The sequence below is a fragment of the Scyliorhinus torazame genome, chromosome 14 (genome assembly GCF_047496885.1).
Source record: "Scyliorhinus torazame isolate Kashiwa2021f chromosome 14, sScyTor2.1, whole genome shotgun sequence".
Taxonomy (NCBI): domain Eukaryota; kingdom Metazoa; phylum Chordata; class Chondrichthyes; order Carcharhiniformes; family Scyliorhinidae; genus Scyliorhinus; species Scyliorhinus torazame.
In genome coordinates this window covers 193,423,326-193,567,504 of record NC_092720.1, presented here as the reverse complement: position 1 = coordinate 193,567,504, position 144,179 = coordinate 193,423,326, and the positions used below count along the sequence as shown (strand labels likewise).

General features: G+C 43.9%; 1 long non-coding RNA gene across 1 annotated transcript; it reads left to right on the top strand.

Moving 5' to 3' along the window:
• The first annotated feature begins 54,791 nt into the window (after positions 1 to 54,791).
• Positions 54,792 to 95,628, top strand: LOC140389393 (uncharacterized). Its single transcript, XR_011934372.1, has 4 exons — positions 54,792 to 54,865; positions 56,694 to 56,825; positions 87,274 to 87,309; positions 94,392 to 95,628. It is a non-coding gene; the product is annotated as an uncharacterized lncRNA (long non-coding RNA).
• Positions 95,629 to 144,179: the final 48,551 nt, after the last annotated feature.

Genomic DNA, 144,179 nt, shown 5'->3' with positions numbered 1-144,179 from the left:
ACCTCTGAAATCTGTCCTATATCTCTCTGCCCTCAATTTAAAGTTATATCCCCTCGTGCTAGACATCACCATCCGTGTAAAAAGGCTCTCACTGTCCACCCTATCTAATCCTCTGATCATCTTGTATGCCTCAATTAAGTCACCTCTTAACCTTTTTCTCTCTAACAAAAACAGCCTCAAGTCCCTCAGCCTTTCCTCATAAGATCTTCCCTCCATACCAGGCAACATTCTGGTAAATCTCCTCTGCACACTTTCCAATGCTTCCATATCCTTCCTATCACGTGACGACCAGAATTGCACGCAATACTCCAAATGCGGCCGCACCAGAATTTTGTACAGCTGCAACATGACCTCATTGCTCAGAAACTCGATCTCTCTACCAATAAAAGCTAACAATCCTCTCAATCTGCGTGGCAACTTTCAGGGATCTATGTACATGGATACCGAGATGTCTCTGCTCATCCACAATACCAAGAATTTTACCATTAGCCCAGTACTTTTTCTTCCTGTTATTCCTTGCAAAATGAATCACCTCACACTTTTCTGCATTAAACTCCATTTGCCACCTCTCAGCCCAGCGCTGCAGCTTATCTATGTCCCTCTGTAACTTGTAGCATCCTTCCGCACTATACACAGCTCCACCGACTCTAGTGTCATCTGCAGATTTACTCACCCATCCTACTACGCCCTCCTGCAGGTCATGTATAAAAATGACAAACAGCAGTGGCCCCAAACAGGTCCTTGTGGTACACCACTAGTAACTGGACTCCAGTGTGAACATTTCCCATTAACCACCACCCTTTGCCTTCTTCCAGCTAGCCAATGTCTGATCCAAACTGCTAAATCACCCTGAATCCCATGCCTCCGTATTTTCTGCAGGAGCCTACTGTGGGGAACCTTATCAAACGCTTTACTGAAATCCACATACACCACAGCAACTGCTTTACCCTCATCCACCTGTTTGGTCACCTTCTCAAAGAACTCTATAAGGTTTGTGAGGCACGACCTACGCTTCCAAAACCGTGTTGATTATCTCAACTCAAATTATTCCTTTCCAGATGATTATACATCGTATCTCTTATAAACCTTTCCAAGGTTTTGCCCACAACAGAAGTAAGGCTCACTGGTCTATAGTTACCGGGGTTGTCTCTACTCCCCTTCTTGAACAAGGGGACAACATTTGCTATCCTCCAGTCTTCTGGCACTATTCCTGTAGACAAAGATGACTTAAAGATCAAAGCCAAAAGTTCAGCAATCTCCTCCCTAGCTTCCCAGAGAACCCTAGGATAAATCACATCCGGCCCAGGGGACTTATCTATTTTCACACTTTCCAGAATTGCTAGCACGTCCTCCTTAGGAACCTCAAGCGCTTCTAGTCTAGTAGCCTGAATCTCAGTATTCTCCTCGACAACATTGTCTTTTTCCTCTGTGAACACTGACGAAAAATATTCATTTAGCACCTCCCCTATCTCCTCGAACTCCACGCACAACTTCCCACCACTGTCCTTGACTGCCCCTACACTTACCCTAGTCATTCTTTTATTCCTGACATATCGATAGAAAGCTTTAGGGTTATCTTTGATCGAACCTGCCAAAGACTTCTCATGTCCCCTCCTGGATCTTATTAGCTCTCTCTTTAGGTGTCTAGCTAACTTGTAACTCTCAAGCGGCCTAACTGAACCTCCATGTCTCATCTTTACATAAGCCTCCTTCTTCCTCTTGACACGTGTTTCTACTGCATTAGTAAACCACGGTTCCCTTGCTCGACCATTTCCTCCCTGCCTGACAGGTACATACTTATCAAGGACACGCAGAGGCTGTTCGTTGAACAAGCTCCACATTTCCATTGCGCCCATCCCCTGCAGTTGTCCTCTTCATCCGATGCATCCTAAGTCTTGCATCATCGCATCATAATTGCCTTTCCCACAGATATAACTCTTGCCCTACGGTATATACCTACCCCTTTCCATCACTAAAGTAAACGTATTCGAATTGTGGTCACTATCACCAAAGTGCTCGCCAACCTCCAAATCTAACACCTGTCCTGGTTCGTTACCCAGTACCAAATCGAATATGGCCTCGCCTCTCGTTGGCCTATCTACATACTGTGTCAGGAAACCCTCCTGCACACATGCCAAAAACTGACCCAACTAAAGTACTCGAACTATAGCGTTTCCAGTCAATATTTGCAAAGTTAAAGTCCCCCATACCAACTACCCTGTTGCTTTCGCTTCTATCCAGAATCATCTTTGCAATCCTTTCCTCTACATGTCTGGAACTTTTCGAAGGCCTATAGAAATCCCCTAACAGGGTGACCTCTCCTTTCCTGTTTCTAACCTCAGCACATACTACCTCAGTAGACGAGTCCTCATCAAACGCCCTTTCTGCCACCGTAATACTGTCCTTGAATAACAATGCCACCCCTCCCCCTTTTATACCACTTTCCGTGAGCTTACTGAAATATGTAAATCCCGGCACCTGCAACAACCATTCCTGTGCCTGCTCCATTCATGTCTCCAAAATGGCCACAACATCGAAGTCCCTGGTACCAACCCATGCCACAAGTTCACCCACCTTATTCCGGATGCTCCTGGCATTGAAGAAGACACACTTTAAACCACCTTCCTGTGTGCCGGTACACTCCTGGAGCTTTGCAACTATTGTTGTCCTGTTCATGTGCATTTATCTTTTCTTTTAACTGAACAAATAGCCTTTGACAATGTCTTCATGGCGACACGGTGGTACAGTAGGTAGCAGATCTGCAGCATGGCGCCAGGAACCTAGGTTCAATTCCTGCCTTGGGTGACTGTGTAGAGTTTGTACTATCTCTCTGTGTCTGCATGAGTTTCCTTCAGGTGCTCGGTTTTCTCCTACAGTCCCAAAATGTGCAGGTTCGGCCAATTGGCCATGTTAAATTGCCTCTTAATGTCCAAATAGGCCACGTAAGGCTATGCGGGTAGGGCGGCGGAGTGGGCCAAGTTTGGGTGCTCTTTCAGAGGGTCGGTGCAGACCCAATGGGATTATGGTTCTTTCTGCCCTGTATGAATTTCATAGTTCTATGCTATTAATCTTCGATGGACTGGGCTGTTCTTTTATTCTGGGATTTATTTCGACTCCTCTCCAATTCCTAAAACGTAACTCAACGCCCCATGAATCAAAATATCATGTTCAGATACCCTCGCTGATGCCATCAGCGCGATTAGTTACACGGCACATACTTGAACTCCTCCTCACTAACATGTCTGGCATATAAGCATCACACGATGGCAGTATCGGTTGTACGATCACTCTCGGTTCAAATATTGCTTTCCCACCGAGAAAAGCCTCGGTCCAATCCAGTGGTTAAATCACGTTCCTGAATCAGAAAGGAAGTAACAACAAAATGTAATGACGACTGGAGGCATCAACCACAATAGATAACACCTTGTCCTTGTATATTCCCCAATCTACCACTACCAGGAAGACATGGATCAATATTTTCTGAATGAAAAGTGCAGGAGGGCATGTCGTGAACAACTGCAGACATAACTAATAACGTACAGTGCGCACACTGAAGCTACAACACAAGATTCATTGCGTGTAAAACAGCAAATACAGCAAACAAATTCCAGAAGTTAGAGATGCCACAAGTAACGGTTCTGATCCCAGATCTGTGGTCCTGCCGCATACAGTTAGGAATACTGGTGCACTATTGAGCAACGCAGTGCACGAGAAACTCCACAAATATAGAGATGCTCAACGATAGGGTTTCCTTGCACATCTGTACAGACGATAGGCTGAAGTATTTGCAAGAACGTCAAGTTGGAAATTCCAAGCGGATGTACTGTCTCGACCTTCTATCGTCGTGAGTCCCAGCATCAACTATGCAAATGTTGAACTCCTTAGATTCACTCCACGTGATGTTCAGATTCTCCTGAAAGCAGTGAAACTGGAAAGGCGTATTTGTCCAAACAAAATATCGCCAAATATACAGAACCTATTCTCCAGAACGTGCTGCCTAACCGTGTCACCCTACCTCCCAGACAAGCTGTTTTGTCGCAGTCGAGACATTGCCGTTTCCCTTGGAATGTGGAAAATTGTCCACATTGATCCGCAAGTAAGAATTGAACAAAATCTATCCCCTGCAGTTTCCCTTGACAGTAGACGCTCAAATTTCAGTAAAGTGATGCAAGGGACCATCAGTAGTGCGACCAAGAGGCACTTTAGCAATAACGAAATCACTACGGCTCAGCCTGGGTTTCGCCAGTCTCTCCGTTCTTTAGATTCAATTGCATTTTTATTCCAAACATGAGCAAAATGCTGAGGTTCAGTGATGAGTTCAAAGTGACTCCCTTGCCATCAAAACAGCGTTTGTCAAAATGTGACATGAAGGAGACTTAGCAACTCTGGAATCGAAGGGAATGATGGGGAAGGCGCTCCACTAATGGAAGTAATAGCTGGCACTAAGGCAGATGGTCGTTATTTAAAGCACATTATTTCATGAGGGTTAACACAATTATCGTTATTATTGTCACAAGTAGGCTTATATTAACACTACAATGAAGTTACTTTGATAATCGCCTCGGCTCCATACTCCGACGTCAATTCGGGTACAGTATGGACCAATTCAGAATGCCCAATGCACCTAGCAAGCACGTTTTTCGGGACTTGTAAGAGGAAACCGGAGCATCCGGAGGAACCCCACGCAGGCATGGGGAGAACGCGGAGACTCCAAACAGATAGTGACCCAAACCGGGAATCGAGCTTGAGTCCCTGGCGTTGTAAAGCAGCAGTACTAACCATTGTGCTTCCGTGCCGCCCTAATATAAGAACAAAGGTACGCAGTGTCAATACCAATGAGAAACAGGGAACAGATGACCAACGTCGGGTGAGTTAAGTGGAGCGGGACAATTGTTAAGGAAAACGGATGGATGGAAGATGTGAAAATTAATTGATAGAAATGAAAATTGTGTGGAGGTGGAGAGAAGTGTTCACCATCGTAAGTTGTTGAGCTCAATTTAATGCACAGATGCTGCAGCATGCCTAATCAAAAGATTGCGTGCTGTAATTGACGTTTGCGCTCTGCTTCACTGGAACATGGCAGCAGCTTAAGCACAGACATGTGGGCACGAGAGCAGAAAGTTGGGTTAAAATGGCAAGCAACAGGAAGGTCTGGGTCCAGCTCATTGATGGACGCAAGTGATCCCCAAAGCAGTCACTAAGTCTGTGATTAGTCTCTCCAACGTTGAGTAGACCTATCGGGAGCGGGGAATGTAACAGGCAGGTTGATGGAAGTGCTCATGAAGGGCTACCTCATCTGAATGGTGTGTTCAGGCACTTGGAAGGTTAGAAGGGAGTACGTGAAGTGACAGGTGACAACTTCTGAAATTTCAAGTGATGGTGCGCTGTGAAAGGGCATACCCATGAAAGAGACGGGAAAAACTGGGACCCATTCGGTTATCAATCGCCACGTACTTTGTCTTGGGAAGTGGGAAATGTTGCGGGTCATGAAGCAATGGACCACTATATCCCGGAGGTAACTGTCCCTGTGGAATGCCACCAGGATGTGACTGGAAGATGTATTTTGTGGTTGCATCATGCTGATGTTGGGTTAACTGGCGCGCGATGATTATTTGAACGTGAATGGTGATGGATGAAAGGCGAGGCTAAGGGAATCCTATACTCGTTCTGGAGCGAGTAGCAGGGGTGAGAAAAGATGTATAGGAGATGGATGGCCACAGCGAAGAACCCTGTCGACCACAATGGGTCAGGTACCACACTTAAGGAAGAATGAATACATGTCAGCAGCACTGTTATGGAAAGTGGTATAATCGGAACAGATATGATAGAGGTGACGGTATTGGGAAATTGAATAGACACCTTTCATGATTTAGGGCGTGAAGAGGCGAGGTAGCTGTGGAAGTAGGTGAGCTTGCAATTCATGCTATTGGAGAGTCTATCCAGAGAAATGGAAATAAGCAGGTTAAGGAAGAGAAGGGAAGTGTCGGAGATGGACCATTTGATGTAGGTAGGGGAGAGATTGGAAGCGTAATTAATACATTCTCCAAGTTCTTAAAGGGAGCCTAAAGCAGCACCGAAAATATTGTCGACCTACCATTAACGGTCCACTGCTAAAAGAAACCAATACAAGTGTTAGAGACTCGGTTCAGAGTAGAACTGCAACAGGATGTTCTGCATACCCGTGAAAGAGGTGGGAAAAACTGGGACCCATTCGGTTATCAATCGCCACGTATTTTGTCTTGGGAAGTGGGAAATGTCATCGGATAAACGTTTCACTGAGAAGACAATTTCAGCCTGAAGGAGGAGAGTAGCAGTGAACGGGGTTGCTTCAGCTCTCTGTTCGGAGAAGAATCGGAGAAGCCTAAGTGTATCCTTGTTGGTAATGCAAGTATAGATGCATTGCAGATCCAGATAAACATCCAAATTGTTTTCGTGGTTGGCGGTTAGTCATTTCAGTTCCAACACAATACTCCAGGATTACCTCTTGGTATTGTCCGAGGTACGGCGACGTTCAGTTGCTTCATTAATGAGCATCCCTCCTTCAAAGGTTAAAAATGAGGGTGTTGCCTGATGAGTGCGCAATTTGCAGTACCATTCACCTGTCCTCACATACCAAAGCAGTCCATGCCCAAAAGAGCAACATCTCGCCAATATACAGGCTTGGGTAGACAATGAGTAATTAACATTCACACCACACAAGTGAAAAATACATGCTGGTTGCACTCATATAGCGCATATGAAGTTGGTGATGGTCGTGCGATCCCAATCATCTCTGTGTTGCGACATCATGTTAATGTCTGAGGTCCAAATATCTCCAGTCGCTTTATCAATTACTTTATTTTTCCATCGAAAGGTCAGAAATTGGGATATTCGCTGGCGATTGAACAATCATCAGTATCATTCCCAAGACACCACATATTGAATCATCTTCACAAGCATTCAGATCTGGACGACTTTAAGGCTTGGACTGACAAGTGGTAAGAAACATTCATGCAACACACGTAATAATTAATAGACATCTCCAACAAGTGCGATTTTAAGAATATTATCATCAATCAGAAATATTATCATCGCTGAACACCCATCTATCAACATTCTAATTGTTCCCAAGTAGATTCTGACCTAGACTGGAGATTAAAATACTGTGGCTACAAGACCAGGTCAGAGGCTGGGAATCCTGTGGCGATTAATTCGTTTGATGACTATTGGAAGTCTTTCCAACGTTTGCAAAGCTCAACTTAGGAGTGTAATGGAATAGATTCCGAGAATCCCAGAATACCCAAGAAGGACGGTATCATCTATACCAAAGCAATCCGTTTGATTGGCCCCATCGACAAACATCTCCTCTCCAACAAACGACACACAATGGCAGCAGTGTGTAACATGCAAATGATGCACAGCAGGAACGCACCATTTTCTCTTCGACAACATATTCCAGACCCACGGTCCGTAACATTTGATGGACAAGTATAACAGGCACGTGGATGCACCACAACCTTAAAAGTCACACGCCATGGTGTCTTGAAAATATATCAAAGTTCCTTCACTGTGGCGTATTCAAAATCCTGGCACTTCCAGCCGATCGGTAGTGTGGTTGTACGGACATCACACAGATTGAAGTATTTCCAGAAGGAATTTCCCCACCATTTTCTCAGGGGCAATTCGGAATGGGAGTAAATTTGGTTCCCAGCTCGCGCCGTGGAAATCCCATGAATGTGCAAAGAAAATGCATCACCTCTTGAGAAAGCAGTGCCAGTTATTTCACATTAATGAGTGGATATTGGCATCGAAAGACTTGTAAAAGGGCAATTCGATATATTAAGGCCTGTTCATCATTAACACCAGAGCTGATATTCCCCCTTTACTCTACGACCAGAGATAAACCGAATATAGGGCTTTGCATCACTGCAACTGTTCAATGAAAATCGTTTTATTTATGAATTTAAGTCCTAAAAACGTCGTTATTGCGAAGTACATATAGGTAACACGTCTGACTGAAGTTTAAAATATATACTTCAGGCTGTGAACATCGCATGCATCAGAAATCATCGCGTATCACTGAGTCCTGGCTCATAATGCTGCTTGGGGGGGGGGGGGGATAATTAGTGACTTGAACAAGACCATGAAATGTGTTCAGCTGTGGGAAAATTGACATGTGCCTCTAATTTGACGGTGGACAATCAGATATTTTACTTCCACTAATAATTAAGTCATACTTGATTGAGGCGCATATAGAATCATAGAAGTTACAATGCAGAAGGAGGTTATTCAGCGCATCGAGTCAACACCAGCATTTGGTTAGAGCACCCGACTTTCGCCCACTCCTCCACTCTATCCCCCGACATAGTAACCGCACCGAAACCATTTGCTCACTGAGGGGCAATTTAGCCTGGCCAATCCACCTAACTTGCGCATCTTTGCGACTGTGAGAGGAAACCGGAGCACCCGAAGAAAACCCATGCAGACACGGAGAGAAAGTGCAAACTCCCGACACACAGGCACACGAGGTCGGAATTGAACTTGGGACCCTGGTGCTGTGAGGCAGCAGTGTAGCCGTGCCGCCCCCGTAAAGGGAACGTATATTTCTCTATTATAAATCGGGTTGGAAGGTAGTGTCATGCTGCAATCGTGGATCATGGTAGTAGCCCACAATAACCTATCTTGTATGAATGTCAAATTTCAAATATTTGCAATTTAATCAGGATTGAATTGGGCGACCTCAATCACTGTGTGGAGTAATTTTCAAAATACAATGCCATATATTGTTTAATACTAGGTTGGAGTGATCAATTAATCTAACATCAGGGTGCTGACCCTTTCCGTTTATGTTTTCTTTCTGCAATTCTGCCCCTTAGATTGAGGAATCAAAGTTTCCTGATGATTGGTGAACTGCGTTGCATTATTGTGTTATGATGTGGAATATGAAAAAATAAAATGGATTGCCGAGAAACATTAACAACATCAACATCGGTACCTGCAAGACAGGAAATTACTGTTGGGTTCCTCGGTGTCTGTACACTTATAAGAGGTCAACAGTTACATATCAAACAAATACTTTACACTGAACGTATGAGATACCACTATTTTGTTCATTAAAAAATACACTATCTATTCAAATCCTGTGCTATACAAAAGATTAAAATGTGCCTCAAGACTTAGGGCTTCAGACATAAGTAGATATTACCCCCTTGTTCTGAATTCACCGAATTATTCCCGGAGGTTGTTCTGTTCACTGAGACTACACGCATGTGCCTCGTTGTTCCTTTAGGTCATCAGTGAAGCAAAACATCCCTGATGCTTGATTCTAATACCCTTCTGACCTGTGTCACGGACAAATCAAACTCGTCTTCTGTTCCAAGTTGCAGAATGACATATTTCTTCTAACCACAAGTCCAATCCTTCAGATATCGTTCTCCAATATTCAGACATTGTGGTCACCGGTGCCAGCCTTGTTTTTGTATATTGTAAATTTTTGATCTGTCAGCATTAAAATGGTCCTTGAATATGTCTCATTTCGAGTTGAGCAAAAACGTCCCACCATGCCTGTAATCAGTATTTTTTACATAGACAGGGCCTTATCGCTACATTACTTACATTTGGAAGAGTAGAGCATTAGTCATTGAAGACTCCATAGTTAGGGGGATAGATAGGAGATTCTGTGGGAACGAAAGAGACTCGCGGTTGTTCTGTTGCCTCCCAGGTGCCAGGGTCCGTGATGTCTCGGATCGTGTTTTCGGGATCCTTAAGGGGGAGGGGGGAGCAGCCCAAAGTCGTGGTCCACATAGGGACCAACGACATAGGTAAGCATAGGGATGTAAGGCAGGAATTCAGGGAGCTAGGGTGGAAACCGAGATCTAGGACAAACAGAGTTATTATCTCCGGGTTGTTACCCGTGCCACGCGCTAGCGAGACGAGGAAGAGGGAGAGAGAGGAGTTGAACACGTGGCTACAGGGATTGTGCAGGACGGAGGGCTTCAGATTCCTGGATAATTGGGGCTCATTCTAGGGAAGGTGGGTCCTCTACAAATGGGATAGTCTACACCAGGACCAGAGGGGTACCAATATCTTTGGGGGGAAATTTGCTAATGTTCTTCGCCAAGGTTTAAACTAATTCAGCAGGGGAATGGGAACCTGAATTGAAGCTCCAGTATACAGGAGGTTGAGAGTGGCGAGGTCATGAGTAAGGTTTCAAAGTTGCAGGAATGTACCGGCAGGCAGGGAGGTTGTTTAAAGTATGTTTTCTTCAATGCCAGGAGCATCCTGAATAAGGTGGGCGAACTTGCGGCATGGGTTGGTACCTGGGACTTCGATTTTGTGGCCATCGCGGAGACATGGATAGAGCAGGGGCAGGAATGGTCGTTGCAGGTGCCGGGGTTTAGATATTTCAGTAAGCTCTGGGAAGGTGGTAAAAGAGGAGGAGGTGTAGCATTGTTAGTCAAGGACAGTATTACGGTGACAGAAAGGACGTTTGATGAGGACTCGTCTACTGAGATAGTATGGGGTGAGGTTAGAAACACGAAAGGAGAGATCACCCTGTTAGGGGTTTTCTATAGGCCTCCGACAAGTTCCAGAGATGTAGAGGAAAGGATTGCGAAGATGATTCTGGATAGGAGCGAAAGCGACAGGGTAGTTGTTATGGGGGACTTTAACTTTACAAATATTGACTGGAAGCGCTATAGTTGGAGTACTTCAGATGGGTCCGTTTTTGTCCAATGTGTGCAGGAGGAATTCCTGACACAGTATGTAGATAGGCCAACGAGAGGCGAGCCATATTGGAGTTGGTACTGGGTAATGAACCCGGGCAGGTGTTAGCTTTGGAGGTAGGTGAGCACTTTGGTAATAGTGACCACAATTCGATTACGTTTACTTTAGTGATGGAAAGGGATATACCGCAGGGCAAGAGTTATATCTGGGGGAAAGGTAATTATGATGCGACGAGGCAAGACTTAGGATGCACCGGATGGAGAGGAAAACTGCAGGGGATGGTTACAATGGCAATGTGGAGCTTGTTCAAGGAACAACTACTGCATGTCCTTGATAAGTATGTACCTGTCAGGCAGGTAGGAAGTGGTCGAGCGAGGAAACCGTGGTTTACAAAAGCAGTCGAAACACTTGTCAAGAGGAAGAAGGAGGCTTATGTAAAGATGAGACATGAACGTTCAGTTCGGGCGCTCGAGAGTTACAAGTTCGCTAGGAATGACCTAAAGAGAGGGCTAAGAAGAGCCAGAAGTGAACATGAGAAGTCTTTGGCAGGTAGGATCAAGGATAAGCCTCATGTTTTCTATAGATATGTCAGGAATAAAGGAATGACTAGCGTAAGAGTAGGACCAGTCAAGGACAGTAGTGGGAACTTGTGCGTGGAGTCCGAGGAGATAGGAGAGGTGCTAAATGAATATTTTTCGTCAGTATTCACAGAGTAAAAAGACAATGTTGTCGAGGAGAATACTGAGATTCAGGCTACTAGACTAGAAGGGCTTGAGGTACATAAGGAGGAGGGGATAGCAATTCTGGAAAGTGTGAAAATAGATAAATCCCCTGGGCCGGATGGGATTTATCCTAGTATTCTCTGGGAAGCTCGGGAGGAGATAGCTGAGCTTTTGGCTTTGATCTTTAAGTCAACTTTGTCTACAGGAATAGTGCCAGAAGACTGGAGGATCGCAAATATTGTCCGCTTGTTCAGGAAGGGGAGAAGAGACAACCCCGGTAAGTATAGACCAGTGAGCCTTACTTCTGTTGTGGGCAAGGTCTTGGAAAGGTTTATAAGAGATAGCATGTATAATCGTCTGGAAAGGAATAATTTGATTAGAGATAGTCAACACGGTGTTGTGAAGGGTAGATCGTGCCTCACAAGCCTTATTCAGTTCTTTGAGAAGGTGACCAAACAGGTGGATGAGGGTAAGGCAGTTGCAGTGGTGTATATGGATTTCAGTAAAGCGTTTGATAAGGTTCCCCACGGTAGGCTATTGCAGACAATACGGAGGCATGGGATTCAGGGTTATTTAGCAGTTTGGATCAGAAATTGGCTAGCTGGAAGAAGACAAAGGGTGGTGGTTGATGGGAAATGTTCCGACTGGAGTCCAGTTACTAGTGGTGTACCACATGTATCTGTTTTGGGGCCACTTCTGTTTGTCATTTTTATAAATGACCTGGACGAAGGCGTCGAAGAATGGGTGAGTAAATTTGCAGATCACATTAAAGTCGACGGAGCTGTGGACAGTGCGGAGGATGTTACAAGTTACAGAGGGACATAGATAAGCTGCAGCGCTGGGCTGAGAGGTGGCAAATGGAGTTTAATGCAGAAACGTGTGAGGTGATTCATTTTGGAAGGAATAGCATGAAGACAGAGTACTGGGCGAATGGTAAGATTCTTGGTAGTGTGGATGAGCAGAGAGATCTCGGTGTCCATGTACATAGATCCCTGAAAGTTACCAACCAGGTTGAGAGGGTTTTTAAGAAGGCGCACGGTGTGTTAGCTTTTATTGGTAGAGTGATTGAGTTTCGGAGCCATGAGTTCATGTTGAAGCTGTACAAAACACTGGTGCGGCCGCATTTGGAGTATTGCGTGCAATTCTGGTCGCTGCATTATAGGAAGGATGTGGAAGCATTGGAAAGGGTGCAGAGGAGATTTACCAGAATGTTGCCTGGTATGGAGGGAAGATCTTATATGGGAAGGCTGGGGGACTTGAGGCTGTTTTCGTTAGAGATAAGAAGGTTAAGAGGTGACTTAATTAAGGCATACAAGATGAACAGAGGATTAGATAGGGTGGACAGTGAGAGCCTTTTTCCTCGGATGGTGATGTCTAGCACGAGGGGACATAGATTTAAATTGAGGGGAGGTAGATATACGACAGATGTCAGAGGTAGGTTCTTTACTCAGAGAGTAATAAGGGCGTGGAATGTCCTGCCTGCAACAGTAGTGGACTCGCCAACACTAAGGGCATTCAAATGGTCATTGGATAGACATATGGACGATAAGGGAATAGTGTAGATGAGCTTTAGAGTGGATTCACAGGTCGGCGCAACATCGACGGCCGAAGGGCCTGTACTACGCTGTAGTGTTCTATGTTATATGTTCTATATACACGTTGATAAAAACAGTTACAGCGAATTTCGCATTTACAAGTAGGTTCACTGACTGCCGGGTAGATTACAATTTCAGTAAAAGGCATTAAGGTTTCTCCAGGTTTTGCTTAATTCAGTAACTAAATACATGGATAATATTCCATAATTACCATCGGCTAATTTCTCTTACATCCATCCGGTAAGGCAGTGTAGAGTGCTACTTACCTATGTAGATGTTCTCCATCAACATATTCCCCATTTTCCTTGCACTGAATTCCTCCATGTAGCCTGGTTGGAGGGACATTTTTCAAAGAGACACTAACATTCAGTGCTTCTATTGTTTGGACAAGCAGCATGAAATTAACTTTCAAAGATGCCTTTTGGACCGTATTTTTATCCGGCGGCGTAAATAAACTCTGTTTTCCATACAAACATCAGGGGCAATTTTTCGCACCAAATCACGATCAGCAAGTTGATTATATCAGCCTAGTGTTAGAGATGGAGAAAATTATTCAGCTGTGCCAGGGATGTTTCTCCCATGTGAAAAATATTGTTGAACCTCCAGACACATATATCTATCCTCCATCTATGTTTTTCCTTCAGGTAGCAACGATTCGTCTTTCTCTCCCTCATTCATTTTTATCTATGTGCTGTGATCGTTTTAAGGGACCAAATGTCTGCTGATGTATGCAATCGCCCGGAAGATTTTTCTACTCGTTTTGTGGAATACGGAGGTGCAATGCTATATCCTTCCACGAAATTGCCTAATTATCAGCTGGAGAGTTAATTTCAGTTGCTGTACTTCAACAGAAATTGGCAAGGAACATTGAACGGACTTTATAATTAATGAAACCGAGTAGAGTTCTAAAGTAATATTAACTTACACTGAATGTAAATTTCATAAACTATCTGTTTTAATCAGGGGATAAGTTACAGAATTGCTTGACATCGTGAATGGATTTCGGAAAATTTCTGCAAAAACCCTGTTAATCTGTCGTGTTTCAGGCTAAAGGAATAACGATCATAACATTGCCGCAAATGCTAAACATTTTCCTTGGACGGTTTCATATGTTGTATTTTCTTTGCTTGTTCAACCAACATGTGTCGGCATTGCAATAATATATTGTGTAAATTAATGGTGCTCCAGGGTCGCCTGCAGTGTTTTGAAGGTTGAAAGAAATACAGACATCTTGGTGATTAATCCAGACCGATACATAAGTAGATATATTGCACAGCGATCAGGACAGCGCTCAGTGGGGAAATACCTTTCAGCCGATAAACAAATATCGGAAAGCTGGTGGAATCTGTCATCTTATGTAATAATTAGTGCTACCAGCTTTCAAAACTTGTTCAAACGTCTTTCCAGTGAGTGCCATCAGGAAACGGCTATTTTAAAGCAAATTAAAGCCTTGGTGCAAGCTTTGTTAAAAAAGCCTGAAATACAGGAGTGCAGAAATTATGGCAGTCATGGACCGCAAAGCATAATTTTTCTGACTTTAGTATTAATGAGCCCATTTCAAATTCAGGACAACGAAAATCATGGGAAAACATTGCCATTGGTGGAGACATATTACAAGAATAAGCTGAGTGGCCTGTTTCAAGGTAAATGGCCTCAGCCAAGAAAAGCACTGAAAATGTCTCGTGACGGTGTCTAATATCTACTCATCGTCAGTCGTGTCATCAGTTATCCTCCCTTCAGCATATATAAAATGTCTGGGGTGTTAGCCAATGGTTTTAAATTTGTTCGCATTTACTCTTCGCTCGTTAGAAAAGGATGGCATACATCATCACCACTCCTCTTCCGTAACCGCCCCCATCTTAAAAGCAAGTCAGCATTAAGTCTTGGATTCAAACATTGCAAGTAGAATTCGGATAATTTAAATGCGAAGCATGAGCCTTAATCAAAATACACAATATGACCTTTAATGAAAATGATATCATCATCAAATGTCCATACTATCAACACTGTCTGCGATTATTTATGAAACCCACTGGTGCCGGTGAAATCCTGTTAGAACTTAATCCGTTGCTAATTCATCCAACACATATTGGCATTACGACAATGCAACGTGTCAATTGATGATGCACTCGGGTCGCGTGAGCAGCCTCAGAAACTGATTTTTCGACAAAACCTTGCGATTCCCCGATATTTTCAGCGTTGAACAAGCGGGTATGCTGTTTAAGAAAATCTCTATGTTTTGAATGTTAATGGAAATACTGACATATTGGTGAACAGTCCAGACCTGTACACAATTAAATAAATTGCGAAATGTTCCAGATAAAGCATGCTTGGAAGTGGAAGAAGCTTGCTCTGGAAAGGGTCAACTGTAATCACAGCCACTGGATCTCCTGCCAACTAAAAGTGTAATAAATGAAAAGCTTGGATACTCACCCCTCTTGTCACGACAACTAAGCCTCTAACAATATGCAATAATTTACAAACATTTGAATCTTCAACTATGGTTGATCCCAGAACGCGTATAGGAACGCTTCTGCCAACTTGTTGAAGCAGATGCATCTATTTGATCAACATTATCATCTTCTGATTATGTAAACCGCATCACTGATGTCAATGTTTAGCCACGTCGCTTCACTCCGAGTGGCAATAAGTAGCGCATACGCGTAATGGCACAACAGTCGCATAGATTCCAGGTAATGCTGAATAGTTATGCCCCTGCTTTAGATCAAGGCAGCTACTGGCCTCAGGTGACAACCCATACCGACTTACAAATTTGATTCACGGGAAACCAAGGGAAAGGAGTGTCTGGAGTTATATCCATAAGTGATAGGCTGTAGTTTTCGTAAGTGCATTTAGCACAACTCAAATAAATCACTGCTTGAGCACACAAGGCTAAACAATCGTTTCCACAATGATTTCCCGTTATAAAATTAGCAGCCGAGACATGCTCCTGCTGGCATCTGGCTCAGTTACGAGCAGACAGAATCCTGATACTGGCCCGTTATTCACCGACCGATTCTCCAATGTTCTTCCACCCACAAGCAAAAGAAAAATCAGGATTCCGGTCAAATACTGTTAACTTGTCGGGATGAATGCAGAAGCACGGAAAACACACAAAATGTCCGAGTGCATCCGGGGAAAACATTTTCCGTTCGGCAATAGCGTGCACTGATGGCATTGCATGTAATTTATAATTACATATAAAGTCCTCTGGAACGGATTTTTCGACAAAACCTTGTGATTCCCCGATATTTGCCACGTTGAACAAACGGGTATGCTGTGGAAGAAAATCCCAGAACCTGCAATTAACCTTTTGACTTCATTAAGACCAATATGGAGCACGGGGTATCCAGGAGGCCACAACATTTTTCCCTCGTCCAATCATTTGTATTAATTTACCTCTCATCATCTCCAACCCTTGTCATTTGTTCGCTGTGGAGCAGGAAATTGTCCGTCAGTGTTCATGTCTGCAAATTCCCATTACCTCGCAAGCTTCTGCTGTATAGGTAAATAGAAAACTGATAATATTCATGGTGCAATACATTAAACCTCCAAATTGAAAAAAATATTGAGTCCCTCTTGCCACAAAACGTCCTAATGATGTTCCACTGTCTGTCCCTATCAATTTCAATTTGCAAGTGTGGTTTCTCCATCTACGTTATGATTTTGTCAAAACTGTGATTCACGTGGATTTACTGCAGCCCATCTTGTATTATACTGTATTGCATATGAGCACTGTGAAGATGTGAGCACACCTAGTGAATCAATTTACCATAAGGCTATTGTTTTGTTAATATTTACAATAATAATAAACATTTCATTCATCGGAAAGTCGAGTCCATTATTGCAAGCAGAACGCATGGCTGGAAACGAATGTCTATTAAAGGGTGGGCTTCAGATACATAATGGATATAAAATATTTGCTAACTGTTGCACTTTCCTAATCTCTGTACATTCTTTATAATAGTCTAATTATGTGCACGGAATTGTTCTAAGATCGACAATAAAATGTGTTCCGCCAATAAAATGGAAACTCTTGAGTTTCAGGCATGCTACTGCTATGCCAATTGCAGCTGTTTTCATAGGTCAATATTTAAAATTCACTCTGATATCGTTGACTTATCTAAAGTTTGCTATTCTTTGAAAAAAATAAAGTAGTAGATTACTATCATCGTGTGGACAATATCAATCATCTTATAATTTAATAGTAATAATCTATTTTCTCGAAAATGTATTGCATCTAACGAATCTATTGAAAAACTATTGAAAGAAACATGACAGGACACTAGATGAAAACAAGCCAAGAAGAAAACATTCGCTGAGATGAAGAAATTAATTGCGAACCATACATCTGGGAGTACCCTTTTGAATGAAACATACCGACTTATGCAAATACGTGGATAGGGAAATTCCAGAGCTTGGGGCATAAGAAATCAAGGCATAGGACTCCAATTGTGTATCAAGAAACAATCGGCTCTTTAAAGTCCAGGATATAGGAGAATTGAGACCTTTGGTGATTGTCAACGATTGGAAACATATTTCTTGCAAGAAACATGTAACTAAGATAGCAAACGTGTTGGCTGATCTAAATCCTGTTTCCACGCAGAGATTAGAGATAGGATGCTAGGGAATAGAGTTTGGGGCATTACAGACCAATGACGTCTGTCTACCCGAACGTTTTTTGTTCATACAGTACGGAAGCTCGGATGAGTAGGCTAATAATTTTACATGAGTGGAGGATAGAGTGAGTGCTGAAAACGTCGGACTCAGTATCGCCCCAGGATAGGTGACAATTAACCCTGTGAATTTGGGTAATTGTGCCAGGGACAACATGAAGATAGTAAGGAGTTGGGGATCAGTTGTAGATCGTCAGGGAGATCAGATCTGATGCTTCATTCGCAGGAATAATTGCACATTATTCGTAGGCCTCACTGAGAGTTTACCAAACAACTGCATGCCAACAGGCGACATGGCGGCATAGTGGTTAGCTTTGTTGCCTCACAAATCGATTCCGATTTCGGGTGACAGTCTCTGTGGAGTTTGCACCTTCTTCCTGTTTCAGCGTGGGTTTTCTCCGTGTGCTGCGGTTTCCTCCCACAGTCCAAAGATATGCAGGTTAGGTAGGGCACACTAAATGTATAAGTGTAGTTGGTGGGTCGCGTGAGGGATTTGGCACAGGTAGGGTTGGTGTTGAATTTGTTGGATTTTTTGATTGTTATATTATTATGGGCAGGGTTTAGAGAACACCAAAGTATATCATAGAGTTCACCTGACCCACAATTTTGAATAGATTTTGGTTACGGGGAGCACAAGGGCTCACTTTACAGCTGTGATGCAACAGAGATGTGAAGTATTTCTAAAAAAATCTATGAATCCAGTTGACATTTTAGTAACAGATTAAACATCTTATCAACTACCAGCACTGATACTCACCCCAAAGATACAATACTCTGTCAGTAACCATTACTAACTTTCCTGACTACATCCAAAAGTGAACAATTTTTTTTTAACAAAGACAGCAGGTTTCCATTCTGACAGAAACAGGTATTACTTTGAAATCATCAAGTAATCTGGAGACATTCTTCCGAGAGAGAGAGAGAGAGAGAGAGAGATACCCAACATACACCTCCTTAGTTTGAATGCAGCTCTCCAACTGAAAACGAAATGAAAACTCAGCTGCAAAACAGCTTCCAGCACAAAACGAAAGTAAAAAGCAGAGCTAGAGCACAGCTCCACCCACACACTGGCATCACTGCAGCCACTTGAGAAGACAAACATTTCTGAAAGTGACATTCCCATGACATCTCCACCCAAGAAATAACATAAACCATCAATTTTAATATGGTTTCATTTTCCTCCTTTTCACTTTTTTCAAACAACATTGACAGTAAATATACTTTTTGTTCAACAAAACAAAACACGCACACATTTATAATAACATAGTCCATTTTAGTACATTTTCCTGCAACTGTACTCTCTCTTGATGAACAATCTCTTTGGACGAGAAGGTCTCTGCACGATGCATCCATTTCTGTACGCCTCGGCATTTCTCTTTAAGGTCAGATACTTAAGTTCAATCCGATCACAGAGCCCCTTGTAATTCTCCAACACAGGATAATTGGTTAACACAACATTCAGGCCGTTAAATGCCTGTTGACACTCCGCTGTCCACTGAAATTTCTACGTGTGTTTAGCAAGTCCGTCAGCGGAGCGACCACACTGCTAAAGTTCGGCACAAATTTCCAGTAAAATCCACTCATGCCAAGAAATCGCATTATTTCCCTTCGTGTCGAGGGTATTGGTAACTCGTCAATAACTTTTGTTTTCAGACCCCATGGGACCATTCGACTCTGTCCAATTGTATGGCCAAGGAAAGCGACTTGGGCTTTTCCAAAATAATTTTTGCCTAGGATTACCACCAAACCCACCTCCTGAAGTCAATCGAATAATTCCATCAGATGCATCGAATGTTCTTTCCATGTGGGCAGCACGGTAGCATTGTGGATAGCACAATTGCTTCACAGCTCCAGGGTCCCAGGTTCGATTCCGGCTTGGGTCACTGTCTGTGCGGAGTCTGCACGTCCTCCCCGTGTGTGCGTGGGTTTCCTCCGGGTGCTCCGGTTTCCTCCCACAGTCCAAAGATGTGCGGGTTAGGTGGATTGGTCATGAGAAATTGCCCTTAGTGTCCAAAATTGCCCTTAGTGTTGGGTGGGGTTACTGGGTTATGGGGATAGGGTGGAGGTGCTGAACTTGGGTAGGGTGCTCTTTCCAAGAGCCGGTGCAGACTCGATGGGCCGAATGGCCTCCTTCTGCACTGTAAATTCTATGATAATCTATGATGTCTGATTAAAAATGACCAGATCGTCGGTGTGTACCGCACAATTGGGTAATGCTGAAACGACTTTGTTAGTTAAACCGTTGAAATGTGGCTGGAGCGTTTTTCATGCCAAATGGCATAACTTTGAATTGGTATGTACCATCTGGACTCACAACATCTGAAATCTCCTTCGCCCTTTAGAATGAAGGTACCTGCCAGTAACGTTGAAGTAAATCCAGGTTGGAAGTAAAAGCTGATTGTCCCACCTTTACAATGCAATCCCCCAAACTTGGAATAGGATAAGAGTCCGTTGATATAGCTGCATTAACCTTTCTATAGTCCACAGACAACCGTTGGGTACCGTTCGGTTTCGGTACCATCACTATGGGTAAGGTTCAGTGGCTGCAACCCGCTTCAATTATGCTATTTTTAAGCTTACCTTCCATTTCCTTGTAAACCTGTGCCAATTTTAAAGGGTTACGTCTATATGGATGTTGATTAATTGGAACAGCATTTCCTACAGCTGCATCATGTATAGCCATTTTAGTACTTCCCAACTTATCTCAACAAACTTGCCGATGTGATATCAATGACTCTTTCAGGTCAGTTCGTTTTTCCTCTGGAAGGTAACTCAACAATGTATCCCATTTTTAAAGAACATCCTCGTTTTCCAATTTAATTTGAGGCGTGTCAAATTCAAAGTCATCTGGATTTGGTTCCTCACTTTGAGACAGAATCATTAAAACGTCCACTTTTTGCTCTCCTTCCGTTTTAAAGTACCCTTTAAGCATATACACATGACATACTCGGTGGGTTTTCCTTCTATCTGGCATTCTGACCAGAAAATTCACCTCACTTAATTTCCTTTCAATCTGATGATGTCCACAAAACATTGCTTGTAAAGGTTCATCTACCAAGGGTAACAATACAAACCTTTATATCCACTGGTAAAACTGCGAACATTTACTTACTTGGCCGCAACACGTTTCATCACATGTTTTCTGATGACAACCTTTAAATGTTGTCCAGCCAATTACCATGCTCTATTTAATCGTTCCCTAAAATTTGACCTGTAATCCAATTATGTAACTTCCGACTGCTCACTCACCAATTTTTCCTAAATCAATGTAAGTGGTCCTCTTACCTCATTACCATAAATTAGCTCAAAAGGGCTGAATTTGGTTGACGCTTTAGGTGCATCCCTAATTGCAAAAAGTACGAATGGAATTCCTTGATCCCAATCCTCTGGATAATCTTGACAATAGGCCCGCAACATTGTCTGATACCACCTTTCGAACGCTCCCTGCGATTCTGGATGGTCCGCAGTTAATTTAAATTGTTTTATTCCTAAACTATCCATAGCTTCTTTGAATAAACTTGAGGTAAAATGTGATCCTTGATGCGATTGTATTTCTGTGGATAGTCCATATCCAGTAAAGCATTTAAGTAACTGCTCCACAATCTTTCGAGCTGTAATATTACGCACTGGAATGGCCTTGGTTGTGGGAAGCGGCCCTACGCAATCAATTAAGACCCTTGTAAAAGGTTCCTCAAATGCTGGAATGGGTATTAAGGGCGCAGGTTGTATCAGTGCTTGATGTTTCGCTATCACTTGACCTGTGTGACATGATCGACAAAATTTAACTACAACGTTATGTAGTCCCAGCCAATAAAAATGTTTTTGGATTGCAGCTTGAGCTTTCCTTACTCCCAAATGACCTCCCATTGGTACCTCATGTGCTATTCTCAACACCTCCTTTCTACCCCCTACCGCCAATACCACTTGATGAACGTCTGCCCACTTTTCATCCACCTGCATATGTAAAGTTCTCCATTTTCTCATTAGTTCTCCATTTTCTCATCAAGACATTACTTTTACGGTGAAAACATTCCGGTGTACACTCAGATTCCTCTTCCATGTATGCTTTCTGGTACATCCGTTTTATTTCTATATCTTTCTGTTGTAACTCCGCCAATTTTCCTGAACTTAAAATATCCACTCATCCTCCACCTGTTCTTGTCCTTCTCCAAACATCTGATCAAAAATCGTTTCTGATAATTGAACTTCAACTTTTTCTTTCATTTCGCCTCTCGTCTTAACCTGTGGCTTTGCGTCCTTGTTACCACACAATCCGGAAAAACTCCAGGACATTCGTCTTTCAACACTTCGGTTGTCTAATTTTCCACTGGCGTATTAACTACAGTAGGCATCACTCCCACCTGCGATCCAGCTATATCAATTCCCAAGTTAAACTGTATTCCTGAACAAGATAGTTTCTTTATTACTCCTACTACCACCACCACTCTTCATTGGACTTTCCAAACTTACCTTATATAATGGAACACTATTCTTCTCACCCTGAATTCCACACATTACCACCTTTTCTGGCAATATTCCTCCCAAACTAAATAACTCCTCATTTCTTACTATCAAAGATTTACTAGCTGCCATATCTCTTACAATTGTGACTGCTTTACCTACTCCTTCTGGTGCACATGAGTAAACTTTACCCACACAAGTAAATTCTTTAAAGAAATCTGGCACCTACTTATATATCACCTCTTGATCAGGCTGTATAACCTTGTGCATCTCCTCCGCTTCGATTGGGCTTTCCTTTCCCACTTTGACAAACCCCACTGACTTATCCTGTGTTATCATATTCTAGTGCCAACCACCATCGCTGTGACTTTACATGAACGAGTTTATTACAGTGAAAACATTTTAAACTTTTCATTTATCTTCCACCCTCCTGGAATTGTTTTTTTAACGTGACGTACACTCACCTTTCTATCTCCTATCAGATCTCCTTTACTTCTCCCACTTGAGTATTTCTCTTGCCCCCAGTTTCTATCCCTCACAGGCGGAAACCGATGTCGGAAACCATACATAATTATGAATTATTTCATAATCATCTGTCATTTCGGCTGCTAACCTAACAGTTAGAAGCCTCTGCTTTTCCACATAAGTTCTCACTACATCAGAAATTTAATTTTTAAACTCCTCCAAAAGTATAACTTCTCTGCGAGCTTCATACGTTTGCTCTATTTTCAAATCCCTTACCTACCTATCAAAATTACTCTGCTCGATCCTTTCAAGGTCCATGTATGTTTGAACAGGTACTTTCCTTAAATTTCTAAACCTTTGTCTTTAGGTCATGCTAGTTCATATGCACCAAAGATTGATTTTTTTTCACCTCCTCATACATCCCAGATACCTCCTCTGATAGTAATGCAAACACTTCACTCGCCCTGCCTACCAACTTTGTTTGAATCAGTAATTCCCACATGTCCTGTGGCCATTTCATTTGTTTGAAAAAGGCTTCTAGCTCCTTCCCATCAAACCTCAGCAATGTTTGGACATATTTAATTAGAACCCCACCAAGCCTTCGACTATGACGCTCGTTCTCTATCTACTCATCACTATCCTCAGACTGTACATTTCCCTTTGTATCCGCAAATTTTAACTGACTGTCATGTTTCATGGCCATTTTGTTAAGTTTAAACTCTCTCCCTCTTTCCTTCACCTCTCTCTCTTTTTCTTTTTTCCTGATCTGTACCTCCCTTTCTCTTTTTCTGTTGTTCTGTTCGGGCTATTCTTACTTTTTCCCTCATTTCGTGTTCAAGCTGCTTTAATTCTTTTTCATGTTCAAGTTATTTAATCTGATACTGAAGTTTTGCCATCACTAAAGAGTCAGACTCTATCTCAGGCAATTTTAAATGCTCAGCTATCGCCATAAGTACCTCTTCTTTTCGTATGCTGTCAGGGAACGTTAACTGCAATGGTTTTGCCAAATCTAAAAGCCTTTTTTTAAGTCTCTGTTCGTAAGGTACTGCGTGTAACCTTCTCCACCCCGAAAAACCTCCGAGCCTCAAAAAGACCCATTGTCCACAACACTTAAACACTACTTAAACTATAACGCCGCACCTGAAAAGCCATCACAAATATGCTCACCGCTCACCGCCTTTAAGTTCACTAAACCAACCCAATCACGAAAGATAGACTTTTACCCCACGTGCGCCAATTTATTATGGGCCACGGTTTAGAGAATACGAATGTGTATTGTGGAGTTGACCTGACACACAACTTTGAATAGATTTTGGTTGAGTGGAGCACAAGGGCCAATTTACAGGTATGATGCAACAGAGATCTAAAGTATTTTTAAAACAAAAACAATGTTTATTCTATAAATCCAGTTAGCATTTTATAAACACACAGTAAACATCTTAGCGACTACCAGCACGGATACTCCTGCCAAAGATGCAATACTTCATAGGTAATCCTTAGTAACTTTCCTAACGACATCCATGATTCAAAAAATGTTTTAACAAAGACAGTAGGTTTTCATTCCTTACAGAAACAGGCATTACTTTGAAATCATCAAGTGATCTGGAGACAATCTATAGAGAGGGAGAGAGATAGAGACCCAAAATACACCTCCTTGGTTTGAATACAGCTCTCCAACTGAAAACCCATCTAAAACTCAGCTACAAAACAGCTTCCAGTTCAAAACGAAAGTAAAAGGCAGAGCTGGAGCCCAGCTCCACCCACACTCTGACATCACTGCTGCCCCTTGCGAAGACAAATATTTCTTAAAGTGACATTCCCATGACAACATGTACTGAGGTACATTTAGAAGTATTGTTCTGCGTACAGTCGAGACAGATGATTCCATGTCTGCAAAAAAATATAGGGCGAACATAAATACACAATATAAATATACAGTCCCAGGTATCATGTGAAGCATACAGGAGTGTACTACTACTGAGTGACGAAAACAAATGAAGCGATCAGATCAGTCCATATGAGGAACATTTCGGAGTCTGGTAACAGTGGGGAATGTTTTTTAATCTGTTAGTGCGTGTTCTCAGACCTTTGTATCTCCTGTCCGAAGGAAGAAGTTAGAAGAGTGAATGCCCCGAGTGGGAGGGGTATTTGATTATGCTGCCCGCTGTCCCAACGCAGTGGGAGGTGTAGACATAGTCAATGGATGGAGGGAGCGGGTTCGCGTGATGCACTGGGCTGTGTTCATGACGCTGTCGCTTCATCCGGTTTGGGCCGAGAAGTTGCCATACGAGGCTGTGTTGCATCCAGTTAGAATGCTTTCTGTGGCGGATCTGTAACAATTGGTAAGAGTAAATGTGGACATACCGAATTTATTTAGTTTCTTGTGAAAGTATAGGCACTGTTGTACCTTCTTCGGCTTAGCATCGACGTGGGAGGACAAGGACATACGTTTTATGAGATCCACACCTCGGCATTTGAAGCTCTCAACCATCTCCACCTCGGCACCACTGATGCAGACAGGGTGTGGACGATACTTTGCTTCCTGCAAGCAATGACCAGACGTTTAGTTTTGCTTGCACTGAGGGAGAGATTATCGTCGTTACACCACTACTCTACGTCCTCTAAATCCCTCCTGTACTCTGAGTGACCGTTGTTCATGATCCGACCCACTGCGACCGTGGTATCAGTAAAGATGGAGCTGGAGCCAAATTCTGCCACACAGTGTGTGTTTGTATTGTGTACAGTTGGGGGCTAAGAACGCAGCCTTAGGGGGTCCCCATACTAAGGAGTACAGTGAGTGAGGTGCCGTTTATCCATACTGATTGTGGTCTATGCGTCAGGAAGTCGAGGTTCCAGGTACAGAGGGAGGAGCCAAGTCAGAGGTCTTGGAGCTTTGACATGAGTATGGCTGAGATAATAGTGTTGAAGGCGCAGATGTAGCGAATGAATAGGAGTCTGGCACAGGAGGCCTTGTTGTTGAGATCCTCCAGGGCTGAGTGTAGTGAGAGGGAGCTGGCGTCTGCTGTGGACCCGTTGTGGTGGTATGCAAATTGCAGTGGATCAAGGCATTCTGGGTAAATGGAGTTGCTGTGTCTCAAGACCAACCTCCCGAAACACTTCATAATGATTGATTTCAAGGCCACTGGTAGCCTTTGAGGCACATTGCCTTGTTCTTCTTTGGCACCAGTATTTTTTTAGTCTTCTTGAAGCAGCTGGGAACCTCAGAGCGGAGTAGGAGAGATTGAAAATGTCGTTGAACACATCCGCCAGTTGGTCCGCGTAGGATGTGAGTGCACCACCAGTTACACCGTCAGGACGCTTCGCTTTCTGTGGGTTCACTTTCATGAGGGCCAATTTGCCTCAGGAAGCTGTGACGGTAGGTAGGTGTGCCCGAGGCTGCTGGTGCAGTTGACAACGGTTTTATGGTTTTATGGTTTTATTCTCGAACTGAGCATAGAGCACATTGTGTTAATCGGGGAGGGGTGTGCGGCTGCAGCAGATTCTAGTCGATTTGACTTGTAGTCCGTTATGGTGTTTAGGTCTTGCCACACCCGACGAGAGTCCTTGACTTTAGTCTGTGACTCGAGCTTCGTCTGGTTTTGTCTCTTGGCATCCCTGATGACTTTACGGAGGTTGTTCGAATGACCTCATTCTGCTCTGTAGATATTCAGTAAATAGAGGTCGGTATTATACTCCACTTTGTCAGAGGACACAGACGCGCCAAGATGGCGTTGCCCTCACACAGGAAATGAAACCGGTCAGAGTTCTTTCGGTGTTGTGGAAAATGCACACCAAGTGACAACGACTTAATGGAAAATTTAAAAAGTTATTGTAACAATATTGACGTACTATGAAAAACGTATCTCAATTAATAGTAAACATCTCATCATTCCCTGTTCATCATTTAAATGCAGTGTAAATATATTTTCATAACATTTTAATAATTTTCAACCAATGATCCTTAACTTCTCATTCACCAGTATGCACTTGCCAGAGTAATCACTGAGTAGTCTATTCTATTGCAAACACGCTCGTGGCTTGTTAATGCAGTACGTCGTCTGGAATGATACAATGTCACTAGCATTAGTACAGGAAGAGAACCGAGCAGTCACAACTGACTGTTCAAAGACTGGTGTGAATTATTTTGAAACAACTTAGATTACTTCAGTGCACGTTTGCTTGAACGAACAAACGTTTCTTAATAGGGTGGCTGCACGGATGCAGGGAAATAACTCACCTTAGATTTCAAGTAATAGGTTGGCATACGTGTTTAAAAGATTTGCAAACACATTGAAATAGACCATTTAATACTTTATATCTGATAAAACACACGACCATATCATGGCTTTAGACGTTATTGCATTATTGCTCATACTACCTTTTACACGATTATCGATCTAAAGCTATGTAATTCGGCCTTGAATATATCCCATGAAACAACACCCGCTGCTCTACCGAGAATTCGGTCGACAAATATCCAGCTCAGTTAAATCAGCACAATCTGTTTATCACAGTAGGAAGTAGAATGCCCCTGATTTTAATCGACGTCCCTGACGTGAAAACTGTGTTGTAAGCAGACATATCTTTTCAGCATAGAGCTTGTTCGGTTTCCTTGTAGTCGCACATGTTTTAATTAGGAAAAGTTCTATTTAGTCTAAGTTCCAATGGTTAAAGGCAAATGATGTTCACTATTTCCTCAGAATTTCACAACTTCATCCCAGAAAACTTGTGAACGCTTCAGATCGAACAATGTCAGATATTAAGTAAGGAGATCGAAACTAGGTGCAGTACTCCAAATGCGTTCTCACCGAGGTCTGTACAGTTCTCGTTTACCTTTCACCGTTTATTTGCAAGAATCTTTTTTAAAAAAATCAATTATAACACAACAAAAGCCAACTTTGAATTTACCAAAATACTTGCTACGCCCGAATATTAATCAGTGTGATCGTGTAATGTATTCAGAGGAAACAAAATTCTGAGCGATACAACTGAAAATAAAGACAGTGTAATAAAAGTATAACTGCTCTTGGTTCGCCCATTGTTCCAGGAATCTGAATGTGCAATTTAATTCTCACGTTATTAAGGTGTGACAAGGTCAATGGAATGGGTCCAAGGAGAATCATCGTTTCTTTGTTTTCCACGCAAAAAGGGGATGCAACAGCATTCGATAGACGTATAAGATGTTTCAAAAAATGTTAGTTCTCGAGGTGGATGGGAAAAATAAATATCCATTAATATAGACGCTTAGGAATCGAATGGAAAATTGTGAAGATACGTAATTTCTGATGCAGTGGTACGAACTGTAAGTTCAAATATGACAATGATTTTGACGTGAATGCCATGAATACATCAATGATTATATGGGGGTTAGGGTCAGTACGTTTGTGGATGACACAAAGATTAGCCGGGTGGTAAACAGTGATATTGAGTGTCTTGGGCTACAGGAAGATATAGAGGGGATAGTCAAGTAGGTAGATGAGTGGCAGATTTAATTTAACCTTGAAATGCGTGAGGTGATGCACTTTTAAAGGTGCAATCTAACAAGGAGACGGAGTATGAAACGTCTGACATTGGAGAGTATCGTAGAAGTCATGTTTGTTCATAGATATCTGAAGGCAGGTGCATTGGGTGGTGGAAAAGACGTATGGGACACTCGCTTTAATCAATCGGGGTGCAGATTACAAACGAAGGAGGTCATGATGGAGCTGTATAGAACTTTGGTGAGGCCATAGCTGCACTATTCTGTGCAACTCTGGTCGCCATATGAGAGGATGTAGGTAATTTCACTGAAGGGGTTGCAGAGAAGATTCACCAGAATTTTGCCTTGGATGGAACATTTAAGTAATTTAAAGAGGGTGGATAGGCTTGGGTTGTTTACTCTGGATCTGAAAAGACTGAGGGGTGACCGGATTGTGTAGTACAATATTACTAGGGGCATTGACAGAGGGGATTGGGAGGTTTCAGGGATATTTGAGGAAACACTTGTTTATCCCTCGGGTGGTGAGGTCCGGGTATTTATGGCCTGGAAGAATGGGACAGGCGGGATACTTCACATGCTTTAAAAAACACCTGGATGAGTACTTCGCACGCCATAACATTCAAGGCTATGGGCCAAACGCTGTCAGGTCGAATTAGGTGGACAGGTCAGGGATTTTCATGCGTCAGTGCAGACTCGATGGGTCAAAGGGCCTCTTCATTTTTTTTTAAATTTAGAGTGCCTAATTTTTATCTCTCCAATTTTTAGGGCAACTTAGCATGGCCAATCCACTTAACCTGCACATTTTGGGTTGTGCGGGATGAAACCCACGCAGACATTGGGAGAATGTGCAAACCCCACACCGATGTGCCCATTCTGCACTGTAGTATTCTGTGATTCTGTGATAAGAACAGAGCGAGACCTTTAACTGAATAAAGACTAATGTGGCGGTGAACTAGGTGGTTCGAATAACCTACTTTTGTGCTGAATATAACACACATTTCTATGTATTTGCAATTCTTCCCAATCTTCAAAAATTGTTTGCACAGGAATGGGACATTGAGAGAGGATGTGACGGATGTTACACAGACCATCGGAAAATTGGGCAACACGGGGGCACAATGAAATAAAATGAAAATCGTTTATTGTCACAAGTAGGCTTCAAATAAAGTTCCTGTGAAAAGCCCCTCGTCGCCACATTCCGGCGCCTGTTCGGGGAGTCTGGTACGGGAATTGAACCCGCGCTGCTGGTCTGCCTTGGTCTGCTTTAAAAGCCAGCTATTTAGCCCACTGAATAGCTACCGTAGGGTGCTTTGAAGATCTGGATCCAAGGTCCCTTGAAAGATGCCCTCGTACGAACGGGATATGGCACTCGACTCATCGATCGACAGATCCAACGCGCCACAGCGAAAAACAGGACCGACCTCCTCAGAAGACAAACATGGGACACAACCGACAGAATACCCTTCGTCGTCCAGTACTTCCCCGGAGCGGAGAAACTACGTCATCTTCTTCACAGCCTTCAACACGTCATTGATGATGATGAACATCTTGCCAAGGTCATCCCCACACCCCCACTACTTGCCTTCAAACAACCGCGCAACCTCAAACGAACCATTGTTTGCAGCAAACTACCCAGTCTTCAGAACAGTGACCACGAAACCACACAACCCTGTCATGGTAATCTCTGCAAGAAGTACCAGGTCATCGACATGGATACCACTATTACACGTGAGAACACCACCCACCAGGTACGCGGTACATACTCGTGCGACTCGGCCAAAGTTGTCTACCTCATACGCTGCAGGAAAGGATGTCCCGAAGCGTGGTACATTGGCGAGACCATGCAGGCACTGCGACAACGAATGAACGGAAATCGCGCAACAATCACCAGGCCGTAATGTTCCCTTCCAGTCGGGGAACACTTCAGCAGTCAAGGGCATTCAGCCTCTGATCTCCGGGTAAGCGTTCTCCAAGGCGGCCTTCAGGACCCGCGACAACGCAGAATCGCCGAGCAGAAACTTATAGCCAAGTTCCGCACACATGAGTGCGGCCTCAACCGGGACCTGGGATTCATGTCACATTACATTCATCCCCCACCATCTGGCCTGCGAAATCCTACAAACTGTCCTGGCTTGAGACAATTCACACCTCTTTAACCTGGGGTTACCCCATCTCTGGATCTGTAAAGATTTAATCACCTGCTAATGCTCGCATTCCTAGCATTGTTTGGCATCTTTGAATTTGTCTATATATGTGTTTCTGGAACAGACCTCTTCATTCACCTGAGGAAGGAGCAGCGCTCCGAAAGCTAGTGACATCGAAACAAACCTGTTGGACTTTAAGCTGGTGTTGTAAGACTTCGTTACTATGTGGAGTTTGCACGTTCTCCCTTGTCTGTGTGGGTTTTCTCCGGGCACTCTGGTTTTCTCCCACAAATGTGCAGGCTAGTTGGATTGGCCTTGCTAAATTGCCCCGTAGTGTCCAAGGTTAGATGGTCTTCTGCGAATAGAGTGCAATTTCGGAGGGTCAGTGCAGACCTGATGTGCTGGATTGCCTCTTTCTGCACTTCAGGATTTCTCTGATTCTCTAAAATATTACTCCTCAGCTTTCGTTTTCATCAGCAGTTTCCAAATTTCTAACACACTTGCTTTAGACTTCCTCATGTAAAAAGGCCGAATCTTACCTCCCCAGAAGAAATGAGAAATCATATTACAGAGAAAAATGAAACCAATTTCGAGATACGTGGTGTGTCATTATTTAAATGTATCCGAAATCGTTGCCAACCCCCCCCCCCCCCCCCCCGCCCCACAACAGTGCGATGCTGCACTTTTTTAAATCCGTGGGATGTGAGCATATATTGTCCTTGAACTGAATGGCTGAACGACTCCAGAGAGCCGTTAATAATCAACCACGTCGTTGTGGTTCTGGTGTCACGAGTGGTAACGACATGGATATCTGCCATCCTTTACTAAAGGTAAAACAAATATGTTTTTAGAACAATGGTTTCTTGATCATAATTTCAAGATTTTGATTGAATTTAAGTTTCACCATTGTCTTTTGTTTGTTGCTGTTTTGGGTATTTTTTTTCCATTCAATAAAATCCAAGCAGCATCTAGAGATTTCAGCTCCTCGCTTCCGCTGTTACACAGCCAGATCTGGAGGCAGAGAGATTTTCAGTTTTGCAGCCTTTTCTTTATGGTGGTGGTATTCGAACGCATGTGCCGAGGTAATTCAGGTCTCGTGACAATAACGATTATGCCAAAGCCTCCACGCTACCTCAGGCTGTAATAATGGATGGGTTTCTCCCTTGCTCGGCAAAACTATTGCTCGGAAAAATTCACTTTCCATTGGTCAAGCATTTTATTTTCGTTTAGCCTTTAATTGTACCAGCTTTCTTTCTTAAAATGACTGTCCCCTTCCCCCCCCCCTCCTACCCACCCAACTCCACCAAACATTTTGTCTTCCGAAAACCTACAAACCCGCCCTTCCACTTCCCCATCCAAGTCATTTGTGAAAAAACACAAAGAGTAGAGGTCCCAGAACAGTTACCTGTGGGACACCACTGGTCGCCGACCTCCGGGAGGAATACTTCCCACCCAGAACCACCCGCTGTCTTCTTTCGGCCAGCCAATTCTGTATACAAACAACCAGATTTCCCTGTACCCCATGCCTCCTGACTTTCTGAATGAGCCTACCATGGGGAACCTTATCAGATGCCTTACTGAAACCCATATACACCACATCCACTGCCCGACCTGCATCAAAGTGTCTCATCATATTTTCAAATAATTCAATGAGGCTTGTGAGGCATGACGTGCCCATCATAAAGCCATGCTGACTATCTTTAATCAAACCATGTTTTTCTAAATAATAATAAATCCTATCTCGCAGAATCGTTTCCAGTATTTTTCTCAACACAGACGTAAGACTGGCTGGTCTGTAATTCACAGGAATTTACCTATTCCCTTTCTTGAACAGCAGAAAATTCACCTTCGTCCAATCATCCCCTATTGCTCCAGTGGAGTGTGATGACGCAAACATCATCGCCAATGGCGCAGCAATCTCCTCCTTCGCTTCCCGTAGTAATAGTGGGCATATTCCGCCTCTCCCAGCGGACTTATCTATCCTGATGTTTTTCAAGATTTCCAGCACATCCTTCTTCTTAATATCAACTTGTTCGAGCCTATTATCCTGGAGCACTCTGTTCCCACGAGCAACAAGGTATCTCTCTCTCGAATGAATACTGAAGCAAAATATTCATTTAGGGCATCCCCTACGTCCTCAGACTCGAATCACAAGTTCCAGCCGCTATCCCTGACTGGCCCTACTCTCACTCTGATCATCCTCTTATTTCTCACAAAGCTTTAGATCGCCTTGAGTTTTCCCTAACCCTTCCCGCCAGGACTTTTTCATGACTGTCTAGCTCTCCTAAGTTCATTTTTGAGTTCCGCCCTGGCTACCTGGCAACCTTCTCGAGCAGTGCCAGATCCTTGCTTCCTCAACCTTGCGAAAGCTTTCTTCTTCCTCTTGACGACAAACGCCACTGCTCTTGTCATCCACAGCACCGTCACCTTACCATTCCTTCCTTTTGTCAGTGAGACAAAACTGCCCAGCACTCGCAGCAGGTTCCCATTCAAGAATATGCACATTAGTGTTGTGCATTTCCCTGAGAACAACTTACCCCAATTTATGCTCCTCAGCTCCTGTGTAATAGCAGTTCAGTTTCCCCTCCCCTAACTAAATACCTTCCCATATTGTCTGTTCCTATCCCTCTCCATGACTACGGTAAAGGCCAAGGAGTTGTGGTCAGTGTCACCGAAATGCTCTCCCACCGAGATATCTGAAACCTGGCCTGATTCTTTACGAAGCACCAACCCCAATATAGCCTCCTCCTAATCGGTCTATCTACAATTTGAGGAAGGAATCCTTCCTCGACACACCTGATAAAATTTACTGCACCGAAACCATTTGCTCTAAGGAGGTTCCAGTCAATATTAGGGAGGTTGATGCCACCCATGACAACAACTCTGTTACTTTTGCACTTTTCCAAGATCTGCCTCCCAATCCGTTCCTCCATCTCTCTGCTGCTATTGGGGAGTCTCTGGGAAAACACCTAATAAAGTGACTGTTCTTTTCTTGTTTCAGACTTCCACCCATACTGACCTAGTTGACAGATCCTCTTTGACTGTCCCCTTTTGTGCAGCTGTGATGCACTCCCTAATTGACAGCGCTACACCACTTCCTCTTTTATCACCCTCCCTATACTTCTTGAAACATCTAAACCGCGGAACATCTCACAAGCATTCCAGCCCCTGTGAATTCCATGTCTCGGTAATGGCCAAACATCGTTCCAAGTACTGATCCAGGCCCTAAGATAATCTCCCTTATTCGTGATACTACTCGCATTGGAACAGACACACTTTAACGCATCCTACTGAATGCAACCTTGCCTTTCAACTGTCCATGCTTCGTCACAGACTCGCTGCATACTCTTTCTGCCCGTTCAACGGCTACCCGGTCTTCTGATCCATAGCTCTGGCTCCCATCCTCCTGCCAAGCTACGTTAAACCCTCGGGAAGGACTCCAGCAATATCTGCCCACCAGCTTAGGTGCAACCCGTTCCGCATGTTCAGGTCCCAGCTTCCGCAGAAGGCATCTTAATGGTCTTCATATCTGAAGCCCTCCCTCCTGCACCAGCCCTGTAGCCACGTGTTCAGCTGCACTCGCTCTCTGTTCTTTATCTCACTCGCACGTGGCACCGCTTGAAGTCCTGAGATTACTACTCTGCCCGCCCTCCTCTTTAGCATTCAATAGAACTCCTTAAATAACTTTTTTGATCCTCATCCCTATTCTTAGTTATGTCGATGGTACCAATTTGCAGCACGTCTTCTGTTCCCACTTAGCCCCCCCCCCCCCCCGCCCCCCAACCCCTCCCCAATTAAGAATCCTGTAGACTCGATCCGAGACATTCCTGACCCTGGCTCCCGGGAAACAACATACCTACCGGGAGTCTCGTTCGCAATATCCTTTCCTTTCCCCTGAACATTGAGTCTCCTATCACTGTTGGTTTTCTATTCTCCCTCTTCCCTTCAGAGCCACAAAGCCAGGCTCAGCGCCAGAGAGCTGGCCAATATTGCGTCCCCCTGGTAGCCCCCCACCCCTCAACAACATCCAAAACGGTATACTTGGTTTGAAGGAGAACGGCCACAGGGGATCCCTGCACTGTCAATCTGTTCGCTTTCTTTCCAATGACTAACCCAACTAATCTTGTCCTGAACCTTGGGTGTGGCTACCTCTCTCTAATACCTCCTCAGGTATTGTTGGATAAATTAGAGAAATAGGAAATAGTGAGACTGGTAGCATTTTAAATACCAGAATGATTATTTAAACCGTGAGGTGTTCTCAAACAGGGTGTTGTTGAAGTAAGTAATCATATACGAAGCGATGTGTGAAAGAGATTGCAGCAAATTAATATACAGGCAACAGAATGCTGCTGAGCATAAATACGTTTTGGATAGAAGATGCGAGCTTTGCAGGATAAACATCGGGATATATACAGATACCTATTTATATTTACATATGTATTTACATAAATAAATAAATCTTTCAGCACTCAATGGAATGAGGCACAGACAGAGTCAAATCATATTGCGGAATTGGAATTGTACAGACTTGGTAAAGTTTGAAAGGTTCTGACATAAACTCAAAACATTGGCCGTAATGCAATCAGAAATATCTGCGTTTCTGTTTTCCATTTATTTGTTCTGAACCACAGATAAATCCCGCAATTCCCCAATATATATTTTCGGGAAAATCTCTGGTATGCAGTTCAGAAATTGTGTATATCAACGCGATAAAGCATCCTTAGAAAACTCTAAAAGACACATTCGCTGCCTATCATTTCATAACTAAGAAATAACCGAAGGCAACACGCATATGTGATTGGAAAAGAGAAGAGGGGAAGACTGCTGCTTTTACAATGATTAAAATACTTCATGTTATACACTGAAACCGATTTTTCTGCCATTTACATCGACTTTCAATGACAATTAAACCTCGTGAATTAGTCTTGAGAAATCCAGAAAATAAAGGAATAAAACATAGAACATAGAACTCATAAGATAGAACAGTGTAGCACAGTACAGGCCCTTCAGTCCACGATGTTGTGCCGGCCATTTCTCCGAATCTAAGATCAACCTAGCTTACACCCCTTCAATTTACTGCTGTCCACGTGCCTGTCATTGATATTTGTCCTAGTTCCAGCAACAATGCAAACTTTCTCAGACATAACAGGACACATTGTGTCCACTTACATATATGCACAGGAAATCAGGAGCAGGCTGACAAAATGCAGAATTAGAGGCATCTTCTACTAACGGTATTAGCAGACAGAATCAGCTGTGTATCATCTATTCTGAGAAACAAATTATCTAGGTGATTGGGAGATCAGTAAGACACAGAGATATTAATTTCTAGTCAATGAATTTGACGGGGAAGACAGCCACATTTCCAGAAGGCACAATCAACGGGGAACAAAGTGATAATTGGCAAGCCCCTTAGTAGGAACGCAGTTGTCATTTAGCAGCACCAGAAGCAGATAACCAGTTTCGATCTGGCAGCCTGGAGGTCAAGATTTCATCGAACAAACTCTAAGGTTCAGAGCAGAGACAGTGCAGCAACCATCGCCAAGGGAATCCACGTGTCTTCACATGACCAAGAATATACACTTCCCAGACTTCATCATTAGTTTTGCATTGTATGGTAATTATAAGCTTTATTCAGCTTTTATTCCTATTTAATGTGGATGTTGTTTGGGGAACAGGGGGAGTACTAAGTAGTTCAGGCAACGTAGCTTTATTTCTGACAAGGAGGAAGTTCTATTAAAAGTCTGTGTGTTTAGTTGTTCATGTATGTAATTATATTAGAGTAGCCCAATCCTGTTGATGTGTATTTAGCTTTTCATTAATTCAATAAATAGTCTTTAATAATTGATACACGACGACTGGACTTGTTGTTCCCATTGGGGTTTCATTTCCCTTCTCTGAACATTCTAAAGTGTTGAATGTTGGCACCCCCTCCCAAATGCCATCAGCGTTGTTAGTGAAGTAAAGTGGGGGCTTAAGCTCGGGGTGTTCAGGGCGGCATGTGGCGCAGTGGATAGCACTGGGACTACGGCGTTGAAGATCCGGTTTCGAATCCCGGCCCTAGGCGACTGTCCGAGTGGATATTTCACATTCTCCCCGTTTCTGCGTGGGTTTCACCCCCACAACCCAAAGATGTGCAGGTTAGGTGGATTGGCCACGCTAAATTGCCCCTTAATTGGAAATAAATAATATTTGCGTACCCTATAGTTACTTTTGAAATGTTTGGCATGTTAAAAAAAAGCTTCATTCCTAGGGTTCAGGGGTTGCTTCAAATTTAAAGCATAATGAGAGTTTGGAACGGTTGACCCAAGTAATATCGTTTGACTTAAAATAAGTAGATTGCAGAAATGGCTATTGATCTAGCATGATCTCATCTCGAAGTAGACAGAATAACATTGGCAAGTTTGGGAAGTTTATACCTCATATAAAAGTGATGACAGATGAATTGGAAGTAGACTTGTCTACAGGGGTTAAGAAGGCGGAGAAGAGGGCGGCATGTGGCACAGTGGGTAGCACTGGGACTGCAGCGCTGAGGACCCGGATTAGAATTCTGTCCCTGGGTCACTGTCCGTGTGGAGTTTGCACATTCTCTCCATGTCTGCGCGGGTTTCACCTCCGCAACCCTAAGATGCGCAGGTTAGGGAGATTGGCCACACTAAATTGCCCCTTAATTGGAAAAAAATAATTGGGTACTCTAAATTTATTTTTAACAAGAGGGGGAAAAATGAAGGTGATGAAAGAAGGTATAGCAAAACATTTAACTTCATAAGAATGGATCGCCGGATCCGGAATCTTGAGAAATTTGAACATTATCTTCACGAAACTGCATTTGCAAAGGGACATAGAAATTAATATGTTGGAGATGCAAGAAAAAGAGAGGGAAACAACATATGGAAGAGAAAGGAGAGAGTGTGTCAATGGCAACGAGAGGAAATGGAGGTCAGAAGGGAATTGTACCAAGCAGAAATAGAAGAAAGGGAAATGGAGAGACAACTCATATTTATAGGTCGGAAACAGAAGGGAGAAGGTAAGAGCAAACAGCAGAAGATGATGATTGTAGGTATAAAAATAAGTGGGGAAATGGTCAGATATGTAAAATCCCTCCCAATGCCCATGAAATAGACGCCGCGGCTTGCTTGTATTATTAAGAAAATAACTACCCAGATATGATGGCCATAGGTTATTTGGACCCACGCCTTAAGCCACATATTTTAATCAGAGCTTGCAATGTCTATGCATCCTTGTCCGACAAAGATCAAGGGTCTCTGAGGCAGTGAGGAAAGCTATGCCGTAATTAAGGGTTTTGTCTGCACTGGCTGAGTATTTCCACACGGACAAAACAAAATGGAAAAATATCTTCAAATTATCCCAGATACACGCACGAGTCAATCCTTAATCTTATGAAATGAAGACATTTGTTGACCTGAAAGGCTATTAAAAGAAGTATATTCCTTCGATAAAACTATGGAGGAACTAGGAAGTAGTGGTTGGCATTGTGGAAATATTGCCCATTGCAGCTCAAAATTCATAAGGCGGCATTACGGCACCATGGTTAGCATTGCTGAGTCACAGCTCCAGGGACCCCAGTTCCATTCCGGCCTCAGAATGTGGAGTTTGCAGTTTCTCCCCGTGTCTGTTTGGGTTTCCTTCGGGTGCTCCACTTTGCTCCCACAGTCCAAAGGTGTGCACTTTACGTCGATTTCTCACGCTAAATTGCCCCATAGTGTCCAAAGGCTAGGTGGGATTGGTCGCCTTAAGTAGGGTGTTATTTCAAGACTGGTGTCGATTCGATGGGCAGAATGGCATTCTTCAGCACTGTAAATTCGATGGAACGTTGGGGAATGATATCAGGATCCCAGATTGTCGAGATGCTGACCGTACTCAAACAGCGGATATAGATTTCTACCACAGAGAAATTAAAGCAGACCACGCTAGAGTGTTCTGACATGCCTGATGCCGCATTCAGAGGCTGAAAGGTCACAACAAAGAAGTCGGGTTGCGTGTCCATGGTGTGGCCAGTGAAATCAGGTCATCTGATACTATCATTAGCACGCTAAAAGAGAATGAAATAGACACTTTGAATTGGACGGAGGACTGCCAAAGATAGTCAAACAGTTAAAATGTGCTAATAGCACGCCTAGTATTAGCAGTCTGTCGGTGTTTCTCATGGACTTTGAATCGGCACCAGCAGAATAATTTGACAACTGTAAATGAGAAGTGAAGCCTGGTACAGTAGTTGGAAATTTCCAGGTTTATGTTGCCAGCAATCCAGCAGACACAATCGTGCATTCCGACCACAACTTCCTGATCATTTTGGAGAAATTGCAAGATCGAAACCCAGTTACCATTGGCTTTTTCTATTGAAAACATTTCACTTCAGAAACTTTCATGTGGCTGAGAGTCAAAATGTAATTGTGGGCGCCAAATCCCGAGTCTAAAAAAAACTTTTGGGACAGTGGACAATTGTGTGCGCTATCTTCTCTGTTAATGTATGCCCTTGAATTTTGTAATGTTTGATCAGATACAAATAACCATAAAATGGAATAGAACGGTAACGTCTTTCATTTTAAAACATTTAATTTTAAAAAGGGGGTACATATAATAGAGTTGCCATGGATATGCAGTAGGCATCCTATAAAAGACAAAAGAGATGTGTCACCCCAAGGAACGAGATTAACAGATCGAGTGAACTGTGAATGAGGGACCGTGAATATATTTTGGAACAATTGGCACTTTCCATTTTAACTTTATGTGTGGTTCATATTCTTAACTGTCTGAGAGTAGTGCCAGCCTACACGTGTGTATTTATATTTTCTGAATTTAATAAATCGACTTGAACAATTGCTCCGCAACGACTCGACTGCTTATTCTGGCTGTGGTTTCACTTGCTTCCTTACACCGTTCAAAAAATGAAACTATATAACCCAGGAACCGGAATTGCAAATAGTGATACCCCCTCGCAGATAAACTCAGTATAGTTCGGGACAAAAGCTATTCCTCCAGCTTCAAATTGAGAATCGGGAAATACTTTAATCGAAATATCATATGATAAACGTGCATAAGTAGTTTGTAATTGAGATTAATGGTCAGCAATTTCAATAATAGACATCCAATTAACTCCAGCTGCTGTCACGGGAACACAAAATTTCAGGGAAAATTCAATTTTAAACCAATATTGCTCCAAGAGTAAGGCCTTCAGAAATATTTATCAGCGAGGGAGCCTTTTACTGTAGATCACATCTGCCTCATAATCTGTATTGCCTACCCTTCAAAGAAGAAAATAGTGATAGATCCTCGTCGCGTTTTAGAGCTTCAGGGTGCATAAATAATGAGGACAATATGATTTTTTTTCTTTACAGCCACTGCACTCATTGAGGCAACGATATTTACTGAGATCGATAGATTAGGCTTAAAACTGCTTCTTCAAAAATCCGATCTTCTTCCAATCTGTGTGAAAACCTGTTCTCTCTGGAAATAACTTCTGTTCTGTCGAACAGAACCAGAATTCCTTCCTTGTGCTTCATTAGTCGGCGAGCAGTCTTGAAATGTATTGCTCCGCCTGACATATCTTTTCAGACGACCAAGGATTGTGACGATCAATTACCAGAGGAAAGAGGCTGTGCAGTTTAAATCAGACGTTGACGCTCAGGAATGTCAGAGGTGATTTTGAGTAAATGGAATAAATTCGCTATTCTACAGCGAATGTCTAATTTGACATTTGCGGAAAAGTGATCCCATGGTACTGAAAGCGGAATCGCTTAAAGGTGGTAACCATTCTTCATAGACTACATCAGTGGACAACACCAGATAGAGACCGAGACATTTTGAATATTACCACTGCATGTTTCACAGTTCACAGTTGCCTCCTATATGGTTACTGCAGCCTCGGCCCTCCCAGTCTCTCACAAACCTCGTTGCTGTGTGATATATGACTCTCATATTATAGCACTGAAGGGTTGAATAGTGAGTCAGCACAAAGCTCGAAAAGATTCCCATCACATCAGTGTACTGTCCGAGAAAGATCCGCACCTTCGACTCCATAAGTGGCAGTCATTGTATATATGAGATATTGATCTTCGACTACTGTAGTTATTGATGCAGGACAGCGATAGTAAATCACACACTATTTCATCCATATGGCATAACAAAGCAGAAGGAATACGGAAATCATTGATCGTACAGTTCAACAGGGGAGTAAACTGAGCCGACATTAACCCTTCCCTGCTATAGGAGGTACAATAATGCAAATATCGGATAGTGAGCCTCCTGCAGTGCAGTGAGTAGCATCAATGATCTGCATGCACAACATGGAACTGCGAGAGGTGCATCGGGGTAAATTAAAAAACGGCATTACCAGAATGCAGTGAACAGGGTTAAGAGACATACTGTCGTAAGACTGGTCCAGTCGTGCTGTTTGAAATATTGAAAACAGCACCATCGTGGAAAGCTTGCAAATAGGCATTGTTTCGGTGGACGCAAGGGTAATGCAAGGCAATACTCATTAACAGCCGAGCGGGGAATTGCCAAACTTTGTTTCTTGCGATATTGTAGCAGGGGGGGCCTATGTTTCCATTATAGAGGGAGCTTCTGATACTGTCAGGAAAGCGCAATTTTAAAATAAATCAGAAGTAGCACGTTCAGTCCTCAGAAGCTAGTTCCAAGAGACGTGCCTTTCCTGCATGATAATTGTCCTTGCTCTGACACCTTAATTAGATATGCGTGCAAATTTTAGTCACTGGTAGAAATGAAAAACAATATTTAACACCCTCACGTCCATTATTATGTATTGTATCTATTTGTAATCCATACAACGATTGGACGAATGCTTCGAGTATTTTCATAAACATTTCTTCGAGCAACAGATTCAAGACTCCGCAGAGAATGCACTATTGTAGATCCGGAAATATGCAATGATACATAATTAAATAATGTCATCATAGTAAAGGAGCGTCTAGCTAGCAATGATCATGGAGTAACTGAATTTCGCAATCCATGTCAGAGACACGCACACGAAACTCAGATATTTTTTTACAGTCCGCATGAAGGCAATTGCGGAAGTATCAAGACAGAGCTGACTATTGATAACTAAGAAATACGTTCATCTCTTGGCGAGTAGAGCCAAGGTCACAGAGATTAAGGAAATATTCCAGAACATTCGGCTCCCATACATTCCAGTCAGACCATAATTTCTCAAGGAGAAGGATGCATCAGCATTGGGTAAAACAGTTACTAATATCATCAAATTAAAGAAGGGAAACACACTTGCACGAATATTACCGGCACGTTAAAATATCTTTTTTTTAAAAGCAGCAATGCATAACGGCAACATAATGAAGGGGAAACGGTTAGAGAGAAGGTGAGGGAAGAATGTAACAACAGAGAGTAAGAGTTTCTACATATATGTATAAGAAAACAATTAACGACAGAAAGTCCTACTGCTCTAGGTCGTGAGGTATGCAGATTAAAAGCACAAATAATGAAATTGGAGAAACGTGCAACAGAAGGTTATGTCTGTCTTGTGTGCGTAAGACGCAAGTAACATCCCATACCTACTCAACAATGGAAAAGAAAAAGAAAGAATGAACGGGAACAATTCTAATCACCAGGAAAAAGGTACCGAGAGACGTAATAGAAGCAAAGAGCGCAACGTGTCCATGACCAGATCGAGGTCAACTTCGTGTCTGCATAGACGTGTCTTCAGAGATAATGGATGAATTGCGTTTGATTATCCAAAATATCCTCGTTATTGAGATAGCCCATCATATTTGAAAATGAAGAACGTAACTCAACTAATGAAGAAAGGAGCGAGACAAGATCCACTGGGCGGGATCCTCCGTTGTCTGATGCTGAAATCCGATTTGACAGCAAATAGGTTCCGACTCCAAAATCGCGGTGTGCTCTGATTTGACGCCAAGTCACAATGCTCGGTCATCTCGAAAGCGGTGTCAATGCGGTCCGCAATGCACGTATGGTAAACATCATTTGCATTTCAGTCGTGGGCTTACCCATTATTTTCTGGGGGCTCCACGATTCTCCGATGGCCGAGTTCCCGATGGCGTGGTTCACTTATGCTTTTAAAAGTCATGAAACTGGTATCCTGGCTCCTGAGGACGAGAGAGAGGAACAGAAGGTGCCCAACACCGCCATAGTTTGCCGACAGTTGTGCGCTGGCTGGGAGTGGGGGGCTTTCACCAAAGTCTTCGCGTGTAGCTGCATGGTGGCCACGAGCTGGGCTGTGTGTCGGGGTGGGCAGGTCCGTACACCATTGTGCAGTCGGCAAGGGAGCCATGTAGCTGTGCACGCTCCTAACAGTCCACTCTGAATTTAGGTCACGCATTGTCTAGTGCCCCCCCCCCTCCCCCAGGCCCAAGCCGACCCAGCACTTGGACGGGCGTGCGCCAGTGCAACCAGTGCCATCTTGTTGGCTGGAATGAGATTTAATGGGAGGGTAATATGTACATATGGCTGCAGCTTGTCAGCCTTCCGAGTGTCAACCACGGACCCGGCGAATCCTGCACCGTTTTTCATTGGAATCTATTGTGTTCCACGTGGCGCCAGTGCTAGCTCAAGTTGAATACCCTGATCCTACCTTCCCCCATGTCCCTTGAACCCTTTACCCAAGAGCCAAATCTAGTTTTTTCTTCAAATTACACAATGCTTTGGACTCAACTACCTTATGCCGTAGTGAATGCTACAAATTCACCAGTGTTTGGCTGAAGACATTTCTCCTCAGCTCAGCCCTCAAATGTTTACCCTGATTCTCAAACTATTATCCTTAGTTCTGGAATGCCTAACAGCGGGAACATTCTTCTCAATCTCCTCTGTCCAGTTTCTGCCAGTGTTTTACAAGGTTCTACGAGATCCCCTCTTACTCTTCTACACTCCAATGAATATGATCCCATTCGACTTAGTCTTTCCTCATATGACTGACCCAATCCCAGGAATCAGTCTGGTAAACATTCGCTGCAAACAGTCCATAGCCAGAACTTCCTTCCTCAGATAAGGACACCAAAACGTCATCCAATGCTCCAGGTGTAACCACAGCAATAATCTATTCAACTGCAGTAAAGCATTTCTATCTCAATACTCAAACCCTCTCGCTATGAACGCCAAGAAGACATTTTCCTTCTTTACTGCCTGTTGTATCTGCGCATTTACTTTCAGCGACTGACGCACGTGCACACCAAGGTCTCGCTGAGTATTGAACTCTCTGAATTTACAACCAATGAAATAATAATCTTCCTTCATATTTTTGGTAATGAAGCCGATAATTTCACATGTATCCTCATTATGCAGCATCTGCCATGCATATGCCCAGTCACTCAGCCGTCCAAAAGTACAGTTTAAGCATCTATGCACCCTTCTCACAGCTCAACCTCCCAGCGAACTTCCCAGCATCTGCAAATTTGGGGATAATATACGTAGTTCCTGAGTCCAAATCATTCATATTTCACCTGAGCTGTGGGGTCTGAGCACGGATCCCTGAAGTAGCCCAGTGGTCACTTCCTGCTAATAGGAAAAAAGACCCATTTATGTCAACATTTTGCTCCATGCCAGCTAAACAGCTTCCTTTCCATCTCAAGGCACGACTCACAGTTCCATATAATTTAACTTTAAATAGTATTTTGGTTTATGAGACGTTGTCGAAAGTCTTTTGAACTTCTAAATACACCACATCCATCGATTCTCCCAGGCCAGCTCTACTAGTTACACCTTCAAAGAAATACCTTTTTTAAAATCCATGATGACGATGTCTGGTTATACCATTGCTGCCAAATGCAATGCTCTGAAATCCTTGAAAATGGTCCCTCACACCTTCAACAAGCCCGACGCCACTGGTGTATAGTTTACTGTGTTCTCTACCTCCCTTTTTGTATAGCAAGGTGATATTTGCTACACTCCAATCTATTGGAACAATTTAACAATACAAAAAATTTTGGAAAATTACCACGAAGTAATCTATTGTTTCTTGGGCCACTTCCTTCAATAATATGGAATGTAGATTATCAAGCCCAGGACGGTGCAGTGCTTAGCTCTGCTGCCTCACCAGGTCACCGTCCATGTGGCGTTTGCACATCCTCTACGTGTTTGCGTGAGTCTCCGCCCACAACCCAAAGATGTGCAGGGTATGTGGATTGGTCTCGCTAAGTTGCCCTTTAATTTGAAAAGAAAACGATTATCAGGTCTTGGAGATTCATCCAACTTTCCCCAAAACCATTTTTTTACGAAGAGGAATTTCCTTCAATTCTTCACTGAACCTTGTGTTTCTCAGAACTTCAGGTAAATCTTTCATGCATGTGTTTGTGAAGACAGAAGCAAATTACGAATTTATTTCCTCAGCCATTTATTTGTTCCCCGTTATGAATTTCCCCATTCATGACGTATGCCTGCATTCGTTTATATGGAACTTTTTTCTCTTGACCTACCTGTAGAAGCATTTCGTCAGTTTTAATGTTTCCGGTTGGCTAACTTTCATGTTGTATTTTCCCCTTCTTAATTAATCTCTTTGTCCTCCTTTCCTAAATTTTAAACTGTTACCAATCCTCAGTCTATTGATTTTTCTTGCTACTATGTATGCTTCACATTTTAATCTAACACTATATGTAATTTCTCTTGTAAGCCATAGTTTGCCCACAGTTAACTTTCTCCTCATGCGCCAATCAGGAATAAACAGGCTGTAGAGTTCACTTTGAATGTCCGCCACTGCCTGTGCACTGTCCTTCCTTTCAGTCATGTTTCCCAGTCCATCATAGCCAATGCATGCCTCATGCCATAATAGTTGTCATAATAGTTACCTTTTCGTGTTTCTGGACTCGGGTCCCTGAGTCAACTACCTCAATATCTGCCTTGCTAAAGAATTCTATGATATTATGGTCACTGATCCCCAAGGGTTGGGTCGCAATAAATCCTATCCCGTTGCACAATACCCAGTGCAAAATGATCGGTCCCTTTGTTCGTTTCTCTATGTATTGGTCCAGAAAAGCATCCGGAACATACTCCAGAAATTCCTGCTCTATTGTACTGTGACTAATTTGACTCACCTATTCAAATTAAAATTAAAGTCACCCATAATCACAGATGATCCCTTATCACATGCATCTCTGATGTGCTGTTCAATGATATTCACAATATTACCACCTGCAGTTTCGAGGTCTGTATTGCAAGCCGATGAATGTATTTTGCCCCATGTTGCTTCTAATCTCGACACATTCAGATTCCACGTCATCTCGATTAATATTTTTTCTCAGTCAATAATATCACTGTCTTATTTATTCAACAATGCAACTCCACCACTTTCTGGCTGCCCTTCCTAAAAATTAAATAACCGCAAATGTTTTGTGGCCAAAGCACGCGGGGCCAGCAACATGTATTGCCTTTCACAAATACCTTTTACGAAGCATTTATTGTCATTCACAAACGCCATTTACGAAAATGTTAATCAGATGCTAGTTTAAAGTGCTGCAGTCTATATCGTGTCAGTACATCCATAATGGTGTTAGAGCGGAAGTTCTACGATTTTGACACATCATGGTGAAAGACCGGCAACATATTTACATTTCAGGGTAGTGTATGTCTTGGGGGTAAACATCCACTGGTTGTGTTGTCACATTTTTTAAACCATTATCCAATGGATTCCAGTGTTCGCGAGTTTGCAATGTGCTGTATGAAGAGGTGTGGTAAGTTCCTGCAGCGTATATCGGCTTCCTTTAACACGCCTGAATCCAGGGCAATTTAAGGGATCACAATAATATTGAATACCCTGTCTATTCAAGTTTGCTGTGACACCTTCTACTGTTCATCTGTTGTCGTTGAAGTCAGCTGGTGTAACATGCATACTTCAGAATAGTAGAATACAGTCTAAGGTGATCAGTTACTGCTATAATGAAAAATTCCACTCCAGGTGCATCAATGCTCTTCCTGGCACGTTCTGCGTTATCAATGGTTCTCTTGCATTTTCTTTTTTTAAATAAATTTCGAGTACCTAATTATTTTTTTTCCAATTCAGGAGAAATTTTACTTCTTCAGTCCACTTACCTTACACATCTTTGTGTTGTGGGGGCGAAACCCACGCAAATATGGGGAGAATGTGTAAACTCCACACCGACAGTGACGCATAATCGAACCTGGGACCTTTGCGCCGTGAGACTGTAGTGTTCACACTGAGCCACCGTGCTGCCCCACATGCATTTTCGACTTGATGTCAGTGACAGGCTCTGCAATGGCCAATGTGGTCTTTAAGTTTTAATGCTCATATATGTCAGAAGAACGTGTATCTTGTATTTCTTAGAGTCAATTCATTACTCGCTGTCTTGCATGAAGACGGTGCAGCAATTTCCCCAAGAATGACTCAAGTTCGATTCACGTCATCTTGGGCTTTCAATTTATCAACATGTCGCCAATGTATGTAAACAGGCATGTTCTGATGAGCCGAGTCCATCCTTACATCACAATTACTTGTTGCACTTGTTCTGTTAAAGAGACCTGTGTGCGACATTGCATGCCTTGGCTCGTTTTTTGTCTTCCATACCATTTACAACTGATGCTTTACGTTGCCTGTAAGGCTTTGGTTGGATTCTCCTCTCCAGCGGCTCAGTGCCAGCTCGAACGGAAAATCCACGGGAGGTTTAGGTTGGAAAAATCGGCGGCGGCCCCTCACCGATTCCAGACCGGTGAGTGGCTAGCAGTAGCGCTGGTTGAAATTCAAGGCTCCAACGCCGAAAACGGCCGAAGAATGGCCGGGTCTCTGGCCGCGTATGGGCACGGTTCATGACCTGCAGCTGTCGCACCGTATAACATGGTGCCAGCCCTGCGCAGACCCGATCCGCCATCCGCTACCCCCCAGGCTATTCCCTGGACACCCGTGGCCATTCCCCACCTATCCGCGCAGCCTTCGCGGAAGACCTCTTCATCTAGCAGCACGGATCCCGGCCGAGTGTGGAGGCACTGGAGATTGTCCCTAGCCGCCATGCAGGGTTTCCGACAGCTAGGAGGACACATGTCCCAGGCCGTCGAAAATGCGGCTCAAATGAGACGAAGCATCGCGGTTGGGCCGGCGATGATGCACCATTTACGGTGCAACAGCTCACGGCGTCGCAAGGCGATTACGTCATTTCCGAGGGGGGTAGAGTGTGTCTGACCGGCGACAAACGGCGCCGGCCCCTATTTGGGCGTCGGAGTCTATGCCCCGTCCGATCACCGATTACAATATTGGCGTTCGGGAACGGATAATCTCGCCCACTGTTTTATGATCTTCAACTTTCTTCAAGGAGAGTGCAAATCTCGACAGGATGCCTTAATGTTTTTATTCCTTCTATGCCAAGTCAAGATAAAACCACAGTAAACAAAACAACATTATTTGCTTTCGCTTTGGAGCTGATAGTGCAGGTTCGAATAAAATGCTTTCTAAACTCTTGACGGCGGACTCCATCGTTACGTTGTCTCTCCAAAGAAGATGTGGGTGATAATGATCGCAAGTAAAGACCTTATCCATGCTCTCTTTCGCAATCAGTGCGTAGCATCAAGCTATTTGCTTTTGTGCCCTGGATGCATCATAGAATTTACAGTGCAGAAGGAGACCATTCGGCCCATCGAGCCTGCACCGGCTGTTGGAAAGAGCACCACCTCCAACCCATCCCCGTAACCCAGTACCCCATCTAACTTTTTTGGGACACTAAGAGCAATTTAGCATGGCCAATCCGCCTAACCTGCACATCTTTGGACTGTGGGAGGAAACCGGAGAACCCAGAGAAAACCCACGCAGGCACGGGAAGAACGTGCAGACTCCGCACAGATAATAACCCAAGCCGGGAATCGTAACTTGCACACTGGAGCTGTGAAGGAACTGTGCTAGCCACTGTGCTACAATGCGCCCTATTATATACCGGCTGCTCTTTCTGCATCCGGGTTGCCCCAAGATGTTTTCGCTGGGTCCACATTGCAGTCGGCAGTTGTTCAATTGGCCTTACAATCGCATCTTCTTCAAGATGATATTTTGGAAGAAATTTAACGCGTGTAAAGACAAATTATATGCTCTGTTGTCATTTATTTGCATGCTGTAACACGTGGTTAGACTACGTTGGCATTTGTCGGGTTACACGTCCAAACTTTAGATTGGCTTCAGCTGAAACAAGTAGCCGTTTAATCGACACTATTATACGAAACTCAAAATCCTCCTTCATTCCACTACAGTTAGCTCTGAAGCTAATGTAAGCGTTGTAAGTGTCTGACATTATATTTTCCCAAAGGTCGTCTTGACGGTTCCATTTCACATTGTCATGTTGAGCTACTTCTACAAGCATCTGAGGGTCACGATATTGCATGGCACAGCAATCTCTATCTGACACATTGTTTCGCTTGCTACGCTCCTTCTTGGGTCATCATTGTAACAGTTGCAAGCCATATATTTCCTATAGCCTTGTGCGAGACAAACTGTTGGACGTTGCATAGTTCTCCATTAGATATTTCAGTTGGTATATCTCCAGTGGCCATCTGTATAGATTCACATTACTTCCTCCAGTGTACAAATCGAAAAATAGTAGATGGAGGCAGAGGTTGGGCATTCTGCCCTTCAAGCATGTTCGCCATCAAATATGGTCATGGTTGATCATTTATCTCAATTCCATATTCCCGGGGGGTGCGATTCTCCACTCCCACGCCGGTTGGGAGAATTCGCCTGGGCCGCCAAAATTTCGGGGAACGCCGGTCCGACGCCCTCCCGCGATTCTCCCAAGGGGCGGGAACGGCCCAGTCTATTTTCGCGGGCCGCAGGCCGGAGAATCGCCCGAGACACCGAAAATTGCGATTCTCCGGCATCCCCGCTATTCTGAGGCCCGGATGGGCCGAGCAGCAAGGCCAAAACGGCGGGTTCCCCCCGGCGCCGTCCACACCTGGTCGCGGCAGTCGTGGGCGGTGCATGAACGCTGGGCGGGCGGCCTGTGGGGGGGGGGGGGGCGAGGAGGGTTCATGCACCGGGCTTCTCCTGGAATGTGGGGTGGCCAACGATCGATGCCCACCGATCGTCGGGCTATCCTCTCTGAAGGAGGACCTCCTGCCTTCCACGGCTCTGCAAGATCCGTCCCCATCTTCTTGCGGGGCGGACTCAGAGAGGACGGTAACCACGCATGCGCGGGTGTCCGTCGCGTCCGTTATGCGTCGCCGGCCGCGTCATCTACGCAGCGCCGGTTTTACGCGGGGGACAAGGCCTGGCGCGTGTAGATGAGGCGGCCCCGATACTGGCCCATTGTCAGGGCCTGAATCGGTCGGGACTGGGGCCGTTCCACGCCGTCGTGAACCTCAAAGGCGTTCACGACGGCGCGGCCACTTCGGCGTGGGAGTGGAGAATCCCGCCCCCGATTTCTCGCCGGACTCCGTGAGGCCATTAAAGAAACAAAATCTACATCTTTCTGGAATGAATTCAGTGACTTGGCCTCCACAGTCTTCTGTGATACAATATTCAACAGGTTCATGACTCTTCGAGTGAAAAAGATTCTCCTCAACCCATTCCGAGTTCTGCTTTTGCATTCCCCGGTCAGGGAAAACAACCGTTCTAAATCTAGTCTCTCCAGCCTGTTTGGATTTCATTTGTTTAAATGATTTTGCTTGTTGCAGTTAAAACACAGCTTTTACCATGTTGGGAAATCCTTCCTTACGGTCCCCTCCATAGCTTTTGTATCCTGCCCTTCATTCGCGATTGTTCTTTTCGTTCACCTGCTCTGCTCTTTGATGCGTCTGCGCCACATGAATGTTGATAACTTCTGCATTTTCGCACACGCCCATCGTATTCTTCAGCACCAGCTTTTGAAAATTCAGTATACCCCCTTTCGCAGTGTGGTTTCGCATGACGAAAACAAATCTTTATGTAATCTAATGAGACTTTCCTAAATTACTCGATTCTGCAAACTGAGTCAATGTAATTATATATTGAGCTATGCTTTCCTTGTCTACTGGTATTCTGGTGGTGAAAGTAAGTAGCATGGGCTTGAATTTCAACACTTACAATGCTTTCAAAATCCCTGCCGTATGTTTTTCTGATCGGTGAGATTTAAAATAGTTACACATGTTAACAGTCCGTTCCCAGTAGTGCAGGAGTGTGGCTAATCTTATGAGTTATGACGTGTTAAGTAAACCTGTTGCTTTCTCATAGTTTTACCAGTACAAGTGGGAAACTGCATTGCCAGATTTGCCACGTTGCTCCTTCCGTTTCTCTCGCACAAATGAGTGGAAACGTTACTGCAGCCATGTCACTCGCGCAGAATTTTTATTTCAGCCTTTGGGATGTATTTGCTTTAGTGCTATCCATTTCAGCAGCTTTCTGCGGATTTGAACATGTGCATGAATTCCCCATGTCTTCTCTGCAGCATTTGCATCATTCAACTGATTCAAAAATCTGTTTCCTTTCGTTCTGAACGTCATTCTTCAAATTTAAAGACAATGCAACGCTTGGAGGTAAAGGAAAGTGCTCAATCAGACACATTGTCATGATAATTGAAACAACAGACTCTCCGAATGGGCACTCGACGGAGGCGCAGACACCTGGCCTATTTCCGTAATCCCGGGCAATGACCATGGCCAATCCAGCGAACATGCACATATTTGGACGCTGGGGGGAAATTCTGAGTGCCCAATCCAAGTAATTTGCATATCCTTGGACTCTGACGGGGAAACTGGACTGCACGGAGAGAAGGTTCAAACTCCACAACACAGTGACAATCGACAATCGCCGACAATCGAATCCGGGTCGCTGACGCTGGCTGGCAGCAGTGCTAACCGCTGTGCCATTATAATCGGTGAGAAATGTTCTATTGTAGATGTTCAAAGAGGGTTTGGTGTTGCAATGCAAGAAAAGTAATGAGAAAGTTTCAGCAATCAACTAGGAAGGGAAATCGTGTATAATTTGGATATAATCTGGATATAATTTAAAGAGGATTGAAGTACGAAGATATTTCAACCTCGTTTTGTTACACAATGTTCTGTTGAGATCTCATCTGGAGTACTGCGGGAAATACGGATCTCCACATTTAAGAAAGGATATATTTGTATTAGACGATGTATAGGGAGGATTTACAATATTCGTACTAGGGATAATGATATTGGACGAGGTTGAGAAGTTGAGTAAATTGTTTTTAAATTCATTGGAGGTTTAAAGAAGAGTCACCAATCGCGTTGAAACGTGAAACATTAGGAGTGACTTGGTTGGTTTGATGTTGGACGATTATTGACATTGGGCGCGGAGATAGAGTCTGAGGACTGTATCTCGGTACCTATCATTTAGAGTTGACATTAGGCCTGATTTATTTTCTCGAATGGTTGTGGATATTATCTATCCCAGAGGCTTTCAGATGCGACATCGTTGAATATATTTATGGAGGGATTTTTGGTCTGTCAGTGGAACAGGCAGAAAATTGCAGCTGAAGTGCAAGGTGCCCTTTGATCATTTTGACTCGCGAAGTTCGAACAACAGCAAGTTTAGTCTACTCCCCTTATTACTTATGTTCTGAACATCAAATAAATTTGATTGATTAATTGCACTTTTGTTCGCTATGTCCCGGCTACTTTTTCTGATAATAAACCGTAATTGGCATAGCCTTTAACCGGAATTTGGGCCTTTGTTTCACGCTGGTCGCGCACCACAGTCCGCTGGTTTCCAGGCGGTGTGGGCTGGCATCAGTGGGAAATCCCATTGACAAGTGGCGAGAAAATTGAATCCTGCCACCAGCGAATGTCACGCCACCGAGAAACGCGCGGCTGGGGTGCTGGAGAATCAAATTGAATCTTCTGATTGCACTGCTTCTCTGCATTATAGTCTGGGTTGACAACTTCCAAACACAGCAGCAAACCGCATTGCAATACATGTTCTGACTAGAAAATTAGGTTTCCTGCTTCTGTTCCTACTGTACTTTGCACGTGGTTCCCACAAAGCGTGCAGCAAAAAATATTCTCGATATGTCTGAATTATAACAGCAGAAACAAGTAAAGATTTTGATATGTATCGACTGGTTGCTACGTCAACATAATCACTCATCAGCGAATGTACGAGCACAAAGTTTCCATTGTCAGACGAAAAACAATGTAGTCACATGTTATTTTGGTCGCATATGAATCATGGTTTACTTTAGAGGTAGTTAAAAGGAACGAATGAGCCATTGTCGAATTTGAATAGATATTTTCAAGGCAGCTATGAACATTGTACACATACAATGCCTCATTCTGTGTTGAATGCAGATAGAAAAACAATCGTATTCTACTTGATTGTTCTACTTGAAACTGTTTCACCCAAAGCAGATATAGTGTTGACTTGCTTCTGACCTTGACAGCAGTTCTAAATGTGAAATTTGTAAATGAATATCATGTAAGTCAATGTTATTCTTCCGATGCTTATTTGTAGACTGAAAAGATCTAATGCTGTAGGCGAATTTCCTGTCCACTGGCATATCTGTTAGAAATATTAAGTGGCTTGAATGGGCAGGATGGTGGGAAATTCATCTCAGGGATAGAATTCAGATCTAAATCTTTCTTGAATAAAAATAAATAGGTTCCATGGTTTACCAGGCGAAAATATGCATTCGTTACAGGGTATTAGAGTACCCTCATAACATTTGAATGTAATGCAATAGCATATAGAAATACAAAAATGTAAAAAGCGATATGTTGGCAATTCCCTCGCAGTATGCGAATTTAGGGCCCTTAACTTGATTCAATTTGGGCCTGGCTGTTCAAATTGCAATGCATACGTAAACTGCTGAGGAGGCTTTTCATTGTCTTCAAGAGGAGTTAGGCAAGTTGATTTCGTGGGGAACGCAGTGTACGGGAGCAACTGTGAAGCAATCCTTTCGGAGAAGAATTAGAAGATCATTATAGTATGTTACTGGTGATAGATTGAGAAATGTTGAAGTACAAAGGAAGTTGGGTGCCCCAGTACACTAGTCACTGAAATAAACCATTCAAGTGCAGAAAACAGCTACAAAGGTAAGTAGCACGCAGGCCTTTATTGCAAGAGGAGTTCAGGAGCAAAGAAGTATTACTGCAGCTGTACTGTGCCTTGGTGAGACAACATCTGGAATTCTGTTGGCAATGTTAGTCTCCAAAACTAAGAATTATATACTTGTCATAGACGGACTGCAGCGAAAGGTCACCCGAGAGTTTCACGGGAATGTAAGATTGTGGTCTGAAATTGGGGTGTTGAAATAATGGGTAAGACATGCTGTTAAACAGCGGAGCAAGCTCAAAGGACCGAACACATGACATGTGCTCTTACCTCTTTTAAATGTTCCTATATTTCGGAACTTAAATTTTTCGGAGACGTACCGGAGAGTGTCTTTACTTTTGATTCTCGAAGAACAGAAGCGGATATTCCAGCTTCTAACTTCGTAAAATATTTTTATGGTTCGAAACAGACAATTTCTGAAGACGTACGGGAGACTGTTTTAGTTTTGATACATGTCGTGCAGAGATGCAGTCGTAGTAAATATTTCCATTTTTTTTGTTAAGTGTGACATATTTTATCAAACACATCTTAACTAATCGTTTTAAATTCCATATTTGTTGCTCATAATTCACAGAAGCAATTAATATGCGAGCTCCCTGGGAACCTCAAGATTATTCAGCATTTTGTATTGCCCGTGCAACAGTGTTACATGCACTGTGGTTATTGATTAAAAAGACGTGCGTTTGACTGGATTTTCCAAAACAATGCTGACTTTCTTTGTGATCGCCAGTGCCAAAATAATGCAAAAACGTCCAAAATCTGCTCAGATTTCCTTGAGGCCAGAGGCTCGCGGATGGACTTTCTATTTAAAATCTCCAGAATCGCCAATGAACCACGGGAGAGAAAACAAAGCAAGCATTCACCACTTTTGCGACCAGAGCAAGGCAATAATTCAACACATGGATCGGGTGGAACAAATTATTGGTAAAAAACAAAAGTCCTGAATGTCCGGCTAATTAAAAGGGATATTGATATTTTCACCAAGGAACATTGTAAATAAATCTGATAACAATAAGAACATTTTGCTACTCATTTTTATCTCAAGTGCAAGAAAATTATTTTTGTATTATTAACAAATTAGAACTCACCAGTAAATAATTTGGGGTTGTATTGTATGTTCTCACTGCTGCAGATGGGAAGGCACGCAGCATTCAAGCAATTCAGTGCAAGGATTACGATAAAGAAGCTCCGCGGACATAAAATCAAATATGAATTGTGCATTGACATGACATACATTAGCTTCGAAGTTAGTGGGAAAGAAATGTTAGAAACACATTTGCACACTTTTGTTAAGAACAGGCTTGAGTCTCTTAGCAAACTTTCCTGTCATCAAAACAGCGTCGATCACATTAACAAAATGATGGTAGGCAGAGAAACAATGTTTCAAACCTCCTGGAATTATATCAGTTGTAATGCAACTGAAGTAACAAGAATAATATTCTCCAGAACTGCATGCAACCATGCACTTCCTTACGGAATGAGGCAATCTTTCCCCACACTTAAAATGTTACTGCACAGCAAATTCTTATTCTGAGAACTCAATCGAGTATGCAGCTTCCTTTCCATATATTTCGGATTTCCTATCGCAAGGATAGAGAATTTGCGCATTTTCCTGAGTTTATTAGAAAAACCCAGGTATGTAAGTTTTAATGCTTATTTGTGCATGTTGTACATAGCTTACAGTTTTAACTCAAATCTGGTTTATATTTAGTCGAATAAACGGCATCCTACTTTCCGACTTTGACAAATGCAGAAACTGATATGATTTTGTGTTCGTCGGCCTGAAAAATCTTCTTAAGCAATGCATTTTTCTTTAGTCTAGAACTGAAAAGCTGGAACAAAATTTATAGAATCGAAAAAATATTTGATCGGTGGAAACACATGTTGACACAATACAGAACCGATGCTAATTAGCTGCCGTCAGAAGTCATCATATCGTTTTGTCAGAAGATAAAACAGACTAAAATCGATTCACCTTGCAATTATGTCGGGAATGGCATGAACGTTTAATTCAATAGAAATAAAAAGTGGAAGAGAAAGACCACAAATGGCCAATCCGATAAAACCCATATTCAAGTTAGCACAAATGTAAAAATATTTAATTTATTCATATGTGGTGGATATTGCAAAACGTACCGTATAAGATTAGTCGTGCATTGAATTACATAGAATTACATACAATTACCTAGAATTTACAGTGCAGAAGGAGGCCGTTCGGCCCATCGGGACTGCTTGAACCCACACCTCTATTCCATCCCCTTAACACAGCAACTAACCTAACCTTTGGACACTAAGGGGCAATTAGCATATCCAATCCACCTAACCTGCACATATTTGTACTGTGGGAGGAAACCGGAACACCCAGAGGAAACCCACGCACACTTGGGGAGGAAGTGAAAACCCCACACAGACAGCAACTGGAGGCCGCAATTGAACCTGGGACCCTGGAGCTGTGAAGCAGCAGCGTTAACCACTGTGCCATCGTGCTGCCCATGAATACATCAGCTGATCTTGCTTCTGGAATAAAAAGGGGCAAATAAACAATTTTAACAGGCGCAAGAGTTTAGAAACACCACACAATTCTGATTACACAAATCTTAGTGTTTACAGAGCAGAAATTTTAAAGTCACGCCATGCAATTCACAAAATAAACTATGACCCGTTATAAGATTTATTATCTGCAATGAACTAATACATAAACACATGGAGCTGCATATTGCGCAATGTCACTATTAGCGGAAGATAGTGTTAGTATTACAATAAGTTTGACAGATTTTCTGTTTTTCGAAGACTTTCCAGGTATTCGTTTCCTTGCCCATAACACGAATAACTGGGCATCACGGACATGATGAAATATAAGAGACTAGTTTCGGGTCAAGTTAAGTGTTTCAGTGACATTGAGATATGATGGTGCATGCGATATCTATGTTTCAATGTATCAAAGTTCATCCTGATACTTGTTGAAAAAATAGATGTTTTCCTTGCTTTCTTTAGCAGACGTATGCAACTCAAATACAAGATTTTGCTGATTTCGGCTACGTGGACAGTTTGAGAATCTAGGTCCGTTCATGTTACAACAGGAAAGGTTGCAACATTGATATAAGTATTAAGTTCAGGAATAATATTGCTGGAGCCTATATAAGGATACATCGCTTCCAGTGGCTGCAGAGTAGGAAACTCGAGCGCAAATGAATGACAAGAATGGTAGAAGTTATATGAGCATATTAAACAAAAGCTATCCGTTTATCGAAATGTAAAATATAGGGACTATAATGGATTTTTTGTTCAAAAAGTAGCCGGAAAATAATGGAATAAAATACGTCAGGTGAATTAAGGGGAGAAAACTGAACAATTATTTATTTACAGACTCTGCATACGCTTAAAAAGTCTCATTTTGTCCTGTGTTATCATGTTATTACTGAAAAAAGTGATCATGAAGTGAAAAACTATAATTTTATTTCAGCTCCAGATTTAGAAATGGCAGCCCCAGTTGATGAATATATTAATATTGGGACCGAGATCGGTGATGAAAATAATTCGAACGAATTGTACGACCGAGAATTGGAATCAACAACAATACGCATTAGTTCAAAAGGTAATTGCATAAAACTAACAAATATATAAACTACAAATCAGTGATGTGAAATGAAATGAAATGTTGACAAATTTTCAACTTGCATCTATGGTGAACAGTGACATTATGAAGCAATAGCAATATAAACGAGCAAGACGTTGCTCACCTTCCTGCAAAATCAACAGATGAGTCTCATTTTCATAGGGCCATGCAGTACACAAGAGGCCCTTTGGAATGTGCATCGCGAAACAACAGCACACCTACACGAATCCCAGTTCAAGCACTGGGCCCATAGCATTGAATGTTATTGTATTTTACGAGCTCAACCACGTACTTACTTTCGTTTAAATTAGTGATGGTTTCCGCCTGTATTACCAATTCAGGCAGTGCATTCCAGAAATGAAACCACCCTCTGGCTGTTTTGTTTTTATTCCTCAAATCACCTATACAACCTTTGCCCCTCATCTGAAAATTATGACCCTCGTTATTGACCCTTCAGCTCAGATGACATGTTGCTTCGTATCCACCTTGTCCATGCCCCGTGTAATCTTATACACCTCAATCAAATCCTCCCTCAGCCTTCTCTACTCTGAAATAAATACAACCAGAGTCCATCCAGACTTCCTTCATAGCTCAAATTCTCCATTCCAGGCAACATCCTGATGAATTTCCTTGGTATCCTCACCATCACATGTTTCCTAAAACGAAGCGACCAGAACTTCACACAGTTTTTGAGCTCTGGCCTTATTGTGTTTTGTACAGCTCCAACATAACCTCCCTGCTCTTATAATCTATTCCACTACTGGGAAGCTCGAGTGCCCTCTATGTCTTTTGTAACTACTGTATTAAGCATACCTGCAGTCTTCGGTGACCTGTGTACAAACACTCCAGGATGCCTCTATTTCTGTGAGGGCCCGAGTGTCCTGCCATTCATTGAGTAATCGCTTGTCTTGTTGCTCATGCCGAAGTGCATCACTTCCAACTTTCCAGGATCAATTGCATCAACCAGTGATCACCGAGCTCGTTTTGAAACCTACTTGTCAATGTAGGCTCTATCTCATGTATTTTTATCTCATTTGTCAACCACCCATGTGTGACATTTGTCAAGGCTTTTCAGAAATCTATATAAAGTACTTAAACAACACAGGCGTCAGTGACACAATTGGTCGCATCTTCAAAAAATCCAATCAAATTTGTTTTTCATTACCTTCCTCTGATAAAACCATGATGACTGTCCCTGGTCTAATATTGCATATCCAATGGGCGATTGATTCTCGCCTTTAAAATTTACTCTCGTACCTTCCGCAATACTACTGTGAAACGCTGGTCTGAAACAAGGTCTGTAGTTGCCTGGTTTATCTTTACCACACTTCTTGAAAGATGGAACGACATTAGCTATCGTCTTATCTTCTGCCCTGCGGCGAGAGAAAGGAAAGACTTGTGTCAGAGCGCCTGCAATTTCCTAATTTGCGTCCCAGAGCAGCTTGGGATATAAGGCAACCAGACCTGGTAATTTGGTCACTTTAATGTACGCCAAAACCTGCAGTACACCCTAATTTCCTTTCTCAAATTGTTCAAGAACCTCATAGCAGATTTTACCCAAATTATGTACATGCATCCTCCTCTTCCCGAATGAATATACTTTTGAAGCACTCGTTCAACACCCTACCCATGTTCTTTGGCTGTGCGCATGGGTATGATACAGTTGGGATTACGGACACATGGCTGCAGAGTGACCAGGGATGGGAAATGAATGGCCAGCGGTATTTTACAAATACGGACAAAAAGGAAAAATGCGGTGGGGTTGCATTGTTTGTCAAGCAGAAACTTAACACAATAGTGAGTGACGATATCAGCTCCGACAATGTGCAATCTCCATGGGTAGAGCTAAGAAACAGCAAGGGGCAAAACACGTCAGTGGGTGTCATATGTCGACACCCAGATTGCAGTGATATTGTTGAGAATGGCATTAAGCAGGAAATTAGAGACGCATGTGATAAATAAACAGCTGTAATTATGGGTGATTTTAATCTGCAGATAGATTGGGAAAATAAAATTATTTACAACACCATAGAGGAGGAATTAGCACAGTGTGTGCGGGATGTTTCTTTGCATCAATATGTTGAGGAGTCAAATAGAGAACAGGCCATTGCAGACTAGGTACTGAGTAATGAGAACGAAATGATTGGCAAACTAGTTGTGCGAGACCCTTTGTGGATGTGCGGTAATGAAAGAAAAATGTTTTCATCAAGATGGAGAGTGAAATCTGTGACAAGGGTCCTAAGCAAAACAAAGGAAACTACGCAGAAATGAGGCATGAGCTGGCAATGATCGATTGGGGAATGTTAATAAAAGGGATGGCAGTGGATCAGCAATGGCAAACATTCAAAGAGCGCATGGACGAACTGCAACAAATGTTTATTCCTGTCTGGCACAAAGGTAAAACTGGAAAAGTGGCCAATCCATGGCTGACAATGGAAATTGGGGATAGTATTAGTATCATACAAATTGGCCAAGAAAGCCAACAGGCCAGATAATTGGGAGCTGCTTAGAATTCAGCAAATGAGGGCCAAGCGATTCATTAAGATGGGGAAAACAGAGTACGATAAATAAAGTTGCTGAGAACGTAAAAACTGACTGTGACAGTTTCTAACCTTACATGAAGAGAGAAATGATTGTGAATGCAAATGCGAGCCTCTTAAAGTCAGGAACGGGGGAGTTTATAATACGGGGCAAAAAAGAATGGCTGACCAACTAATTACATAATTTTGTTCTCTTTTCACAAATGAGGACACAGATAAGACACCAGAAATTTGGGGAATGCAGGGTTTAGTGAGAGAGAGGAACTGAATGTGATCAGTATCAGTCGAAAATGTTGTTGGGAAAATTGAGAGGATTGAAGGCTGATATATAGCCAAGCCTCCTAATCTACATCCCAGGGTACTTTAGGAGTTGGCTGTAGAAATAGTGGATGCAATGGTGGTAATCTACCTGTATTCCATATACTGTGGAACAGTCTCTGCAGATTGGAGGGTGGATAATGTAACTCCACTATTTAAAAAGGGACGTAGGGAGAAAGCCTGACGTTAGTAAAGGGAAAAATACTAGAATCAATCATCAAAGACATTATACCAGAGTGCTTGGAAAACAATGGCAGTATCGGACAGAGTCAGCGTGGATTCATGATTTATGGGGGGAAATAATGCTGACATTCTTCGAGGATGCAACTAGTAGAATCAATGAATGGGAGCCAGTGAATGTGGTGTATTTGGACTTCCAGAAGACTATTGACCGCATAAAAGATTAGCGTGAAAAATTGAACAAAGTGGGTTTGGGATAGTGTAATGTGATGGATAGAAAACGTATTGGCAGTTTTCCTAGACAGGAAACAAAGGGTAGGAATTAACGGGACTTTTACAAATTGGCGGGCAGCGAATCGTGGGGTGCCGCAGGGATCAGTGCAAGGATCCCAGCTATTCACAATACATATCAAACATAAGGATGAGAGAAAGAAATGTCATATCTCCAAATGTATATGGCACCACGTTTGGTGGAAGGGTGAGCTGTGAGGGTGATGCCCTGACCCTTCAGTGTGAGAAAACAAGTCGAGTGAGTGGGCAAAAGAATGGCAGATGCTGTTTAATTTTGATAAACACGAGGTTATCCACGAGGTGCCAAATGAAAGAAGACAGATTATTATCTGAATGGCCATAAATTAGGAGAAGTGAACGTGAAACGAAAAATGGATGGCCTCGTCAGCAGTCATTGAAGGTAAGTATGCATGTGCAGCAGGCGGTAAATAAAGCAAATGGTATGCTGACCTTCATTGCGAGAGAATTCGAGTACAGAAGCAGAAATGTCTTGCTGCAATTATACAGGGCCTTGGTGCGGCCACAACTGGAATATTGTACAGAGTTCTGGTCACCTTATCTGAGGAAGGATGGTCTAGCTACACAGGGAATGCAGCGAAGGTTTACCTGACTGATTCCTGGGATGGCAGGACTGGCGTACGAGGAGAAATTGAATCGGTTAAGACTGCGTTTACTCGAGTTCGGGAAAATAAGGCGGGGGGGGGGGGGGGGTCTCATCGAAGCCCATAAGATTCTAAAAGGACTGGAGAAGGTAGATGCAGGAAGGATGTTACCCATGGTGTGTGTTCCAGAAACAGTGGTCAACGTCTGAGGACACGGTTTAGACCATTTAGGACAGAGATGAGGAGACATCACTTCACTGACAAAGTTGTGAGCCTGTGGAATTCGTTACCACAGGAAAGTCCAAAACATTGTGCGGTTTCAAGAAGCAGTTAGATATAGCACTCAGGTTGAAGGGGTTCAAAGTATATGGGGGAAAGCTGGATTAGGCTATTGAGTTGGATGATCAGGCATCATTTTAAGAATGGCCGAGCAGGCTTTAAAGGACGGATGGCTCCTCCTATTCCTCTGTTTTCTATGTTTGTAGATTGCTCCCTTGGTCCTCAATGGCCACTATTATTTCCCTGGTTGTCATCTTCTCCTCAACATGCTTATTGACGAGAATGTGATTCTAACTAATTTATGAGGAAGTGTTTACTCATATCCTCTTTGCTCACCTAATTGCTTTGTTAAGCTCGCACCTGCGCTTTCCGAAGTCCACTATGGCCTTGGATGACTATCTTCCTTTATACATGCTAAATGCCTCTATTTTCATTCTTATCCGGTTCTCAAAATCCCTGGACATCCGGGATTATCTGGGCTTGTGGCTCCTTCATTTCCCCAAAAAAAGTCCATGTTAGGTCTGTGCACTCCCCATTTCCTTTTTCAAATAGAATTAGATGATTGTTATTATTACACACATTAGTGCATTTGCTATACATCTTCTACGCGAAAGTCTGCTGGGTGCTTGGGGTGCAATAATTGGCTCTTGGTTATATTATTGTGGCCTGTTATTCCGAAGCTCTACCCACAGAGCCTAATTTGAAGACTTCCAATACAGTGACAATCCTTACTGCAGTAGCTGACTCTTTAATTAATAATGCTGCACCAATTCCGCTTTAGTCCCTCAAATATCTCGCCTGAAGATCCAACAACCTGAATGGTCAGTTGCGAGTCCTGTTCCTCCCTCAATCATTTCTCTATGATCGCCACTATATCTACATTCCACGTGTCAATCCATGTGCTCAACCAAACCGTCTTCTGTATAATACTCCTAGCTTTGAAGTACATGAATAACAATCTCATGTCACTCCCTTAGATCTCAACATCGCTGAACGGTCTTTGTGTTGCTTCCTTTACTATAGATGTATCTGTCCCCATTGTACAAACGTTCTGTCGCCCACTTTCACACTCACGCCCACCACATTATCAGGTACCCCATACCCGCCTCTGCACATTCATGTCCACACCACACAAGAGCAGCAAAAGCCCCATTCCGGTTCATATGCGGACCGTCCAGCTTCGACATGCCCCAGCTTCACCAGAAACGTTGCCAGTGACCAGCAATGTACCACACTCCCTATTGCACCAATTATTGAACCATGCATGTATCTGCACTATTAGTCTACTTTGGTACTAGCTAACTTGTGTGATGGAGAGGGATCTTGAGATTACAACATTTCATCTATTTATTTTCTATCTGCTGCTTAACTCCATCAATTATGATACAATACATCATCCTTCATTCTACCTATAGTATGGGTATAAAGTAGGGCGTCACGATGGTTAATACTGCTGCCTCATAGAGGCGAGGACACGGGTTCGATCCCGGCCCCGGGTCCGATCCCCGCCCCGGGTCACTGTCCGTGTGGAGTTAGCACATTCTCTCCGTGACGGCGTGGGCCTCACCCACACAACCCAAAGGTGTTCGGGTAGTTGGATTGACCAGGCTAAATTGCTCCTTAATTGGGAAGAACATTTATTTGCCACATTACATTTATGAAATAAAACATCTTTGGTTTATAGTGTACCACGAGAACTGACTTATCACCCTCCAGCTTTAAGCTACACTGCAGTCATTCAGTGACATAGAAACATGCATATATAATAGAAGCAAGAGGAGGCGATTCGGAGCTTCGAGTCTGCTGCGCCATTTATTGTGATAATGGCTGACCGTTATGTTCAAAATTCTGATCCGGCCATCCCTCCATCTGCCTTAATTCGGGCAGCACGCGCGCACAATGGTTGGCACTGCTGCATCACAGCTCCAGGGACACAATTATGACCTCGTGTGACTGTCTCTGTGGAGGACATTAAGCATGGGTGGTACACAGAGTGTTAGCAGAACAGGGACACAGCATATCACAGAAAAAAAAACAATGAAATCAGAGGGAATACAGTGGTAATGAGTTTCCGGAGAGTAAGACAAGGCTGAATGTAGTCTAGTTTAATGCCCGCAGTATAACAGGTAAACCAGATGAGTTCAGGGTGAGGGTTGACATGTGGGAATTCGATACTGTAGCCGTTACAGATGCGTGGTTGAAGGAGAGTCAGGATTGGCAGTTTAACATCCCTGGATACAGCATCCTCAGGAGGGTCATTGGTAGGGTGTTACATAGATACATAGAAGATAGGAGTATGAGGAGGCCCTTTGGCCCTTCGAGCCTGCTCCGTCATTTATCACGATCATGGCTAATCATCTAACTCAATAGCCTAACCTTGTTTTCTCCCCAGAGCCTTTGATCCAATTTTCCTCAAGTGCTATATCTCGCCGCTTCTTGAGTATATTCAATGTTCAATGTTTGAGCATCAACTACTTCCTGTGGTAATCAATTCCACAGACTCCCCAGTCTGTGTGAAGGAATGTCTACTTATCTGTCCGAAATGGTTTACCCAGAATCCTCAGACTGTGACCCCCCTGGTTGTGGACACGCCCATCATTGGTAACATATTCCCTGCATCTCCCCTGTCTAGTACCGCTAAAATTTTATAAGTTTCTATAAGAATCCCCCTCATTCTTCTGAACTCCAGCGAGAACAATTCGAACCCAGTCAATCTCACCTCATTTGACAGCCCCGCCATCCCTGGAATGAGTCTGGTAAACATGCTGCACTCTCTTGAGAGCAAGAACATGTTTTCTCAGAGAAGGAGACCACAACTGCACACAATACGCCAGATGTGGCCTCACTAAGGGCCTGCATAATTGCAGCAACACATCCCAGCTTCAAAAGTGGAAACCTCTCGCAATGAAGGCCAACATATCATTAGCCTCCTTTATCGCCTGCTGCACCAGCATGGTTACCCTCAGCGACTGGTGCATAAGAACACGCTGCACACTCACTTCTCCCAATTTACAACCATTCAGGTAGTAATCTGCCATCCTGTCTTTGCCTGAAAAGTGAATAACCTCACACTTATCGAAATTATACTGCATCTGCCATTGACTTGCCCACTCGCCCAGCCTGTCCTGATCATGCTGTAGGATCCTGGCATCTTCGGCACAATTCACCCTCCCACCTAATTTGGTATTATCTGCAAACTTTGAAATGTTACGTTTTGTTCCCTCATCCAAATCATTATATTGTGAATTGCTGGGGTCCCAGCGCCGATCGCTGTGGTACCCCACTAGTTACCGCCTGCCAGTTAGAAAAGGACCCATTAATCCCTACTCTTTGGTTCCTCTCTGCCAACCAGTTTTCTATCCAACTCAATAAATGGCCCCCAATCCCATGCGCTTTAATTTTTCACAATAAGCTCTTCTGCGGGACTTTGTCAAACACATTCTGAAAGTTCCAATATACCACAACGACTGGCTCTCCCATGTCAACTGTCCTGGTTATAACCTCAATGAATTCCAACAGATTTGCCAAGCATGATGTTCCCTTCATAACTCCATGCTGACTCTCACTGGTCCTGCCATTTCTTTCTAAATGTTCGCCTGTAAATGGAATCCGCTCTGGTCTGTAAAGACTTATTTACCTGCAAATGCTCGTGTTCAAATCATTGTCTTGCATCTTTGACTTTGTCTATATAATGTCTACATGGTTCTGGAACATACCTCTTCATTCACTTGAGGAAGGAGCAGTTCTCCGAAAGCTAGTGATTTGAAATAAACCTGTTGGTCTCTAACCTGTTGTTGTACGATTTCTTACCTTATTGCGCTATAAAGCCCTTGATAATGGATTCAAGCATTTTCCCCACTACCGATGTTAGGCTTAGTGGTCTATAATCCACTGCTTTCACTCTGCCTCCCTTTTTTCATATCGGAGTGACGTCAGCTACTCTCAAATCTCCAGGGACAGTTCCAGAATGACCACGAATGCGTCCACGATTTCCAGAGCCACCCCCGAAGCACTCTGGGATGGAGATTCTCAGGCACTGGAGATTTACCGTCTTTTATCCCATCATTTTTCCCAGCACCATTTCTCTACTAATGGTGATCTCCCTCAGTTCTTCCCTCTCACTAAACCTTTCATTCTCCGGCATTTCTGACATCTGATTTGTGTCCTCTTTTTTGAAGACAGAACCAAAGTATGTATTCAATTGCTCAGCCATTTCATTGTCCCTTATTATGCATTCCCCTGTTTCTGTCTGCAGGGGGCCTACATTTCACTTTGCCAATCTTTTTCTCCACATATCTAGAGAAACTCTTAGTGTCAGTCTTTATGTTCCCTGAGCTTCCTTTCGTACTTTCCCCTTCTTAACAAAACCTTCGTCCTTCTTTGATGAATTCTAAATTGCTCCCAATTCTCAGACCTATTATTTTGCTTGGCCAATCTGTATGCTTCTTCCTTGTATCGGATACTGTTTCTAATGTCCTTTGTAAGCCATGGATTGGCCCTCTTACCCCCTTTGATCTTCTACCAGACAGGAATGAACAGTTGCTGTCGGTCCCCCATGCGTTCCTTGAATGTTTGCCATTGTCTATCCGCTGTCATCCATTTAAGTAACTCTCCCCAATCTATAAAGACCAACTCACATCTCATATCTTTACCGTTTCCTTTATTAAGATTCAGCACCCTAGTCCCCGCATGAACTACTTCACTCTCCATCCTGGTAAAACATTATTTCATGTTATGGTCGCTCATCCCCAAGGGGTCTCGTACAGCCATATTGGCAATGGTTCCCTTCTCATTACACAGTACCCAGTCTAAGATGGTCTGCCCTCTCGTTGTTTCCCCACATTTTGGTCAAGAAAACCAGCCCGTATATACTTCAGGAATTCCTCCTCTACGGCATTATGGCTAATTGGATTTGCCCAATCTATGTGAAGATTACAATCACCCATGATCACCGATATTCCCTTACTACATGCATCCCTAATGTTTAATGCTACGTTAAATGGATATTTTATATATGTCTTCACCAAAGAGAATGAGGAGGCAGATATCGAACATGGGGTAGAGAGACTGTGAGGTTATTGAACAAGTGGTCACAGGGACGGACAAGGTATTGGAGGTGTTGGCAGGGTTAAAAGTGGGTCCGGAAACATTGTGCCCCAGGGTGCAGTGGGAGACGAGGGAGAGATCGTAGGGTCCCGATCCAACTTTTTAACTATTCTCTGGCTGCGGGAGAGGTACCAGAGGACTGGCGAAGCGCGAATATGGTCCCACTATTTAGGAAAGGCTTTTGGGAAAAGCCAGGGATCTCCAGACCAGTGAGTTTCGTGGTCTCGTGTCAGTGGTGGGGAAACTAATGGAAAACATTCTGAACGACATAATCTATCTCCATTTGTAGAGGCAAGGTTCCATGAGGAACATTGAGCATGACTTCGTCAGAGGGACGTCATGTCAGAGGGGCAACACGGTAGCATTGTGGATAGCACAATTGCTTCACAGCTCCAGGGGCCCAGTTTCGATTCCGGCTTGGGTCACTGTCTATGCGGAGTCTGCACATCCTCCCCCTGTGTGCGTGGGTTTCCTCCGGGTGCTCGGGTTTCCTCCCACAGTCCAAAGATGTGCAGGTTAGGTGGATTGGCCTTGCTAAAATTGCCCTTAGTGTCCAAAATTGCCCTTAGTGTTGGGTGGGGTTACTGGGTTATGGGGATAGGGTGGAGGTGTTGACCTTGAGTAGGGTGCTCTTTCCAAGAGCCGGTGCAGACTCGATGGGCTGAATGGCCTCCTTCTGCACTGTAAATTCTATGACAATCTATGACTAACACATTTGATTTAATGTTTGGAGCACGTGATAAGCGTGCAGATGATGCAGTTGAACTGGATTTCAGCAAAGAATTTCACAAGGTCCTAGAGGGGAGACACAGAAAGAAGGCAAATGCATATGGGATCAGGGGAACTTGATCAGATGGATTCAAAGCGCGCTGAGCTCGAGGAAACGTAGCGTTTTAACAGACGGCTGCTTTCATGACTGCAAGCCAGTGCCCGGTGGTGTACTACAGCGATCTGTGCTGCGTTCCCTATTATTGGTAATTTATCAAATGATTTGGATGACTATGTGGGATGTGGGTTCCGTACGTTTGCAGATAATACAAAGATAGGCCGGGTAGTTAACAGTGACGCAGAGAGTCTTGGGTTGCAGGAAGTTATAGTCAAAATGGCCAAATTAGCACAAATGTAGCAGATGGAATTTAATCCTGAAAAGTGTGAGGTGTTCCATTTTGGAAGGAAGCCATGATGTGGGGATGGCGGCCTTGGACTGAGGTAGGCATTGTCAGACGGCTTACAACACCAGGTTAAAGTCCAACAGGTTTCTTTCGAATCACGAGCTTCTGGAGCGCAGCTGCATCATCAGGTGAAGAAGGAGCTGCGCTCCAAAAGCTAGTAATCGAAACAAACCTGTTGGACGTTAACCTGGTGTTGTAAGACTTCTTATTTTGGATGGAGCAATTTGACAAGTAAATATTCAATGAATGGCACCAAACTAGGAAGTCCTGAGTCACAAACAGATCTTGGTCTGTCAGTAAATAGATCCCTGTTGGCATAAAGGCAAGTTACTAACCGGGGATGGTGGGGGGAGGGGGGGGCGGGCGAGGATTCATATGGCTTACTCGCCTTTATCAATCGTGGCATAGGCTACAAACGCGAGGCAGTCATTTTGCTGTCCAATAGACCATTGATGAGGCCAATGCTTGAGGACTGAGTGCAGTTCAGGTCGCCACATTATAGGAAGGATGTGGTTGCTCTGGAGCGAGTGCAGAGGCATTTCACCAGAATGTTGCCTGGGATTGAACGTTTTAATTATGAGGAGGGTTCGATCGGCTCGAGTTGTTTTAGCAGGAGCAGAGAAGGCTGAGGGTCGACAAGATCGATGTGTGCAAGATTATGAGTGGTACGGATGGGGTGGAGAGGGAACAGCTCTTCAACTTAGTTGAAGGGTCGGTTACGATGGGGCACAAGTTCAAGGTGAGGGGTGGGAGGTTCTGGACGATTTGAGGAACAACGTTTTTAGCCAGAGGATGGTGATGGCCATGGACGATGGCAGCCCGGTAGCATATTGGTTGGCACCGTGGCTTCACAGAGCCAGGCTCCCGGGTTGGATTATCGGCATGGGTCACTGTCTGTATGGAGTCTGCACGATCTCCCGGGTCTGCGTGATTTTCCTCCGGGTACTCCTGTTTTCCTCCCACAAGTCCCGCACGATGTGCTATTCGGCAACTTGGACATTCTCAATTCTCCCTCTGTGTATCGAACTGGCGCCGGAATGTGGCGAATAGGGGCTTTTGACAGTAACTTCATTGTAGTGTTAATGTAAGCCTACTTGTGACAATCAAGATTATTATTATTATTGAATGCACTGCCTTGGAGTAAAGTGCCAGCGGGTTGCCTCACATCCGTTAAAATGTACCTTAGTGAGTTACTGGCAAGGCTTAACATTCGGGTCACTGGGCCAAGTGCTGGCAAATGGGATTTGGATTGACAGATCAGGTGCCTTTCATGCGGAGTTGCAGACTCGATGGGCCGATGGACCTTTTCTGCACATTTGTTTTTGTGATTCTGTGGAGTATACACTTTCTCCCCGTGTCTGCAGCGGTTTCCTCCGGTACTCCAGTTTCTTCCACAGCCCAAAGAAGTGCAGGTTAGGTCGATTGACCAGGCTAAACTGCCCCTTAATATCCAAAAAAGTTTATTTGGATTACTGGGTTGGAGGGGTAGGGTGGAGGCGTGGACTTAATAGCGTTGTGTGTCCAAAGGCCGGTGCGGACTCCATGGGCCGAATGGCCTCCGTCAGCACAGTAGTGATTCTGTGATTTAATGATCTCTGTCGAAACAGAAATCGAGCACTCACCATGGTCCCAGAAAGCAACATTGCATCTGGAGACACGTCAGCGGCTCTTCTGTTCCCTAACTGAATGAATCAGCTACAATTACCGCTCCTGCTTACTCCAATGTCCCCCCTCCTCTCTCCAGTCAAGCCGATGGTGTTGCCAGAAACTTGGCTCTGGCTGTCCGCCTGTGAGGGACCGTGGCACTTATTCGCATTCAAAATGTAAAAACAATTTGAGAGTAGGACCTTAAGCGATCTTTTCACTGCCTGTCTGTTTCTCTTGCAATGCCTGGTCAGAATCATTCACTTCTCCAGTCCCTTCAGTTTCTGTGTTCCAGAGTAATTTGAAAGTCGCATTAAATTCAGTCAGCCAAACATGAACTGTCTAGTTTGCATATAACTTCAAGCCCATGCAATGCCAAAAAAGGCAATCATGCTGGACAAGGAAAACAAGCGAGCTACTTTGCATTTCGCAAATGTGTCGAAGTTGAATGTCGTTCAGCAAAAGTGGAAGCCTCATCCAATTTTATTTTCCTTACTTCACTTATGCCTCTTTACGTTGACCTATATTTGTAGGAAACACATAATTTGTTTAGAATTCTCTGTTGTCACATAGTTTGATAGTACCTTCATGTATGAAAGCTATATTGTTGAGAGGATAGTTTGCCCTCCCGATACTGTGCAACATTGGTGCCATTGAAATTCTTGCGATATACTGCTGCAATGTCTTCTAATGTAAACTGATCACACGTTTTTCACTGCTACCCTAACGGATAAAGGATATTGTCACTATTCTACATCCTTACATTATTTAAATCAGCGTTACTGTAGTACAGGAGGGCGCCGTCCTTATCTCTTCACCAGAAGCTCTGTGTTTCAGGAATTAATTAGCAATTAATGTTCAAGGCAGTTGGTTTGACTGTCAAACTAGAAATCTTTCCACTATGTGATAATAACAGGCGGGAAGAGCAGGACGTATCCATTGTTAGCCATGCAATAGATATAAGCCGCTTGTATGACGACCAATATCTCCAGAAAGCAACAGTCATGTAAATATACATGTTGACGCAGCAACATGCGTTTCTTAAGTTAACTGTAGTTCACCGGAATTGTCAGTTCCAATTAATTAATGTAAATATGCAAAGCCTTAACACAGAGGTAAGATAAGTCAGATTTTGCTGGTGTCTGACACCAAACAATTTAACTCCCAGGAAAAGAACGAATTATACGATAATACGATTATGACATCATAAAAATTTGGAACATGAATAGCAATTTGAAACAAAGAACTTGTCCCTCAATTCAATAACATCATGGATTATTTGAATGTGGTCACATTCCACTTCCCCACTTTTCATTTACAACCCTTCACTGACTTGTCAATGTAAAATCTGTAGTGCGCAGTACAGAATATATTCAATGATCCTGCCACCATTCATCCGCAGGGAATCAATTTCACAGACGAACAACCTTCCGACAGAACATAAGAACCTAAGAACTAGGAGCAGGAGTAGGCCATCTGGCCCCTCGAGCCTGCTCCACCATTCAATGAGATCATGGCTGATCTTTTGTGGACTCAGCACCACTTTCCGGCCCGAACACCATAACCCTTATTCCCTTTATTCTTCAAAAAAGAAGAATGTCTTGGTAAATCAATGAGAAATAGATGGTCCCTTTCATTTTAAAATTCTACAAACTACATTTAGAAATTAACCAAGCAACATCTGAATTGACACTGCCCTTTGTAGCAAGAAGCAAGAATCCTGGCGGGTGTGTCGCCTTCCCAGTGTAAGGTGCGGAATATCTGCACCGGGCTGGAGAAGAAATCGCAGTGGAAGGGTCAGCGTCCAGTGGTCTGCGGTGGTACCAGCGACAGAGTCAAGATGAAAGGACTTCACACACGGTATGAGGAGCGAGGCATCAATGTAAGATGCAGATCATCAAATGTAATGAGTACTGGTTTATTATTTGAGTCACACGCAAATCAGCATTGATGAATGCGTGGCTCAAAGCCTAGTGTAAGAGACATGAGTTCCACTTCATCCCGCATTCGCACCAGTACTGGGGAAACGACGATCATATATCTGTGGGATAGTGTACGCATGAACAATGCCATGGCTGATGTTCTGGCGAACCATATAACGAGGATGCATAAGAAGTTTGGAATTAAATAATGGGGGAAAGGGATACAATTTTGGAAGATGTGGTGTACCAAAGATATAGTCAAAACAAGAGAGATAGATACTAATATGAGAAATTGTAAACAGATGATGGCAAGAAGGGACAGCGAGTGCAATTCAAAGAGTAAATGGCAGATAAGGGTAGGTGCGATAAAATAAAAAGGACACCTTTCTTGCACGTGGCATTCGAAACAAAACAGATTAACTGATGGTGCAAATATAAACATACAGTTGCAAGGGCAGCACGGTGGCGCAGTGGTTATCACTGCTGCCTTACGGCACCGAGGTCCCAGGTTCGATCCCGGCTCTGGGTCACTGTCCATGTGGAGTTTGCACATTCTCCCCGTGTTTGCGTGGGTTTCACCCCCACAACCCAAAGATATGCAGGCTAGGTGGATTGACCACACTAAATTGCCCCTTAATTGGAAAAAAGAATTGGGTACACTAATTTTTTTTTTTAAAGCAACATACTGTTGCAATCTGACAGCCAGCACAGACCCATGGCGACACTATGACATAGATTTGGGCCTGAATATTAGACGGCACGTGACATTTAACAAGGAACGGTATTTGATCAGAGGTGTAGGCGTGGCACTGATATGAATGAATAATAGAATCATAGAAGTTACGGTGCAGAAGGAGACCATTCGGCTCATCGAGTCTGCACCGGCCCATTGAAGGAGCACCCCATTTAATCCCAGACTTCCTACTTATGCCTGTAACCCAATGACCTCACCTATCCTTTTCGGGCACTATGGGCAATTTAGCATGGCCATTCCACCTAGCCTGCACATCTTTGGACTATGCGAGGAAACCAGAGCGCCCAGAGGAAACCCACGCAGACACGAGGAGAATGTGCAGACTCCGCACCGACAGTGATGCAAGCCGGGAATCGAACCTGGGACCCTGGAGCTGTGAAGCAACTGTACTAACCACAGTGCTACTTACAATTGTTTACGCTGCACACTTACAATTTTTTGTTAGTAGTATAATCAGCCGCCTTCCGTGCTGTAAACTACTTGGAGGAAGAACTGAGGCTGGCAAGGGCACATAATGTACTCTGGGTGGGGACTCCAATGTAACACCACAACTAACTAGCTGGCGAAGTCCTAAAGGACATAGCTACTAGAACGGGCGAGCGGCCGATGGTGAATGTACCAACAAGAGGGAAACACCGACTTGACCTCATCCCCCCCAGGCGACCTGTCGCAGATGGATTTGCGCATGACAGTACAATGACATCACTCTGTTCAGGAAACAAAGATGCTGACGTAGGTTAGGTTGGGATGATAAATTTAAATATCAAGCCATAACTTGTGGGAGTGGCGTATACGGCCTTAAAGCATATCTGCACTGTAAGACAAAATATGAACTCCAATGCAATAGCTGCGTGTAAGAAATATACTGCAATAATTATGGATGTGTTAATATACATAGAGATTGATAAAAAACGATGGGCAAATACAGCCTCAGATGAGGAGTTCCTAGAATGGTTTAGGGATAGATTATTAGAACATTACTTTCTGTAGCCAAGCAGAGCGCAGGCTTTACCATACATTGCATTGTGGAATTAAATAATATGTAGGATAACCTGGAAGCGAAGGTACCCCTGGGTAGTATACGATCATAATATCTTGGAGTTTTACATACCGTTTGAGGGAGAGATGTTTGTGCCCAATGCTTGAATTTTGAACTTTCATAAAGGTCACCATAGAGGGCTTGAGCCAATGGGTGCGAACTGAAATACCCGAATATATATGCATAAGGGATTGATCAACAAATGTTCGGTGGCATGTAAAGGCACATTTCGGAATATACAGAATAGTGACAATTTAATGAGAAAAAATATTACAAAAAGAGAGTCCATCAGTGACGATTAAGTTATAAGTTAAAGGCTATATTAAACTTAAAGAAAAAGGATATATTTGCGCAGGCCGTAAGATTGGAAATAACATACAGAAAATAAAAAATGACTCAAACAATGATAAGGAGGGGAATACTAGAGAGAAATAAACGTTTGCCAGTTATATAAAGACGAACAGTAAGAATTTGTCGAGAAGTTTAAATGAGAAATGAGTTAACAAAATTTATATTTGGACCACGGAAAAAGTGCTTGAATAACTGGTAATACAACGAATGGCTCTGGTAGATAAGTCGAACAGGTATCTTGCAGCTGGCTTCACTCTGGAGTACAGATGTAAAATTTCAGAAATAGATGTAAAGCAGGACATGAAGAAGAAGGAATAATTCAGAAACATTAGCGTCACATATTGAGAAACTTGTTGTATCTGCGGAATGAAAAGGGCCCTGGTACAGATGGAATTCAGCCAAATGCATGAAAGAAATCACGAATAAGATAGTAGATGCATTGATTTAAATTTTAGAAATTTCGCAATATTCACATAAGGCCCTGTAAGATTGGATTGAGCATATGAACTCCTTGAACCAAAAATGAAGCAGGAAAGTATCGGTCAGTAATCCTGTCATCTAATTTTCGGAACATTTTCAAAGCCATTATTAAAAATGTTACCGCAGGCCATTTGAAAAAAATCAAGGTAATCAGTGGAGTCAAAGTGCTTTTTTTAGAGGGAAATCATGTTTAACCAATTAATTGGAAGAAGTCAGATGTGCTGTGGATAAAATGAATCCGGTGGTTGTACTATTTTCAGATTTCCGGAAGGAACGTTGCATTGTGGAATTAAATAATATGTAGGATAACCTGGAAGCGAAGGTACCCCTGGGTAGTATACGATCATAATATCTTGGAGTTTTACATACCGTTAGAGGGAGAGAAGTTTGTGCCTAATGCACATTCTCATTTTTTTTCTCATTAAATTGTCACTATTCTGTATATTCCGAAATGTGCCTTTACATGCCACTGAATATTTGTTGATCAATCCCTTATGCATATATATTCGGTTCATTTCAGTTGACACGTGCCACGTCGAAGTTTATTATGTAAATGAAAAGCTCATAACTCAGAGGTAGCATACTGTCATGGGTTTAAGACTGGTTAACTCAAAGGAGATCGGTATCAACAGTTTTTTGTCAGTTGGCGTGTGCTCTGCAACTTGGTCCTCAACGGTTTTGAGTTTATATAAATGAATTGGGTGAAGACACAGAAGATATGGGTGCAAGATTTGATAAGAACACAAATAATGGTAGGAAAGGATCTTGTGAAGAAGACGTAAGGAAGCTATAACGGACCATTAATACATTGAGTGGTGAATAATCTGGGAAATGGAGCACAATCTGGGAAAATGTGAAACTGTCCATTTTGACTGGAAGCACGAAAATAAAGCTTATTGTCTAAATGGTGGGAGATTTCAGAGCTCTGATGTGTTTAGTGAGTGTGGCCTATATAATAATAATAATATATTAGTGTCAGGAGTAGGCTTACCTTAACACTGCAATGAAGTGACTGCGAACATCCCCGAGTTGCCACACTCCGGCATCTGTTCGGGTACACTGAGGGAGAAATCAGAATGTCCAAATCACTTAACAAGCACGCCTTTCGGGACTTGTATTGGGAAACCGGAGCATCCGGAGGAAACCCACGCAGACACGGGGAGGACGTGCAGAATCCGCACAGACATTGGCCCAAGCCACTTCCCTAGCGCTGTGAAGCAACAGTCCTAACCGCTGTGCTACCGTGATTCCCTTATGAATAAACATTGCTGCAATACAGGTAGAGAAAATAATTAGCAAACCGACATAATGTGTGCGCGGCGGGGGGGGGGGGGGGGGGGGGAGGGGAGGATTGATTACAAAAATAGGGAGATTCTGATTAAGTTCTACAGTGCAATGGTGAAGTCTCACCTTACAGTACTGTATGCGGCATTGGGCTCCTTAGTTAAGGAAATATGTAAATAACTTAGTACAAATTCAGGGAAAATTTACTTGACTTAGTCAAGAATGGCCTAGTTTTACGATGACATGAGATGGAATAGGATAGAATCATATCAACTGAAGTTTGGATGCGTCATATGCGACTTGATTCAAAGCATTATGATTCTGAAAGGGTTGACTGGGTGGATGATGTAGCGATATGCCTGTAAGCACAATTGTGGATAACTGGTTGTGCGTCCTCCAACCAGCAGATGGTGGTACAGATCCACCATACGGTCTCTAAATAGTGGTCATTTTTAAGGCACTCAGTTATAAGTGTGGCACATCTGGTATTCGGGAGATGGCTATAAGATGTACATAAGGACAGTCGTGCATAGGGGATTACAAAGAAACGCCATGAGTGTAAGGATTGCAGGATATACGGTGACGTCATGGGTACGTTGATCGGAATTTCTCCCCCAAAAGAATGAGACATTTGACACCGTACCCAGAACCCTGGCGAATCGTTTGACGGTTTTGTCACTGACTTGAAACTGAAGGTCCAATGAATCAATTTCTGTTGCCCAACATCTTCTCTGACCCGCCACCAAATTGGCTTTGGTATATCAAGTGATAAGCTATGTGAGAGTTTGCTGCCCGAAGAAGATTTGGTACTGGAACAAGCAATAAAGATTTGCCAGGCGAGTGTGTTAGCTGCAGAGCAAATCAGCACACTTTGTTCGGCACCAACTCAGAGGACGACGCCAGCACAATTAGCGCAGTGATGCATGTTATGAAGAAATATGGTGTAATTGCGGATGGCCATTTTAAGCGGCCTACAAGAGACGCCATTTTGTGCCAAAGTTGTGGTGCTCAACATAGCCCACGGCAATGTCCGGCCTTTGAAAAGTCTGTTCCAGGTGCTGCCGTGTTTGGAATTTTGCGAAACAATATTTTGCGTGTCGTACAATGGTCCATTTAAGGTCAGTAAATGCGGTTGTTGAGATGAATACCGACGAACAGTTCTTCATCGATGTCTTTGCAACCAAGGACCAGAAGAGCCCGAACAATAAAGATGAAGACACAATTTCAAAAAGAACGAAGTTGTAAGAACTCTCTATGAACCAATAAAACAAAATAGAAATCGATCGGTGTTCCTGACTAACTCATTATTACGATGCGATTTTAAATTAAAACGAGAGCCAACCTCCTCAGCTGGTCTGCTTTCAAAAAGCTGAATGTGCAGCTGAAAGTCGTTGACAGTCAGGGACTCCAAGCGTATTATAGAACAGAATCGATAGACACCTTCGGTGCGTGTGCATTTGAGCTCTCCAGGGATGACATGAGTTACATGATGCTGTTTTATATTGCAGACATGGACATCAAGTCCATCAAAGGAGCATATTCATGTGAATTCTGAACTTAATTGAGCGGCTGTATTTCCCTAGCAACAGGTCCTTACAAGATCTCAGATTGTGATTGGTCATTAGGCATTCAGATGAAATCCAGGTGGACGACAATTCAGACCAAGAGAAGGGACAACCAGCGAGCACTTTGCAATTCAGGTTATCAGTATTCAAGAACGTGCATGTGTTCAATGTCAAGATACAGGAGCATGACGATCCCGTATTAAAGCATCAACAAGATGTGAATGGTAAATGGTCAGATCATGACAAGCCACGGAGCTTCACTCTGGAGTTTAAGTTCGAGCTCAATGAATAGTTCATAAACTAGGTGATCACAAAAGTGTATCAGATAGATTCTTGGCCATTTTAATCATTTTTTGATGAACCAGAAATCATGGGGTGCACAGTTTGTAAGACCGAGGTATTTGGTTTCAGGCCTGTGAAACGATTCCTGTAGTCGACTGCTTGACACTCGATGACACAGAGGATGATTGGGAAGACATTGATGATGCATACAATGATAGAAACTGTGATGTTGAACAGATTGCCAACTACAAGAGTGAAACAGCGGAGATCCTCCAGGACACTGAGGATGAGTGGGCAGGCATTGATGATGAACACGATGATAGCAACTCTGATGCTGAACATATAGACAACTCCGTGAGTGAAACAGCGATGGAGCTGATGACAATCTCGCTATGCAGTTCAACTGATCACTCATACATTAACGAACTAGACCATGTTGACCTAATGCCTGAATCGACACGAACAGAGTGTCAGCATCGTGAATTCCGGTGAAGAGGAGTAATTGAGCATTGCTTCAGCGAAAGAAGAAGGGACAGCAACTGTTGCCGTAGATCTAACCTTTGCCCAGGTACCAGAACGTGAGACGCTCCAACATTCAGTTCAGGCTGCAGATGTGGGCATGAACAAAGAACTCAGTGCTGATGCATGGACACCTCAAGATCCATCCGAGAATCAGCAGACCTCCGAACACAGTGTGCAGGCCAGCACTGGACCTGAGGATACCAAGCCTCAACGTAAACACAAAAGGAGGCGCAAATCAATTACCAATAAAGCAGGAGGAAGAGCAGACGACTGGAAGAGCTAGCTCAACCCACTGACAAAAGTAAAAAAGAAGGTGATGTCATGACTGACAAGTCAGAGATAAAAGGACAGCAAATATGCAATGTAGCAGCAAACAGCATTGTGGCAAGAAACGAAAACGAAAGAAAGTTTTGCGGGCACATTTGGTGATCAGGATATGGTTATACGACTTACATGAGGACTGTCGTGCATAGGGGGAGTTCCAGGGGAGTACAAAGAAACTCCATGATAGCTTGCTCTGCATACGACAATTGTATTACCACGTACCGAACACAACAAATATGGGCACGTTTTTCCTCATGGAGAACCAGAGCGAGGGCCATTTGTTTAATAATGACGGATCGCCCCTTTAAAACGGGATTGCGAAATTTTATTTTCTCTCAGTGGGTTTCAAGTCACTGCAACGCTCTTCAGCAAAAGGCAGTAGAAGTAGAGTCTGTGAATATGTTTGAAGACAATTCTACATTAATTCGTGAATAACAAGGTACAAAAGTTGATCTGCGTAGTCAGGAATTTGGGGTTGAAATCAGAGGCTGAGGAGCTTTGATATTCTTGGATACAGGCGCGGGCTCGAGGAGCCGAGTGGCCTACCCTGGTTCCTGCTTCGTATGTTCATTTATGTTCGTACCTACCCTCTCAAGATCCTGAGATTCCACATCATGACACCACCGTTCTTCCAAACTCCACAAATTATAGGATTAAAGTGCTGAACTTTCCTCATCGGATAACCCATTCAATCCAGGAATCAATAATGCCACCCAGTCCCCTCGTTCATCACGCATAATTCCTCATGCCCTTCCCACGGCACCTCCCCTTTCAATCATCGATGGTGCAACTCCTGCCCCCTTACTGCCGCGCTTCATACATTTCAAGGCGCCAAACATTCTTCAGGTGAAGTAACTTTCCACTTGAACCTTGTGTTCAGTCGATTTTATATGCGGCCCTATGTACTGTATTCTATAAATCGGGAGAATACACGTAGATAGGGTGACTGCTTTGTAAAAAGAAGTCTTCTATCAGACTGGAAGCATGACTGAAACCTTTTTGTTCCGTCTCACTTCATCTCAGAATCTTTTGCCCATGTCCAAAATGGCATAATTGACCTCCTGCAATGTCCGAATGAAGCCCAATGGAAACTGACGATGCAGCATGTGTACTTCTCATTAGGCAAGTTACAGCCCTCGGAATCATCACGGAGTTCAACAACTTTAGTCTTTGACCTTGCTCCTCCATCCTGACCTTGTTTAAAAATCCAAACATGCTTTCGTCCCTACGAACAGACGCTGCTTCATCTGCTCGAACCCATCATATGCGGTACATGTAATCCATCACATTTCGGGCAGCGCGGTGGCGCAGCGGTTAGCACTGCAGGCTCACGGCGCCGATGTCCCAAGTTCGTAACCGGCCCTGGGCCACTGTCCGTGTGGAGTTTGCACATTTTCCCCCTGTTTGCGTGGGTTTCGCCCCCTCAACCCAAAAGATGTGCAGGATAGGTGGATTGAACAGGCTAAATTGCCCCTTAATTGGAAATATGAATTGGGCACTCTAAATTTATTTAAAAAATTAAAAAAAACATCACATTTCATCCTCTTCAGCTCTGAAGAAGAATCGTATAGTCCAGAAAGGTTACATTTGTTTCCCTCTCCAAAAATGCTGCCAGACATGCTTAGTTTTTCAAACATTTTCTGTTCTATTGCAAACTACTCTGGACAGCAACCAAAGCATTCATGTCCTTCCTTACGCAAAGAACGCACATTTTTACAGAATAATTGAGATGCGGTGTGATTAATGTCCGAATGGAAGGTCAGGCAGCATAGTAGCACAATTGTTAGCACAGTTGCTTCACAGCTCCAGGGTCCCAGTTTCGATTACCGACTTGGGACACGGCCTGTGCGGAGTCTGCATATTCTCCCCATGCTTGCGTGGGTTTCCTCCGGTTTCCTCCCACAGTCCAAAGATGTGCAGGTTCGGTGGAGTGGCCATGCTAAATTACCCTTAGTTTCCAATAAAGATTGGGTGGGGTTACGGGGTTATGGGGATAAGGTGGAGGCGTAGTTTTAAGTTGGTTGCTCTTTCCAAGGGCCGGTGCAGAGTCGGTGGGCCGAATTGCCTCCTTCTACACTCTACATTATTTGATTCTATGAACGATTTCCCTTCATTTATATCTGACTATTTGCCACGAAGACCAAAAGTGCTTATTGCCTAATTATGTATTGTACCTGCAGAATCATGTTTTGTTACGGATCTGTTCATACACTTCTATGGATAAAATTATGGGATGCGTGATTAGGTTCGGTTGCTCCTATTCAAATCCGTGAAGACACGACTTGCAAGTGGTTTCTTCCCGTGCCAGAAAATATCTATGATCTTACGGTTCGAAGTACAACAATAAAAATATTGCTCCATCGTTTAACATACCGGAAACTCTCCATTTCAATAATGCTCCGATTTATTATTTGTTCTTCGCAAATTAGACAAATTCACATGTTCTTGATATTTGCAGAGGGACCGACAGTAAATTTAGGGAAAATCCAAAAGCGGTAGGCTCCAGTATACTCGGACTTGCTTGTTTTTGAATGTAATCATGGCTGAAATCAACGTGACTTCGAATCCACCTCTCCTCTGCTTCCCATAATCATTGACACACTCGACGTTCAAAAATCCATCGAAGTCGCCTATGAATATATTTTGTGATCAAAGATCTCTAGCAAAATTCCATGTAAACTCTCCTTTGAATAACTTTCAGGAACAGAAAATGCTGGATAATCTCAGTAGGTCTGACAGCATCTGCGGAGATATGACATCGCAAATGTTTCGAGCCAGAATGACTCTTGGTCAAACCGAGAAGGAACGAGAAATGCTGTCCGATTTACACGGTTGTTGAGAGGAGTGGGGCGATGGAGCAGTGCGCCTTAATGAAGCGCCAGCTTACGTGGAGACTGACAAACATTGCATGGACAAAATTCCCATGGAAATGCAAATATTGGTCATAATGACTAAGAAGTGTTCTGACAGTGGCACATCAAGAGAATGTTTACTAGGAATATCTTTATTGTCTCAGATGCTCTGTGGAGGAGAATTCTATAGAATATAGATACGCTGGAACATAAATATTTGCTCAATTATACGCATAATAAACAGGGGATCAGTATAATTGAAATCGTGTCCACAACTCCCAGATTGCCCCTAAATTAAAAATATGTTTTAAAACATCCGTGCAGTGAAGTCACCTCAGGACCTTATCCGTTTCAAGAAGATGGGGTATGATTCTTCGAAACACCAATATGTTTAGGCCCACCCTGTGGAAGATTGACCATATAATAGTCTCCATTCGATTGACTGGATTTCATCTTGAGGTGATGGAGAGCGTTGAATGTTCCCTTGATCCCGAGAGCAATGTCATCGGGTGCCTCAAGTTCCCGGCAAGGTCAACAATGACGGTAAAAATAGAGTGGAGGAAGCAGACAAAATGCAATGCGAAACAAGTCATCAACGGCAATCAAGTTTAAGATACTCGGAGGGTCTCAATGGCTGCGATGGAGGACAAAGCGTACAGCAGCAGCGAGACCCTGGGTCGTCGAGGTTCCTTTGCTACTGGAGCTGGACCTACCCTTTTTAAAAGGCCATGTGTTTGCTCATGTGAGTAACATCATACCCACGCTAAAAGAGATCCCGCTGAAGGCGCCGACCTAGAGGAAATCGGCGCACCCCCACACAGACACTCGCGACTGTGATCGGTGAGAGATGACTGTGAGGTTTGACCACGTAGGCGACATAGTTTGATTCAATCTTCTGCCCCTTACAATTAGAGCAGGAGAGCATTTTGGGAACTGTCTTCACGACTGTGCAGCCCACCAGGAGGCACTCTGCTTAGCCTGCATGGGCACTCCGGTAACACAGTGGTTAGTACTGTTGCTTCACAGCGCCACGGTCGCAGGTTCGATTCCCGGCTTGGAAATCGCTCGCCCAGTGTCTGCGTGGGTTTACTCCGGATACTCCAGCTTTCTCCCACAAGTCCCCAAAGACGTGCTGTTATGCAATTCTGAATTCACCCTCTGTGTGCCCGAATGTGCGCCGGAATGTGGCAACTAGGGGGCTTTTCACTGTAACCTCATTGCAGCGTTCATGAAAGCCTGTTTGTGACAACAAAGATTATTATTATTTTGCGGAAAATGCTGTGGAAGTTGCCGCAAAAATAGTTTGTGCTGCCTCCAATCTGACTGGAACACCACATTCAGCAGGTTCATCTAACTGAGATCAGAAAATCAAAGTCAAACTGAAGGAATGTCAGCAATCTAGAGTACAAAGATCGAAAGAGCACTGCCCGAAACATTTGACCAGTAAATTGTCGATGATGCGGCTTGATGGTCGGGCTCGTCAGCCTAGCAAGAACCCACAGAACCTATGACCAGAAACACGGAGCTTCTTAGGTTGACAGTCATACCGTTGGGGAGTGATCGCCGAAGAAGAAAAGTCGAGTAAATAGTTTCCGAATAGTTTATAATACAATTGCGGAATTCGATGAGTAAGGAGAGAAACAGTATAAACAATGCTCTGGTTGTCATCTAATTGGGGACCTGTACCTCGTCGTAACGCTGGATCAATGTCTGTACTTTATCCTCCTTGAACTGAGCGCCACTATTACACTTTCGTACGAAGCAAGTGATATACTTATATTCGAACTGCTTTGCTGCTCACGCTGCAAATAGCCATCACAGTCTGAAAATAATATGCATTTATATTATACCTGCCAAAGTTTCGCACATTGCACTCTATCAGAATGTTTGTCAATCATTTAAACGGTCTGAAATCTTTTGCAGATTGTTTGTCTTTAATATATACCCTGTTTACTTTGCTATGTTTGTATCGTAAGCTAATTTAGAAACCATATGTTCAGTTCCTTCGTAAAAGTCCATTGACATAGGCTATCACGCTTTATGGCGTCAGCAACCATCACTCTACCGAGACCCTCAAGTTGAACTAGTCCATGCAAAAATAATCCTTTCGTCTCTCCCGTTTACTCGACGTTAGCTACATATTACTCGATACACGCACATCTATCAGTCCTTACATCTGCTTTTTCTGATCGAACCAACGAGGTTTTCCTGATCCAATTAGATTTAGATGTCTGTCACGTTTACCGAGGTACATGGAAGCGTATTGGTCCATGGAAAATCCAGGCAGATTTTATCACACATGAAAAACATAAGACATGCGATAAATACTCAATGTACATACATAAACATGGCCATCGGGTGAAGCATAGAGATGGTCGTTCTGCACAGCGGAGAAGATGCGTGAAGAGATAGGTTCAGCCCATAAGAGCGGCATTTATAAGCCTGGAAACAGAGGGAAAGAAGTTGTTTATGAATCTGCTAGTGCGTGTTCTCAGTCTTTTGTATCTTCTGCCCGACGGAAGAGATTCGAAGAGAGAATAGCCGGGTTGGAGGGATATTTGATTATGCTGTCCGCCAACCAAGGCAGCAAAAGGTGTAGACAGAGTCATTCGATGGGAGGCGAGTGGCATGATGGACTGGACTCTGTTCACGGCACTCTGTAGTTTGTTACGGCCTTGGGCCATGCCAATCAATGATTCAGCAAGATCGGATGCTTTCTGTGGTTCATCTGTAAGCATTGGGAGGAGGTAATGTGGAAATGCCGAGTTAATTTCGTTTCTTGAGGGAGCATAGTGCTGTAGTGCGTACTTGTTCGGAGCGTCGAAGTGGGTAGACCAGGACAGATTGCTGGAGATATGTCCATCTAGGTATTTGCAGAGAGTCAACCATCTCCAACTGGATACCTTTGATGCTGTCAGTAACATTTTGTGATTGATTTCTGTTACACCCTCCAATTTCCAAAATATTTTCAAATGTCCTTGTGGTTGATTCTAATTCTTTTACATAAAGACACCCTCCGAAAAACAAACGCTCACGTGTTTTCTTTTTACGTTTAATTAAATTATTGTAGCAACAAATACGCTTTTAATACATATCTCAATCACTTTCCTTCAAAACACTAATTCAAACATTTGCGTTATACTAATATATTTCTACAGGTTTCTAAAATCTTCCCACGCTTCTAAACTATCACTCACCTTCTGATTCATACCAGGTTTTTCTTTCAACTTGTTGGTGAACTGAAACGCCTTCTTCAGCAACGGATGATGAATTTTGACAGACTTTGTCAATTTATGGATCTTTCATGAGACCTCTGAAATGTCTCAATATTTAATTATTTTTTTTAAGAGTGCCCAAATCAGTTTTTTCCAATAAAGGAACAATTTTGCGTGGACAATGCACATACCCTGCACATCCTTGAGTTGTGGGGGCGAAACACACGCAAACACGGGCAGAATGTGCAAACTGCACACGGGCAGTGCCCCAGAGCCGGGATCGAGCCTGGGAACTCGGCGCCGTGAGGCTGCAGGGCTAACTCACTGCGCCACCATGCTGCCCTGAAATGTCCCTATAACAGCATCCCACAGATTCTTCACGGTCCTACATGTTTTCTTATCTCAAAATTCGCTTGAGGAAATCTGGTCACGCATTGCTCGAATTTCCGTAATTTAAATTTAAGACAGTAATCTCAGAACCACATTCCTCACCTCTTCGGAACTTCAAATGGCTTTGAATATTTAGATATCAAAATTAGCCGCCTTGTAAACACTTTTATGACATAGTCATCAGACTCCAACAGATGTCATTATCTGTATAGTGGACATCAATTCGTTTACGAATGAATGTCGAATGCATTCAACTCTAAAGTATTTAAGTCAAAAATTCAGTTATTTTTGAAAACTGGTGCCTTTGTTGTGCTGCTCGTTTACGTGCGAAGTCCATTCCCGCAATACTTCAACTATCACTACCCATATTTTGCTCTCTGAATAGACTTGTCATTTATCTTTGCGTCCACGTCATCTTACGTCACGTGTCCTTCGCCCCCACTCACATAGTTTAAAACCTTTCCAGCCATACATATTTAGCGACCCACCAGAAATCTATCCAAAGCATCGAAGTGAAGGTCTTGCAAATGGTAAACCTCGCAAATTTGCAACACTCACGCCGCCTCACAAAGAATCAGAAAACATTTTTCCTCGAATCGTTGACTCTTGCATTACTCTATAATCTTATTTGACTTACAGCAATGCGCTCGCGGGTCAGATTTTAATGGAGAAATTGGTATAGTGCTGATTTGTCTTTAGAATGCCACCCACCCACCCACCCCAAGAACGTTGTGTAGTACTACCCATGTTAATGCATTAACTCCAATGCCATGGGCTCTTATCTTCTGCATATTTCAATACACGTAGCGGCCCCAGTGTTATACATGATTACATAATTTTAAGAAATGTCAAACGTGGTTCACAAAACAGGTGCTCATCCTGATTGCATTACAATTTTCGAAATGACTGCTGCGATTTCATCATATAATGAGTACCACCATTTTCCAAACGCCAGATGTTACACCTTCAGTTAACTGTCGTTCCTGATGTTGTGTCAACCAACTTTGGATGAATCTGCTTTTACAACATTAAAATATGTTGTGACATTTCCAGAATTTAGGGACGTTTGGAAGAATAGAAACAATGCATTCCCTATCTCTACAGCCACTTCGGTTAAGATCCCAGATGCAGAGCATCAGTTCTACAGCACATTTCATTTCCTTTTCCAACACAGTTTCACTCTTGATTATGACGGTTTTGAAACCGTATTTCCGTTAAAATTTTAGATTTTATACGATCATGTTGGATTGTTTTCATTGCCTTCCACTGTAAATACAAAAGCAGGATAAAAAAATAAAAGGCGGGAAAAGTATCCTTTGTTTATGTTCAAGAATGTCTTCTTGTGCCCAAATGAGTCACCGATCAAATGTTTTTTTTAATCATGTCTTGGTCACTGCACTGTGAAGTACCAGTCACTCTGAGGTGTAATTATTGGCGCTGGCCGGAATTCTGCACTCGTTGGGATTCCTTTTTTGCCATCGGGATTCGCTTATCTCAATGCCTTACACCTGTGTCATGCCTGTTCAAATGGCCATCTTTGGTATCAAACGAGTTTTGAATGAGTTTAACAATCAGGCGTGCACTGTGCGAACTTTGGGAAACATCCAGAACTTTATTTCAGATGGAAGACTATTGATGGATCAGCTGACGATGTCTGGACCTAGGAGGTTACCAGGAGAAACATGAAAAGTGAAATATCACAGCTGAGATACTTGGCCTCATGCAAACAATAGTCGAATACTCTGACCTTTTCGATTCACGTTTCCCCCAAGCAATGCCTGTGAGTTTCCCGGCTGCTTGGAATGACTTCAGCGGGATATCCCATTGGTGGCGGGACGCGCCACCAAGAAACAAGCGCCAGGGGGCCTGGGTAACCCCACCAATGTGCTGGATTTGCCGATTTCTACCTTCGCCCTCCTCCCAAGGATTGTGTTTCCCGGCGCCGCGCTGTTCACTGGAGATGGGATTATCTGTTCCACGCACTGTCATTGAAGCCATATCACGCCGATTCAGGATCCCATCGGCCGGAGAATGTGTTTGGCACTGACGATGAATTATCTGTCATTCTTCGCTGTCCTTATACGGTCATCCAACGTTTCTGTCAGGTTGACACTTGAATCAGGAAATGTAGTCATTATTTTCGGAAATTTAAATGCTACAATTTAGGTGTGTACGTCAAATCGAGTTTGCTTGGTCGAACTTTCGAGTTTCATAACAGGAAGAACATATATAACAGCAGAACATTATTTGGACTCGTTTCGAAATTTAGATACCACCAGCAAATAAGCTACCGGTATCGTGTGGTCCTACTTTATCTCAACTTGACTGCATCGTCAGGTAATAATTCTGTAATACTTCTCGGCTCAAAACTTAACCTTATACTTCTAAAACGCTGCCTTCAATCTTCGTTTGGACTTCGGTTCCTAATTGCTACCATCAAGCAAATGTTTTGAAACGCCAAGAAGTTGACAGCAAGGTTCCATAGCGTATCTTCACAGAGAATATTAAGTACAATGACACTTATTACGATATCATAAATTTCATATTGTGCATTTGAGCAGAAACTGGCATAAGATTTTCTGCCGTTTTTTTTTGGTCTTCGTTTCCATTGCCAGAATTGTCAAATTAGTGGCCGGTGTGCTTCAACCTCGCTCGCAGCTGTGATTCTCCAATCCGCTTAAAGTGAATGGTATTTTGTCTGTGACGCCGAGTTCCCCGTTTTAATTGCAGAGTGGAGTCAACGGGCGAGAACGAGGTCGCCGTTGTCATTTGGATTTCCCATTGAAGCCACCCACAATACGGGAAAACCCGGCGCCTCGGTGCTTGCCGGCGGGAACAGTGAATCGCAACGGCTGGAGAATTCCCTCAGATTAACCTCGACGCCACTGCACCACCCCCTCCTCCAGCCCAATTCACCTCCAAATGTGCAACACACATTGCGGGTCAGTAGCGGTTGTATATTTTTTAATGAACTAAACTGCCCTTTCCAATATGGAAAATCAATTGCAATAGCTCACCGCCTGGATTCTATGTTGCCGCAGCTGCGTGTTTCTTTGCCCACTGTTTGTTGGCGACGTAATTCTATATTCCGTCCGCTTGTAAATGGGATTTCCCATTGAAGCAACAACAAGCCGCCGGGGAATCCGAAGGGGTAGGCGTTCCGGCGGGAAAAGTGAGTCACAACGACCGTCTATGTAGCAGCAAAATGCATCCTGTTCATTGAACAATTGACCCGTTCACGAGGAGACATCAAGGTGTTTTAAAATAATTGTTATAGTTTCAAAAATAATGCAGTGACAAATATTAACGTTACAGAAATGAGAAAACTGATTGAAGCTTTAAGGAATGCAGGTAAGAACCAAGTAAGTTTGTCATTAAACATATTGTTGTCTAGTCTACATTTTGATCACACCATTGTCAATAAAATATCGAATTGGACGGAATGGTAAAGCTAATGTGCTCGTCATTCAAAGGCAACGGGGGAATTAATTAGGGAATAAAGACTCCAATGTCATCACGGCAGCTGTAGAATTCAAAATGTATTACTTCATCATTTGGGAACTAAAAGTTAAACTCAGAAACGGTGACTACGGAATTTCAGAGAGTCAACGAAAATCTATCCCGTGCCACTATTACCTTTGGAACGTTAATAAGCCTTACCGCGTCGGACCTATAAATCTACCGAGGTACACATCTTATGGTTACGTCTTAACTACCTGTGGCATGATATCAAAGAGCATTCAGTGGGAGACACCCTCTCAGAAAACAATATCTCTTAACTAACGTCTCGGGCGCCAGTGTCTTAATTGGCAGAGCAGTGTAGGGGTAACGGGAATTCACAAAATTGCACAGTCCCAATCAGCGAATTGTGACTTGCATCCAATGTCGCAGGCACCGTTGTGAGTTCCTGCCTAGGTCCTGTCAAACCGGGAACACGTTGGCTAAGAATGGATATACACTCTGAGACCAAATATTGAATATTGCCCGATGATACCAGATGATTTCTGTTCAAAAATTGGCAACTGATATCTCGCTAATTATTAAATGCAGGTCCTCCCTACTGATTGATTAGTATTCCTTCATTTCGAATCATATATGCAAGAGTGTTTCTGCACATTAACCGCGAACATTACAAATTGCTTGTGGGTGTCAATGACATTTGTAAAATCAGGCTCCGTAGCCCAAACATCCGGGTACCGAAGTACACAGCTCCCAAGCTGGGCCGGTTGTGACAGACACATCAACAGGGGGGGGGGGGGGCGGGGGGGATGATTACCCTAAGACTGAGAAGTTTGTAAGTCGTAGTCGAACCTGGTATCACGGCTTGATCGCGAAGGAAATAGTGCTCAGCTAACTGTCATTATGAAGATGGATTTATGCCGTCACACGATTGATAATGAAATGAAAATCGCTTATTGTCACAAGTAGGCTTCAAATGAAGTTACTGTGAAAAGCCCCTAGTCGCCACATTCCGGCGCCTGTTCGGGGGGGGGGGCTGGTACGGGAATTGAACCGTGCTGCTGGCCTGCCTGGTCTGCTTTAATAGCCAGCTCTTTAGCCCTGCGCTAAACCAGCCCCTATTGCTACCATGAGTTACGTTTGATGGCAGTGTAATTGCACTAAACGGAACAGATTTAGATCATACGTAGCAACTGAACACACCGGATGCACGAGGGACTGTGGGTGATCACCGTTCGAAGAATTATATTATCTCACAATGTGGAAACGCACAGCCCTTACACATCACTCATTCCGCCAACCCTATCAAGTCAACGGATCGATCAGGTCAAAAGAGATGTGAGGGAATTAATGCCTGGTGCAGGTCCAGATATAAGGTAAAATAAATGAATTAGCAACCTGTTGAAATTGTACACAATGGCAACGTGCATGTGCACCAGTTGGTGAATCTGTTCTGCAACATATTAATATATATATATGTAGAAAACGTATGAGCTGCACCCCTGAAGCCTATCAGCAGCATCAAAGTTAAATTCAGCCATGATCATACTAAATGGCGGAGCAGATTCTCGAGCCTGAATTGCCGACTACTGCTCCTGGATCTTACATTCTAATATTCTTAGAATAGTCACGGTGATGGTGAGGTAGTTTCAGCTCAATTCAAACAAATGACAATTTTGCAGCTCTTATTTTCCCAGAATAGTTTTCCCAGAAACTTCATTGCAGTGTTAATGTAAACCTACTTGTGACAATAAATAGATTATTATTATTAGTGCAAACAGCCGAAGGATTAGCAGTCCTAACACAAAGGTTTCGACAAATGCCAGTTGACACGACACTAATACCTTCAAAAATAGAATGGATCCTGACTCGAATTAACCACCTCTGTTACAATATTTGGAATAGACATCCTCTGTTCAACATTCAGTAGCTATGACAAATGCCCCTCCCCAAGCTACAATGTGGTACCGTCTACTGGAACTGAATTCTGGTGATACGGTATTCCCTCCAAAGTAATCAACAGTCCAGGGAATAGACAATGTTGTCTACTATAAAGCTGGTGGCAACAGAAAGAACTCTGATCCTCATCAATCCTGAAAAGTGCTGGAACTTCGGAACTCAGGCGTCCAAACTAACTTGTTCTACGTTCCTTCCCCACTGTGAGATTTGGGCACTGGGAAAGTGCAGCATTCTAGAACCATTCATCATTCCTGGGAAATGCCATTCCAGTTGACGTCTGAATCTGTACTCTGGAAAGATGTGAAACCAAAATTTGGATTTTATTGTGATCATGTCATGGACGCTCTTTATATTTCCTCGTCCCCGATTTATTCTGTGAATTTGAAGGAACGAACAATGAGAATTCCCTAGTGCTCGCCTGTGTAAAAAGTATCAAACCACTTTATTTTCATCTTACTTCGTATTTTCTGTCCTTGTATTTAAACGAGGATTGACACATTTCCAAAGTTAAGGGTTCGGGAAACTTCGTTGCGATTTATAAAGGTGCAAGTCAGAATGAAAACACCTTTCTGTTTCCGGATGGGTTGAGAATTAAAAAAACAGGGCAATTTAAACTGATCCTCCCCCTGATGTCCGTGACATCGTATGCCAAATGGGTCATTCATCCTGCCCTTATTCTGATAGGCGGCACGATTGCACAGTAGTTAGCACTGCTGCCTCACAGCCTCTGGGACACGGGTTCGATTCACACCTCAGGTGGCTGTGTTTTTTTGCACATTCTCCCTGTGTCTGCGTGGGTTTCTTCTGGGTGCTCTGGTTTACATCCACAGTCAAAAAAGGTGCAGATGAAGTGGATTGGAGAAGCTAATTGTCCCTGAGTGTGAGGTTATAGGGCGTGGGAGGGGACCTAAGTGGGGGATATTTCTGACGGTGCGGGTGGACTCCATGGGCTGAATTGCCTCTTGCTGTTCTGTGGGGATTTTATGATTCTACGATGTCGCGAGTGTTGCCTTTGGTACCTTCCAGCCACGTCGATTCACGTGATATCGTGACATAGCTGACGACAATGGCCCGTGTCAACAGCACGGAAACAGAACGAAGATGCATTAGCCAGAAGTAGCAGCTCCAAGCATTCAACCACAAATTCTGAACTGGCACCTACAAGGCAATGTAAATAAAAACACGCATGTTCGTCTTATCCACAAGAATGAAGTGCAATTCGCAGCCCAACATTTTCCGCCAGATCAGTCAAATTTACGTCACCGCGAAAATGATATAATCTATTGTGCATTGCAAGTGGAACCTACACATAACCAAAACGTGTGCATTAATACCCAGCTTTACGTACGGCAGCGGAACACGGATCTTGTTTCAAAACAGCCTTGATCCAAGCATGGAGTGCAAAATCATTTTTACCTAAGAGATCCGAGGAACTGCACTTGACGTCAAGGCACCCATTGATAGATAAACATCATGGAACGATAAATAAATGAAGTCAAGGCGAACATTCAAACATATGATATAGAAACAACAGTACACCAGCAGACCACTCTGACTTGTTCTGCCTTTCGATACGACGAGGCAAACTGTTTGTGTTACAATTGTGACATTTCCATTCACCCCGATAATACTGCCTTGGATGGCAATAATCCACCTATGTCCCCTTAAAAATAATTAACTAACTGACTCCACCGCCTTCTGCAGCATAATATGACAGGCACCGACCTTGGAAGCAAACAATATGCCCCATCTCCGTCTGAAAAGGATGACCACTAATTTTGAACAGTTTGCCTTAGTTCTTGAATAACCCACAAACGGATACATCCTTTCCACGTGCATCCTGTCAAGTCAATTCATGATCTTATATACTTTATTTTTTTCTTTTATTTTCCAATTAAGTGGAAATGTATCATAGCCAATACACCTACACTCCACAGCTTGGGGTTCTGGGAGTGAAGGTCATGCAGACATGGGGATAATGTGCAAAATCTACACAGATATTGACGGAGGGCTGGGATCAAAGCCGGTTCTTCAGTGCCATGTGGCAGAAGGGCGAACCACTCCGCCACCATTCCAGCCGATCTTATAGACTGCAACCTTGTCAACCCTCACCCTTCCAATCTCCAAAGGAAGCATGCCACATTTATCTAAAGTTTCCACATTAGGCAAGCTGTTCGTTCTAGATATTCATCAGGTGAACTGATTCGTCACCGCCAATGACATGTTTAGATTGTTCCTCAAATAACGAGAGGACAACTTAACACAGCATTCGAGATGAAGATTCACCCATTCCTTTACAACTGAAACTTAAAATCTTTATCTGCACATACAATATGTGTCGTAATAGAGGATAGCACGCTAACAGCCTCCTAAGTAAATTGATGTAACTGCATACTAACGTTTTGCGAATCATACAGCAACACACCTAGTTCTACACCTCAAAGTCTGCAGCTATTCTCATTTAATAATTTTATAACTTTTTTCTGCCATCATGGGCAACTTCACGTTTTCTTGCATCATGTTACATCTGTCAGAAATCGCCTGTTCACACGCTGAACCTATTTATATATGTCTGCTGTCCTCCGATAACCATTGACATAATATGTTCCTTCCTAACTCTGCGTCATCTTCAAATTTAGCATTCATATATTTCCTCCCATATAGAACACAGAACATAGGGCATACAGGGCAGAAGGAGGCCGTTCGGCCCATCGAATCTGCACCGACCCACTTAAACCCTCACTGTCACCCTATCCCCGTAACCGAATAACAACTCCTAACTTTTTTGGGCACTAAGGGCAATTTAGCATGGTCAATTCACCTAACCTGCACGTCTTTGGACTGTGGGAGAAAACCGGAGCACCCGGAGGAAACCCACGCAGACACGGGGATAACGTGCAGACTCCGCACATACAGAGACCCAGCGGGGAATCGAATATGGGACCCTGGGGCTGTGCAGCCACAGTGCTAGCCACCTGTTCTACCGTGCTGAAAGGCTAAGGACCCAGAGGGAGTGCACCCGACACATCCTGGCAAGCCGAAAATGGTTTATTAATGCAGTGTCTGTTTCCTGCCGGACGGTCATTCTACTCCTCGTGCTAATATACTCTCCTTTGAACGACGGGTTTTTAGTTTCCTCAAAAATCTTTTATGTGGCGACATTTCCTTCTTAGATACTATTTCCTTATCAGCAGCGAACTGACACTCATTTTATTTACTCTCATCCTAAATCGGAGGAGAGTGGGGGATCGTCCACTTACTCGAGTTAAACGTGGCACCATGAGATATGTTTGTGGTTGTTGGAATTGAATTATCCTTTCCAACTGGTATATTTGAACGAGTTTCTCAGATAGTAGACTCGCCCAAATGTCTTCAGCTCCTTTAGTAAGACCGTGATCAGCAACTTCTCTCTTTGATTCCAGAAGGTTTATAATGCTTGAACATTTCTCAGAAAAATAATTTCGCTCTCGAATGTGTTCTCACGTAGCACGCATTCAGAACTGAATTGAAAAATAGCTGCTGAATTCGTGCCAAACCAACGATCATTTACTTCAATAAAAAAAACTATCCATTTCTTCTCAGCCTTTCTCATAATTAAAATCACTTTTTGCTCCCCCACATTAATTTATTCCAGGAGACTGCATTTATAAGAATGTTAACTCTATTGTCCATGTAAATACTCTGGCTACAAGAAACCGTCAGATTATACTGTTTTTGTCTCAAATAATACGACTCTTCACTCCATGACGTCTGTTCAATATACACAATGCACAATGTTACAATCTGTTGGAGTACTGCCCCTTATCTGGGTGAGTGAAGGTCCAACAACACTCAGGAAATTGGAAATAATTTACGAACATGTGGCCAGTTTAATCGGATGCCATGTACTAAATTAAATATCCTACATCTCCTACCATCGATCCAGAGTGGCATCAATACGTCAAATGCAAAATGCATTAACGGAACTCAGCGAACCTCTTTCAACAGCACCTAGCACCCAGAAATGCAAAGGTGGCAAATGCATCGCCTGCATCAAGCCTTCAACCGGGCACACAATCCTGACTGGAATTATACCGTAATTTATTCACTGCATCTGATACAGACATCTGTTTCTCCTTTCCTAATAAGCCGGTACTTCCATGTAGACTAGAAAGAAATAAGTATTTCATGACTCCGGTTCACCAACAGCTTTGCATACAAATTATCGGTGAAGCACAAAGGTTGAACTTGCAAGTCACACGCTTCACAAACTTCAAAGCAGACAATATTGTCCAATCACTCTTTTCGATGTTTATGTCTATGTTTGATCTGTCAGATGCGACTCTCACCAGCTTCTACAGATGCACCATACAAAGCATTCTCTCTGGTTGTATCACAGCTTGGTGTGGAGCCTGCTCTGCCCAAGACCGCAAGCAATGACAAAAGGTCGTGAATGTAGCCCAGTCCATCGCGCAAACCCGTCTCCCGCCCATTAACTCTACCTATAATTCCCCCTGCCTCGGAAAGGCAGCAAGCATAATTAAGAACCCCAGGCACCCCGGACGTATTCTCTTCCTCGTTCTTCCGTCAGGAAAAATATACCAAAGGTTGATGTCACGTACCAACCGACTCAAAAACAGCTTCTTCCTTGCTGCCATCAGACTTTTGAATGGACGTACCTCATATTAAGTTGATATTTCCTCTACACCTTGCCATGACTGTAACATTATATTCTGCAGCCTCTCCTTCAATCCCTATGTACGGTCTGCATTGTTTGTCCAGCATGGAAGAAACAATACTTTTCACTGAATACTAATTCATGTGACAATAAGAAATCAAAATAAATCAAAACTTGTTAATGGCATGCTTTTAAAATATTAGCAAAGGGCCTGTTAAAAGGTAATTGTCACAGTTTGAGTTGGTGGAGAATATGCAAAGAAAGAGAAATCGTGTAATCTAAGTAAGAATAAATTGTATTCACTTTTGCGCAAATATATTGTAATTTTCATTGTATTTTTTAAAATCTCCCTCAACAGAGACCTCGCTGACTGACAAAGAAGAAGGTGCATTCTTGAAAAAGTGTTCTTCTATGTGAAAACATGTGTTGTCATAACGTAAACAAAAAAGGTGTTCGAAAAACTCGGCAGGCCTGATAGCATCGGTGAAGAGAGCAATGGCGTTCAATGTACACACTGTGGAACGAGATTTTTGCATCTTATTCCAACCCAACTGGAACGGCAACGAAGTATTACCTTTTCTGATCTGAAGGCCCTTTCTGTGCCGACTAAAATAGAGCGAAATATTTTCACAACAGTATTTTTCCAATTGGATGCAACGACCTCGTGTCATTACATTGTATACGTCAGTACTCAAAGAGTAGCTTGGCAGTTTTTCAAAAGAACAGCTCAGCCAATGAGGACTTGGAAAGTTATGCACTCCATACCAGTGAGCATGAAGTAATTTTTGTTGTATTGTCACGTGGAGTTCAGGTGACTCTGTGTCTTTCAGTGTGCACAAACCGCCCAATATATGATTATTTTATTAATCGAGGAATAAGCTCTGGGGATCTACTTGAGAGTTTTATTTAAAGTGTACTGCGGTTAATAATTAAGTGTGCAGAACTCCAAAAGGTCATGAATATAGCCCAATCCATCACGCAAACCAACCTCACATCCATTGACTCTGTCGACAATTCCCCCTACCTCGGAACGGCAGCCAGCATAATTAAGGTCAACACGCACCCCGGACACACACTCTTTAACCTTCTCCCGTCAGGAAAAAGGATACAAAAGTTGAGGTCACGTCTCAACTGACTCTTGAACAGATACGTCGTTACTGCCATCTGACGTTTGAATGGACCTATCTCGCATTAAGTTGATCTTTTCTCTACCCCATAGGTATGAACAGTAACAATACATTGAGTAGTCTCTCCTTCACATGTATGGGGTGCGTTGCATGCATAGCATGCAAGACACAATACTTTTCACTGTATACGAATACGTGTGACAATGATAAATCAAATCAAATCAAATCAAAGAATCCCTTAAATTTTCCTTCCCTTGCAAAGAATGATTGGTTCAGAAACACGTGATTTATATTTTATATTGCTCATGGAATTATCGTTGTTCTGTAATTGTCTGTCTGATAGGAAAGCACCAATTAATGTAAAAAAGTTAACTTCAAATCACTGATTGCGTTTGTAACTCAGAACTGCAATACATCAATGAAACTCTGAGTGAAAAAGGTGAGAACAAATAAACTATGTCCAATTTTGTCTTTTGTTTTTCTTGCTCACTTCTGTGCATATTGCATCAGTATTGATCTATTTCATATCCAGGTTAATGAACATGCTTTCACTGTTGCATCAAAAACGTAGGACTAGGCTGTAGATAGTATTCTTCACAAAAAAAATAATATTCAATTTTAAAATCAACTTCGCAGCTAATGTTTTATGAAATGCGTATTACTCAATTACACATAGAGTTTGATTTAATTCGTAACATTGCACCTGATATTAATGCGTATTCTGACAATAGCCCAGATTTCTTGCCGTTGTATTTCTCAACAGAAAGTACCATCCACTTCAAGGAGAAAGGTGACTGCTTCCAAAATATGTGCTGTTTTTTGCACTCCGCTGACACAATAGAGTTTTGCTTTTGTCTCACTGCTTGGGAAGATATTTCGAAAACGAATATGCTCAGTTGCGTCCTTTTCCATGTCGTGTCCTACAATCAATGCGACTTTTATTATTTTTCTGCACTTTTAGTGGTCCTTTCAGAAGAGTGGCTTTCCCGTCAGTAAAATAAATTGCGAGCCTCAATTTCAAAACTGCATTGCAAACAATTAAGTGTGCTATCCATATTCTTCAGTTTTTCTGTTGAAACCCAATCAATTCACAACCGAATGGCAAACGGACTTGCGTGGATGACATACTAAAACATGCTACCTGGTTATGCTCATGCTTTATTTCAAGACATCTTGTTTTATCTTAAGTGTTGAATGTGTAATATTCCCAGACTAGGCACTAACAGTGGCTAGGATACTGGACTTCCAATATTTTAGTTTACTCAGTGAAATAGTGTGCCAGGATACTTCATTTCAGGAGTGATTGCAAAATAAATAGGTATTTGGTGTTCTGTTAAGTTATTGTTAACACGGTATTATTATTTTCAAAACTCATCCCCGAAAATGTCTCCAATTCCACCTTAAACTGTACTAAATACAGTAAATACAATCTATTTTCCCAATTATACAAACAAGAAAAGAAAATGGGCAGCATGGTGGCACAGTGTTTATCACTGCTGCCTCAGAACAACAGGACCCTGGATCAATTGAAGTCTTGCGTCACTACCTGTGTGTGTGTGGGGGGGGGGGGTTACACTATCTCCCCGTCTCTGCATTGGTTTCCTGCGGGTATTCCAGTTTCTTCCCACAGTCTATAGATCTTGAGGTCATAATAAAATTGTCCCTCAGTGTCCAGGGATTGGAAAATTATGTGAGGCAGGAATACTATGGGTGAGTGGGCCTTGGTGGGGTACTCTTTCAGAGGATCAGTGCATATAAGAAGGGTCGACGGACCTCCTTATGCACTGCAGGAATTATATTATATGGTTGTAAAAATATACAACCATAAAGCAATTATGCAACCCATGTCAGGGAGCAATACTTGCTTTCCAGAACAGATGTGACTTCTGTAAGAAATGCTGCAAACTCTGATATGATGTCTACAAGAAGTTTTTTCAACTTTGTTCCAGTTTCCGCCATGCCCTTAGACAAGTCCGCATTTCTTTAAATACTGTTGCACTTTTTTGAACTATAACAGTGTGAGATGAAAAGCCATAATTATGGATTAAGTGTTAGCCAGATCAGAACACATCTTCAAGGGTTTCTCCAAATGTCTGAATGTTTCACCAGCAATGCCATCATCTCCAAACACTGAAAGCAAATTAACCCCACAGGCGGAAAACACGTTATCTCCAAAGACTCCCACGAGTCAAACAACAGTGCACTGGCCGAGGCTCCTTTTTTCTGGTCAATTTAACCTCTGGCTCCTAAAGGGTTCCTGGTGTTCCAAAACACGATTATTTTTAAAAACATCACTACTGCAGCCAAACAGATTCTAACCGAACGTGTTAACGTTAAATTGCCGAATATTTATAATTTATTACATTTTACATTCGTTACAAACGAAGACCAACGACACGGATATTGTAAAAAGTTGGGAAGAAAAGTATCACCTGCACATATATTAGTTAGACATCCTTAAAGCTGAGAAGGCATACTAATAAAGCAGAAAAAAATCACCAGCAATCAAAGATTTATGCATTCAGCGCGCAATATAATAATATATTGCACATTGCAATACAACAATCCATGGCCTTTTTTGAGGAATTAGGATCAGGACATCTCCAAATAACTGATAATTGTCGTATCTCACAAATGTGTGCACAGCAAACCTCCGTCCTCCACAACTGAGTTGAGGAATAACATCATTAACTGTTTTCCACGATCGATACAATGTCCACTTTTAGTCAGACGACACAAATGAAAGCAAAACTTATAACTCGTTCTTGAGCGTCGGTTATATATACAGTGAGAGGCATCAATCTTTAAATCATTATTTTTTTCTGTCCTCCAGTTAGGTGTAATTTTTTTTCCCTAGAGGGGAGTTAATATAATGAAAAATGAGAATTAAGTTTCCACGTGCTAATTGTTTTCCCTCTACTGCTTTAAAGCCGAAACACTTTCAGATGTCTGGAAATGATTGGTTTATTATTATTAATATTATTAATCGCATATAAATATTAATAAATGTTCACAGTTGTTCACCAAAAGGGAGAAGATGCTGTTTGTAATTTCTTTCTTTTTTTCGTAAAAATATGACAAACTCGTAATGAGTGAATGAATGGGGAGACACAATTTACATTATTGCCAACAAAATCATAACATTCTGGAAAAGCTCAGGACGCCGGTGGAGAAATAAAGTCATTATTTCGCGTGCGTGTGACTCTTCTGTGGGCCCTGACTCTCTGCATTTAATACGGCGAAATAGGAAAGAAAGTGATGTTGTGATAATAATACAGAACCGTTTACTAGGTTAATGCGCTGGTATTGGCCGTTTATAGCATCCAGGCCTGCTGGATGGAGTTAAGTTCAATTACGAAACCTGGAATTCAAAGCTCATCTTGATAATTGTGACCGTTATGCTATTTGCCACAGACACACATTTGGTCACTTATGTACTTAAGGGAAAGGAAATGACCGGCCATGACATTATCTGAACTAAATGTGACACAAGAGGGGCAGAAATATGTTGGATATACAATTGACATAACAAAGCCAGTCGGTTGTTTGAACGTCATAGAAGTAAGCAATAACAATTGCATTACCGGCACTGAACTCTGCAGAAAAAAACATCACTGGAAATCTCAGTGCTGTCGACCCTAAGACGCCCTAGAAAATTGGGAAAATTGCCCAGTGTAAAAATTAATAAACATGCTGAATTAGCAATCCGGAACGTTTGCCATTTTACAGGCAACGTCCCTGCCACCGATGTCCTTCCTGTGTATGTCCTGCGATAAACCTATCCCATCTGAGTTGATATTACACTGTATGCATTCAAGAGCGATATAGTTTGCAACTTTTCAACATCGATTCTCTGCCAAGTGAAGCACGATTTATCAGCTAAGACATGGCAATGAAACCTCGGTTTGAATTTAACCTATCTCCCACCCAAACACAGCTCCTCGGCAGATAAATCGACACTTTTCCAAGTTAAAAAACACTTCGTGGATGGAATTCGGCTGCACGGCCACAGACGGCTGTTGGCCTTCAATGTCCAGCACCAGGAGGGGCTCTATAACATCTCTACTGACTCAAAGACGGCCAGGCACGGTATGTGGCAGTGGGTGACGAACCAAGGAGAGGGGGGGGGATAAGTCAGAGCGGGGGGGAGGGGGGGGGGAGGGGTGCGGGGGGGGGGGGGGGGTGCGGGGGGAGAGAACTACCGGACGTCCTATATTTTGACGTCAGAGAGGCATCCGTGCATGAGGGATTTTGGAGACGTCCAATACTGCACACTGACGATGCAGTCCGTCTTTTATTTTTGGCAGGACTACCGTGCTACATGTTCAGATTTCTATCGGATCCAGCAAAGCAAAGCTGGGCATGGATTGGACGCTGTATACGATCCGTAACAACACCGGTCCCATTAAGATTGATAGGTGGAATTCATGGATCAGCACCAGGTACACTTTAAAAGGATTTGCAAACCTGCTTAACGTACAACACATAAATGTTAAACTGTGGAGTCAACATTAAATATAGAGAGCAAAGTGATCCCTTTCAAGGGAATAAACTCGTTATTCCTGTCACAGCCAGTCATGTAGATCGCTGGACAATGGACAACTAACTTTAGGAAGGAGTTACAAAACATCTTACCCTGATGGAACAGCCAAATGTGCCATGGTAAAAGACAAGGCTGAAGAATGTTCGAGTATCTTGAGCCAGAAGTGCTGAGTGAATCGTCCACGTCAATCCAATTGCACACGAATTGCTTCAATAGCCAATTCTTAACGAATGAAACAAAAACAGAAAATACTGTACAATCTTGGCAGGTCTGGCAGCATCTTTTGAGATAAAGTGGAGCTACAGTTTCGAATCTAGATGACTCTTTGTCAAAGCTAGAGAGAATAGCAATGAGGTCAGAATTATGCTGCAGTGGTGGTGCGTGGTGCGGTAGGGCTGGATAGGGGGCAGCGACAGGGCAGATAGAAAAACAGAGGACAAAAGACAAAATGAATGTAAATGGGGCTGATTAAGAGTCAGAACTGTGCTGATAGTTGCACATAGAGAGGTTGGAATGTGTGAACGGCAGAACAAAGGTGAGTAGTGTGTTAAATGGCAACAACGAATGGTTTGCTCAAGTGGAGTGGGGGAGAAGGGAGCATTAGTGATGGGAAAACAGACAAATGGAAGGAATGAAAATGAAAATAATTTGGTGGAGATCAATGTGCGGTGAAGGTGCAGGAGAGAGTGCACAGTCTGAAGTTGCTGCATTGCATCAATTGGATACAGTCACACCATCCGTGTGAACGTAGAAAACACGAACAGCAGTAACTTACTTACCTCGTTGAGCCTGTCCCGGTATTCAAACAGATCATGACCGATTATCAAGCTCGAATGCAATTATTCCTGGTTCACATCCATCATTACCATCAATATTCAAAACGTTTCCTTTTCGCCATGGATCGGCCCAGAGACTGAGCGCGCTCTCCTCAAACGTCCAACATGGGAGCCGCACGACATGTTTACTGTTGTACTCAAATCTTCCTGCCTTACAGACCAACATACCATTTACCATTCTGATTGCTTGTCGGACTTGCATGTCAACTGTTTGTTCGTCATGTATAGGGCCAACCAGATCGCAATCTCTCACCATGTACGAAATCCTGCATTTCTGTTCCAGCGCACATAGCCAAAATATACTCATTGTGTCAGGTGTTTACCCTGTCACTTCTTCTACGTAGTTTCCCCTGAAGCATCCTTAAATCCTGCTCAGAACTAACATTCCCGAATAGTCTTGTGTCTTCATTAAATTTTGAAAGATTAGATCAGCAGCGTCAAACGCAAACGAATGCCACCTAGGTTTAGCACAGGGCTAAATAGCTGGCTTTTAAAGAAGACCAAGGCAGGCCACAAGCACCTATAAATTCCCGTAACAGCCTCCCGAACAGGCGCCGGAATGTGGCGACCAGGGGCATTTCACAGTAACTTCATTTGAAGCTTACTTGTGTCAATAAGCGATCTTCATTTCATTTTTCCCCCATTTCATCTCGATAGCCATATATTTCGACATCATAGAATGCGTGAAATCTGGAACAAGGTGTGTCAAACTTTTATCGATTTTATTTGCAGTTCTACTTCTTTATTACTGATAATGCTTTCCAATTCCTCACTTTAATTTGTCCGTTGCTTTCCTCATATGTTGCTAATTTATCTGCATTTTCCTCAAGGAGCACCGAGCTGTTGCTTGTTGTTTTCGCCGTTAAAGCATCTGCTGTCTAGTATGCGGCTCTATTGTTCATGCTTCAGCTAAGATGCCAACAAAGTCTGTATCGAGTACCCTTCATGAACGCTTTTAGAATAAAACAAATTCTCAACCAAATCCGCAGCAATCTGCCAGTCGGAAGTGGATCGAAGGTACTGGAAGCAGGACCATAATATTACGCATTCGTACTGTGCGACTGAACTTGCTGTTATCTCGTTTAACATACAGCGCATTCATGAAAATGAGCTGATGGCAGTGACAGATCGCCATTGAATTCAGTCAGTGCACCGAAATTCTTACATTGTAAAGGGATATTTCTGAGCGACGGCTACGAAGATAGTGATATCTTTGGTAATCCGCCAAAATGCCCATCAACCGCAGTCTCTGAAAAATAGCTGTAAGTATTTTCAGACATCCTTCCGCAGGGTGTATGCCAGATTTTTTTCACTAACCATTGGTGCATTGTAGCAACCAGAGCAGTTATTTTAGGACTTTCTTCATCCGATGTCATAATACATCGGGTCTCTTCAAATATTGATGGCATCCAATGTCACCCTTCCTCGAGACTAGGCCACCACAGGAACTTTCTGCGTCATCCGTCCTTCCGATGATGACGTTTGCCCATGGATAACTGTGGACATGTCGGAGGCGTTGGTTGCAAGCATTTTAGTTTGTTTGTGGGACATGGGTGTGGCTGCCCCTATTTATTGCCCACAAAACTCAATGGCTTGCGAGGTAATTTCACATGGCACTTAAGAATCAAACACAGCGTAGGCCCGATCGCATAAGGATAGCAAATGAAGAGCATTGGTGAACCAAAGAATATTTTACGACAGCAGTTTCATGGTAACCATTAGACTTTATTAATTCTGAATTTTCTTTGATTCAAACTTCACCATCTGCAGTCGACGGATTCCAAACCGGAATCCAGAGTGTTGCGTTGGATCTCTGAGTTACCGCCTGCCCATATGACGCATGTTTCCATAATTTGCCGGTGGGAAATCACTCCAAGTGTCGCAAATGGTTGAGGTTTTAATTCACAACGATTTGCAGGTTGGTTGGTTTGATGGTCTTTCGTTGTCTCAAATTATCTCTCACTACAGGGTGTTGCTTCTTTTTACGCATTTCTTGCTGTTGATACAACTGAGTAACAACAGAGATAAATTTTGAGGCCAGTAACTAACCAAATAAGACCATAAGGCCATAAGACATAGGAGCGGATGTCAGGCCATTCGGCCCATCGAGTCCACTCCACCATTCAATCATGGCTGATTTCAACTCCATTTACCCGCTCTCTCTGCAAAGCACTTAATTGCTCGAGAAATCAAGAATTTATCAACTTCTGTCTTAAAGACACTCAACGTCCCGGCCTCCACCGCCCTCTGTGGCAATGAATTCCACAGACACCACTCTCTGGCTGAAGAAATGTCTCCTCATCTCTGTTCTAAAGTGACTCCCTTTTATTCTAAGGCTGTGCCCCCGGACCCTCGGCTCCCCTGCTAATGGAAACAACTTCCCTACGTCCACCCTATCTAAGCCATTCATTATTTTGTAAGTTTCTTATCGATCTCCCCTCAACCTCCTAAACTCCAGTGAATATATCCCCAGGATCCTCAGACGTTCATCGTCTGTTAGGCCGACCATTCCTTGGATCATCCGTGTGAATCTCCGCTGGAGCCGCTCCAGTGCCAGTGCGTCCTTCCTGAGGTGTGGGGCCAAAATTTGCGCACACTATTCTAAATGGGGCTTAACTAATGCTTTATAAAGCTTCAGAAGTACATCCCTGCTTTTATATTCCAAGCCTCTTGAGATAAATGACAACATTGCATTTGCTTTCTTAATTACAGACTCAACCAGCAAGTTTACCTTCAGAGAATCCTGGACTAGGACTCCCAAGTCCCTTTGCACTTCAGCATTATGCATTTTGTCACCGCTTAGAAAATAGTCCATGCCTCTATTCATTTTTCCAAAGTGCAAGACCTCACACTTGCCCACGTTGAATTTCATCAGCCATTTCTTGGACAACTCTCCTAAACTGTCTAAATCTTTCTGCAGCCTCCCACCTCCTGCAAACTACCTGCCCCTCCACCTATCTTTGTATCATCGGCAAACCTAGCCAGAATGCCCCCAGTCCCGTCAGCTAGATCGTTAATATATAAAGAGAACAGCTGTGGCCCCAACACTGAACCCTGCGGGACACCACTCGTCACCGGTTGCCACTCCGAAAAAGAACCTTTTATCCCAACTCTCTGCCTTCTGCCTGACAGCCAATCGTCAATCCATGTTAGTACCTTACCTCCAAGGCCCTTATTTTACTCAGCAGTCTCCCGTGAGGCACCTTATCAAAGGCCATTTGGAAGTCAAGATAGATAACATCCATTGGCTCTCCTTGGTCTAACCTATTTGTTATCTCTTCAAAGAACTCTAACAGGTTTGTCAGGCACGACCTCCCCTTACTAAATCCATACGGACTTGCCCTAATCCGACCCTGCACTTCCAAGAATTTAGAAATCTCATCCTTAACAATGGATTCCAGAATCTTGCCAACAACCGAGGTTAGGCTAATTGGCCTATAATTTTCCATCTTTTTCATTGTTCCCTTCTTAAACAGGGGGTTTACAACAGCGATTTTCCATTCCTCTGGGACTTTCCCTGACTCCAGTGACTTTTGAAAGATCATAACTAACGCCTCCACTATTTCTTCAGCTATAACCGTTAGAACTCTAGGTTGTAGCATTGCGTTGCGTTTCTGGCCATTCTGACAGACGAAGTCACATAATGACCTCAGTTGTCCTCCCCTTGGTACATTCGTCAACTGGCTTTTTAAAGGAATACTATGGGTCGCATAGTTGTTAGCACTGTTGCTTCACGGCGCCAGGGTCCCAGTTTCAGTATGTAGCAAGCCCTTACCACTATACATTGGCGCTGGAATGAACACATTGATGAATTATTTGCCAATTGTTTTGCTTTCGACTTTCGTTGGCGGCAATGGAGTGCTCACTCATTTGGTGGCTTCCGCTAGAAACATAATTGTTTGGTCTTTTAACCTGATTTTGAGGGGTTTGATGATGTACGGTGCATAAGCACTGAGCGGTAGAAGGTTTCGGCGCCATGGCTTAGCTGGTTAAAGCACCTGTCCAATAAACAGGAGATCTTGCGTTCGAATTTCAGCGGTGCCTTTATATGTTTGTGGGCTGTATGGTAGTACAGTGGTTAGCACAGTTGCTTCACAGCAACAAGTTCGATTCTGGCTTGGATCACTGTCTGTGCGAAGGCTGCGTGACGATTTCTCCCTTTGATGATGACGGTTTTCTGGGGTGATCTGGTTTCCTCCCACAAGTCCTGAGAGACGTGCTTGTTAGGTAAATTGGAGATTCTGAATTCTCCCACAGTGTACCCGAACAGGCGGATTTTCACTGTAACCTCATTGCAGTGTTGATATAAGCGTACTTGTGACAATATAAAGATTATTATCAACGCAGGCCTGATACCATTTAAAAACACATCAATGTTGGTGAAATAAATTGAAGTTAAATGCCGCATGTCCAGTTTGAACAAAGGCCCGATCATTGGAAAAGATTATTGGATCAATATAACCAATCAGACATTAACAAACACGAATAACGTTCTACTGTCAGAATTTTAAATGCACTTTTCGAAACAGAGATCTGTCTCTCACGGAAAGCTGGTCCCGTTGCCATTGTTTCGGCAAGGCGAACACTTGTGATGTAATTGGACCTTTAAAATTTGGTAAGGTTGGACAAAGTGCTCGGCCAATTTCCTTAGCATTGAGCGACTTCAACAATTACGTTGCTAGACTTCAGAAATTCTGTAAGCAAAGTAAAATCTTTGTTCATGCGGAAAGCGCAGAAATCGCGAAATATGGTCCACCGCCGAGCCTCCGTCCATGAGAGGTGAGGAAATTACAGCAAAACTGTACAACTCGGCGCCTCCATCAGTGCACATGAGCGTTGTTTTGACAATCGTTCGCTTCATTTTATTTTGCCACTCGAAAACAAGTAAATCTATATTCATCTTAAATATGTTCTATTTGCGAGCAGTGTTCTCCTGCCGCCCTCTCTATGTTAGGAAAGACAATGTCGATCGGAGAATCCGTTATTTTCAAAGGTGAAACTCAGTCACGTTATTTTCTTTGTTCTGTCCTGAGAGGAGGTCACATCACTACAGTTCCTCAGATGTTGCAGCAAGGCATATGCAGTAAAAAAAAAGAGGGCCACCAATCTTGGACAGTCTTTTTATATGGTTGCGTGAGCCTCGAGAATCTAATAGCCAGTGATCAGTTCAACCCCATTCCGTGGGTCATTCAATAATATTGTTTATTAAAAACACGGATAGGTGGAATTTGTTTTCCTTTCTCCATAAACAGGTTTTGGGGCAACTGGGATCAAGAACACACGAGCCGTTCAGGAAAACACCCCGTAGACAATCTCATGAGCGTTCAAGAAAGCTGGTGCACAATAATATAATTTTTTTAAATTGCTCACATTACAGCTTTAACGACATCTTCAGCAGCATTTAAAGGACGGCCGTCATCTTGATTGATTTGGCTGCTGCCGCTCATGGAGAGGAACCGCGAAGGCCGCTTCAGTTTGATTTTCCTTCTGAAAAAGGACGTATTTAATACATGAAAGAGAGGTACACTGATGACAGCATCGTGAGTGGGGAACTAACGCAGAGCCCTTTACCCTCAACAATATCACCGCTACATTCATACGAACCATGGCAAGGTCTTGACAAGAGACCACCATGTACATGAGGGTGTCGCACTCAGTGGGAGGTGTGGTGAGCTGCAGACAACAGCAGTATGATCATTCAGCCAAAAAGAGGACATTTGAGGTCCATTTACTAGCTGCAATCCCCCCGTCAGCTCTCCTAATGTCGCAGGTCTTTCCCCTGGCAAATGTACCTGACCGTCGCGTCCCTCCACTCTATCTCCACCTCTTAAAAATGGCGTCGAGGATAGCCGGTGCGAGCCTGTGGTTGTCGCAGATGGGGCCATGATCGATACCAAACCGTTGTCTCACCTGCTTCCAGGTGCTTAATGCAGATTGGCTATCCGCCCGAGTAGAAGAGGAGCGCCGATTGGTGACCGGAAGCAGCTCATCGCCTGAAGCAGAATCATGAACAGTTGGAAATAATAATAATAATGACTTATTGTCACAAGTAGGCTTCAATGAAGTTACCGTGAAAAGCACCAATCGTCACATCCCGGCGCCTGTTCGGGGAGGCAGGAATTGAACCTGCGCTGCTGCCTTATTCTGCATTACAAGCCACCTGTCCAGCCCATTGTGCTAAACAAGCTCCGATTCGGGCAATGCTCATGTTTCTGTGTTGAAGCTGCCTGTACCGGGAAGGAACAAATCCAGAGATTATACATTTCTGTCACAAATAGATTTTTAACCAGCTGTAGGCATCGCAAAAGCCTACTTCGGGTGAATGGCCTGGCCAAAGCTGTCTCCAGCTGTGAACAGATTCTATGATTGGAAATAGACCCGCTTTTAGTCAAGCAGTCATGTTTTCAAAATCCTAGCTAAAGGTCTACTGAACACACTCATTTTGTCATGGCCCAGGAAACTAGAACAGCATCTAACGTTTGGACTCACACTCTATATATTTTGTAATAAATGTTTTCATTAAAGTTCACATGTTTACACTGAACAGAAGATGGCTGAAAAGGTTCTTATTTGACATGTTCATGCTATTCTTTTTCGGCACCTCCTCTCCTCTCCCCCACCCACACCCAATTGTGTCCCAACCCTCCCCTCCACATTTGTGTCTCGAACTCGAAGATACCTCGTCGTCTCCTTGCGGAGAAAGCTTTAGACTGGTAAATGATGGAGTTCCTGTTTATTCACTGGCTGCAATACCCCCGTCAGCTCTACTAATGTCGCAGGTCTTTCCCCTGGCAAATGTACCTGACCGTCACGTCCCTCCACTCTATCTCCACCTCTTAAAAATGGCGTCGAGCATAGCCGGTGCGAGCCTGTGGTTGTCGCAGATGGGGCCATGACCGATACCAAAACGTTGTCGCATCTGGATCCAGGTGCTTAATGCAGCGCGGGGAAAGGTGAATGGGTGTTTTCAGATTGTGATGGGAGCGCTATCGTGGCGAGGGATAAGAGGGTCACTCCCGTGCAGGAGGTCTCCTCCACCCTCACGCATTCTATGATCGGTTCCCTTACCCAACACCTCATCTTGCGGCAGTGGATGCTGAATGATAACATTGCACGTTCTGGGGGGCTAGACCACCCATTCTTCTTGTCCTCTGCAGTGTTGTCTTGAGGATTCATAGATTTCAGCCCCATCAAACCCTCCCCCCCCCTCACTCCAACCGGTCCCCCATCCCCCTTCCACACACACACACACACACACACAAACACCATAATAATTCTGTCTATTTTTTGGGGGGAAAGGCCTTGAGGGGAAAGGCCTTGACGCTGAAGATCGTTATGGCTCTAAACAGGAAAAGAAACGTTGGAAGTGCGTACATCTTGGTCGTCTGCACCCTATTCATCAGAGAATACGGAAGTACATCCTATCTCTGCAGGTCCTTTTTAGTTTAATCCACAATGCTGGTCAGAGTATACTTGTGGATCGGCGTCCAATCGTGGGATTTCTGCATCCAGAGATAGCGGAATATTTTTCTGTCTGTTTTAAATGGCAAACATTCCACCCCGGTTCCTCGGCCATTAGAGCTCACCTGAAAAAAAATCACTTTTGCCAAGATTGAGTTTGTCGCTTGCGATGGCTCCGACCTCTTCCAGGAGCGACATGGTTTTCCTTCATGCCTTTCTGCATTCTAGATGTAGAGGACAATATCATCCACATAGAGTGAGATTCTGTTTTTTCTGCTTCCTCTTTGGATCCCCTTTCAGATTTCTGCGTCTCGCACGCCTATCGCTGGGGGTTCGATTGCCATGGTGAACTTGAGTGACGACAGGGGGCATCACTGCCTGGTGCTCTGTTTAACGGGGAGTATTCGGACTTGGTGGTATTGATCAGAAACGTGGCCTTGGGGGTGTTGTACAGTAGCTTCACCCACGAGGTGAACCCTGTCTCTAGCGCAAACCGCTCCAGTACCTCAACGAGAAACTGACAGAAACCTTTTCTGTGTCCAGTGAGAAGATCACTTCTGGTGCTCCCTGCTTGGATGGGGTCAACGTTACATTCAGCATCCGATTGATGTTCACAGCTAGCTGTCTACACTTGAGAAAGCACGTCTGGTCTTCTGCAAACATTTCTGGTACGCAGTTCGCCAGCCGTCTGGCCTGATTTTTGCTTGTATTCCCACGTTAACAATGAGGAGCAAGATAGCTCGATATCACCCGAATTAGGTCGGGTCTTTGTTTTCGTTTGGTACCAGCGCGATAGTGGCTCGTGCTCGTTTCGGAGGCAGGGTGCCCCTTGCTATCAAGTCTGCAAATATCGCCTGCAGACCAGTGCTACCACGAATGTGTTGAAGATGTATGCCAGGAACCGGTTCGGACACGGCGCCTTCCCCGCCTGCATGGGGGTAATGCTCTCCATGACATCTCCCAGTTCTAGCAGTGCTTCCATTCCCCTCCTGTTATCTTACCCCACGGCTAGTTTTTCAGTGCATCGAGGAACTGTTTCGTCCCCTCTGCGAGCACCAGTGGGACGCAGTCTCTTTGCCAGGACTTTAGCGGGCCTTTTCACGTCCACGTTGAGCTGGAACTGGTTCTGTTTGATCCACATTACGTCTGGGTTTTGTCTGGTTTTCATATACGCGATATGGTAGCCTATGTTAGCTGAGCCCCTCGCTAGCGAGACTCGCACATCTCGTTTGGTGCGGAGTGAGAGCTGGTACAAATTCTTTGTCGAAGTCCGCCGGGAACACATCAGGTCCCGGCGCCTTCCCTGACTCCATGGAGGTGACACACATGATTACCTCTCTCTGCTGTCCTTTACCTGGGCTATTTCCTTCGCAGCTGCATTCTTTCTCAGTTGGTACACGGTCGTCCTACTGGATAGTAGGTTAAAGTCCAATTTAGCATTTTCCTCTATGCCAAAAGCTCTACGCTTTGGCTTCGGAGTTTATTTTATCGACCAGTTGTTGCCGAGCCAACTGTTGTTCTCGTCCGTGTCTCTATGAGCCTTGTAAGTTATAACCTCTCCCGCAATCAGCGCCCTCTGTGCTTTCCAGAACGTGGAATGTAACACTCGCCCGTCCCCATTGTTCGTAAAATACTGGCCTATGGCTTGTGATGTTTTCTGGCAGAACACCTTGCCGGCCAAGAGCGCCATTTCCAAACTCCACGTCGGGCATTGGGCATGGCCCGTATTCAACCTCAATTAATGGAATGTGGACCATGGTTAGAGATTACAGTCGTGGAGTGTTCCACTCTGACTAGTTCTGGAAGCACCGATTTCTCCGCTAAAAATAAATCAATGCTGATTCAGACCTTGTGTAGGGTGAGAAGAACGAGAATTCGTTCTCTCGCGGGTGCAGGAATCGCCATGTGCCTAATGCCCCCGTCTGTTATATAAACATTACCAGTTCCCTTGCCATGGCTATCGTTTTCCCTGTTCTGGCGATTGAGCGGTCCGTCAATGGGACCTGTACGCAGTTTGAGCGCCCCTCCTCCCCCCCTCCCCCCCCCCCCCCGCCTCAATAATCGGTGCGTATCTATATCAGTGATTTCCGCCATGGTCATCTTTATAAATTCAGAGTCGTCCCAGTTGGGTATGTACACGTTTTCTAGGACTACTGGTCCCCCGTCCAGGACACTGGTGACCATGAAGTACTATCCTCCTTGGTCCGTAACCATCTTTGTTGGCGTAAAATCCATCCTTTTGTTCATAAAAATAGCGACCTATCCAGCTCTCGTCCGATAGTTGGAATGGGAGGTCTGCCCCACCCATGCCATCCTCGCCCGCAGTTACTCCTTCTCCCTCAGGTGCGTCTCTTGGAAGTAGACTAATTTTGCTTTCGAACTTCTCAGATTGGCGAAGACTGCGGATCTTTCACTGGGCTGTAAAATCCCCTAATGTCCCAGGTGACCATCCTCATAGGAAGTTTCTGTTCAACAGATGCCCTGTGGATCCTCCATAATTACGTGGTGATGCTCCCCTTCCGTCGGCGGTGTCCCTTTGTTAGAGAGCTATCAAAAATGTCCGTGGTCATCGTCCTTACTATTGGGCCGGGGACCAGTACTCCGGGGTATCCCATTGTCCAAGGGGGACCCGACATGGCTTTGTGTATCCCACGTGGGTGAGACCCTGCACTCCGGGGTTTCACATTGTTTAGGAACCCTCCAAAGTGTCTGCTTCTGGTGCCACCTTATTCCTTCAACGTGAACTTGAAACCCCTTTGCTTCCTTGTCATTATGTTCCCTCCCCCCCCCCCCCCCGTTGTCCCACTTACATCCGCTGTCCCCCTTTCTACCGGCTCACGCCGATCCCCTTACCCTCTTTACACTGCGCCCTTACCCTGTGGTCATCCTTCCTCTCGTAGACGCTTCCTCCCTGCTGGGAGATGTGCCATGGCCCAGCGTGCGTTCATACCTCCTGGCGCTGCTTTACACTCTAGTTTGGTGGTCCCCCTCACGGGGTGATATAATACCCACCTTATGCTGGATCAATTGCCGTTCCCTCTGTCTCCTCTTTCCCCGTCCCTGCACTCCGCTGCCCTCGTCCCTTACTTCCTGCGAGCTGCTGCTCTTGTACAAAGCTAGGCAGTACTCCCCCAAGCATAGATTTTTCATGTCCATCCATTTTCTTTCTACAGTTTCTCTCCTAATCGGTGCCTTGTTCGTTTTTTGTTTCGGCCATTTGTCCACACGGCGTCGTCCAGATCTGCCATTCATAGTAAAATAATGTTTTTGTTCTGGCATATGACACACAGACTGGCTGGGAATAATATCCCACATTTCATTCTGATTTTGTATGGGGCAGATTTCGCTTGGTTGAACATGATCCGGTGCCTTCCGACGTTTAGCTCAATGCCTTCGTACACCCGTGTTCTGTGTCCTTCCCAACTGCTCAATTTTGCCTGTCGAGCCCAACGCAGTAATCTGTCTCGAAACTGGTATCTGAGTAGATGGACGATTATCGCCCTTGGCTACTTCCTAACCATTGTCTTAGGTTGTAGTGACGTGTGATACCTGTTGATCTCTGGTGATTTGATGCCTGTCATTTCAGACCAAGTTACCCAGCGTCGGGACCACTTAGTATGTTCAGATCTCTGCCTACGATCCCCTCTGGCAGGCCCAGTTTTGAATATTTTGGCACGGTGGCCGGTTCTCTTGGTCCTCGAATTCACTCTTCACCCTCCCATGGGCCGTCGCCAACCTTTTTGTTGCGGCAACCGGATCAACACGCCTGTCTCTCTGGTCAGCCAACGCCTTTTCAAGCTTTTGGATCGGCTTTCCTTGAGCCTCCAGCTTCTTCCCCATTCCGTCGTGTTGCCTGCATGGCGTCCCGCCCTCCGCCACCTCAACCTTGGCTGTCACTTGCATCTCCACTTAGATTGCCTCCCTTCTCGTGTAAATTCCTTCGTCAGGAATGCCTTCCATCCCTGTCCAAGTTGGAGGAGGGGAGGGGACAGCTCGTTTTTCGGGTCATCGGCCTCCGTGTCCAAGGGTTTCCGAGGAGACCTCTCTTCCTGCGCCTGCCGACTGACTCGCTCGCTGTTTCTGACAGTTTGCACCACTTCAGCTTTCCTTGCGGTCTCTTGAGCTCTCACCTGCTGGCATATTGCTATTTTCCTCTTCCTTTTCTATGTACTGGTAGAATGAGTCCGAATGTTAGAGCTTTGTTCGTCCAAAAGTGCCTAGTTTACTGTGCTTTGTAGGAGAGCCAGCAGATGTGCGACTGCTCAGCACATCCCCGTCACCGGAAGTCTCCCTCAGACACAAATATGAACAACGAAAGGAGAATATATTCGCTATCTTAAGACAGAAGCCAAGATATATCGACAAGATGCTTGAAATCAAAATAGACGGTAAGGGTCGGGCATAACTAATTACGGATAATTATCTATTCGCATTTACGCAATAAAAGTGGTTTTTTTGTCAAGTCATGAAGAGGATAGTACATCTGATAATCCAGGGAAGTATCCAAATAAGTACGGTTGGTAAATTAAATCAAAATACCAAGTTAAAATCGCGAAAATATTGACAGGGAAATCTTAGTCCAAGAGCCATTTCCTTTAGTACAATACTTTAAAATAGTCAGCTTAAAATATGTCACGAGTCTTGTCCATGATCGCGCATTTTTTATTCCGTAATTATCCTTTACGGTTAAAAAACTGGAATTGTAATCCTCCTGTTTAGAAAAGATGTAAGAAATAAACCAAAATACGGCAGCCTGTTGCGGCTAAAAATATCTGCGGAGAACCTAATGGACACTTAATTAAGGGGCAAATGGTTCATGAGAAACATCGAACGAGTGACTCCTCTCGCGCTCTTTTCAATCCCCCGATCACTCTCACTATTTCATTCTCCCGACACTTCTCGCGGGCCTTTGAATCTCCCGTCTCCTCTCGCGCGCGTTTAAATCTTCCTCTTTTCAATCTCCGGGCTTTATCACTGTTTCATTTTCCCGACTCCTCTCTATTTCTATCTCTGGCTCCAGTCACGCTCTTTTCAATCTCCCAGCTCCTTTCGCTGTTTCACTCTCCCACCTCCTCTCGCTATTTCAATCTCCCGGCTCCTCTCGTTTTAAATTTCCCGTCTCCTCTCGCTATTTCAACCGCCCTGCTACTCTCTCCCTTTTCAATCGCCAGGCTCCTCTCGCGTTCTTTTCAATCTCCTGGCTCCTCTCGTGCGTTGTTTCATCTCCCAGCTCCACCCGCTCTTTTCAATCTCACAGCTCCTTTCGCTATTTCAATCTCCCAGGTCCCCTCGCTATTACAATCCCCCGGCTCTTCGCGGAAGAAAGAGGCAAAGTATGTTTCTCATTAAGGTAAAGAATTTCCGATAGAAAGCCTAAGAAAGTTAGGGGGCAGCACGGTAGCATAGTGGATAGCACAATTGCTTCACAGGGTCCCAGGTTCGATTCCCGGCTTGGGTCACTGTCTGTGCGGAGTCTGCACGTCCTCCCCGTGTGTGCGTGGGTTTCCTCCGGGTGCTCCGGTTTCCTCCCACAGTCCAAAGATGTGCAGGTTAGGTGGATTGGCCATGTTAAATTGTCCTTAGTGTCCAAAATTGCCCTTAGTGTTGGGTGGGGTTACTGGGTTATGGGGATAGGGTGGAGGTGTGGGCTTGGGTAGGGTGCTCTTTCCAAGAGCCGGTGCAGACTCGATGGGCCGAATGGCCTCCTTCTGCACTGTAAATTCTATGAAAAGTAGCCGTATGATAGAAAAGTTGGAAAGAAGTGGAATTATATATTATATACTTCCATATATATATTTACGGTGGTACTGAACTCCACAGATTGAACACTCTCTGGGTGAAAGAAATTCTACTCACCATAGTCGCAAACCGTTTCCCCTTATCGTCAAACTATAGCTCTAGTTCTGAACGTCCTAATTATCGGGAACATTATTTCTGAATATATCCTGTATAATCCTTAGACATTTATAAGTTGCAAGGGATCCCCTCTGACTCTTCTAAAATTAAATGAATTTAATCTTAATCGAATTGATATCTTCTCATGTGATAGTGTCGCCATCCCAGGAATCAGCTTGGCAAAGCTTCCCTGAACTCTTTCCTTAGCAAGAACTCCCTTCCTGAAATAAGGAAATCAAAACTGCACAGAATACTCCAGGTGTGGCCTCAACAATTCCCTATACGGTAAAACATCGCTTTTCAGATGCTCAATATCCTCTCGCAACAAAGGCCAACATAACTTTTGCCTTGTGTATTGCCTGCTGTATCTACGCGATTACTTTCATCGACTGATGCACGAGGACACAAAGGTCTTGCTTGGTACCCCCCGTCTCAACTTGCATCTATTCAAATAATAATCTGTCGTCCTATTTTTGCGACAGAAGCGGATAATCTCACATTGATACACATTATATTCCATCAGCCATGCATGTGCCCAGTCACACAGCCTGTCGAAACCCTGCTGAAGCATCCTTTCATCCTGCTAACCCTCTCAGATAACTTTCTATCAACTGCAAATTGAGAGATAATACATTCAGCGCCGTCGTTCACATCATCAATATGTAATAGGAACAGTTGGAGAGTTAGCACAGATCCCTGCCGTACCTCGCTGGTCACTGCCTTTCAATCAGAAAGATATACCTATTTATTCCGAACCTTTGCTTCATGCCTGCGAACAGGTTTTCTATCCACCTCAAGACATTACACGCAATTCCATGTGCGTTAACTTTTCATAGTAATCAGGTAATTCTGGAAAACCTGCTGATAGTCTAAGTAAACAACATCCACCAGATTTCCTTGGTGAACTGAACTCTTTACGTCTTCAAAGAATTCCAGTAGATTTGTCAATTTCCTTTCCTTAATCCGTAGTGACTTTACCTGATTATGCCATTATTTTCCAAAGTCTGTGATTAAAAATGCTTGCTAATGGACTCTCTAAACTCCCTTATTACCGACGTTCGGAGTATGAGTAGACCATTCAGCCGCTCAAGTCTTCTTCACCATTCAAGAGTACCATGGCTGCTCTGACATTCCTCACGTCCACTTTGTCCTCTCTTCCCCATATGCGTTAATTCCCTGAAAGCTGAATGACGTTTTTTTATCTCAGCCTTAATTATACACAAGGCCTCTGACCCACAACTCCTGGTAGCAATGAGTGTCAAATGCTTACAGCACTCTGTCTTAAACTGCCACCCATTTATTTTCACGCTATGCCCTCTGGTCATAGACTCCTCCATGAGGGGAAACACCCCTCAGCATTTACTCTGTCAACTCACTAACGAATTGACTATGTTTCCATGATATCATCTCTCATTCTGAGTGCTGAATTTGGTCCATTTGAGTGCTATAGTGAGAGTTTGGTCACTGAGGGACTATAAGGGTTCATTTTTATCTAAAGTCTAATCTTTCTTTTATTTAGTTAATTAACTTAAAAGTGGCTGCTTGGTTTAGAAGAAGGTGAATGTTCAATCAGCTTTAAACAAAGGTTCTACTTGTAGGTACTTGCAGTTGGAGCTTGTTAATTAGTTAATTGGATTCGGACAGTTTTCAGAAGCTAGATTCACAGTATAAAAGTGATCCACCTACTGTGCAGACTTTGTTTGCACTAAGTGCTGAATTTGGTGCAATTGAGTGCTATAGGGAGAGTTTGGTGACGGAGGGAGTTAGGTGAGGAGGGAGTAAGGTGCTCCTTTCGTTTCATTGCCTACATTTCCTCAAAGAGCGAGAAGGGAGCCAGGAGTTTACAGAGAGTGCTGCTGACTGGGAGCAGAGTCGGAGGACCAGTTGGTCCACAGGGCAGATATATTCTGTAAGATAAGATGGGATGGAGGCTAGGCCAGTTGCATACTCCTTCTGTTGAATGTGGGTGGTGAGGGGTGCCACCGGTGTCCCCGATGACTATACATGCGGAAAGTGCACCGAACTCCAGCTCCTCAGAGACCGTGTTAGGGAACTGGAGCTGGAGCTTGATGAACTTCGGATCTTCCGGGAGGCAGAGGGGATATAGAGAAGAGTTACAGGGAGATAACCACACCCAAGGTCAGGGGAAAGAAAACAAGCAGGCAGACAGGGCATGGATCCCTCGTGGCCGTTCCCCATCAAAACAAGTATACCGTTTTGGATGCTGTTGGAGGGGATGACCTACCGGGGGGAGGCCCTAGCGGCCAGATCTCTGGCACTGAGTCTGACTCTGGAGGCTCAAAAGAGAAGGGGGAAGAATAGAAAAGCAATAGTAATATGATATTATACAAAATGATCTGGGGGTTGGATAGGGTGGACAGTGAGAGCCTTCTCCCGCGGATGGAAATGGCTGGCACGAGGGGGCATAGCTTTAAACTGAGGGGTAATAGATATAGGACAGAGGTCAGAGGTGGGTTCTTTACGCAAAGAGTAGTGAGGTCGTGGAATGCCCTACCTGCTACAGTAGTGAACTCGCCAACATTGAGGGCATTTAAAAGATTATTGGATAAACATATGGATGATAATGGTATAGTGTAGGTTAGATGGCTTTTGTTTCGGTGCAACATCGTGGGCCGAACGGCCTGTACTGCGCTGTATTGTTCTATGTTCTATGAAATTCAATGGTTAGGGGAATAGATAGGATATTCTGTGGTCGCGAGCGAGACTCACGGAAGGTATGTTTCCTCCCGGGTGCCAGGGCCAGGGGTGTCTCGGTTCGTGTCTTCAGGATCCTTTTGGGGGAGGGGGAGCAGCCAAAAGTCGTGATGCACATTGGTGCCGACGACGTAGGTAGGATGGGTGTGGAGGTAATAAGCGAGTTTTGGGAGTTAGGTTGGAAGTTAAAAGCCAGGACATACAGAGATGGCATCTCTGGTTTGCTGCCAGTGCCACGTGATAGCTAGGCTAGGAATAGGGAGAGAGTGCAGTTGAACACGTGGCAGCAGGAATGGTGCAGGAGGCAGCGCTTCAGGTATTTGGATCATTGGAATGCATTCTAGGGAAGGTGGGACCTGTACAAGCAGGATGGCTTGCATCTGAACCAGAGCGGCACAAATATCGTGGGAGGGAGATTTCTAGTACTCTTCGGGAGGGTTTAAACTAATTTGGTAGGGGAATGGGAACCGGGTTTGTAGTCCAGCAACTAAGGTAGCCGATATTCAGGACGCCAAAGTGTGTAGTGAGGCAGTGGGGAAGGGAACACTGACAAAGGACAGTACTTGCAGGCACGGAGATGGGTTTAAGTGTGTATATTTCAACGCAAGAAGCATTACGAATAAGGTGGGTGAACTTCAGGCATGGATCGGTACTAGGGACTACGATGTGGTGGCCATCACGGAAACCTGGATAGAAGAGGGGCAGAAATGTGTGTTGGAGGTCCCTTGTTATAGATGTTTCAATAAGATTAGGGAGGGTGGTAAAATAGGTGGGGGTGGCATTGTTAATTAGAGATACTACAACAGCTGCAGAAAGGCTGTTCGAGGAGTATCTGTCTATTGAGGTAGTAAGGGTTGAAGTCACAAATAGGAAAGGAGCAGTCACCTTGTTGGGAGTTTTCTACAGCCCCCCCCCCCCCAAATAGTAGCAGAGATGTGGAGGAACAGATTGGGAAACAGATTCTGGAAAGGTGCAGAAGTCACAGGGTAGTAGTCATGGGTGAATTGAACTTCCCAAACATTGAGTGGAAACTCTTTCGATCAAATAGTTTGGATGGGGTGGTGTTTGTGCAGTGTGTCCAGGAAGCTTTTCTAACACACTATGTAGATTGTCCGACCAGAGGGAAGGCCATATTGGATTTGGTACTCGGTAATGAACCAGGGCAAGTGATAGATGTGTTCGTGGTGGAGCATTTTGGAGATAGTGACCACGATTCTGTGACATTCAATTTAGTAATGGAGAGCGATAGGTGCATCCAACAGGGCAAGGTTTACAATTGGGGTAAGGGTAAATACGATGTTGTCAGGCAAGTATTGAAGTGCATAAGTTGGGAACATAGGCTGTCAGGGAAGGACACAAGTGAAATGTGGAAGTTTCATAGAATTTACAGAGCAGAAGGAGGCCATTCAGCCCATCGAGTCTGCACCGGCTCTTGGAAAGAGCACCCTACCCAAGGTCAACACCGCCACCCTATCCCCATAACCCAGTAACCCCACCCAACACTAAGGGCAATTTTGGACACTAAGGGCAATTTATCATGGCCAATCCACCTAACCCGCACATCTTTAGACTGTGGGAGGACACCGGAGCACCCGGAGGAAACCCACGCACACACGGGGAGGATGTGCAGACTCCGCACAGACAATGACCCAATCCAGAATCGAACCTGGGACCCTGGAGCTGTAAGCAATTGTGCTATCCACAAGGCTACCGTCCTGCCCTTGTTCAAGGAACAGGTACTACGTGTCCTTGATATGTATGTCCCTGTCAGGCAGGCAAGTGATGGTCGAGTGAGGGAACCATGGTTGAAATGAGAGGTTGAATGCCTTGTTAAGAGGAAGAAGGAGAGCTATGTAAGGCTGAGGAAACAAGGTTCAGACAGGGCGCTGGAGGGATACAAGATAGCCAGGAGGGAACTGAAAAAAGGGATCAGGAGAGCTAAGAGAGGGTATGAAAAATATTTGGCGGGTAGGATCAAGGAACACCCCAAGGCCTTTTACACATAGGTGAGAAATATGGGAATGACTAGAGCGAGTGTAGGTCCGATCAAGGATAGTAGTCGGAGATTCTGTATTGAGTCTGAAGAGAAAGGTGAGGTCTTGAACGAGTACATTTCTTCAGTATTTACAAATGAGAGGGGCCATATTGTTGGAGAGGACAGCGTGAAACAGAATGGTAAGCTCGAGGAAATACTTGTTAGGAAGGAAGGTGTGTTGGGCCTTTGAAAAACTTGAGGATAGAGAATCCACCGGGCCTGACGGGATATATCCAAGTATTCTCTGGGAAGCAAGAGATGCAATTGCAGCGCCGTTGGCAATGACCTTTTCGTCCTCACTGTGATCAGGGGTGGTACCAGGGGATTGGAGAGTGGCGAATGTCGTGCCCCTGTTCATAAAATGGAATAGGGGTAACCCTGGAAATTACAGGCCAGTTAGCCTTACTTCGGTGGTAGGCAAAGTAATGGAAAGGGTACTGGGGGATAGGATTTCTGAGCATCTGGAAAGGCACTGCTTGATTAGGGATAGTCAGCATGGATTTGTGAGGGGTAGGTCTTGCCGTACAGGTTTTATTGAATTCTTTGAGGAGGTGACCAAGCATGTGGATGAAGGTAAAGCAGTGGATATAGTGTACATGGATTTTAGCAAGGCATTTGATAAGGTTCCCCATTGTAGGCTTATGCAGAAAGTAAGGAGGCATGGGATAGTGGGAAATTTGGCCAGCTGGATAACGAACTGGCTAACCGATAGAAGTCAGAGAGTGGTGGTGGATGGCAAATATTCAGCCTGGATCCCAGTTACCAGTGGCGTGCCGCAGGGATCAGTTCTGAGTCTTCTGCTGTTTGTGATTTTCATTAATGACTTGGATGAGGGCGTTGAAGGGTGGGTCAGTAAATATGCAGACGATACGGAGATTAGTGGAATTGTAGATAGTGAGGAGGGCTGTTGTCGGCTGCAAAAATACATAAATAGTATGCAGAGCTGGGCTGAAAAGTGGCAGATGGAGTTGAACATTGAAAAGTGTGAGGTCGTCCATTTTGGAAGGACAAATATGAATGCGGAATACAGGGTTAACGGTAGGGTTCTTGGCAATGTGCAGGAGCAGAGAGGTCTGGGGGCTGTGTTCATACATCTTTGAAAGTTGCCACTCAAGTGGATAGAGCTGTGACAAAGGCCAATGGTGTGCCAGCGTTCATTAACAGAGGGATTAAATTTAAGAGCCGTGAGGTGATGATGCAGCTGTACAAAATTTTGGTAAGACCACATTTGGAGTACTGTGTGCAGTTCTGGTCGTCTCATTTTGGGAAGGATGTTGAAGCTTTGGAAAAGTTGCAAAGGAGATTTTCCAGGATGTTGCCTGGAATGGAGTGTAGGTCTTAGGAGGAAACGTTGCGAGTGCTTGGCCCTTTTCTCATTAGAACGGAAAAGGATGCGGGGCGACTTGATAGAGGTTTATAAGATGATCAGGGGAATAGATAGAGTTCCCCGGGTGGAACAAACCATTACAAGGGGACATAAATTTAAGGTAAATGGTAGAAGATTTAGGGGGGATGTCAGAGGTAGGTTCTTTACCCAGAGAGTAGTGGGGGCATGCAATGAACTGCCTTTGGAAGTAGTTGAGTCGGAAACATTAGGGACCTTCAAGCAGCCGTTGGATAGGTACATATATGACGGTAGAATGATATAGTGTCGATTCATTTGTTCTTAAGGGCAGCACGGTAGCATTGAGGATAGCACAATTGCTTCACAGCTCCAGGTCCCAGGTTCGATTCCGGTTTGGGCCACTGTCTGTGCGGAGAATGCACGTCCTCCCCATGTGTGCGTGGGTTTCCTCCGGGTGCATGTGTCAACTCGGTTTCACGAGACCATTCCAGTACTTAATATTACAGCTAACAGGATTGTGGTGGAGTTACTTCAATTCTTAACTAGATATGGACTACCCACAGAAATTCAATCGGAGCAGGGATCAAATTTTACTTCATAGTTATTCAATGAAGTTATGCATAGCTTAGGAACAAAACAACTTAAATCAACTGCGTCCCATCCAGAAACGCAGGGAGCGTTAGAAAGGTGGCATCCGACATTAAAGACAATGTTGAGGGCGCATTGACAAGATTATCCAGAGGATTGGGATAAAGGAATTCCATTCGTATTGTTTGCAATTAGGAATGCACCTAATGAGTCGATAAGCTTAGTCCTTTTGAACTAATTTGTGATCATGAGGTAAGAAGACCACTTAAATTGATGAAGCAAAAATTGGTGGCTGAGAAATCGGAAATTACACTATTGGATTACTTGTCAAATTTTAGGGAACGATTAAATAGAGCAGGTGAATTGGCTAGACAGCATTTGCAAGTTGCACAAAATGTGATGAAACGGGTAGCGGACATGAAATCCAAAGTTCGTGGTTTTGCCAGTGGGGATAAAGTTTTAGTGTTGTTACCAGTGGTAGGTGAGCCTTTAAAATCTAGATTTTGTGGACCATATCAGATTGAAAGGAAATGAAGTGAGGTGAATTATTTGTTAAATCACCAGATAAAAGGAAGACTCATCGAGTGTGTCATGTGAATATGCTTAAAAGGTACTTGTGAAAGGGAAGGAGAGAAAAATAAGGTTTTAATGATTCTAAATCAAAGTGACGAATCAAGTACAGATGACTGTGAATTTGACATATCTCAAATTAAATTGGAAAATAAGGAAATTCTTAAAAATTGGGATGCATTGTTAAGTTACCTTCCAGAGGAAATACGAACTGACCTGAAAGAGTTATTGATATCACATGGGCAAGTTTGCAGAGATAAATTCGGAAGTACTAAAATGGCTACACATGATGTAGATGTGGGAAATGCTGTTCCTATCAAACAACATCCATATAGACTTAATCCTTTACAATTAGCACAGTTTAACAGATAGATTGAGAGTATGCTTAAAAATGGCATAATTGAAATGGGTTGCAGCCAATGGAGCTCACCCATAGTGATGGAACGTAAACCAGACGGTACCCAACGGTTGTGTGTGGACTATCGAAAGGTGAATGCAGTTACAAGAATGGACTCCTATCCTAACCCACGTTTGAAGGATTGCATTGAGAAAGTGGGACAATCTGCTTTTATTTCCAACGTCCATACGTGGAAAGAGCATTTAAAACATCGTATGGCGTTCTTCAATCGACTTCAGGAGGCGGGTTTGGTGATGAACCTCGCCGAAAGTGAATTTGGAGAAGCCTGAATCACTTTCTTTGTGGAGTTTCCAATACCTTCAAGACGAAGAGAAATAATGCAATTTCTTAGCATGAATGAATGTGATCGCCCCTTTGTGCAAAAGATTTGTGGCGTGATTACTCCACTGATGGAATTGCTGAAGAAACGTTAAAAAATTCAACGGACAGCGGACTTTCAACAGGCATTTGACTGCCTGAAAGCTGTGATCACCAATGCTCCTGTATTGGAGAATTGCAAGTGTCTCTGTGGTCAGATTGAACTGAAGGATCTGATTCTAAAGCGAATTGCCGAGGAGTAGAGGAATGGATGGATCGTGCAGGGACTGTTCAAAGTGACTGTCAATCGAGAAGGATTTCGGTTGGAGGAAGAAGAACGAAAAAAAATGGAATATATTATTATACCTGTTTGAGTGTGTTGTTTTCTTTAACTGAAGGTGAATGTTTACTGTGCGCATTTCTTAGTAGATGGTGCAAAAATGAAAAATGAAACCATCTTGAAGTTGATGTTTTTTTTTTTCTTGGGGGGAGGTGTCATGTGAGAGTACCATTAAGTCATGGATGTTTAAGCAATGTACCTTTAAGAAAACAGTGATGTCAGAGAGTGGGTGGAGCTGAGCAGTTCAGCCATTTTGCAGTTTAGTTTTGCAGACATGAAAAGAGCTTGGGAGTGTCTGTGTTTGCAGTGAGCTGGATCTCTGCCTGAAAGACTATCTCTGGATCATTTGGATGATTTAAACTCATAATAGTAAAGCCTTTATCCTGATGTGGATCTGATTAAAGGTGTTAAGTCGCTTGGAAGTTTGAAGGACAATTTTGAGGAATTATTTACTGTTGCAATATTTTCTGCGTTATCTTTGAAGTAAGGGGTGTTAAGAGATCCAATGTTTATTTAAGATGTTAAGTTGAGTTCATGGAATAACCATTGTTTTGTGTTTAAAAACCCATGTGTCCATAAGTGTAATCACACGCCTAGGGAACAAGCCATGTGCTAGGAAAAGCAACAAATACATTAAAGGGTTGAACTCCATGATACATTTTGGGGTTCTGAAAACGCCTCGCCTATAACACTATTGCTAACTCAGCTAAAAACCATTTTATGTAACTTTTTTTTAACTGTATGCCTGTCCTTTCTGAAATTTGTAATTCTCAGGTAATAAAATCACACGCATAGTATATTCACTATCTATTTCTACAAATTGCCTCTGAGACAAGCATCTACGCCTGTGGGCACCTTTTATCTAAAAACCTTCCTTCTAGATCTGACTTCAAGATTAATTGTCACTATTGACTTTTGGTCCGATATCTTGGTGTCCTCGTCATTGGTGGTGGAGGTAAACATGGAGCCTCCTCCTGCTCTTGGCTATTTAATTGGCCTTCACCATTCGCAACCGGTTGTGTGAAACCTGGAGATAGTATAACTGAACCGTCATTGGATTGCTTAACTGCAACATTTGTATTTTGCTAACGCTGTATGTCATTCATTTCGGCTAATGTTTTAATGTAGAAGGTTGAAACCTCCTCTTCAGAAACGCGAGGTTTTGACCCGCGATTTCCCGCCTGCACACTTCATTGAGCGAGGCTTGATATTGCTGTAGCGTAGCGGAACATTCTAGGCCACTAGGGATTGTGGATGAATACATTTTTGTAAATACGAATGGCGGATGAACGGACATTTTTGAGCTGCTCTACCTCTTCAAAACCTACCGATCAGCTCAGCGTTAGCGGTTGCTATCCTCGATATGAAGGGAAACCTTTGTCCCATCAAGTGCTGAACGGACCATCCAAATAGTATAATACAAGGATGAACGTACAACTGGTTGATTGGTGATGATGATTCCAAGTAGATATTCTCATCTTTCTGGCCCCTTGACTGCCGCATAAGAAGGTATGCAAAACGCATATATCAGTTAAACAGACTATTATCCCTGAAGGCCTATGATTGTAGTTGTTGGGAACCACTTCTGACATTAGTATAACAAACATTATTTTTATCAACCCCCTATTTCTGTAATTTCCTTTATGGAATTTAAAATTTAAAATAAACCCCTGTGCAAATAATTTACTTCGCTGTTTTTAAACATCGTTGGCTCTTGCTATTTGATTTGCTGTCCTCGTTTCATTGTTAGGCCACAAATTGCAATTGAAAGTCCTCTTTTTCGGATGAAGTTTGAAGGAAAATCCGGTCTGCCTAATTATGGAATGCATCCCAATGCATTATTTCGAAGCCCTGGAGAGGCCCCTGGTGTTGCGACGAATAGATATGATAACCAACACACAAGGAAATGTTATCTGGTCAGTATTATACTACTGATTGTCGGTGCTTACTGAATGCACAAAGATTGCGACATTTCCCTGATGACAACAGTGACCACAATTCAAACGACCATTCATTTAGTATGAAACTCATTTAAACGAACGGTGCTGATGAAAACCTATTTACGAATGCAAGAGAATATTTTATGTTTGTGGCTACTTAATGGTCTTGGCTGCATTAAGTGCCAAAATTATATTACTTTAATCGGATGCCACGAGATCCGTTTTACCTGTGATATAGAAACTGTAGTCTCGAAAAAGAAATCGGCAAGATGGCGATTATTCAACCCTGTTCGGCATCATTTTCATTGATGTTTCGCGTTACCGTTCCGGTCCAAATCACGTTAATCATGATTCAAAACTAGTGTCCTCTCAGTGAATATGAACCATAGAATAAGTGGCAATGACGAATGATCTGGATAACAATCTGAGGTTAATAAAACATGAACATGAGCGGAAGAAAATAAAATGATCGATAAATGGTAGACTTCCTTAATATCTCAAAGCGGCATGATTTTCTGTTGCAGTGGAGGAACAGCTTGAGTAGTTTAGTGGGGACCCCCGCTTCCGCGATGAACGGCGAAGCTGGCATGGCTAGGCCGGTAAGACTGCTGATACAAGTGGCGCCGGCGTATCATCGCCGAGTGGTCCAATGTCGATATCGGAATCTGACCCATGGTCTACGTCGTCGCTGGCCTGGTCCACGGCCGCCACAGGTTCCCTGGAGTTTCGAAGGTCAACAGGAGGCAGAACTGGCAGGTGGGACCCAGGTCTCGCGTCGTCTCTTTGGCCATAAAGGGGAACGGTGTCCGGATCCTGCTTGGGGTCTCGGTCCCTATGCCAGTGGTGCTTGGCAATGTTGACATGAGTGGTTCAGGTGGTAGAGTGTCTCTGCCCCCTCCACCTGGACAGCATACGAGATTGCCCCCATCGCATGGAGGATTGCTACAGGGATCCATCTGGCTCCAGTCCACAAGCTCCTGAAATACACGACGTTACCTAGGCTGTGGTGGGATTCCATCTCTGAGAGGTCCTGTTGCTGACGAGTCCGTGCCACGATGTTGCGGAGGACGAGGGTGGGACGCGTCCGGAGTTGGCGCACCATAAGTAATTCGGCATGTACATTGCCGGTTGTGTCGTAATGCATCGAACAATAACTAAAAAGAAACCTAGCCAACCACGTCTCCCACGACCCCAGGGTAATGTTTCTAATGGCACTCTTGAACGTCTGTTTCGCTCGTTCGGCTAGCCCATTGGAGGCTGGGTGGTACCATGCCTGATGCCATTTCCGGCCGTGAACGAAGCGAACCACTGGCTCATGAACACTGCCACTTTGTCGGACACCAGGTCCTCTGTCACACCGTGCATGCTAAAAATAGCCCTCAGTCTGTCTGTTGTTGCTCAAGCGTTCGACATGCATCACACGGTACTTCCAGCCAGTTCAAATGAGCGTCAACTACTATAAGGACTGTGGCTCCCTGAAACGGGAATGTAAGGTCGATGTTCACACGGTACACAGGCGTCTGGGCGAATCCTAGGAATGCATGTTGTCGCTAGTGTGGCGTTCTTGTGGACCACCCGCTCGTTCTCGGCATTCAGTCCGAGCCACTAAACGTAGTTGCGCGCCAACAGTTTTATCTTGTCCACCCCGGGGTTCTCATTATGGAGGTCTTTAAGCAGATGCGCATCTACCGTTCAGGTACGGCCACCCGATCCCCCACAGGAGGACACCGTCTTCGACGTTCATTTCAGGTAGCTTGGCGAATTATGCCCTCAGCCCGTCTGGTTTCTCCATATGTTGGGCCCTTTAATGGACCATATGTCGGACCTTCGACAACTCGGGATCGGTCTGTGTTTGTTCTCTGATATGAGCTGCCGTTACTGGCAAAGTATCCATGAAATGGAGAGCGACGACACCTCCGCGGCTGGGGTGGGAGCCGGCGGCTTTATGGGTAGAGGCAGGCAGTTCAATATATCCACGTGTGGGATTCTTGTGCCCGTGTGATGCTCCGTAGTGTACTCATAGGCCGACAGCAGCAAGGCCGACCGTTGAACCCAGGCAGATGCTATCGGCGGAATCACACGATGTTCCTTAAATAGCGCCAGCAGAGGCTTGTGGTATGCATAAACAGTGAACGTGCGCCCATAAATGTACTGCTGGAATTTTCGCACCACGAACACCACTGGCAATCCTTCCTTCTCTAGCTGGGCATAGTTTCACTCGATGCAAATGCTATAGCACCGTCCCTGGCTTCTGGCACGTGGTGTGCCAGGACCGCCATGACGCCATATTATGAGGCGACGCACGTTAGGAGCAGGGTTTTTTCCGTGTCCAAGCGAAACGCTGCCTTGTGTGGGGTGCTTCAGTTCCACCTCTGTCTCTTCTTTAGTAGCTGGTCGAGCGAACTGAACATTTGCAGCGTGGCCATCCTGGGCATTTTGCGCCTTTAAAGTTCATGAGGCCAACGAAAGAGCGGAGTTCCGTTTGGTCACGAGGGGTGGGGGCCTGGCGAATCTCCCGCACCTTTTCTGTGATTAGATGGAACCCTCTGCTGTCCATTCGATGGCCGAGATCCGCGAGCATCGGTGCATGGAAAATGCACTTCTCCCTCCGGAGGTGGACCCAAGCATTTGTAAACAGCCCAAGAACTTTGGTTCGGTTTTCCACGTGTTCCTGATGCCAAGTCCCGGTGATGAGACCATCAACGAGGTAGTGTCCATTGCCAAACCTCGCAAAATGTTTTTCGTAATCCTCTGGAATATCGCGCACGGTGAGGAGACTCTGAAAGACAACCACGTATTTTCGTACAATCCCTGGTGAATATTGATCGTCACATATTTCTGGGAACTTGGTTCGAGTTCCAGCTGCAAGTGCGCATGGCTCATGTCCAGCTCAGTGAACATTTCTCCACCGCTGAGCCGGTACTCAATGCGAAGGACTGGGAAACAGTCACGCCGGTATAACCACAGTGCTGCACCACCCGTCCAGCTTCAACACGGAGGCATGGGCGTGGCCTAATCGGCATAGTGGACAGGGCAAATAATCCCCAGCAACTCGAAAAGATCAAATACCTGCTCTACCTTGGCGCGAGTGTGTACGGCTCAGGGCAGGCGCAGAAATACCGGGGCTGGCCGTTTTGCTCCATAGTTATCATGGCCATAGCTCCTGCAATGGTCTCGAGGCTTTCGGCAAAAACGGAAGGGAACGTAGGCAGCACTCCATCCGGTCCATGGGATATGTCTCAAACATGCGTTGCCGATCTTAACGGATGTGTCTCAGCCAATGGCAACCTAATCGGCTGGGCCCAATGCCGCTTACTACCACCGATGGCAGGCACACGGAGTGGTCTCCAAATGTCACGGGCTTATGAGCGCTGGTCTCATTTTCTATGGGCTCGCCGATATACGTTGCCAGTCGAGCCTCCATGCCGCGAAGATCCTGTAGCTGAAGACCATTCCGGGTGACGGCAAACGTGCGTAACTGACGGCCGAAACTGCTGCTCCGGTGTCCAGTTCCATATCGGCGGTGTATCCGTTTAACAGCAGTGCAACCAGGATGGGTGCCGTTCTGGGGTTGGCCCCTCAGAGGAACGACAGGATTGGCTCCTCAGTGTCCAGGTCCTCCAGGAAATGCGTGCGGCCTCTGGGGTGATGTGTGAGTGCCCAGTGACGGGGGATGGAGCACTCGTTTGATTGTTCGAAGACTCGTTCCTGGCTTTTATTTCCCGATTGAAACCGGCATCTGTCAGCCGGTAATGCTGAGCCGAGGAAAGCTCCATGGTCGCCATGGGGCAATTCGTGGCGGCAGTTGAGGAACCTGCGTTGGCTTCCAATCCAGAAAGTTCCCGTCATCTCACCTCCTGTCGATGGTCTTGGTGCCGCCCAATGCTCAGGACGGCATTGTTTATTTATCGTATGTCCTATGTTTTATAAAACATTGTACGATCTGCCGGGACTGTCAGCAGAACAATAGTTTGCACTGTACCTCGGTGGACGTGACATTAAATCCAAACTAAATGTGTGTCATGGTTTGGTCTATGGAATGTGTGATGATCTCTTGCAATTGTACCCTTGTTGTTCTCGGAAGGAGAGGTCATTGGTTACATAATGCTATCAGCGTCCTTTTTTCACTTTCTGCCATGTTAACTTGCCCAAAATGGATGGTGTGTCTATATTCAGAACTGCGAGTATACTTCAAAAGTGTTATATATTCTTCGAAAAAATATTACACCTGTTGAAGACAAGGAGACCAGTAATCTGTAACCTCTATTTAGATATGTAGAAGTGTTAATGTTTATTTTCTGATGATCAATAACTGCCCAATTGTCAATGCCACATTAATATGCACGTAATGAAAACAACGCACGTTGTAAACCATAATGTCATTTTCAGACCGCACTTGTGAGTTAATTTCGAAATCCAAACTGGCGTCAATGCAAAGGGCCTGCCGGTCTGTCACGAGTCACTGCCTGATACGGTTCTCTGCACATGTTAAACCTTCCACTGCAAGCTGAATGTGCATAGACGAAATGACCGCCTACTTCTTGAAGGCACCATATTTGAAGGAAACGAAAGAGCATACGACACGGTTTCCCTTGGAGGTACCACATTTTTTTCTCTCGTGTTGTCGAATAGATCTGCGATTGTAAATGTCTCAATGTTCCCCTTTCAGGGAATTGTGGAAGTGCGTGACAATCAAAACGACAGCAACGTTCAGCCAAGAGGGCAATGGCAGGAGTGATCAGACGCAATAAAAACGAAAATCAAAACAGGGAAAGTGAAGTTTGACCTTGTCTTTGAAGTGAACATGATGCAAGCCATCTTGTGCAACTGAGCTGAATATTGTACGTTTTTCTCCAATTGCATTAACAATACGTTTCAATATTGTTTGGAAGGAAACAAAGTAAAGAGACAAGCTCCCGAAAGCGGTGAGCATTTGATCATAAGATTTATTGAATATCAATTTGATTAAGTAGAAGGGCGGTACGGTGTAGTCGTTAGCACTGCTGCCTTCACGGCACAGAAGATCAGGGTTCGAACCGGCCCCGGTTCACTGGCCGTGTCGAGGTAGCACATTCCCCCCATGTTTGCATGGTTTCAGTCCTACAACCCAAAAGGATGCGCAGGGTGGGTGAATTGACGACCATAAACTGCCCCTTAATTGATAAAAAGAATTGGATACTCTAAGTTTGTGCTATACATGGCTAGAGCGCCATATGCAGTAAATATGGTGTATAATCTGTTTGAAGTCAATCAAATAATAAGTTGGGGGATGGGTTATGTTTCCTTCGGTACATTACGGCCCTCTGATGGAGGGTGGCCATCGGCTGCTATATCTCCAGGTGACTAGTTAGCTGACTGAACCATCGCTCTCTTATTCGAAAGGATTTTCGAATGTGTTCTTCTTCGCTATGAAGTGACCAGAGGCATCACTCATTGATGGAGAGGCTGGTTTAGTACACTGGGCTAAATCGCTGGCTTTTAAAGCAGACCAAGGCAGGCCAGCAGCACGGTCCAATTCCGGTACCAGCCTCACCGAACAGGCGCCGGAATGTGGCGACTAGGGGCTTTTCACAGTTACTTCATTTGAAGCCTACTTGTGACAATAAGCGATTTACATTTCATTTCATTTCATTTCATTGGCTTCCTGTTGGGGGCGCTGACTGTGGAGTGGCCTCTATCCTAACATGTACAAGGCCCTCTGGAACACTGTTGTCCCCTCGTCCGTTGGCGGGTGCAGCAACGCTAACTGGTGACTTTTCGAATGGGGAAAACAGCATCCCCCATGGCTGTGGGCGCCATGGGGAATACCTTGACCTCTATTCAAATACGGAAATTTTGGGTTGAATAACCAGAGCTCCTCCTCATTGGCTCAATCTGTAAGCTCCGTTTTTTTTTTGTCAAAAGGACATCACTCACAAATGCGTTTCTGTTCGCGAATATTCCGAGTATCCCTATTATAATGGGGATAATAAGACCATAAGACCATAAGACATAGGAGTGGAAGAAAGGCCATTCGGCCCATCGAGTCCACTCCACCATTCAATCATGGCTGATTTCAACTCCATTTACCCGCTCTCTCTCTAATAATGACGTAGATAGTCAGAACTTCCTGTGGTTCCGCAGGAAGACGTTCCCCTCTCATTTTAAAATTTCTCGGCGGGTTTGGGGGGTTGCTATGCCCATATTTAAAGCTGGAAAGAAGGACTAAGCTAGCCACACTTCAGAAAACCCCTTGATATGTTTCTCTCAGGGGTTAATGCCTTCCCTTACTCCTGTCTCTTTGGCTTCCTGAGTTGTATTCCTCAATCTGTCTTCCCCTAACGTCGGAACTTTCTGGTGTATAATCAAAGTGAGGATATTTTGGAATCTGTTTGAGATTCTTGCGCCCTTCTCTGGACCCAGCTCAAGTTTATCAGCCTGGCAACTTTGGGTCACTTTCAAACTTCCCAGGAACGTCCAGAAGCTAGCATGTGATCAGCTGGCGGCATTTAAAAATCCGAGCAATCAACCAGTTTGTAAAAAAGGGCACATATTCAGTACCAATAGTCTCGAACATGTGACTTCTTGTCCGGGTGATCTCGACTGGGAAGATGTACTGCAATGTGCGGGTACGGTGCAAATCAGGTAAGCTAAGTATACCGTGCATTTAACGTCATTGGAATACTTTTCCTTTAATTTTCGAAAAACAAATATGAGTATAGTAGGACCGTTTTCAAAGCCTTACTATTGAGGTAGCTGTTACGAGGTGTTCCTCCCTCGTAGTTACAGCACAGCTGAACACACAAACTGCAGACAAACATCAACTCCGGTTAAGACGGCTTTATTTTCCCAAGCTTGGGTAAGATACTTGGGAGAGAGATCTGGATCAATGTAATCAGCTATTGATTTAACCCCATCCTGTTGTTTACCAGGATACTGTGTCCAGTATAAAATATTTTTCTGATATTCCCAGCTTAGTTATCGCAGTCAGTTCCTGCCTACGTCATTGTTCACCTAGGAGCAGGATGTCAAAGTCGGTTCCTCGTTACATCATGGATCGTCTAAGGTGACGCTACTTCTATCAGTCCAGATGCTGAAAATGCTATTGTTCTAAATGTGCATCGGCGCTCACTTGCATTTAGTCGATCAATCAGGAAGGAACTTGCAGATCTTTCAATGTGCAGTTAAATTATGAATTCAGGAATTCCTTGATCCAGTTGTTATTTCCTTATAATCTGCGTGGCGCCATGACTCGACGCAAATTCGTATCCCCGCATTAAAAGCCACCGACTAATTTGCTGCCCGCGCTCTCCCGCCACATGGGCCTGCAAGAAACAACTATTGGATTATTCGTTCAAATGTTTCAAAGTTATGATTCTAAACGTTCAAGCGCATCGCGATTTTCTGTTTGAGGTGTTTTCCGTGGAGAACTCGGGCGATCCGTGGAGAACTATGCTCGCTGCACGCTTGTTCAATTCTCAATTGTGCAATGCCTGCGAATGTGCCTCCTATCGACTGACCACAGCGCTTGTTCATGAAAGACATAGTTTATACCAAGAGTATGTGGGCCGCATCACGACACTGACTGTTATTTAACATAGTTGATGCTTTAATTCTTGGCACACTTCAATGGGTCATGGGAGTGCTGTTCAATCTCTGAATCAAATGCCTCTGTTTGTGGACAGCACTTTCCGAATATTCTTGAGCGTTGCAATAAATACAGAAACAACCAATGAATGGTTATGAGCCTGATGCGAACTGAGGCTCACATATAGTTTCTGTAACATACTACATTCAAAAAGAGAAAGCTGTGGTCTGCGGACAAAAATAACATGTCCAGGATTCTGTGTCTTTTAAAATAAAAAGCCGTAGATTCAATAGTTTCCTGCCGGACGTCCCAGACAACGCCTTGTAAAATCAGTGTTGATTTTGCAAGAAGTCAGCATTGATTCATTTTGGTTTGCAGATTCACGCCGATGTTTGGCATTTTGTTCTCCTTCGTGCAAGACAACATTATTAGACACAATATCTCTTTTTTTCGACATACTCAATGTGCGTTTTTTAAATTCTAGATGCAGAACTGCGAATAAAGCTCGGTAAAACACAAAAAAGCATGCATTATCTTATTAAGTCCTCACATATCGTTTACATTATGACTGCCTGGATAAATTGTATAATTAAAGACTTGTGTTCGGAACAAAAATTGGAAAAAGCATGTGTCCTCGTTCATGTATGTAGATTTCAGTCTGACGTTCCAAAGGTGATTTCCTGCACAGGAGACTCTTGAGTGCACAGTCACTCGAAAAATGTATTGTTTTGTTGCCTGACGTATTCCTCCTAACCACAATAGTAGAGTTAGTCAATGAGCGTGGTATTGTACAACGTGAAGCTACACATAACATGTGTGTATTTCAGAGTAATATTAAACTTGATGGGCGGAATAGGATTAACACAATATTAATCACCAGTCATTACGCACGACATGAGGTTTGGGGTTGCCATTGAACAGTTCCGAAGGCAAATCGTATTTTTTGCAACTGTGCAATAAAAAACATTTATGTACTCGGATTCGTTTTTACAATATGTAAAATTATCAGAATAATATATACTTATTTTATTTATTTCTTTAGCTCAGAGATTGAATCAAGTTAAAGGTAATCAAAGCGAAAATGTTCACTTGGATTGAGGAAGTTAAACAAGGACTCAGTCCGTTGTGCTCACCCTAACTTGAAGTTGTACATAAACAAGAGACCCTAGTTGTTCAAGTGAAGACAAACATCCAACCGAGGGCAGCAGAGCGGAACTGCTGATTGGCTGTTGCGGGGGAAATTTGCCTACGTCCGTTGTGCTCACCCTAACTTTAAGGTGGTTCGTGAAGGAACTGTTTTAAAGTGACACTTAACCCGAAACAGTTCTTCAGTGTTTCCGCCCTTACCCCTTCCTCTAACCAAAAAATAAAACAACCGCTGTAAAGATCAAGAGGAAGGCTCGAGGGCAGGTAGAAGTAGAAAGAAGTTGAACTGTGACGTCACAGCCTGCAGGTAAGGGATTGGCTGGTGACTGGTAAGTAGGTGATCTTTTATTTTCCCTCAGCTTTCATCGTGCGGGGCACTTACCCATTTGCTGAGTAAGTGCTTGCTGACAAGGGGAGTGAATAACAGGTAAGCTCTTTCTTTCTTTTTCTTTTATTATCTAGACGGGATGGCAGGGAAGGTCGTGCAATGTTCCTCCTGCAGAATGTTTCAGGTGAGGGACGCCGTCAGTGTCCCTGCTGATTTCATCTGTGGGTAGTGCACCCATCTCCTGCTCCTCAGAAACCGCTTTCGGGAGCTGCAGCTGGATGAACTTCGGAGCATTTGGGAGACAGACGTGGTCACAGATGGAAGCTTCAGGGATGTAGTTACCCCGAAGAATAAAGCTAGATGGGTGGCGGTGAGAGGGGCTGGGTGGAAGCAGTCAGTACAGGGATCCCCTGTGGTCGTTTCCCTCAGTAATAAGTATAACGCTTTGGAAACTGTTGGGGGAGGGGGTTAACACGGTTAAGCCATGTGGTACAGATCTCTGGCACAAAGTCTGTCCCTGTAGATCAGAAGGGAAGGGGGGAGCGGAGTAGAGCAGTAGTCATTGGAGACTCCATAGTTAGGGGGATAGATAGGAGATTCTGTGGGAACGAGAGAGACTCGCGGTTGGTGTGTTGCCTCACATGTGCCAGGGTGCGTGATGTCTCGGATCATGTTTTCGGGATCCTTTAGGGGGAGGGGGAGCAGCCCCAAGTCGTGTTCCACATAGGTGCCAACGACATAGGTAGGAAAAGGGATAGGGATGTAAGGCAGAAATTTAGGGAGCTAGGGTGGAAACTTAGATCTAGGACAAACAGAGTTATTATCTCTGGGCTATTACCCGTGCCACGTGCTAGCGAGATGAGAAATAGGGAGAGAGATTATTTGAACACGTGGCTACAGGGATGGTGCAGGCTGGAGGGCTTCAGATTTCTGGATAATTGGGACTCATTCTGGCGTCGGTGGGACCTTTACAAACAGGGTGGTCTACACCTAGACCAGAGAGGTACCAATATCTTGCGGGGGGGGGGGGGGGGGGGATTTGCTAATGCTCTTCGGGAGGGTTTATACTAGTTCAGCAGGGGCTTGGGAACCTGAATTATAGATCCATGATACAGGAGTTTGAGAGTAGTGAGGTGATGAGTAAGATTTCAAAGTTGCGGGAGTGTACCGGCAGGCAGGGAGGTGGGCTAAAGTGTGTCTTCTTCAATGCCAGGAGCATCCGGAATAAGGTGGGTGAACTTGCGGCATGGGTTGGTGCCTGGAACTTCGATATTGTGGCCATTTCGAAGACATGGATAGAGCAGGGACAGGAATGGTTCTTCAAGGTGCCGGGGTTTACATATTTCAGTAAGCTCAGGGAAGGTGGTAAAAGAGGGGAGGGGTGGCATTGTTAGTCAAGGACAGTATTACGGTGGCATAAAGGACGTTTGATGAGGACTTGTCTACTGAGGTAGTATGGGCTGAGGTTAGAAACAGGAAAGGAGAGGTCACCCTGTTAGGGGTTTTCTATAGGCCTCCGAAAAGTTCCAGAGATGTAGAGGAAAGGATTGCAAAGATGATTCTGGACATGAGCGAAAGGAACAGGGTCGTTGTTATGGGGGACTTTAACTTTCCAAATATTGACTGGAAATTCTATAGTTCGAGTACTTTAGATGGGTCCGTTTTTGTCCAATGTTTGCAGGTGGGTTTCCTGACACAGTATGTAGATAGGCCAAAGAGAGGCGTGGCCATATTGGATTTGGTACTGAGTAATGAACCAGGACAGGTGTTAAATTTGAAGGTAGGTGAGCACTTTGGTGATAGTGCCCATAATTCGATTACATTTACTTTAGTGATGGAAAGGGATAGGTATATACCGCAGGGCAAGAGTTATATCTGGGGGAAAGGCAATTGTGATGCGATGAAGCAATACTTAAGATGCATCGGATGGAGAGGAAAACTGCAGGGGATGGGCACAATGGAAATGTGGAGCTTGTTCAAGGAACAACTACTGCATGTCCTTGATAAGCGTGTACCTGCCAGGCAAGAAGGAAGTCGTCGTGCAAGGGAATGGTGGTTTACTAAAACAGTCGAACACTTGTCAAGAGGAAGAAGGAGGCGTATGTAAAGATGAGACATGAAGGTTCAGTTAGTGCGCTCAATAATTACAAGTTAGCTAGGAAGGACACAAAGAGAGAGCTAAGAAAAGTCAGGAGGGGACATGATAAGTCTTTGGCAGGTAGGATCAAGGATAACCCTAACGTTTTCGATAGATATGTCAGGAATAAACGAATGTCTACGGTAAGAGCAGGTCCAGTCAAGGACAATAGTGGGAAGTTGTGCTTGGAGTCCGAGGAGATAGGAGAGGTCAGTATTCACACAGGAAAAATACAATGTTGTCGAGGAGAATACTGAGGTTCAGGCTACTAGACTAGAAGGGCTTGAGGTTCATAAGGAGGATGTATTAGCAATTCTGGAAAGTGTGAAAATAGATAAGTCCCCTGGGACGGATGGTATTTATCCTAGGATTATCTGGGAAGCTAGGGAGGAGATTGCTGAACCTTTGGCTTTGATCTTTAAGTCATCTTTGTCTACAGGAATAGTGCCAGAAGACTGGAGGATAGCAAATGTTGTCCCCTTGTCCAAGGAGGCGAGTAGAGACAATCCAGGTAACTATAGACCAGTGAGCCTTACTTCTGTTGTGGGCAAAATCTTGGAAAGGTTTATAAGAGATCGCATTTATAATCATCTGGAAAGGAATAATTTTATTAGAGATAGTCAACACGGTTTTGTGAAGGTTATGTCGTGCGTCACAAACCTTATTGAGTTCTTTGAGAAGGTGACCAAACAGGTGGATGAGGCTAAAGCAGTTGATGTGGTGTATATGGATTTCAGTAAAGCGTTTGGTAAAGTTCCCCGGTACGCTACTGCAGAAAATACGGAGGCATGTGATTCAGCGTGATTTAGCAGTTTGGATCAGAGATTGGCTAGCTGGAAGAAGACAAAGGGTGGTGGTTGATGGGAAATATTCAGACTGGAGTCCAGTTACTAGTGGTGTACCACAAGGATCTGTTTTGGGACCACTGCTGCTTGTCATTTTAATAATGACCTGGAGGAGGGCGTAGAACGATGTGTGTGTAAATTTGCAGATGACACTAAAGTCGGTGGAGTTGTGGTCAGTGCGGAAGGATGTTACAAGTTACAAAGAACAAAGAAATGTACAGCACAGGAACAGGCACTTCGGCCCGCCAAGCCCGTGCCGACCATGCTGCCCGACTAAACTACAATCTTCTACACTTCCTGGGTCCGTATCCCTCTATTCCCATCCTATTCAAGTATTTGTCAAGATGCCCCTTAAAAGTTACTATCGTCCCTGCTTCCATCACCTCCTGCGGTAGCGAGTTCCAGGCACCCACTATCCTCTGCGTAGAAAACGTGCCTCGTACATCTACTCTAAACCTTGCCCCTCTCACCTTAAACCTATGCCCCCCAGTAATTCACCCCTCTACCCCAGAGAAAAGCCTCCGACTATCCACTCTGTCTATGCCCCTCACAATTTTGTAGACCTCTATTAGGTCGGCCCTCAACCTACTTCGTTCCAGTGAGAACAAACTGAGTTTATTCAACCGTTCCTCATAGCTAATGCCCTCCATACCAGGCAACATTCTGGTAAATCTCTTCTGCTCCCTCTCTAAAGCCTCCACATCCTTCTGGTAGTGTGGTGACCAGAATTGAACACTATACTCCAAGTGTGCCCTAACTAAGGTTCAATACAGCTGCAACATGACTTGCCAATTCTTAGAGTCAATGCCCCGGTCAATGAAGGCAAGCATGCCGTATGCCTTCTTGACTACCTTCTCCACCTCTGTTGACCCTTTCAGTGACCTTTGGACCTGTACTCCTAGATCTCTTTGACTTTCAATACTCTTGAGGGTTCGACCATTCACTGTATATTCCCTACCTGCATTAGACCTTCCAAAATGCATTACCTCACATTTGTCCGGTTTAAACTCCATCTGCCATCTCTCCGCCCAAGTCTCCAAACAATTTAAATCCTGCTGTATCCTCTGACAGTCCTCATGGCTATCCGCAATTCCTCCAACATTTGCGCCGTCTGCAAACTTACGAATCAGACCAGTTACATTTTCCTCCAAATCATTTATATATACTACAAACAGCAAAGGCCCCAGCACTGATGCCTGTGGAACACCACTGGTCACAGCCCTCCAATTAGAAAAGCATCCTTCCATTGCTACTCTCTGCCTCCTATGACCTAGCCAGTTCTGTATCCACCTTGCCAGCTCACCCCTGATCCCGTATGACTTCACCTTTTGCACTTGTCTACCATGAGGGACCATGTCAAAGGCCTTACTGAAGTCCATGTAGACAACATCCACTGCCCTACCTGCATCAATCATCTTAGTGACCTCCTCGAAAAACTCTACCAAGTTAGTGAGACACGACCTCCCCTTCACAAAACCATGCTGCCTCTCACTAACACGTCCATTTGCTTCCAAATGAGAGTATATCCTGTCTCGAAGAATTCTCTCCAGTAATTTCCCTACCACTGGCGTAAAGCTCACCGACCATGAATCTCTCAATCTTTGTACCTTCTGACCTATTGCTCCGATACCCACCACGCTGCCATTTTCGTTGAAACCCTCCCGTATGGCACTAGCAAACCTCGCTGCGAGGATATTTGTGTCTCTCCAGTTTGGATGCAACCCGCCCTGCTTATATAGGTCAGACCTGCCCAGGAAGAGCTCCCAGTCGTCCAGATAACGGAAACCCTTCCGCCTACACCAGCTGTTTAGCCACGTGTTGAGCTGCTCTATCTTCCTAGTTCTCGCCTCACTGGCACGTGGCACAGGGAGTAATCCCGAGATTAATACCCGAGAGAACCTGTCTTTTAACTTTCTGCCTAGCTCCCTGAACTCCGGCTGCAGGACCTCATGCCCCTTCCTGCCTATGTCGTTAGTACCAATATGTACAACGACCTCTGCCTGTTTGCCCTCCCCCTTCAGGATGCCCTCTACCCGTTCGGAGACATCCTGTACCCTGGCACCAGGGAGGCAACATACCATCCTGGAGTCTCTTTCACGTCCACAGAAGCGCTTATCTGTGCACCTGACTATAGAGTCCCCTATTACTATTGCTCTTCTGCGCTTTGACCCTCCCTTCTGAACATCAAAGCAAGCCGTGGTGCTACTGCTCTGGCTGCTGCTGTTTTCCCCTGAAATGTTATCCCCCCGACCGTACCCAAAGGGGTATACATGTTCGAGAGAGTGGAAAACCTCAGGGGATTCCTGCACTGACTGCCTGCCCTTTATGGTAGACACCCATTTATCTGCCTGCACCTTGGGTGTGACCACATTTACATAACTGGGATCTATGACGCTTTCCGCCACCTGCATGCTCCTAAGTGCATCCAATTGCTGCTCCAACCGAAGCATGCGGTCTGTGAGGAGCTCCAGTTGGGTGCACTGTCTGCAGATGAAACCATCCGGGACGCTGGAAGCCTCCCTGACCTGCCACATCTCACATTCAGAGCACTGCACCTCTCTAACTGACATTGCGTCAATTAATTAAAATTAAACGTTTTAAAAATGTGTTTATATATATTTCTTAAGTTACTGTTAACTATCTGTTTCCTAGCACTAGATTTCTAATATAAATGCGAAAGCTAAATATAGTACTCTCCGACCTCTGGCTTAGATACCCCTCTAAATTATAATTAAGTAATTATGTTTAATTAGTTACCAATGCTTATTTTTTTAAATTTAGTATAGATTTCCAACCAGCCACTCAGGTCACAGCTTTTCTGTTTCCCCCCGACACACACAATTTGAAAAAGTTAAAAAAGTAAAAATGAGTAAAAATCACTTACTCACCTTCTTACCTTCTGAGTGTCTTAGATGTTCTCAGGTTCTCTCCCTGATAGAGACTGCTCCTCCTCCTCCTTACAGAGGGACATAGATAAGCTGCAGCGCTGGGCTGAGCGGTGGCAAATGGAGTCTAATGCAGAAAAGTGTGAGGTTATACATTTTGGAAGGAATAATGGGAAGACAGGGTATTGGGCGAATGGCAAGATTCTTGGCAGTGTGGATGAGCAGAGACATATCGGTGTCCATGTACATTGATCCCTGAAAGTTGCCACCCAGGTTGAGAGGGTTGTTAAGAAGACGCACGGTGAGTTAGCTTTTATTGGTAAATGGATTGAGTATCGTAGCCATGAGGTCATGCTGCAGCTGTACAAAACTGTGGTGCAGCCGCATTTGGAGTATTGCGTTCAATTCTGGTCGCCGCATTAGAGGAAGGATGTGGAAGCTTTGGAAATGGTGCAGAGGAGCTTGACCAGAATGTTGCCTGGTATGGAGGGAAGTTCTTATGAGGAAAGGCTGAGGGACTTGGGGCTGTTTTCCTTAGAGAGAAGAAGGTTAAGAGGTGACTTAATTGAGGCATAAAAGATGATCAGAGGATTGGATAGGGTGGACAGTGAGAGCCTTTTTCCTCGGATGGTGATTCTAGCACGAGGGGACATAGCTGTAAATTGACGGGAGATATATATATAACACAGATGTCAGTTGTAGGTTCTTTATTCAGAGCATAGTAAGGGCGTGAAATGCCCTGCCTGCAACAGTAGTGGACTCGCCAACACTAAAGGCATTCAAATGGTCATTGGATAAACTTCTGGACGATAAGGGAATAGTGTCAATGGGCTTGAGAGTGGTTTCACATGTCGGCGCAACATCGAGGGCCGAAGGGCCTGGACTACGCTGCAATGTTCTCTTTTCTATGTGTTATGGCTAAAAGAGGTCACGAAAGCCCATTAGCTAACATGATCAAGGAAAGTTCAAGGGATTTTTATACATATATAAAGAGCAAGAGGATATCAAGGGAAAGGGTTCGCCCACTCAAGGAATGCGAGAGAATCTATATGTAGAGCCAGAGGAAATGGGCGAGGTACTAAATGTGTACTTTGTATCCTTATTCTGAAAAGGGAATAACTTGGTGGATGATCAGTCCGGTGAAGCCTGTGAAGTCCGGGCCACATTGAGATCAAAATGAGGAGATATTGGGCATCTTTAAAAATATCAATGTAGATACGTCGCCGGGCCTGATGGGATCTACCGCAGAACAATGAAGGAAGGAAAGGAGGACTTTGCTGGGGCATTTACAGGGATCTTTGTATCCCCACGGGCTGCAGATTGTGATGACATACAAGAAACAAAGGTGGACATAGTGTTATGTACGGCTTCCGACCACTAGGTGGAATTGTAAACCCACCACATCACCATGTGATCTGGGAGTTTGGAGTTGGGAGTTGGCCGTGCGAGGAGAAATACGTATTTGCAGTAGATCCATAAAATTTGTTTAGTATGACTTGCTTATTCTTTTATCCAAGTTATTTAACCACGCAGTGGTTCCATAAAAATATTTTAGTCAAATGTTCTGTAGTTCTCAATTGAGTTCGGCCAGTCTCGAGAACATGACTTGGTACACGGAGTGATGATTTGACAAGGTCTTGAGGATTCAGCTCAGAAAAAGAACACATTCCGAACCACTGAAGAAACCTCTGCAGGATAATGAAGGAAATTTATCTTTGCCAATAACCTTGCAAGCAACTGGCATCTTGTGCTCAATGAACTTTAAACCGGCGATGCCTGGAGTGGAAGGCATTAAGGCACCTCAACAGCTTGGATTATGGGTAATGTAGACGAAGATTGAAGGGAGTTCAAGCAATAGTTTCCACTTTATGTTACAGCTCTTGGACTGCAGGCACAGCCCGACGAGAGGCTTATCGCGTTGCTACGCACTGTAGTAGGTCCCCAAGCAAATTAGATCTTCAATATATCTGCATTTGAAAACGAAGGTGACAGCAAAAGCTTCGAAGAAGTGATCAACGATTCGATCAGTATTGCTCTACTTGAAAAAACGAAATCTTGGAGCGTTATAAATTCCATACGCACACCCAGAACACGGGAGAGGCAGTCAGTAGCCTACACAGAGACTTGCAAATTGAAAACAAAGTTGTGCAACTTAAACACAGTAGTTAATGATAGGAGACAAGATGTTTTTAGGATCTCCAATAATAAACTGCGTGAGTGGCTACTGCGGGAAACAGACTGCAGCTCGAAAGTACCATTGAAATATGTCACGCTAGTGAGCTTGCTGCAAAGAAGCTCGACACTTTGAGTCTCCGTAGTATGGGCGTGAAGGCAGAAGAGGTGCAGGCGCCATTATTGTGATGACACAGCTCATTTAGAAACGTACTCACAGTGGGGGCTGCCATTTTGAACGGCCGATCCGATCCACCATTTTGTGTCTGCGATGTGACAAACAGCATAATCCACGGCAATGCCTTGCTTGTGGAAAAACATGTGCCATATTTAATTGCAGGGGTCATTTTAGAACACAATGTTTTGGAAGAAAAAGTCCTGAACAAACAAAAATGTCAGGGACATTGATGAGTACGTCGAGAGAACACATTATTTGCAGGCGTTATCTCCATATTATCAATTATAAGTTATATCAAACAGAAGTATATTTGTACCAATCTGCAGCAATAGTGAATTAACGGCAGATAATGATGAAGCTAAATGGATGGTACCGTTTTAGACAAATAGCAAAGTCATAACAGTCACTGGTGTGAGGGCCATACTCACCAACATATCTGATGTACAAAAGCTGCGCATTTAGCCAAAAATAGTTATCGGAACGGTACTACCAAGAGATTAAAATGGTAATGAAATCTCGTCATTAGAAGCATGTGAGCCTGATGTCGGAGTCAAAATCAAAATGTAAAGGTGGTGGCGGTGGAAAGTGAGTCCTTAATTCGAGTTCAGGCTTGTAAGAACCTACTGTTCCTCCGGCGAGTCGGTAGTGCAGACATTGCTGTGACAGGCTGTGATCCCTCAGAAAGCTCCATATTGAATGATTTCCCTTAACGTTTCCAAGGTTTTGGTACGTTACCATATATGTGCAAGATTCAATTGAAGGGAGATGCAAAGTTTGTGATTCATGCTCAGAGATATGTGCCGGCATTAAGGGATAAACTAAAGGCACAGTTAAAAGAGCATGGCTACCATATGTGTCATTAAACGTGTTGAAGCCCCTACCTACTGGGATAATTCTATGATCTCTGTAAAGAGGCGCAAGGGAACCGAAGAATCTTCATGAATCCTAAGGAGTTAAATATCAATATTAAACGTTAACACTACCCTTTTCCAAAAAACGGTGGAGACAGCGTGTGGAATGGCAGTCGCATCCTCTTTCAGCAACTTGGATGCGTAACAAGGCTTCTGGCAATTGAGGCTAGATAAAGAAAGCACACAGGTGTGCACATTCAACACACCTTTCGGAGGTACTGTTTTTTTACGAGTGCCATTTGACATCATCTCGGCTTCAGAGATAGTTTATCCTGCCGTGGAGCACATAGTTGAAGGAGTCCCGGGGACCCATGTGTGTGTGGATGACATTACTGTTATTTGAGGGTCGACTCGGGAAGAAGATGATAAGTGTCTGCTGAGGGTCCTGAAGAGTATCAAAAAAACAGTCTAAACATAAATGGGCGAAATGATTTCCCTTAACTGTTCCAAGGCATTGGTACGTTATCAGACATGCACAAGCTACCCGCACAATGGGTTCAGCCCATTAAAGCCAAGATAAGGGCGATTCAGCAGATGCCACGCCCTGCGGATAAAAAAGGCATTTTAAGAATGCGAGTCATTATTCATTTTGTGGGCAAGATGATCCCCATTTGGCAGACAAAACATCACATCTGATGGAGATCATAAAGAAGGATGCAGCATTCCACTGGTCCAGCAAGCACGAAAAGACTGGCTGGCACTGCAGGTTTCGCATAGCACGGCGCCAGTGCTCAAGTTTTTTGACCCAACCAAGAGCACAAAAATGTTAACTGATGCATCACAGGGTGGCCTTGGGGCGGTCCTACTCCAGGAGAATCTGGAAGGAGGCTGACCGCAAGTGGCGTATGCGTCCAGGGCGACGTCTGATACTGAACAACGATACGCACAAATTGAAAAAAGGTTTCTTGGGCACATTAATAGGCTAACGAAGTTCCATGATTATGTGTATGTGCTTCCAACCTTCATTTGTGTACTGACAATGGCCTTTGGTTTCTATCATGTAAGATAATCTCAATGAGATGTTGCTGAGGCTGCAACAAAAGTTTAGGAATTGCAGCAGTAGGATTTTGAGTTCGTGTACACAACGCGTAATCATCTTATCGTGGTTGACGCGCTTTCCAGAGCTACCAGCACTGGTGAACCACCCGGTTGGATGAGACATACCGCTCCACATAAACAAAATATCAGAGCCTCTGCTAGTCTCTGACAACACGTCAAAGGAAATTAAAGAAGAAACTAACAAGGACCCAACGTTGATCAAATATCTATAATATTAAGATTCATCCTAGCCATTCGACTGAATTATTGACATTAATTAAGTGGCATTAATGGATCTCTGTCGCGAAATGAGCACTGTGATTCCACAGATATTACTGCCAATGATCCTCGGCAATTTGCATGAAGGGCACTTAAGTGTGGAAAAGTAAAATAGGAGAAACAGGGAGGCAGTCAATTGTCCCGGGTCAATTCGGACATTGAGCTGATGGTGGAACACTGAGAAACATGCCAAGGAACCAGGGCAAGGAACCTACGGCGATAGGCGAGACAGTCACTACTCTGTGCGAGAATGTTGCAACGGACCTTTTCCATTTCAATGGAAAAGAGTAGCTTCTGGTCATTGTCTCTTTCTCAAACTACACCGAGATAGCGCAGTTGTCGAATTTAATGCAACATGTGTGATCAAGAATGGCAAAGAAGGGCAGCACGTTGGCACAGTGGTTAGCACTGCTGTCACACGGCGCCGACGTCCCAGGTTCGATCCTGGCTCTGGGTCACTGCCCGTATGGAGTTTGAACGTTCTCCCCATAGTTGCGTGGGATTCAACCCCACAACCCAAAGATGTGCAGGATTAGTGGATTGGCCACGC